The following is a 144,179-nucleotide window of genomic DNA, read 5'->3' on the forward strand; positions in this document are numbered from 1 at the left end:
CCACAGACCAACGCAGGTGGCTGGGCCCAAGAGTGGGGACAGGGAGGCTGCAGGAGGCTTGCAGAGGGAGCTGTCCCGCCAGCCTCTCGCAGAAATTCCTAATTAAACCCTGACCGCAACTCTGTTTAGGGAATTGTCTCCTGGTCACTAAGAAGAGTGAAGCTGTTGAAAGCCTACAGCCAACCCTCTGGATAGCAGTTGAGATGTATTTTAGAGAAGGAAATCATCCTGTCACAATCCCAGACCTGCCAACAGCTGCAAGCACGTCCTGGGAGTGCGGCTTCTTGCTCTGTCAGCACCAGAGCCCACCGTAGAGCCACACGGGATCTGCCCGATGTTCCCACTTCAGGGAGTCTGGGCAGGTGCAGCTGAAACACCCAGGGGGCAACCCCCACCCCCACTTCTCAAAAGTACATGCAGAGGCAGACAGAATGAAACACGGCCCCCAAACCTCAGACGTACGGTTCAGCAACACGGCCCACCATAGAGCCACATGGGCTCTGCCTGACGCCCCCAATCCACAGAGTCTGGGCAGGTCCAGCCGAAACAGCACCTGGGGGGCAACCTCCAACCCCACTTCTCAGAAGTACATGCAGAGGCAGACAGAATAAAACATGGCCCCCGAGCCTCAGACATAAAGTTTGGCACGGGCATCTGTGAAACAAGAACAAAAGTCGCATGGGAAAGTGAGCACAAAAATGAAAAAAATAACGGAATTACAGTGAAGATGGATGAGATGGGGAGGATTGTGAGGAAGTTGAGAAAGGGACTGAGGACCTGAAGGGGCACATAAGGGCTGGACATTCCCGACAAGGTAACAAAAACACCTCTGGATGAGGTGGGACATCATCTTCATTATGGAAATAAAGGGGAAAAGCCTGAAAACATCAGTTTCCTACCAGGAAGGAAAAATCAAACTGGCTTCAGACTTCTCCTCTACAACACTGGGTTCCAAAAGAGGAGGATGTCGCATCCGTGGGGTCTTGAGGGAGAGCTGGCACAAACGTCCCAGAGCTGCCGTCTCCAGAAGCAGCTGAAACAGCCTCAGATCCAGCAAACTCTTATCTTGAAAAATCTATCAGAGTACACTCCCTTATCAAAGGGGCGCATGGCTGCAGGGCCTGTGGTGTAAGGCGATTTAGAAATCTTACTCTGTGCAGACCCTAAACTTGGGAGGCTGCTGGTCACACCCTGGGAGGACCTCAGCCAGCGGGAGGCCCTGTGCCTCCTCTCTGCTCCATCTCTAATGCCAAGAAACATTTTATGCATAAAATTACGTTATTTCCAATTTGTTAAATTGTATATATTAAGTCCATAAAGAGACCAAGAAAATGTATAAAAACATTGATGACTTCATGGTGGTATTATAATTAATTTTTAAACAAAACATGTTGTCTAAATTTTCCAGACTGAAAAAAATACTCTTTTTAGCAAGAAAGGTGCTTTTAAAGTCACCATAAACAATTACATATCCATCCTATGAACGTGATCTTAAAATCAAAAGTGAAGAGCAAAAACAGCAGAAGGAAGTGCATGAATATGTTGATAACGTTTATCTCTGAATGGGGGGGGGGCTGTTTTGCCTTCCATTTCCCTATGTTTCAAGTGTCACCTCTGTAATGTAATAATAGAGCAAACACAACAGTTGAGGAAACACTACTGCCCACTAGGACATAAACCAAGTCGCCTCCAAAATGCTGCGACCCCAACCTCTGATTTTATCTTTTAAATCAGTTAGGTTTTCTCCCCTAAAAAGAAGCATATTGTATCATTACTCTTTAAAGTTAGGTGACTTAACAGGCATACAGACTTAAACACCTTCTGGAAAGTCGATGTGTCAAGTTTAACTAAGATTTGTTTTGTTCTGAAAAGAGCAGGGGCACGTTCCCACGTGAGGGGACTCCAGGTAACACTGGCTGTGTCCGATGGGCCCTCACCTGGAGAAACAAGCGCTCGACGCCTCCACCCTCCACCTGGACTCAGCAGGAAAGGGGTGCAGAGCTGAAGACAGACTCGTCTATAAAAACCTCAAGGGTTGTTTCCAGGAGCTACTCACTGCCCGGTGCCGCCGCACCCTGCCCCCCTGTGCAGGTACCGGAGCTGCTGTCCAGCCTTCCCCAGGCTCTCCACTTCTCCTTCCACCCCACGCCAACCTGCACCACCCAACTCCCCACCGTCACTTACTGACCACCCGCCTCAACTCCCGCATAGCCTGGAAACTACAAAGCTGCCTGGCAGCAAGAGGGGACGGGCAGCGACCACACCAGCCAGGTGGCACCTTCTCCCACCAGACTACAGGGTCACAGCGCCTGCCTCATGGAGCCGTTGTTATGCACAAGTACAGTGGGAAATCAATGCAGCTTTAGCTTTACTTTGGTACTAAATTAACTTTATAACACTTGGTTATAACATACATTAATTTTTACAGCAATTACTAAAATAACATCTCATAATGCATTCATTTACCATATTCAGAAAAGCAACTGAAAAACCAAACACACAGCAGAATTTTATAGGACTGTAGTAGTTTTTGTTAGGCTGTCAAATAATTTTAAGCTCAAAATTAAAGTAATTAAATCTGTGACTCTCAACTGGGGGAGGTGGGCACACACAGAGAGGGGAAGGTAAAATCCTTTTTTTCTTCCAAACTTCACACAGACCCACTCAGCTGGTCATTTCCATTGCTGGAAATATGTCCTTCTTCTTAGGTTAAAAATAACTGCCTTCATGCCTATTAAAAATAATGTTTCTTCCTTTCCTGAGTGATTATGAAATGAGCCATGGTGGCAAGGTAGGCACGAACAGAGGGAAACTGAGTCCATGTCCACATTTGATGGTGTGCGAAAACAGAAGGAAATTGGGTCCACATCCACATTTGATGGTGGGTGAGAACAGAAGGTAACTAGGTCCACATCTATATTTGATGGTGGACAAGAACAGAGGGAAACTGAATCCGTGTCCACATTTGATGGTGGGCAAGAACAGAGGGAAAGTGTGTCCAAGTCCACATTTGATGGTTAGCCAGAACAAGGGGAAGCTGGGTCCACATCCACATTTGATGGTGGGAGAGAACGGGCGAAGCTGGGTCCAGGTCCACATTTGATGATGGGCGAGAACACGGGGAAACTGGGTCAACGTCCACATTTGATGATGGGCGAGACCGGGGGAAACTGAGTCCACATCCACATTTGATGGTGGGAGAGAACAGGGGAAAACTCGGTCCACGTCCACATTTGATGGTGGCTTTTAATGCACTGCAGCCTGTGTCCCCTTGACCTTCACGAATTTTCAGGTAGTAAGAAAGCAATTTTTCGTATTGGAAAGGAGAAAACTAAGTGGCTGCAAAATAATATAATTTCCTTAAAGCAAAACAACAGAGAACCAACTTTTACTTTTTCCACATTACCCAGTAATTCTAAGACTCAGGGTTTTGTCATGTTACAGCAAATGCCGTTCATTAGGGGGAAATGGAAAGTCAGAACAGTGTGTGCTATTCAAATTCTCAATGAATAATTAACTCAAATGGGTTCAGAGTGCTATACAATGAAATTAATTTGTTTTTAGTTTAACCCCAAATCCCCAATCCTTTGCCAAATGATCCTCTATGTATCCTACATAAAGGACAGGGTCTTTCTGGCAGAAAACCATTAAAAGTTTTATTTGCAGTAAGAGAAGCATGCCTTCTTATTATCAAACATGTGCATGGCCCCCTTGCGGGGGGGGTCACCCATCACCCGCATCCCCGTGTGTCACGGTGTTGCCACACACCATTAACGCATCAAAACAGAAAAGGAAATGTAAGCAGTGTTTGCTGTCCAAAGTTCAAGTCAACAACTCCTTATTATGAAGGCACTTCTGAGCCTTTCCTCCTGCATCTGGGAGCTGCCAGCAACCCAGTTCCAGGAGAGAAAATAGCTCGACACCTCCTGCAGCCCATGGAGTCCTCTTGTTGGGACAAGGTCCCCCTCAGCAGAGAGGAACCCCCAGCAGGGTCAACACTGGAGGTCCTGGGGGTGGGTGGTACTGGGGAGGCCATGCGGGGAGGGCTGTTTCCTGTTCCCTTCCCCTCAGGAGACAGCTGGCCCAAGGTGACACAGCACCGGATGGGATTTCAGGGTCAGGGACCACGGAGCCCGGGGCTGTGGACCACACCAGCCCAAAGCCACTGCATGCCCCAGACCGGGGCTGTGGACCACACCAGCCCACGGCCACTGCATGCCCCAGACCAACACGAGAAGAGTGCAGACCAACAACATCTTCATCTACAGTAGGTGCCACGGTTATCGTTCCTACGAGAGTCCATGGCCACTTCTACCAGGTGCCCTCCACTCTTCCCCTGCCCCAGCTGGTCCCCCTGTGACAGCCGTGTCTCTGAGAATGGGGTGTAGAGCCAGGGGGAAAACACAAAATAAACCACCTGCTACTAGAAACAGCCTCGCTGTCCTCAGGGAGCCGGTCCCGGGGCCAGCCTCGCTGTCCTCAAGGAGTCGATCCCGGGGCCAGCCTCGCTGGACTCAGAAAGTCGGTTCCAGGACCCCATGGACACCAAATCCAGGCACATTCAAGCCGCACAGGTGGACCTGCCGAACCTGCGTGTACAAAGAGTCGGCCCTCCGACACGCGTTTCACATGGCAGGAACACTGTATTTTCTGCGTGTACAAAGAATCAGCCCTCCGACATGCGTTTCACGTAGCAGAACACTGTATTTTCTCCCTGAGTTTGGTTGAAAAAATCCACCTATAAGTTGACCCGCAAAGCTCAAGCTTGTGTTGGACAAGAGTCAACTGTATGCAATTGACACTGATTCCTACCAACAATATCCAAATCTTACCATGACCAGCACGATAAACAGAATGAGCAAAATTTAAAAACTAAAGCAGAGTTTTTTCCTGCGAGTTGGCGCACTGCGTATCCCCTGTGGGAAAGACCACACTGGCTGCTGACCAAACTCCACCGGCCTCTTCCTCCGTCCTGAGGGCATCTTCCTCCATCCTGACAGCAGCCTGGGCTCACCTCAGTCCCAGGGCGGGGAAGGGGGACGCACTGTGCACCCTCCCAACTCTCCTCTGCCCTTTCTCTCAGGCTGGCCCAAGAGCAGCCTGGACAGTCACGTGCTGGGGACACCGCGCTGCCCCTCCTCCGCCCACAGCCTCAGGCCACCTGTCTCATCTGTGACTGAGAAATAGAGCTGCAGCTGGAGGCGGGAGGCGGGACACGCTGGGATCTACCCATGGCTGGGATCTACCCATGGCCAGGCCGAGCTGCTCGGATCACTCAAACTTCACTTTCGTCACTCGCTCTACCAAATAGACTAGAATAAAATACGCCGCGTCCTCCTTTCCACACACTCCCAAGCCTCCCATCCCACTTCCCGGCGCTGGCCCCATAAGAACACTTTGTGCATCTTTCCAGGTATTTTCTATCCTCCTCAAGCACAGAACCACATTCAGAGTGAATTTTTCTTTTTTCTTTTTTTTAACAGAAATGGCACCAGGGCAGATGATGATTTTTTTGTATCATTTCTTTACTTTCTTGGGCATTTTCCGCACCAGGACAGATGGGTTCTGCTCTCCTTCCTCCCCGCCCAAAGCTGCCTCACAGCAGCCACACACAGAGCCGTAAACCCTCGCAAGACTGTGGGTGTCTCGGGGTGCCCCACGTCCCCAAAGACCAAGGGTCACAGATCCACATTGTCCAACAACACTTCAGACATGGCCTCGAGCCTGGGAACCCTGCTGGCCAGCCCAGGCCAGCCCCAGAATAGAGGTGTGAGGTGTAACATCTGCACTTCTTAAAAAAAAAAAAAGGCAGATATTCAGTGCCACATTTCAAATGGTCATGGCGGCCAGGCACAGTGGCTCATGCCTGTAATGCCAGCACTTTGGGAGGCCAAGGTTGGCAGATCACTTGAGGTCAGGAGTTCAAGACCAGCCTGGCCAACACGGTGAGACCCCTGTCTCTACTAAAAATACAAAAATTAGCTGGGCATGGTGGCAGGCACCTGTAATCCCAGCTACTCGGGAGGCTGAGACACAAGATTCTCTTGAACCCTGGAAGCAGAGGTTACAGTGAAATGAGATTATGCCACTGCAATCCAGCCTGGGTGACAGAGCAAGACTCTGTCTCAAAAATAAAAATAATAAATAATAACAAAAGAAAAATATATATATGCATTCCCAGTCCCTTGGAGCTGCAACAACAAAGCTGGTGATATATTTTGGGTGTTCCTAATCAATGTTTTCCTTGAGCTACACTGCAAGTCTCAACCTTGACCCTGCTACAGTAATCATCTATTACAAATTAAAACAGGAGCCATAATTCTGTCTCCTACTAAAATATTCTAATTGAGACATGTTAACAGAATACATTTTTTTGGGTGAGAAAGTATCCACCAGGGTGGGGAACAGATGGCCCACCAATTGTGCTGTGGCCCTGACCATCAAGGACTCACGAATCATTCACAGCAAGGCTGGCGACTCGAAAAGAACACTAAATTGCTCTTTGACATTAATTCTTAAACCTTGAGAAACCAAAGTTCTCTTTGTAACAGACTTGAAAAAGGATGAAGTCAGAAGTAGCTCAGCAGAGATGCACCAACTCTTACCTGGGAGAGACACCCCTTGCTAATCACGTCTGGATTAACCGATGTGCTAAAAGCATCTCTTCCAACAGGGACACAGACTGCAAACAGGAATGCTGTGAACACCTTCCCCAGATAACCCAGTCCTGACCCATCCACCCCTCAAGAGGTCCCCAGACAAGTCCAATAAGGAAATGACCCCACAGCAGATTCAGGTGCAGGCAGTGAGGATAGTGGCATCAGGGAATTCCACCGTAAACGTTGGCAGCACGCAGGGAGGTGTACCCAGCTGGACAGGTGAAGTCAAAAGTGCAGGATGATCTGGCCATTCCAAATATGCAGGGCATTCCAATTTTGTTAAAATGAAACCCAGCCTTTGAAAAGGCCTGGACTTCCCACAATGTATGGTATTCATAGTGTGGAGGGCACTGTAGAGAAGTTATCAGAGGGTTCATGATGGCAAGATCCACGGAGGCTCTGCCATGTGCCAGGTATGAGACAACTATTTACATAAAACACCTCATTTCACCCTACACAGAGTCCACAGACTGCTCCACAGTCTCCCAGGTAAGAGTTGGTGCATCTCTGCTGAGCTACTTCTGACTTCATCCTTTCTCAACTGCTTCATGTTTCACCTTACACAGAGTCCACAGACTGCTCCACATTTCACCCTACACAGAGTCCACAGACTGCTCCACATTTCACCCTACAGAGTCCACAGACTGCTCCACATTTCACCCTACAGAGTCCACAGACTGCTCCACATTTCACCCTACAGAGTCCACAGACTGCCCCACATTTCACCCTACAGAGTCCACAGACTGCTCCACATTTCACCCTACAGAGTCCACAGACTGCCCCACATTTCACCCTACAGAGTCCACAGACTGCCCCACATTTCACCCTACAGAGTCTACAGACTTCTTCACATTTCACCCTACAGAGTCCACAGACTGCTCCACATTTCACCCTACAGAGTCCACAGACTGCTCCACATTTCACCCCACACAGAGTACAGAGACTGCTTCACAGAATACTACCAAAGGGGAGCATCAAATGATCCCCAAGAAGTAATGAGCGCCTTAAAAGTAAGAAAGCCAACCTCCTCCCCCTCTCTTAATTCCCTCTCCTCATTTCCGCAGAACCAAAGAAATATGAAGGGCCAGTGGCGCCCCACTGAAGAACGCTCTCCTGGTGGTTACACTCTGTACATAGGGAGCACAACACTGCTCCGTGCTGCCTGAGGCTACTATTCTATACTACACTAGTACGATCTGTTTGTTCTATTCTATACTATTCCATTCTCTACGATAGAATACTACAGCTTTATTCTATACTATAAAATACTGTACTATCTGTTCTATTCTATTCTATTTTCTTCTATACGGAAAGCAGTTAGCCAGCTTGCTTTAGGCAGATAGTAAGGGAAGGTCCCAGAGAGCCTCCAGCCCATGTTTTGTGCAGATAGGGGGACTTGCACGGGGGTCTCGCCTAAACATGCTCACAGCAGACTAAGGGTCCCCATGCACACGGGGGAATGGGGTGGAACCACCAGAAATTTGCTCCTTAGACAGGGAGCCCAGCCCCATCAGCTTCTATATAAAAGCCCTTGTAGTCAACTGGGAAGGGGGCAACCAGCAACCTGCTCTCAGGACCCCTCTTTTCGCCGAGAGCTTAACTTTTAGCTTAATAAGTTCCGCTGCACTCACTCTTCGATGCCCCCGTGCCTGTTTCTTCCTGGTCATGAGACAAGAACCTGGACCCAGCTGAGCTAAAGAGCAAAACTCCTGCGTCAGTGCTACAGAACACTATCCTCTCTGTTCTGTGCCATGCGACTCTACTATTCCACACCATACTACTTAATATTAATACTAGGCTGTGTGTTCTAATCTAGACTGCATTATGCTATGCAATACTACGTCATTAGTTCAACTGTATACTCTACAATACTATCCCACTTGTTCTATTCTAGACCATGTCATACTATTTGTCCTATTGTATACTATACTACATAATGTTACAATGTTTCTTCTATTCTATGCTACCCTATATAACATTATACTATTTGTTCTATTCTGCGCTACTCTATATAATTCTAATCTGTTTGTTCCATTCTATACAATACCTTGCATCATTTTACCATGTTCCACGATACAAGAGTAGAGTCAGTTATACTTTCATAATCTTTTTTCCAAGCTCTTACCCAGTAAGAAATGTGATGTTTTACTATGCCTCACATAAATGCACATTTCATGATAATCAATGCCATTTCCTATGGTTATAGAATTCTGTCTCTATGATTCTATTGATACGGCTTCTTTGGGCTTTTCTGTAAGTCCTTTGCAGTGTCTGGTTTCCTAGTGAAAAGATGACTAAGGTCCCGATAAGATCCTACAAAACCAGCATCCACACAGGCTCACCTGTGTGCACACTGCTGGACTCCGTGTTGAAGGAGGGACAGGAAGACAGACGGCTGTCGGTGGATGGAAGGCAACAAGCACAGAGTAGATTCCAGAACTGAGACAGGTACCAAGGCTCTGGCACAGCTGAGGGTCGATCCCAATTCTAGCCTCTCACAGAAAGGCAGAGGAGACTTAGCACAAAGAGCATGGAACTTTGCTTTAATAAAGCAAATGCTTACCATCCACTATGAGGAGCTCAAGGAGAAATGGCAGTAGGCTCTACTAATAACTACTGCTTTAAAAAATGGAAGGGAGAGGGTACATTTTCACATGGGCCAGGTGGAAAGTTGGCTGGACCTGCCGCTGGACCTGACACTGGACCTGACACTGGACCTGCCGCTGGACCTGCCCCTGGACCTGCCGCTGGACCTGCCCCTGGACCTGCCACTCAGTCTGCTACTGGACTGCTAACAAATGCTGCAGATTTTTATGGAGAGAAAAGTACAATGCGTCTGAGAGCAGCGCTCCCAGCTCTGGATGAAGCCGGCAGAACAAGGAAGCAGCAGAGAGGCTGGTATCATTCAGTGGGCAGAGTCAATGACCCTCCTCTAAGTCCAGCAAAGCTCAACCTGCATGTCTGCAACCAGAAATACCAATCGTAAGCCAGACCTCCTGGCAAATGCCATTGACCCGCTGTAATTCTGTGTGGTGTATTATGTCCCATGTACAGGAAATCATTCACAAACCCTTTAACCAGGAAGTACTAAGATGACTTTTAATGCAATATAACACCTTTGCACCCATTTAACATATATTTAACCCCAGGGATATAAATATATATTTTATAGAACATCAGGCATGTTTACCTAATGGCTCGAATTTCACAATGTCTCTCTCCCTGAGAGGACAGCGGAGGATCCCATGCACTGTCTCCAGGAACATGCCCCTCCCAGAGAGGATTCACAAATCAAATGTGCACATGCATGCATGCACAGACACATATCACACACACACATACACGTGAACACGCACACCTACATGTAATACATACATTCACACATGCACACACATTCACATAATCACATAATACCAACACAAAACACATGCATACACATACACACAACACTCAAACACACACGCACAAACATACACACAACACTCAAACAAACACGCACAAGCATACGCACAACACTCAAACACACATGCATATACATACACATTCTGACACACATACATATGTAAATGCGTAGACATAACATGCACAAATATACATGTATAACTATACACACACGAGCATCCATGCATGCCTACTTGCACATGTGTGCAGTCGTGCCTAAACATGTAACACATGCACACACATACATGCAACACAAATACACATGCACACATATACACATGCATGCACATATACATCACACACAAAGGCACACATACATGCACAACACATATACATGCAATACAAACTTTCATACACATAAATGCAAACACACATACATATATACACCCCTCAAAGACCCCATTATTCAATTCTAAACAAAGTGGTTTATCCCCCAAATGTACCTTCTCGTAATTAATAAGCTCTACTGCACATTTCTTGTTTCAAATAATGAGGTCTCACACACAGCACACACACATTTATACTCCAATACGTGTGAACATATAAATAGAAATAGGCACACGGGCACGAAGGCCCTCTTCTGTAAAGGTATTCTCAAACTTGAACTGAACGAATTCTGCTAATTATAGTCAGAGTCAGCAAAGATATATATTTGACCTCGGAATGATTATACTCGTTCTTTTCGTTACCCCTGGCAACAGCAAGAATGTAAAACAGAGTTGTGTGATACTATGTCACTTATTCAATCCCACTTCCTGGGATCTGACCCACTTGTAATAGCGTTTCTGTCTGAGTGATTTCCTTCTGACTAAAATCATGAGATAATTCCTTCTCTTCCTGCTTTCTCTTTCCCAGGCCTTTTCACTGCCCTTTCCTCAATCTCAGAAACTAAATCATACTTGTCAAAATGGAAGGCAAAGAAACAGTCTTAGGAGTGAATCCCACAATGGAATGGACTCAAGAGAGGAAAAAATATTCTTTTTGAAAATGTACAAAAGGAAAAGTCAAGAGGCCTGCGTTCCCTCTCACGACAGAAACAGACGTCAGCATAGCAGGTCACTCAGCACAGTTCAGCTCTGTGTATGAAACAGAGATTCTAGTCCTTGTCCCTGTTTCATGATGTTACAGTGAAGGAAACAAAACAGACAAAGGGCACAGGCTGCAGAAAAGGATTTTAAAAGGATGACTTTTAAAATGTGCACCTGCTTTTCAAGGGCACAATGAGGATATTTTCAAGTATATTAAAGCTGATTTATAAGAGATGGGTATAAAGACTCTACAAGGTCATTAGACTTTAGACTTACAAAGAAAACAAATCACATTCTCCTAGCATCACGAGTCAGGTGTTCCACAAATACTAAGAAGAGCCACCGCAACGGGATCCACTATGAGGGGTCAAAACATAACCCATGAAGCGTGGCCGAGAGCTCCTATAATTAGATTATAGGAATCTATAATCAGGAATCTCCTGATTTCTAGGAATCTAATTTTAAACATCCTCACAGCTAGCACATCACAGAAATACAGAGCTCCAAATGCCGTAACACAAGTGCTAAGAACACCTAAGCCAAAAATATACGAGGCATTTCAGGCAAGAATCCAGAATCAGAAGAACCCAAGTTTTCTAAGTTCTTCAAAAGCTGGTGCTGGTTGAGGCTCTTCTGCAGACTTCAACAAAAGACACGCTAGAATTAGCCATTGACGGTAACCCTGAGTCAACACGCACCGTGTTCGGAAAAGCACAAGGCCTGCTCCGGCCTTGAGACCCCTGGGAACTTTCTCTGGACCGCACCGAGTGGATGACTTTGAGAACTCAAAATAACCAACAACCAGTCCATGAACAGAGAAAGAAGACTGCAGCCTCCCTGGGGACCTGGCTCCATGCCTGCCCGCTTTCTTCCGGATACCTTTGCCCTTCCCGGCTCCCTGCTTCACCTGGCGACGCTCTGGGTTCAGGCCCCTCTCCAGTTGTGTCTTGGTCCACGGCTGGCTGCCCGTGTGAAGCACCAGGCCTTGAAGGACCATCTCCACCTGCTCCCTGCACTTCCCACCCACTTCCGCGAGACTCCCAGGCTCTGGCTGCTCTCAGGGATCAGGGCCGCCAGGCTCCCCTCACAGGCTCCAACTGGAGTCCTGCCCCCTGGTTTTCAACAACACTTGGGACTTTCTCCTGGAAACTCTCGGCTCTGGACTTTAGTGAACTGCGCCATCCAGCTCTTCTCTGGATTCTAAGCAGGGCTTTTTCTGGGTCTTCCAACCCTGCCTCCATTTCCAAATGTGGGCTTTCCTTTGGCCTCCTCTCTCCAGACATGCACGCCTCACACTCTGGCTACTTGACCTGCCCTTCTACCTAAGAGGCTCCCAAATGCACCTTGCTCCAGATTTTCCCCAAGCCTCCTCCTGTATTTCCAGACTCGCAGCTTGCAGTGGTGTCTGTAAGTATCTCCGAGTCAGATCCACACTTGCTTCTGATTTCCAGCAAAGCGCAACGACGACCTCAGGGTGCAGACTCGCAGCTTCTTCCCCCTTCCTGCACTCCCTCTTCCCCTCCTGACCCAGGCACCGAATCGCTCAGCTCACTGGCTGCCTTCTGTCCTCCTCTCGCCACGGCGAGTGCCCTGCATGAGCCTGCTCTGTCCCTCCGGCTCCACGGCGTGCCGCACATCAGAGGCGATTCTCTCCAAAACCCTCAGTGGCTCCCTCGTATCCGACAGGTAAGGACTTCCACATGCTGGCCCCAATCTAACTTTCTGGCCTCAGATATGCACATGCATATTTTATCTATGCAAGGAGAGTACAGGCCTCACACCTGCTCTCATTCCTGGGCTCCTAGCTCCTCCTGAAGGTGCTGTATGAGCTACCTATGCACTTTCCAAACACTAATTGAATATGCGCTTGGAGAACATTTACTTGATAATTTTGTGGCATTGCTGGATAACGTGGACAAAGTGAGAACTACGCAGGTGTGTGGATGCTGCCTTGCCCAGACCTCACTTACCCAGACACTCCCAGATGCTCAAGGTGACCAGCCCCATTGGCGCACAGGCAGGCGCAGGAGGCGCAGGCTGCACCCCCACAGCTGGGCCCCGCGAGCTGAACTATAATCATGAAGCAGCTGTTTGCTCCTAAATCTGTGTATGCCGGTGCACTTGTCACACATTACTGAAACCAATAAAGTATGACTCCAAGGAGAAAATAATTGTATGAAAACTAAGTTGGATGCCTTTCAAAGACTTAATATGGGGGAAATTTTCTTTTCATTTTAATCTTTTCTACATTGCTATCATATTAGGTATGGGCAAAACATATACACAATGTTTGAGGAAATAATTTTTAAAGGTTTCAAATGTAACATATCTTGTTTCTCTTGTGTTGCCTATTCTCTTCTAGAAGAATCAAAACTGTGGCAGGCCTGCGATGGCTGTGGTTGAGGAAAGAGGCCACACCCACAGCCAGTAGAACCACGCTCCGCAGCAGCCTAGCCCCGCGTGGAAGGGGCGTGAACACTCTCGGGAGAGGTGGATGTGCACTAACCGTTCCCAGCTCTGACCTCTTTGATTAACTGAATATGGTGATTGGTTTTATCTGAACGTCAGACAAAAGGGTGTCTACGCCCAGGAAAGACTCTAAACACTCTAGACCCTGCTGGGGCAGATGGTGACCTTGACCCAGTGATACCACTCTCCATTGGGCACCCAGCCCAGTCTCCTAATCGTAAAGGACATTCATAGCAACACTACGAAAAAGAAACACGACTGTTCTGACCCGGAAAAGTGAAATTTAAAACATTAAGTATACAGGTTCTAACTAAGAGGCAGACGGACCGGGCGCGGTGGCTCATGCCTGTAATCCCAACCCCTTGGAAGGCCGTGGTGGGTGGATCACTTGAGGTCAGGAGTTCGAGACCAGCGTGGCCAACATGGTGAAACCCCATCTCTACTAAAAATGCAAAAATTACCCTGATGTGGTGGCGGGCACCTGTAATCCCAGCTACTTAGGAGACTGAGGCAGGAGAATCGCTTGAACCCGGGAGGTGGAGGTTGCAGTGAGCCGAGATCGCGCCACCGCAGTCCAGCCTGGGCAACACTTTCTCAAAAAAAGTAAAATAAAATAAAATAAAATAAAATAAAATAAAATAAAAGGCAGACAAACAAAAGGAGATTTCCTCTGATCTTAAAAACAGAAGTATTTGATTCACAGCCTGGATAATTGAAGATCTGTATAGAAATCACCTAGGGCCCCGCCCTCCCTCACAACAGACTGGGGTAGAGGGAAGGAGGGCAGGAGGGGGGCCCCTTATCCACGAGAGGCTCCTCCCACCCCATCCCCTTCCTCAGGAGGGCGGCCTGCCCAGCACAGGCTCCATTCTCCCCAGGTAAGACCCTGGCGTCTCTACAGGAACAACCACCTCCCTTCCCTGCAATCCACTACAGCTGCTCACGGCCAGTCAACGGGGGCGCTCTTCAGAGAGGAGCAAACGGCTTAGGGGAGAGCCTGAACTCCCACGTCCCAGGTGTGGCTTGCCAGGGAGCACAGAGGAAGGATGCAGGTCCCGAGAAGGAGCAGGCGCAGGAGGACGATGAGAGAGACAAAAGAGACAAGAGAGGCTGCCTAGCGACGCGCTGAGCGCAGGACCTGGCGGAGGCCTCCTGGGGACGGGCAGAGGCAAACATGCTGCTGCTTCTAGGCTGCTCCGGAGGATACAAGCTCGGAAGGGGCTGCAAGGCAGGACTCGCTGAGGAGCAGTCATGTGGATGCCCCGCCTCTCACACGGCACACACTGAAAACATGCAACTAACAAACAACACAACACGCATGTACAATGCGCTTATACAACACTGACAACACACAATGCACACAAACACACACAACCTATACAACACATACCCAATACATGCAACTCACAACACAATATGCATTTTTAGCACTCAGGCAACACATAACCAATACATGCAACGCACAACACAACATGTACGTACAACACACTCATACACACATACAGCACACGTAACTCACATACAACACAACACGCACGTACAATGCACTCATACAGCACACACAACACACAACTCACACACAACATGCACATGCAACACACTCATACGACACACAACACTCATATAACACACAACACACACAACTCACAACACAACATGCACACACAACACTCACACAACATGCACACAATACATACAACTCACAACATACACATACAACATACTCATACAGCTCACGTACAAAACATGCAACTCACGTTCAACACAACATGCACATACAACATACATGACACACGCAAATCAATGCAACATTCACATACTCACAACATACACATACAATACACTCAAACAACACATACAAGAAATGTAACTCACGCACAACACAACATGCACATACAACACACTACACAACATTCAACACATACAACATACACAATACATGCAACTCAACACAAATACATGTACAATGCACTCACAACACACAACACTTACACAACACACAACACATGCAACTCACAAACACACGTACAACACACTCATACAACACACAACACTCACACAACATACACACAATACATGCAACTCATATACAACATACACATACACACGTACAATGCACAACACTCATATAACACACAACACACACACAACGTACAAAACATACAACTCACAAATACACGTACAACACACTCATACAACACACATACAACATACAAAACATACAACTCACAAATACACGTACAACACACTCATACAACACACAACACTCAAACATACAATAAATGCAACTCAACACAATATGCACATACAACACACATACAACCCATGCAACTCACAACACAACACACTCATGCAACACACTCATACAACACACACTGTACAGATTCTAAGTATGAAATAGAAAACAGCACATGCACGGTTTCTAAAGTATGATGAAAGTGTTTTCAAGAAGGTCGTCCAACATCCAAACTGGTACCATGTCCTCATTTTCAGCTGCTGCTCAGATTCAAGCATTTTTATCATCCGCTCTATGAATTATAATAATACAGCATAAACCCAGTTTTCATTTTACACCCACTTTGGCGTGGGGTGCTCCAAAACAGGGGCCAGGAGCCTCAGAGTCGTCCCTCAGAACAAAACACAACCCACACTCAGAGGCCAGGAAGGGAACTCGGGGGGCGACACACACTCTCTCATCTGCAGAGCTCTGCTTCAATTACTTCACACGTAACCAGGGCTGGAACGGGGTTGGTGAGGGTACAGACATGGCAAACTGAGAAGAAACTGGCAGGTGGAGAAAGATCGGTCAAAATCTAAGGAAAAATGCTGAACGTTTTCCACAAATAGTTCACACGACAGATGATACTCGGGCTACTGAAAGTTTATTGAGAGGGGTCTTGCTCCAAAGAAAAAGTTCTCTCTCAAGGTTATCGAAGATTCACAGCAGACACCTGCCCCCAACACACCATCTGCCGAGGGCCTATGAGTCAAAAAGAAGGTAAGACAGAAGTAAGGGTGCAGGGGAAGGAGAGCAGGAGGGGACCGAGTACTCGGAACCAAGTGAAGTGATGGGCGGACACTGAATGCCTGACTCCAGGGTTATCACCTCGGAAAACAAGTCTGTTGAAGTCCGTAGTAACAGTGTTAGTGCTTTCACTGAACCTGCACTCAACACTGGAGAACCTCCCTGTGTTATGAAGACGATCTGAAAAATAACATTAATTCACAAGGTAGAGTGACGATTCAGCCACAGAAAATAAAACTGATATAATCCACCACAAGTCACACTGTGTCTTTCTTTAAGACTGGTTTATGATGCAGCAAAGAGGCAGCTTGAGATCTAAAATACTGAAACTGGCAGACACCTCGTTTCTCTGAATTCTCACAACCGTGGCACCAGCTAGGGTAAGACAGAGTGGCTTTCAGAGCTTCCAGAACAACAGAACAGATCAATCATAAATATGCAAAGGTGATCTGAAGACAGAATTAATATTCCACGTTTTGGCTTAAACTAGTCATGTGATTTCCAATAAGTGGGAAACATCCACACCAATTTTTATAGGAAAGTTCAATGTGAACACATAGTACAGAACACTATCTTTGTTTTGGAATTTATTTATTTAATATGACAATTTCAATTGTCTTTAGGGATTCCTGATATTGAATGCTCATCTTTATTAATGATGAGCTACCCATTTTCTGACTGAGGAAATGGAAAGTTGTCACTGCCTAACAGCAATACTCAACACAGCATGTATGAAAGGGAAAGCTACACCTGCGTGCACACACATGCATACACATGCATACACATACCTACACATGTACACGAACACACATACACGTGTATGCACGTGCACACACATGTACACATGTGTGCATACATACATATGCACGCACACATACGCACATACATGCATACACACGCATATACGCACACACATACATATACACACGTACACATGTACATACATGCATGCATATACACGTGCACATGGACACGCATACACGCACATACACATGCATACACACGTGCACACACATGCATGTGTACATGCATACGTAAGTATCATCTCAGGTATGTGGATTCAAAATTCTGATGCAAACAAGAATAATCACAAAACAAGGTAGGGTGTCAACAAGTGAGAATTGAGATGGAAGTCCTGGAATGTTCCAGAGACGATATGAGGGAGGTCTGCACATCACATAAACATCTTACCCATTTTAAACGTGACCATTCCTGCCAACATCGGCCTGGATTAAGAAGATTTCATTTACATAAGGAACAGAAAATATAATACTTGTTCTAATGAGGTTCTCTAATCATTAGATTATTTTCATAATTATAAGTAATCACTAAATAACTTCCTTTCAAGGGTCTAAAAATAAGATAACAAAGTCACAGTCCTGACAGTTTTATCATGCAAATCACAGCTGTGAAAATAAAGCATGGCTTTGAGACTATGCCCTCCTCAAATACCCTTCATGGAATTTTGTACCAGTAATGGCTGGTAATTAATTGTTACACCAGGTGGAAAAGTATATCATTTGGGGTATATGAAGTAAGCATGTAAAGAGAAATGACCACACACACCTGAAACCAGGTCTCATTTCACAACTGTTTCCTACTTTAGATTTGCTTAATTTACTTCATGAGGTGCCTTGAGGAGAGAAAGCAGAGCTGGGATCTGCCCCGAGGCTGCTTCGGGAAGAGCTGGGTGGGCACCAAGCCCCTCAGACCGAGGGCTGAGCTGCGTGGCCATGACCCCATCACTGCGGCTCCCCAAGCCTGTGTCTCTGTGTGTCACGCAAACCCCTGCCACACAGGTGACACACGCCACACGCCTGACACAGGCTCAGCACACAGGGAGCGATCAGTAAGTGGTGACTAGAGAGAAGCGACGGCCTTCAGCGTGGACGGAGAAAACAGGTCACAGACTCACAGAGGAAACACCGCTGATCCACAGACGGAGAAAACACCACAGATGCATGGACGGAGGAAACAGACCACAGACGCACGGAGTGAAGAAAAGCACCACAGACGCACGGAGGGAGGAAAAGCGCCACAGACGCACACATGGAGAAAACGCCACAGACGCACAGACGAAAGAAACGCCACTGACGCACGGACAGAAGAAATGCCACAGACGCATGGATGGAGGAAACGCGCCACTGAGGCACGCATGGAGAAAACAGGTCACAGACGCACGAAGGGAGAAAACGCCACAGACGCACGGACGGAAGAAACAAGGCAGAGACGCGCACACACCAGTGTGGAACATGGGACAGGAATGTCCCGGCCATGCACCTTCCACTCCCACTAGGGACTTCCCACCCCAGAGCACTCAGGATGGCTGTGGAGCTCCTGCCACCCACCCCAGAGGTGAAGCTGGGGAGCCAGAGATGAGCAGGTTCACGTCCATCAAATGCGGCTGCAATCCCTGTAATAACAGGAGGTCACCATTAAACAGAAGGGCACTTCACTTGGAATAAAAGCACTCTGCATAAAAGACTAAAGATTGGCCGGAGACCGCTTAGAAACCATCACAATCATTCTTGCTAGTGACAGTGAAGCTTCAAGAGTGGTCACTTTTCCTGTAGAAACGCCACAGAGGTGATTCCTGGAACTCAGTTAGAATATTTCTTTCCCGGAAACCACACAACCAAGAGTTTAATAATGCCATCTCTTGAGCAGAAAGATTAAGATTTGTGATGAAACAAAACCCTGGCAAGCCTCCTGATTCTAGAAGATGCTATACAGAAAAGCTAACTCAAAGGGCTTGCATTTCTTTTGTCGTTCATGACACACATGAAAAAAATTTTAAATATACAAAAAATGTAGGATTTGTACAGTGAGTACCAATGTATCTACTCCCTGGATCACAGATTAGATTTTAAATGTAAAGTTCTAAAGGTTCCCAGCTAAGGAAATGTGCAGTGTAAGCCTCTACCTGGTTAGAACCAAGGGGAATGGAATGAGCTTTCCCCGGCCTTGCTACTCAGCTGGGAGGGGCTGCCACAGCTCCACCACCCCACACCAGAGCACCCAGGATGGCTGTGGAGTTCCTGCCATCCATCCCAGAGGTGAGGCTGGATCCCCAATCGAGGTGTTAAGAGTGAGCCAGCTGGGCGCGGTGTCTCAAGCCTACAATCCCAGCACTTTGGAAGGTCAAGATGGGTGGATTACGAAGGCAAGAGATCGAGATCATCCTGGCTAACACGGTGAAACTCCGTCTCTGCTAAAAAAAAAAAAATACAAAAAACTAGCCGGGGGAGGTGGCAGGCGCCTGTAGTCCCAGCTACTCTGGAGGCTGATGCAGGAGAGTGGCATAAACGTGGGAGGTGGAGCTTGCAGTGAGCTGAGATCTGGCCACCGCACTCCAGCCTGGGCGACAGAGTGAGACTCCATCTCAAAAAACAAAACAAACAAACAAAAAGAGTGAGCCAGCCTTTAGAGGCCATGTGGCCTATACTTGAATAGAAAATGTTCCAGGAAACCAAAGATTCCAATGCCTGTGATGAATTCCTAACCATTTGAAACCCAGGCTCCTCATCTATATAAAGAGAACAATGCTCTCTCCTGAGAAAGCATTTCAGAAGGATGAAAAAGGATCCACATGAGAGCAGCTGAAAACTACAAAGCACCCTGCAATTATAAGATTTTTTCCATATCTTTGTTTCAAAGAATGTCAGCATTCTAAATATTGCGCTTCATCCCACATCACCTTTCAGGATCAAATCATAACGATCAAAAGTATCAGCAGAATCCCTACCAGCTCAGTCACCGTGTGTTTCTTCTCCCTGCATGAGAATTCCTGCAGAACGATGGGACCATCCAAGAATGGCTCCCTGCCATCATGTGCCCATATTCCTTCCCCAGGGAGCTATTCCTGTACTCATGGGGCATGGGAAACCTGTATAACACCACCAGAAAGTCCTTGTTTGATTTACACACTTCCCAGAAGGGCTGATTTTATCCAGAATCCGAACTGTGTCAAACACTAAACCTAAGAAATCATCAAAAACGAAGGAAATGTGAGGTCATCTCCTGCCCAGGGTGCATGGCTACTAGGGGAGAAATAGAAAATGAGACACGAAAGCAAACTTTTAAGATATTCAGAACACCACTGGATGATTCCAGGAACCCATTACAGATCATTGCTGTTCCTAATAACAGGAAAGAAATTCTAAAATTCCAACAGGCATGGTGAGTCCCTCACTTGCATGAAATCAAAATAATAATCCATCGCTATCTTTAAAAGACAAAAGGAAAACTCTATTTCCTCTTCATATTAATTTGTGTACAAATAACTTAAGTGAGGAAATCTTAATGTCTGGACTGTGATATCAATAGCAAAATAACCCCAAGCTTCCCAATTAAAGGATATAGACGGGCTGAGTGGATTTAAAGAAGAAAAACCAACTATATGCTGCCTACAAAAAACTCACTTCAGCCGTAAAGACACACATAGACTAAATGTGAAGGGATGGAAAAACATGTTCCACATTAATGGAACTCAAAAGTGAGCAAGAGTAGCTATATTTATTTCAGACCAATCACAAGTTAAGTCAAAAACTGTAAAAAGGTAATTATATAATAAAGAGATCAACATAGAAAGACGATATAACAATTACGAGTATATGGGCACCCAACAACAAAGCACCCAGATACATAAAGCAAATATTAGTAGATCTAGAGAGAGAGGTTGGGCACGGTGCCTCATGCATCTAATCCCAGCACTTTGGGGGGTGGAGGCAGGTGGATCACCTGAAGTCAGGAGATCAAGACCAGCCTGGCCAACATGGTGAAACCCTGTCTCTACTAATACAAAAAATTAGGCCAGGATGGTGGCACACGCCTGTAATCCCAGCTACTTGGGAGGCTGAGGCCGGAGAATCATTTGAACTCGGGAGGTGGAGGTTGCAATGAGTTGAGATTGCACCTCTGCACTCTAGTCTAGGCAACAAGAGCAAAACTCCGTCTCAAATATATATATATACACACATACATATATATATATATATATATATATATATATATATATATAGAGAGAGAGAGAGAGAGAGAGAGAGAGAGACACCAACACATCAATAGTAGGGGCCTCAAAACCCCACTGTCAGCACTGGAGATCATCTAGACAGAAAATAACAACAAATTATCAAGTTGAAAGTACAGTGTAGACCAAATGGACCTAACAGACATTTACAGAACATTTCATCCAACAGATACAAATGCACATTTTTCTCATCGGCACATGGAACATTCTCTAGAATCAACCACATGCTAGGCTGCAAAAGAAGTCTCAATACATTTTTTAAAAATTGAAATAACATCTAGGATATTCTCAGACTGTAACAGAATAAAGCTATAAATCAACAACAAGGAACAGATACTTCTCAAAAGAAGACATTTATGCAGCCAATAGACACATGAAAAAATGCTCATAATCACTCGCCATCAGAGAAATGCAAATCAAAACCACAATGAGATACCATCTCACACCAGTTAGAATGGCAATCATTAAAAAGTCAGGAAACGACAGGTGCTGGAGAGGATGTGGAGAAATAGGAACACTTTTACACTGTTGATGGGATTGTAAACTAGTTCAACCATTATGGAAAACAGTATGGCGATTCCTCAAGGATCTAGAACTAGATGTACCATATGACCCAGCCATCCCATTATTGGGTATATACCCAAAGGATTATAAATCATGTTGCTATGAAGACACATGCACACATATGTTTATTGCGGCCCTATTCACAATAGCAAAGACTTGGAATCAACCCAAATGTCCATCAGTGACAGACTGGATTAAGAAAATGTGGCACATATACACCATGGAATATTATGCAGCCATCAAAAAGGATGAGTTTGTGTCCTTTGTAGGGACACGGATGCAGCTGGAAACCATCATTCTTAGCAAACTATCACAAGAACAGAAAACCAAACACTGCATGTTCTCACTCATAGGTGGGAACTGAACAATGAGATCACTTGGTCTCAGGAAAGGGAATATCACACACCAGGGCCTATCATGGGGAGCGGGGAGAGGGGAGGGATTGCACTGGGAGTTATACCTGATGTAAATGACGAGTTGATGGGTGCTGACGAGTTGATGGGTGCAGCACAGCAACATGGCACAAGTATACATATGTAACAAACCTGCACTTTATGCACATGTACCCTAGAACTTAAAGTATAATAATAATAAGAAAGAAAGAAAGAAAGAAAGAAAGAAAAAGAAAGAAAGAAAGAAAGAAAGAAAGAAAGAAAGAAAGAAAGAAAGAAAGAAAGAAAGAAAGAAAGAAAGAAAGAAAGAAAAAAAGAAAAAAAAGTCAGGAAACAACAGGTGCTGGAGAGGATGTGGAGAAATAGGAACACTTTTACACTGTTGGTGGGACTGTGAACTAGTTCAATCATTGTGGAAAACAGTGTGGCGATTCCTCAAGGATCTAGAACTGGAAATACCATTTGACCCAGCAATCCCATTACTGGGTATATACCCAAAGGATTATAAATCATGCTTCCATAAAGATACATGCACACGTATGTTTATTGCAGCACTATTCACAATAGCAAAGACTTGGAAGCAACCCAAATGTCCATCAATGACAGACTGGATTAAGAGAATGTGGCACATTTACACCATGGCATACTATGCAGCCATAAAAAAGGATGAGTTCATGTCCTTTGTAGGGACACGGATGCAGCTGGAAACCATCATTCTCAGCAAACTATCGCGAGGACAGAAAACCAAACACCGCATGTTCTCACTCATAGGTGGGAAATGAACAGTGAGATCACTTGGACACAGGAAGGGGAACATCACACACTGGGGCCTGTTGTGGGGTGAGGGGAGGGGGGAAGGATAGCATTACGAGATATACCTAATTTAAATGACAAGTTAATGGGGACAGCACACCAGCTTGGCACATATATACATATGTAACAAACCTGCACATTGTGGACATGTACCCTGGAACATAAAGTTTAATAAACAATCAAACAAAAAACAAATCAACAACAAGGAGAACTTTCAAAACTGTATAAATACATAGAAATTAAACAATATGCCCTTGAATAGCCAATGGGTCAATGAAGAAATTAAGAAGGAAATTTAAAAATTTCTTGAAATAATTGAAAACAGAAACATGACATATCAAAGCCTATGGCATACAGCAAAAGCAGTATTAAGAGGAAAGTTTAGAACAATAAACTCCTACATTTAAAAAACAGATTTAAAATAAACAACCTAACAATGAACTGCAATGAGCTAGAAGAGCAAGAACAAATCAAATCCAGAAGTGGTAGCAGAAAAGAAATAACAAAGATCAAAGAGGAAGTAAATAATATGGAAACTAACAAATATAAAAGATGAAGAAAAGAGTGTTGGTTTTTTGAAAAGATAAATAAAATAGACAAGCCATTCGCTACACTAAGAAAGAAAAAGAAATCCCAAATAAATAAAATTAGAAACAAAAAAGGAGAATTACATTTGATACCACAGAAATACAAGGGATCATTAGAAACTATTTTTAACAACTGTTATGTCAACAGATTGGAAAACCTAGAGGAAATGGATAAATTCCTGGACATGTACAACCTACCTAGATGGAACCAAGAAGAAACGGAAATCCTAAACAGACCAATAATGAGTAACACGTATGACTATATAATAATAAAATGTCTCCCAACAAAGGAAACCTCAGAACTAGGCGGCTTCACAGCTGAATTCTACAGATTTTTATATCAATTCTTCGCAAACTATTCCAAAAATATTGAAGAGGAGGGAATTCTGTCAAGTTCATTCTTCAAGCCAAGCATTACCCTGATACCAAAATAAGACAAGGACACAATAAAAAGAGAAAACTATAGGTCAATACCCCTGATGAACACAGATGCAAAAATCCTCAGCAAAATACTAACAAACTGAATCCAACAGTAAATCAAAAAGATTATACACCATGATCAAGTGGGATTTATCCCAGGATGCAAGGATTGCTCAACAAACACAAATCAATAAACACGCTACATCACATCAACGGAATTAAGGACAAAAACCATATCATTTCGACAGATACAGAAAAAGCATTTGATAAAATTCAACGCTGCTTCATGATAAAAAGTTTCAACAAACGAGGCACTGAAAGAAACATATCTCAACACGATAAAGGCCATATGTGACAAACCCACAGCTAACATAATGGTGAATGGGGAAATACTAAGAGCTTTTTCTCTGACACCTGTAACAAGACAAGGACGCCCACTTGTGCCACTCCTATCCAACACAGCACTGAACGTCCTAGTCAAGAGCAGTTAGGCAAGAGAAAGAAATCAAGGGCACCCAAAGTGGAAAGGAGAAACTCTAATTGTCTGTTTGCAGACAATATGCTCTTATATATTAAAAAAAAAAAAAAAGGCTCCAGCAAAAATCTCTTTGAACCGATAAACAAATTCAGTAAAGTTACAGAATACAAAATAAACATATAAAAGTCAGTAGCATTTCTATAGACTAACAATGAGCCAGTGGAAAAAGAAATCAAGAAAGCAATCCAATTTAGCTACAAAAATATAAAATAAAAATACAAATACCTCAGAAGAAGTCTAACCAAGAGGGTTAAAGATCTCTATGAGGAAAATGATATTCTACCCTCTGAAGGTAGAACAGTGGAACCTAGAGACAGGAAAGGGCGGCGGGAAGGCAGAAAGGGAGAGGTTGGCTAATGGATACAAAATTACATCTAGATAGTAAAAATGAGGTTTAGTGTGCTATAGCCTTGTACGGTGACTGTAGTTTATAATTTATTGTATATTTTCAAGCAGCTAGAAGGGAGGATTTTAAATATTCCCAGCATTAAGAAATGACAAATGTTTGAGAAGACGGAAATGCTAATTATCCTGATTTGCTAATTACACATGATAAACATGTATTGAAATATCACACTGTATCCCATGGATATGTACCATAATGTGTCCATTAAAAATAATAATTGTTAAAAACCCAAGGGCCATTTCTCATTTCTCCTATGTCAATGTCGTGGTCCATTGGTGGAGACCTAGCCATTTGCAAGTTAGACTATAGTCACTTGAGCTGAAAGCAAATGAATCGTCACAAAAACTACCACTGGCACCAAGTCTTCTTTCCAGAATTTCCTGGCCACAGCACTGCCACAGTCACTGTGGGCAGGAAAGACACACTAGCAACCAAGTTTCAACCCCAGCACAGTTGATGCTTTTATTTCTCTGGTTTGGAATAAGTGTGTGTTCATAACTTACATTTACTCCAACTGTCCCCTTGCTTAAATAGCTCCTTAAGGATGATTTCCTGTTACTAAATTCCAACAGCTTCCGAGCAACCATTATATTCTCCAAAGCAAATAAAAAGAGAAAATGTGTTGAAAGCCTGATAATGTTCACTGAAGAATCCAGAATGATGTACTGCTTGAAATGGCCACTCCACCTTGTTCCTTTACATGACTTTTAAAGTAGCCCCAGTTATTACACATAATTGAAGCCATAATTTCTGCAATACCATTAGGTCCACAAAGGGTGGGGCCAGGGGACTTCAAAGTCTGTCTCTGAATTTTTTTTAAAAAAAGGAAAGCTTATGAGAGTAGGTAATGAAAATAAATATTCACACAACTCAGAACAGGGCATGGTGACACATAAAGCTCCAGCCTGGCACAGGTGTCCAGCCAGTGAGGGTGGGGACACAGACTCATATGGTCCCCACAATCCCCCAGAAGTGCCACAGACAGGTGGATGGCCTGAGGTAGAATCAGGCTCCGAATTCCAGGAGCTGTCTGGCTCATGTGCACCGCTTGTGGTCCACAGGGCACGAGGATGCCCCACGTCAACAGTCCCGGTGCAGAGCACAAGAATGCCCCATGTCACGAGCCCCCTCTGCAGAGCATAGCCCGAAGGTGCCAGCCCAGCCTCCTACACACACTGGCCACCAAGGCACTGCCCTCCAGGAAGGAGGACCCCAGAGGTCGTGGCAGGATGAGGTTCTGCTCTTCATCATCCCCGAGCAGAGGGGAAAGTCCCAGCAGACATTTGGGGAGCCTCTACAGGTGGCTGGGGGACTCTGAATGGAGGTTCAAAGTTGTCCCCAGATACACTAGACTCAAACCTAAAACAGGTCATTCTTCCAGATATGCCCAGACTGGAACCTATACAGGCCATCCTTCCTAGCTTTCCTCTGGAAAAGCAGGCTTAAAAGAGTATCGACTAAAAGGGGCCACCAGGAAGAGGGAAGTCCTATCTTTAAAAAAAGAAATAATTTTTCTAAAAAAGAGGCACTGAGGCTCTGACCCATCTGATCACTGAGTACGTGCTCAGCAGCATCTGTCAGAGCAGAGCAAGTACACACATGCTCTCCATATCCTGTGCTCCGGGTCCCCGTGCTCCCTGCTCCCATGCCCCCCGCACCTGTGCTCCCCACACCTGTGCTCCGGGCACCCGTGCTGCCCACACCCGTGCTCCCCGCACCCATCCTCACCTCCCCACACCTATCTGTGCTCCCCATGCCTATGTTCCCTGCACCCGTGCTCCCCGCACTGTGTTCCCTGCACCCATGTCTGCTCCTCGAGCTCTCTTCCACTGATTTCCTCTGTACGTCCCTCTTGATAGTCACTGTCACCTCGAATCACCTGGCTAAATGGAGGTAAAGAAAAAGTCTAGAGTAGCACATTGGAGGACAGAGTGGAAGTGGCTGTTTACCAAGCAGGGCTATGAGATGAGCGCATCTGATCCCCATTAATCCTGACGGTCAGTTGATTAGCCCTGTTCAACAGCTGGGGACACTGAGGTGTGGAGGGACGGGCTTGCTTACCCCGGACGATGCTGACAGTGTGGGCCCAGCCCGGTCCCACAGCCACCAGGAGGAGGCTCCTGAGTGGGCAGGCGCCGAGGTGCAGCGCAGAGAACGCCTGGGACCCTGGCATAGACTCCTCAGGAAGGAAACAGAGAAAGGTCCACAGAGACTCAAGCAGCACAGAAGAAGGTCACCCACAAGTTAAAAATAGATGTTTGTGCTCTATCGTCCCAGCGTGCTAAACATCCAGCTCGCTCACACGCACGGCCTGACGTGAGCCCGGCCTCCTTCAGCACTGGGCTAAGCGAGAGAGGCACCTGCCCCTCTCCCGACAATAGCAGGCTCGGCAGCTATTCTTCAATGTACTTGACACCCCTCCGTGAGGATTAAGCTACACTCTGTCGACACTGGGTAAGTTTAATCCCGACACAGCTAACCGTGTCGATCTGCAGTGAACAAACAACTTACTTTGGATGACTCTGTCACTGACAAAGACCCTGAATCTCCCAGCAAAGCTTAGTGACACGACTTACCTTTCTGTTTTCATTTCAGGTACACTGGCCCATACGGTCTAGTTTACCTGCTGATAATGCCTTGGAAAGACCACCAGGGGGCCCCACACCATTTTCGGCTTCATAGGGATGTGAATTTCCCTTTGATGACAAAGGTAATGGGGAAATAAAACAAGGATCCAAAACAGATGCCTGTGTGTTTCCTGGGAGTGATAAGGTCAGGAACTGCCGCTCTGTGTCAGGTGAGGGAGTAACAGTGAGAATGACACCAACTCCTGAGACAGGACCTGATGCATGGTGCAGCCACCACCTGTGGCCATGGAAATTCCAGGGAATGCAGGCCCCAGTTGCATGGTACAGCCACCATCTGCGACCACAGAAATTCCAGGGAATGCAGACCCTCAGTCACATGGTACAGTTACCATCCGCAGCCACAGAAAATCCAGGGAAGGCAGACCCTCAGACACATGGTACAGCCACCATCTATAGCCATGGAAATTCCAGGGAACACAGACCCTCATTCACATGGTACAGTCACCACCTTTGGCCACGGAAATTCCAGGGACACCAGTTGCATGGTGCAGACACCACCTGCAGCCACAGAAATTCCGGGGAACGCAGACTCCAGTCGCACGGTACAGCCACCACCTGTGGCCATGAAATTCCGGGGAATGCAGGCCCCAGTCTCTAAAGTGTTATTTGTTTTAGGAACTTCACCGCAGTGAATGTGGAAGAGTTTCTCTCTGTGCAGAGCTCAGTATCCAGAAGGGAAGTCGGCCCTAGGAATGCCTTCCTCCTCTTCAGAGCTCAGGGCCCAGGGCTGACGCCCTTGGGAGGGGTCCTTGTTCAGCAACTGTGCCTGTGGAGGGTTCCCCAACACTCACTGTGCACCTCCTAGGAGCGGAGGCTACAACAGGGAGCCAGAGATCAAGCTCTGCTCAGACAACAGTGAGCTGATGGCCCTCCACTCTAAGTTCCAACTGCACGGAGTGTGTATTCCATGAATGCTTGCTAAATGAATGATTCATAGAAGGTCGTCTGTGCTGACCTTTGCTGGTCTGCTGACTGTGGGTTTCAGAGCATAGACCTCATTCCTGGAGCAGCCAGTCCTTCCCAGAGTGATGGCTGCTGGAGGACAAAGCCCAGGGCTTCTGTCCTGCAGCAACGCGCTCAGGACCCTGCCCTGGGCACGCCGGGGGCCTCTCCAGCAGGAGATCCCCAGTCCTGACCTTGCAATATCAGTGAACCCCAGGGGAGTTCCAAGTGCTCAAAATCAAGTAAATGTCCATTGTGATTCAACATATCAATTATAGAAGAAAGGGCAGATTGCCGCCTCCCTCCTCAAACTAGGGACCATAAATCGATCCGCGGCCCTAACTGAGGCTCTGCCTTAAATCCTGCTAAAACTACCAGCCAAATACTCAAATTTACATTAGAGTTAAAGGGAAAAAAAAAAAAAAAAAACTAAACCAAACACCTGTAAGAAATGATCAAGCAACCTGTGATACATCAACCTAAAGATTAAACATTAAAACAATGAAGTAGCAAGATATTAAAAGAGTATAAACTCTGTGTACATCGTGGTTCACGGTTCTAAAATTACACAGAGACAAAGACTGGAATGGAAGAGGGATAGGTTTACAGATACATTTTTTATTTTTAGTTTTTTAATTTTAAATATTACTTCTGTAATGTATGATTTTACTAACCAGATAATTGGACCAAAAAAAAAATCAATTATGCCTATAGATAAATATGCACAGAATCCTTCTCTCTGATGCCAATGGAATTAGTTTGGGTCTGGCCCACAGTCTTCAATCTTTTAATTAAGACACAAAAACCAGGGCCGGGCGCGGTGGCTCAAGCCTGTAATCCCAGCACTTTGGGAGGCCGAGATGGGCGGATCACGAGGTCAGGAGATCAAGACCATCCTGGCTAACACAGTGAAACCCCGTCTCTACTAAAAAATACAAAAAAAATAGCCGGGCGAGGTGGCAGGCGCCTGTAGTCCCAGCTACTCGGGAGACTGAGGCAGGAGAATGGCGAAAACCCGGGAGGCGGAGCTTGCAGTGAGCTGAGATCTGGCCACTGCACTCCAGCCCGGGCGGCAGAGCCAGACTCCGTCTCAAAAAAAAAAAAAAAAAAAGACACAAAAACCATCTGTCAGGCTATTAGAAAAAAAAAAAAAGATTTATAACCAGGAGCCCAGAAGAAAAGGACCTGCTATGTATCACAGCGTCTCTCCACGCCTCTCCACCCGGGACAGTGCTCCCTCTTTCCCCATTTTCATACCTACAGCACAAAGCACTTAGTAAGGAACTATCTCAATTCATGAGTCGCACAGCACAAAGGTCCGATGTCGCTGCCAAACATACCCTGCAGCCCCAAAACGAAGTGGCAACCCCCAGTGAAGGAAGAATGAGAGGCTGCTGGTTGTCATTTTAAATCTCGCAACTCAATGTCTTTGCACTTTCCTGCTTTGTTGGTTTCAAGGGCTTATTCAAATTAACCCCCCTACTGGATATTGAAGAAAGAAAGCAGGATGGTTGTGCAGGCTCTGAAGAGGCAGAGCCCTCGTTCCGCGGCCACCGCTGTCTTTCTACCCACAGCAGACGGGTTGACCAATTAGTCTCCCTTAGAGGGCACTGTTTATGATCATCGCGAACAAATGGATGCAATTGCTTCTTTTGAGATGTAGCAAATTCTGGGACCTCCGCAGGAAAAAAATAAAATAAAAATAAGGGCACTGGCGCAATAGTCGTAACCTCTGCGTGACACACACACAGAAGGAAAATTAAAGCCCTGGAGGCGGAGGCGTTTGGAAAGGGAAGGTGGAAGCAGGAAGGACGCCCACAGAATAGAGTGGTCAGAAACGGACCATGTCACTAAAGGGCGCCTTAGACGGTCCAGAGGACAAAATGTCCCTCTTTCCAGGGTAAACACCCATTTGCCAAACAGCCAGTGACAGCAAGCAGGAGTTTGCTTTTTTTTTTAAGGCGTCGAAGAGCAAGAAATAAGCTTAATAATGGGACTGACAGGGCCCTGGGCTGCTGACTCAGCTGATGTGCACAGCATCAAAACCCAGGTTCCTCAGTGCGCTCCCTCTGCAGTTCAGGACAGCACTACAACTCACCCCATCAATCACTGCTTAAAAAAGAAGTTCTAAAAAAAGAGACGACCCATTTGAAAGCAGCTGGAGGAGGAAGACAGAGAGCGACTCGCAGAATCCAACCGCTTGTAGCTTCGGAACCATAACAAGAATATGAAACTAGCGGGTCCAGCCGGGCGCGGTGGCTCAAGCCTGTAATCCCAGCACTTTAGGAGGCCGAGATGGGCGGATCACAAGGTCAGGAGATTGAGACCATCCTGGCTAACACGGTGAAACCCCGTCTCTACTAAAAAATACAAAAAACTAGCCGGGCGAGGTGGCGGGCGTCTGTAGTCCCAGCTACTCGGGAGGCTGAGGCAGGAGAATGGCGTGCACCCGGGAGGCAGAGCTTGCAGTGAGCTGAGATCCGGCCACTGCACTCCAGTCTGGGCGACAAAGCGAGACTCTGTCTCAACAACAAAAAAAAGAAACTAGCGGGTCCAGTGTGAGGCAGAACAGAGACGCCGTCACCGCTCTCAAGAGGCTGAACGGGAAGCCCATGGCTCAGGCCCCGCAACGCCCTAATGGTGCCTGGAGCAGCCCACAGGTCTGTGTCCTTCGTGTGGGTTCACCTTCCTAGTTTCCTGGGTAAATTCAATGTACAGCATTTATTCGCCAAGAAAAGAACATTCAAATCAAACTACTGTCATGACTCTGAAGGACTCTTAACACTCCAGTCCACACGTTCAAAAGCCCACAAATATCAGTGCTGCCACTGTGCAGGTAACAATGTTTTGGATGCATCATGCACGTAACCAGTAACGATGTTTTCATGTTTTCCGTAGCCATCTCATTCAGGATACATAAATATCTGTGACGACTTGACACTTAGTTATCTGTGACTTTCAGATAGATTTAACAAGTCTACCTGACGGAGAAGGCCTCACCCTCCCGATCCCGGGCACAGGCGCCCCTACGTGCACCCGGGGCCTGGGGAGCGCACTCTCCATCACCTCCCGCTCTTCAATGTTAAATGTCCTCCCGGCGCGCCCGCGTCGTGGGTCCAGGCTCGGGCGCCTCCTGGAGAGCCGCTTCCACATTGCAGGGCAGGGGAAGCCCAGAGCCCGCGCCGCGGCGCCGCTGACGTCCCGGAGTCCCCGCTTCCTGGTCCTTCCGGTCCGCGGAGGCTGGCGGGGAGGGCCTGAGACCCACTTTAGTTTTCAGTTTTGTCACGAGCCGGAAGGCGACAGCACATGCGAGCACAAGAAACCCTTTTTGTAAATCTTCCAGCGGAAACGCGAGGGGCTGCCGGACCGCCTCGGAGACGCCAGGCGGGAACCCAGAGCACCCCCGCCGCGTCCTGCATTGCAGCAGCCGGGACCCCGCCCACACCGCGCGGGGCACGAGGCTACAGGAGGTGTGCGGGGACCCGGCCGTTTCTTCCTCGACATGCTGGGTGGTGGCGTGGGGCGGAGTTGGGGGGCGGGGGGTCACTTAGGAAGTGATCGCGCTGTACCCTCGCTTCGGAGGGGAAGCCCGGCCCAGTCCTACAGCTCAGAGGCAGAACGACCCCCGAGGGCGCTCCAGGCGACCCCTCTGCCAGGTTCAATTTAAAACATAAACCGGACGGGATGGAAAGCTCACTATCTTTCGGATGGAGGTTCCTACCGCCATGTCCCTTCCTCCTCCGCCCCACCCGGCAAGGACCCCGGGGCTGCCTTGACGGTTCACGCTGCCCCGCAGGTACCCCTGCCCTGCCGCTCCCGGGCACAGGCTTCGACCCAGTTCTCCCGATCGCTTCCCCGCTCTTCTCCCCGGTTCTTCCCATCGCTTCCCCATCTTTCCCCGGGTCCTCCCATCGCTCCCCCCCTCTTCTGCCCTATCCCCCCATCCCCTTCGCCCTGTTCTCCCTCTCTCCATCCGTCACGACCTCGCCGCCTGGAGGGGGGCGCGCACCTTGAGCATCCCCACCACTGGTCAGCACGCCGATGGCCTTGCCGGCCCCGGAGAGGTGCTCCAGGAACTTCCGCAAAGAGCCCTTGGGGGCCCGGGAGTCGTCCACGTCCATGGCGAGGAGGCCGAGGGTAGTCTCTAGTCCGGGTGCGCGGCAGGCAATGGGGACCCTGCCCGTGCGCGCCGGACTCGGAACTGCTGCCCCGCCCGCGCCCCCGCCTGGCGCCAGCGCCAATGGGCAGTGACGGGCGGGGCCCGAGCGCACCGGAGGGCCTGCGGGGGCGGGGGCGCGGCTAGGGGCAGGAGCAGGGAAAGGGGCAGGGAAAGGGCAGGGGCTGGCGGGGAGGGGGCGTGTGTAGGCAGGAGCACCTACGCGGGGGTCGTCGTAGGTAGGGGCCGCGCTAGCGATGGGGGAGGTCGCAGATGCGGGGGTACCGCCACAGGTGGGCGGGGTCCCTGTGGGTGGGGTCGCGTTGCTGGTGCGCGAGCCTCGCGGGTGGGTTGGAGGACTCTGGTTGGGGGCTTTAGAGATGCCCGGAGCGCCACAGGTGGGGGCAGGGGCAGCGTCAGGGGAGGGGGAGACCGCAGAGGGGTGAGGTCACAACGTTTGCTGGGCGCGCCAAGGCGGGGCGGAATAGAACGCGGGGAGCATCTCCCGGAGGGGCAAGGGAGACCGTGAGTGGGCGCGAACGCCGGGGCGGGTGGAAACCCCGCACTTGCTGGGAGCGCCGATGGCGGGGCGGGATGGAATTGGGGCGCGGAGACCCTACCTGGACGCGGAGGCTCGCGGCAGGCCCGGCCGCTCCTGCTGTTGTCGGCGCCTAGCCCGGCCGCTCGCACAGCTTGTTGCCCGCAGGATTCCTCTGGGGGCTGCACTGGGAGCCCCGGGGCGCGGCTTCCTCGACCCCCGCCCCCAAGTTTTCTCTGCAGCCTGAGGTCGGGAAGGACGCACGGAGAGTGGATCATTCAGGTGGCGAGAAAAGCTGAGCGCGGCGGGCTTAGCTATGACGAAGCTGCGATTTCCCGGGCCCACGGGGGCTGTGGCGCTCCTGAGCCACCAGCCCGGCCCTTTGGGAGAAGATGCCTTGGGGTGGAGGAGGGTATCGGGGCGCGACCCTCAGAGACGCCTGGGGGCGCCGAAGTCAGAGTGGGGCAGGAGGAGGCGCAACAGGACTGGCCTGAAGGGGAGGCGGGACGACCCTTCCTCCCCACGGACACGCGCGCTGCTGTACGCTGTGCTGACCTCGGCTGACTTCACTGGCCAACTCCACGTACTGAAATCCGCACACCCGATGGGATGTGCGGTTGTCCATCCACAGCTTAACAGCCTGGTGCCGGTTACCCTGCGACGGGAGAGGGGGCAGCCCCCACAAAAGCACGGGCTTATGGGGCCCCGGTTCCTTCAGTGCTCACCCCACGAAGTAGGGCTGCCAAACGGCCCCACTCGAGGGCTTACCGGAGGATGGTCCTGCGCAGTGGGTGTTTGTTGAACAGATAAGAGACAACAAAAGAGACTAAGAAGAGGTTTGTTCTATGAACCGGGGAATACGAAGCAATCGCAAAGAAGAGTCTCGCCAAAGGGCAATCCTGGGGAAAAGATGGAGAGGCATGGATTTTTCTTGGATGTGTGTCTCATCCTGGGGCTCATCCCGCTGAGCATCAAATATTCATTGCAAAAGAGGAAAAAAAAATATGCTGCGGACAATGCTGGATGGTCTGATCTCTCCCTTGGCCAGAATGAACGGGGAAATTCCTAACCCCTCGTGGTCCTCAGAATCACCTGTCCTATGCACACCCCCACGAAACCACTGAAGTCCAGTTTCTGCCAGCGCAGCCAGGGAATGTATATTTTTAGACAAACCACCTAGGTTACTCTGATGAATGCAAAGTCAGAGAGTGCTGCTCTCATGCACTGAGCCTGAGCATTATTCTATTAATAAAAAAGGAGAGGAGAATCCTGGGTGTCTTAAGGTGGCAGTTGACTGGCCTTTGCCTTCTGGCAGGCAGAAGAGCAGACCGAGGCTCTGAGCACCTGCACCCACCGCTGGACTCAGGATCTGTGCTGGAGAATAGAAGGGCTAATTTAATTCTTCATGCCTTTTCAGAGCATATTACATGTGGAGAAGGTAGGGCACACTGAATTTTATTCAGCCAAATACCCCTTTTCTCCTTATACAATTGATATTTTTATATTGAACATTAGGGGATGGGTCATTTGTCATCAAATTGTCTATAACACAGAAAACCATAGACACAACCTAACAGTTCAAACATGATGAGTTAAAAAATGATGGTAAAAATAGACGCTGCAATAATATTTAGTTGCTGTTACCGCTACGAAGATAAGTGTCTACTGACATGGAAATAAGTTCAGGACATACAAATAAGTGAAAAGGCAGGCCTAGACACAGTGCGAGCCTGTGTGTGCGAGTGTGTGTGTGTGTCTGCATATATATGTAAATGTTTCTGAGCATTTTATTTCCTTTCTTTTGCTTAGTATAGGTAATGCCATTTTTTCTCTCCGATGAACAGGTATTGCTTAGGGAATAGAAATAGTTAATTAAAAATAATAAAATTTAGAGTGTCAAGACCCCCAAGGCTACAGATTATGTTCAAAAGTTTGTCTGTATATAAGGGCTGAGGTCAGGGTGGTCACTGACGGTCCTCACACATCTGTTCTTATGAGTTTGGCGCATTGCTCAGTCAGTCAGAGAATTAACATATATTAATATATACCTGTAGCTAAGATGGAAAAGAATGGCTATGGCTCTTTTTTTTTTTTTTTTTTTTTTTTGCAAGTCATGTATTTTAATGGTGCTACAATTAGAGGTTCTCTTTTTTTTAAAATCTTTGGCCTTAGCAATGAATCTTCTAATTCACCTGGAAGATATTGTCATGCGTGTCCCTGCGAAGAGACCACCAAAGAGGTTTTGTGTGAGCAACATGGCTGTTTATTTCACCAGGGCGCAGGTGGGCTGAGTCCGAAAAGAGAGTCAGCAAAGGGAGATAAGGGTGGGACCGTTTTATAGGATTTGGGTAAGTAAAGGAAAATTACAGTCAAAGGGGGGTTGTTCTCTGGCGGGCAGGAGTGGGGGTCACAAGGTGCTCAGTGGGGAAGCTTTTTGAACCAGGATGAGCCAGGAAAAGGAATTTCACAAGATAATATCATGGCTTAAGGCAAGGAGCAGCCATTTTCACTTCTTTTGTGGTGGAATGTCATCGGTTAAGGCGAGGCAGGCCATTTGCACTTCTTCTGTGATTCTTCAGTTACTTCAGGCCATCTGGGCCTACACCTGCAAGTCACAGGGGATGCCATGGCTTGGCTTGGGCTCAGAGGCCTGACAGATATTACATGCCGTGCTGACCGTACAGCTTCCACCCAGTAGGACCTGAAGTGTGTGTTTGTTCTTCATTGTCCCTTGACAGGTTACTCAAAACTGTGGCCCACACCAGCACACAGTTATACCCCAGGAATGATTACTCCTTGGGCCGGGAGTTCAGGCTTCACTGGGCCCTCTGCCCCAGGCGCTCTCCGCGGCTGCAGCAGGTGTCTGCCCAGGGCTGCCCTGTCTTCTGAAAGCTCAGGCTCATCAGGGGAGGAGCTGCTTCCACGCTCGCTTCTGTGTTGCTGGCAGGATTCTATTGCTTGCAGGCTGTTGGACTGAAGGCCCCAGACTCTCCGTGGCATCAGCTTCAGGCCGCCCTCTGCCCTGGGCAGGTGACTGGCTATGCCAGAACTAGCACCTATGAAGACCCAGGGGGAGAGTTCCAATGGACGGAACCTGCAGCCCTCCCAATCCAATCTCAGGAGAGACCGCCATCTCTTTTGCCTGCTTCTATTCATTAGAAGGGAGCCGCTGAGTCCAGCCCTCTTCGAGGGTCTGGCTGTGAACACTAGGGGCAGGGGCCAAGGTGAGCCACTTGGGAGGGGAGGTGCTGCCTGGGACCTGCCTAGGACCAGGTGAAGGAGAACATGCATAGGGACAGATGTCCTTCCCGCTTCCCCTCTGTGGTGAGCGCAGGAGTTGCCGATGTGCTCTAAAGGAGTTGTGGCATCCCAGGAGGGAAGCAGCTCCCAGCCATGAGGGCACCATGACCCAGTGCCCCAGCATGTCGGGCTGCACGTTCCAGGGCTACCTGAGCTGCAGCCTCTTCCCCTTCCCTGCCGTCTCTGCCTGTGCATGGAGTGGGCATCTCAAATCTGCAGGGGCCACACTGAGCTCAGGCCTCTGCATCCCCGCACAATCCCCCACCGCTCAGTATTCCTCACCTCAGCTCATGGTGACTCCATCCTCCCAGGGACTCAGGCTGAAGCCTTGCAGTGCTCCTCCGCCCTGGCATCTAAGTCCCTCAGGAAACTCCCTCAGGAAAGTCCCTCTTGGCTCTTCATTGAATCTGGAGCCACTGGGGCCAAGTCACTTCCTCTGACCTGGACCGGAACAGGCTCCCTCCCCATCCCCTGCTCTGCCCTCACATCCACCCCACCTCCATGCCTCGGGTATGCTCAACTTCAAAGTCAGGGTGCACCTATCAGGAGGTAATTCAGGCATCTTCTCTGCTGACTTGGAGTCACAGGCCCCACACATGGTACACTGGCCTGTCCTCTGGTCCCTTCAGATCCTGGTGTTGCCCAGAGGCCGATGCAGGCACCCGACAACCTCAGGCCCAGCCTGCTCTTTCCTCAGCCCAGGCCCTCCTCTCCCTACCCACTCTGCCCACCTTCCTCAAGTCTGTCCTGCAAGGTCTTCTGCAGTGCTGAGGCGTCCCCAGATCACCCTCTTAGAAATTCTGGGCTCCATGCACACTCCTGTTCCCTCCCTGCTTCTCTTAAAACATCCTCATCAGTGTCACACATGGGGCATTTCACCTATCTACTGGGCTTCTCCAGAGGTCCCCCTGCTGAACTCTGAATGCCGTGGATTCAGAGATCTTTGACTATTCCCTGCTGCAGGCCCAGGGCAACAGCAGAGCCCACGACAGAGTGAACCTGTCATGGATGCTGCTGAATGAATGAATGAAGGAGTGAGTGAGTGAGTGAAGGAGTAAATGAGTGAGTAAATGAGTGAATGGGTGAGTGAGTGAGTCAGTCAGTGAATGAGTGAGTGAGTGGATGAGGGAAGGAGTAAATGAGTGAGTGAGTGGGTAAATGAGTGAATGAGTGAACGTGAGTGAGTGAGTGAATTGCTAAGTGAGTGAATGAGTGAAAGAGTGAGTGAGTGAATGGGTGAGTGAATAAGTAAGTGAATGAATGAGCGACTTAGTGAATGAGTGAGTGAATGAGTGAGTGACTGAGGGAATGAGTGATGAGCGAGTGAGTGAGTGAATGAATGAGTGAGTGAGTGAATGAATGAGTGAGTGAATGGGTGAGTGGGTGAATGAGTGAGTGAACAAACGAGTGGGTGAGTGAGTGAATGGGTGAGGGAAAGAGTGAGTGAATGAGTCAGTGAGTGAACAAGTGAATGAGTGAGTGAAGAAGTGAGTGAGTGAATGAACGAATGAGTGAGTGAATGAGTCGGTAAATGAGTGAGTGTGTGAGTAAAGGGTGAGTGAATGAGTGAGTGAATGAATGAATGAAGAGGTGAATGAGTGAGTGAATGATTGAGTGAGTGAATGATTGAGTGAATGAATGAGGAAATGAGTGAGTAAGTGAATGAGTGAGCGAATGAGTGAATGGCTGAGTGAGTGAATGAGGGAATGAATGAGTGAGTGAATGGGTGAGTGAATGAGTGAGTGAATGGCTTAGTGAATGAGTGAATGAGTGAGTGAATGGGTTAGTGAATAAGTGAATGAGTGAGCGAATGGGTTAGTTAATGAGCGAGTGAATGGGTGAGTGAGTGAATGGGTGAGTGAGTGAATGGGTGAGTGAGTGAATGGGTGAGTGAGTAAGTGAATGGGTTAGTGAATGGGTGATTGAATGAGTAAATGAATGAGCGAGTGAGTAAAACGGTGAGTGAATGAATAAAGGACTGAGTGAGTGAATGAGTGAGTGAGCGAGTGAAGCAGTGAATGAGTGAGTGAGTGAGTGAATGAGTTAAGGAGTGAGTGAATGAGTGAGTTGGTCGCTCAGCGGAGATGAGGACCGGAGCTGCCCTCTGACTGCTACAGTAGACAGGAGCTGAGGGAGGAGTCTGAATGGTGGGATGTGCCCACTCAGTACATATACCCTGCTCCACACATCCCCAAGAAACCCAATCTCACCAGAGTGGTCTCTTGAGAATTATTAGTAATAACCTTTTTTCCCAATGTTTCGTATATGCAGGATGATTTCTTACTTTCCTTAAAATGCCAATCGTTTTTTGGACTTGGAATTCTCCACTGCTGGTCCATGCCACTGTATTCTCCCAGAGGGGCATCCCCCGAGTTGGAGAAAGAGTCATTCCCAGGAATGGATAAAAGCCAGAAGGGCATCATCAGATGGGGCACCTTCTCCTATCATCCTCTCCTTCCTGCTTGGGTAACCCTGAGTGACTTGGTTTGGAGGTCTACAAAATGCGGACATACCAAATTTGGATAAAAGCCTAAGCAGTTTAAGAGGCTGCAATGCTAGCAGGAAGGTCTTTGGCTCCCGGCACCCTCCTCCCCTCCAGTCTCTGCTGGACCCAGGACTCTGTCTCTACCTTCGGGCTTGGGAATTTCCTTCCTTCCTTCCCAGCCACTGAGCCGCCTTGGGCTAATCTGCAACCTCAGAGGCGCAGCCCTCCTCCTTTCCTCCCGCCTCTTCCTCCCTTCTCACTTGCCTTCTGCTTCTTTCGGGACTTTGGAAAGTCCAAGAATAAGCAAAACCGTAGACCAAAAAACGCTGCCTTCAGCCCATTCCCCTCCCACAAGCTTCCCTTCAGATTCCTTGATCTTTAAACGTTATTTTGCTTTGTATCTAGATGCTAAACTTTATACAGAAAACAGGTGGAGCTGATTTCTTGGCCAGGTACGGTGGCTCACACCTATAATCCCACCGATTTGGAGGCCAAGGCGGAACGATTGCTTGAGGTCACATGTTTGAGACTAGCCTGGGCAACACAGGGAGACCTCGTCTCTACAAAATTAAAAATAAAAAAAATTAGCCTGGAGCAATGGCACATCTGTAGTCCCAGCTACTTGGGAGGCTGAGGCAGGAGGATCACTTGAACTCAGGAGTTTGAGATTACAGTGAGTTATGCTTATATGCACTCCAGCTTGAGTAAGAGAGTGAGACACTATCTCTTAGAAAATAAAAATAAAAAGTGCTGGAGTTCATATCCAAGCCCACAGTCAATTGCGACATGTGGATCTTTTATTTTTATAATCCGCCTCTCTTGTCTAAGTGCCAAATGACACTCACATCGTGTGTAACTACTTCCACCTTTGTCTGGCTTCTATTTCCTTATGTATTAAGAATCAGGTCGCATAGTTCTGAGAAAATAAATAAATAAATCAGCTGTGTGCCGTGGCTCATGTCTATAATCTCAGCGCATTAGGAGGCTGACATAAGTATTGTTTGAGACCAGGAGTTTGAGACCGGCTTTGGCCACATAACAAGATCCTGACTCTACACAAAATAAAACAATAAAAATAAAACATTAGCAGGACATGGTGGCACACCTGCAGTCCCAGGTGCTCAGGTGGTGGAGGCCTGAGGATTGGCTTGAGCCTGGGAGGTTGAGACTGCAGTGAGCTGTGATCACACCACTACACTTTGGCCTGGGTGACAGTGAGACTCTATTTCTAAATAAAATAAAATAAAATAAAATAAAATAAAATAAAATAAAAACAGGTGGAAGCTTCCCAAGACTTTGATGCAGAAACAGGTTGCCCTGAACCAATTAATATTAATATCTAAAAACTGGAAAGAAACGAAAGAAGAAAGTTGCAGTATTTCTGTAAAGTATGAGGCCATTACAAGTTTTACTTTCTCTAGGACAATTTCTCAGTGGTGTTAACTGGAGTCCACTTCACAGAATGACTTCATCTCCTGAGCACCTTGGAGAGCGATGATTAAAGAGACTTCCTGGCACTCCTGATACTTTTAGTGTCACATGGAAGCAGCAAGAGTCATATGTGTGAAATGGGTGGTATTACAGCGGAAGACATTGGTTTGTTCTTTCACGAACATCATCAGAACATTTCCCTAATGACTAGCGTTATGTCAGAAAAAGGGGGAGAGAGATGGTTCTTTATTGGCAAATCAGTTACATAAATTTCCCAGTTAGAAAAACAATCATGATTTTAGCCATGTCAGATGAGGTCAGATATGCCCTATGCTTCAGTTATGGAATGCTACCTCTGAATATTGATTGACAGGCATCTTCCAGAGACCTGTGACCTGTCGCTGTGTACAAGCTTGAATTCGTAACTACCAGTCCTTGACGCTCCCTTGCTGCCCACGCTGAACTGAAGTGGCTCCCGACAGAGGCATTCAAGGGAGAACTCACTGAAATATTTGAAACCACCGCCATGAACAAGAATGCTCTTCCTGTGTGCCAGGATGTACACCCACAGTGTTATCTTGTTAGCTGTATATGCCAGCATCCTGCAGGAGCTTTTACCTTTTTTTGTGTGTCAGCATTGAGATTCTCAAGTAAGCCCCAGACCTCTTCCTCTGCCTGCAAGCACGCCCACCCACAACCACGTGTTGCCTGGGTTAGAGAACTCCTGAGCCTGTGGCCGCCGCCGCCTACAGGAGGAGGAGTGAAGCCCAGACCAGGGACAGGGTCAGAGCTGCGGTCACTCATCCAGGAATGGACAGCTCTGCATTCTTGGGAGGACCCAGATACCTCTTCTCTTGGAAGGCCAAGCCCAGAGCCTAGGTGATCTTTGAACCCAAATAGACTTTGTGGTCTAGGGAATGAGAGCCCCACTCACCAGGTGAAGAAATTGGGGATCTTGGTCCTGAGTTTGTGGGGCAGACTTCTGCCATTTTCCGCCCCCTTTCCCTGCCATGCCCTATTTGAAAAGAAGTCACTTCCATTTCAGTGAGCCAAGATCAAGCCGCTGCAGTCCAACCTGGGCAACAGAGTGAGACTCTGTCTCAAGAAAAAAAAAGAGGTCACTTCAAAACTTCCCTGTTCAAACAGTTGACCCTTGAACAACAGGGTTTAAACCGCGTGGGTCACTTACTTACACTTGGACTTTCGTTCACTTCTGTCACCCCTTAGACAGCAAGACCAATCCTTCCTGCTCTCCTCCCACCTCCTCCTCTTCAGCCTACTCAATGCAAAAATGAGGAGAAGAAACTCTATGATGAGCCACTTAATGAATAGTAAACACATTTTTCCCATGATTTCCTATAGCTTACTTTACTGTAAGAATACACTATACAATACATACAACACACAAAATGTGCGTTAACCGACTCTCTGCGTGATCACTGAGGCTTCCACCCAAGAATAGGCTATTAGTGAATTCCTTTTGGTATAGCCAAAAGTTATTGTAGAAATTTCAACTGTGTGGCGGCTTGGTGCCCGAATCTCTGCATTGTTCACGGGTCAATTGTATTGCTTAAGAGGTGGTCATTGGAACACTCCTTAGGGGCTATTTTTTTTTTTTTTTTTTTTGAGACGGAGTCTCGCTTTGTCGCCCAGGCTGGAGTGCAGTGGCCGGATCTCAGCGCACTGCAAGCTCCGCTCCTGGGTTTACACCATTCTCCTGCCTCAGCCTCCCGAGTAGCAGGGACTACAGGCGCCTGCCACCTCGCCCGGCTAGTTTTTTGTATTTTTTTTAGTAGAGATGGGGTTTCACCATGTTAGCCAGGATGGTCTCGATCTCCTGACCTCGTGATCTGCCCGTCTCGGCCTCCCAAAGTGCTGGGATTACAGGCCTGAGCCACCACGCGTGGCCCAAGGGGCTTTTTTTTTGTTAAAAAAGTTTTTGCCACAATGAGCCACTCATTTAAGGCCCTAGGATTCCTCACTTCTGAGCTCCTGCTGCCATAGACCAAGTGCTGGTCATTTTTGTTGCTCAACATACTTGTCATTTCCATCCATCACAGAACCCACTCTGACCTTCCAGGAGCTGCTCCTTCCACTGCCTGTGATCCTGAGGGTCAACATGTCCAGCCAGGCCAAGTAGCGAGATCAGTCCTCTCCTCTGCCCCAGTTCATGGATGGGCACAGGATGCGGGTGGTGGGGGTAGTCCACCCGGTTCCTGCTAATACTACTGGATCATCAGGTGGGGAAAGTCAGCTTGCATAGTGAAACCAAAGAGAGCTGCGAGATGGAGAGTGAGAGTGAGAAACCAAGAGAGTGAGACACACACCCACGCAGAGAGAGAAAGAAAGAAAGAAAAAGAAAGAAAGAAAGAAAGAAAGAAAGAAAGAAAGAAAGAAAGAAAGAAAGAAAGAAAGTGAGAGAGACAGAGAGAGAGAGAGAAAAAGTCAGAGAAGCAGAGACACAGAGAGACATGGAAAGATGGAGAAAGAAATGAGGGGAAGAGAGAGACAGAGACACACACAGAGTCTTGAAAAGAGACAAAGAGAGACAGAGCAACCAGGAGAGAGGCACAGAGAGGGAGAAACAGAGACAGACAAAGTGAGAGGCAGAGAGAGATGGAAAGAGAGATGGGGAGAGGGACAGAAAGAGGGAAGCAAAAGCACAACATTCCTTGAATTGCTTCTCCCTGAAGTCACCATTCTATTTCTGCACTTCCAGTTGCCACCAAGAATCTTTCTAAGTCACCTGTCCTCCTTCCTTGCCCATCTTCCTCACGCACTCTTATGAAAGCCTCCTGAAATCTGCCTTCCCAATGACAACTCCTCCTTGAAATGTCACCACTGACTTCCAAACAACCAACAAATAAAAAAGGTTTTTAAAACAATTACTTCCACCAGTTTCTCAGTTTAACTAAAGTTATGGTGCTGTTTCTTAATACTTCTCTCAAAAATCTTTCTCTTTGTTTTTTATTTCTTTGCATAAAGTAACATGAAAATAGAGCACAACATATTATAGTGAATATAGACTATAAATGATGTTTTGTGCATACCTTATTATTAGTGATAAACACTGTCTAAGTAATTTATTTTTGCCATTTCTTTCTTACTACGGCTTGAAAGTGTCCCCCAAATTTCAAGTGTTGGAAACTGAATCCCCCATGCAGTAGTGCTGAGGGGAGGGATGTTTAAGGGGTGATCAGGTCATGAGGGTTTCGCCCTGGTGAGTGGACTAATGTTGTTATTGGGGGAGTGGGTTCCTTATCACAAGAATTGGTCTGCTACAAAAGTGAGTTTGACCCCTCTTACTCCTTCATGCTCTCTTGCCCTTCCACCTTCCTGTGGGATGACACAGCACAAAGGTCCTTGCCAGATGCCCACCACCCCTTCACCTTGTACTTCCTACTTCCAGGACTGTGAGAAGTGAATCTCTGTTTTTGTAAATTACCCAGTCTCAGGCACTCTGCTAAGAGAAGCAGAAAACAGGCTAAGACAAAATGTTTTAGGATTCTCTTCCCTCACAGTTGCAGTGAGAAGTTTATAGCTTTGTTTTGCTTTGTGGAAGATAAAATGCTAAATAATAGGCATAATTTTGAAGGTTTCTCCTTCCATCCAAATATTTTATTCATTTTAAAATCTCTATGACACTGAGTTGTTGACCCTTGCTTCTGATGCCTCAGAGATGTCTGGAATAAAACCACGGAGGAAACCTTGAGTGCCATGTAATCCGTCTTATCTAAGTGCCCTCTGGACTTCCAGAAGGCTCTTTCTGTGAAGCAGAGAGCTAACAATGTAGCCCAGCTCAAGACAGTTTCCTGGAAAAGCTTTCAGAACACAGCCATTCCTGGGGAGCATCACAGCTTTTAGACTTCACAACAGGCACCAGAGAACAATCAGAAGACCATGGGATATTTTGCCTGAATTCCTTCCAGCATTTTGTTCCAGGAACCTTGAAACTCCCTCCCCCTGCACTTGGGTCTTAGGTTTCTCTTTCCCAACCCAAACAGACTAGTGTTTAAACAATCCCCAAGAAGACGACGTCTCAGCGTTACATATAATTGAATTGTAAATCTTCTAAATTCAGAAAGAAAAAGTATGGAAATAATTCAGAAGCCCTTGAGTTTTTAGCAAGAAGAATCTGCAGTGAGGGGGAGACTCTTTTTATCCTCCGAATTCCCAGCGTGCTTCTTCCACACACGATCCTTGCTTGTGTCTCTCTCCAAGCCTGTCTGTGAATAACCCACTCATCCTTCCAAGCTCAACTAAAACGCCATGTGACAGAAACAGTTGGTTCAACATCCATTTCTTCCTCCTCTTCTGACCAAGGCTCTGCACTAAATGCTTCATTTCCCAGCTGTCTTTGTGCACCCATGTGGCCATGTTGGTGCATTCTGGCCCATGTGATATAAGTGGAATTGTTGAGTAGGACATCCAAAAGGACTTAAAAGAAGCCAAACTACTGAGTATGACATTGTTTTATTTTTTCTTTTTCCTGCTGCTTTGAATGCAGCTGTGATTGCAGGAACAAAGCTGCTCTCTTGGGGTGTGAGGTGATCTAGAAGATACAACCACCTTCAGTCAAAGTGCCTGAGGGAATGATAGGAGAAGCTGGGCTCTCTGATAACATCACAGATCCAGTGCACAGGCGAGGACTGCCTGCCTTCAGATTCCTTTCATGTGAAAAGACAGACCTTTCTATGTGTGAGCCTCTGTTAGCTTGTGTCTTCTGTTTTATGCAGCCAAACTTAACCCTAACTGCCACACACCGTCTACTTATATTTTAGGATGCTCTCTCTAATTTCTTAGGTAATTGTGTCCCCCCAGAAACCTATGGAGAGCTGAAGGGGTTTTAGGATCATGGAATTCACCCTCCTCCTTTGGTAAAAGAGGACAAAAGCCAGGGAGCTCTGTGATGGCTGAGGCATGCGATTGTAAACCAAAAGGTACCTGAGACCAATCTCAATCCATTTAAAAGGTAATTCTGTCAAGGTTAAGGACATGCTTGGAAGAAAAAAACATGGAATCACAGAAACAATCTGTGGTCTGTGCCTTCCTCCCAAGATGATTTTGAGGGCTTCAGTAGTTAAAGGGGAAGGGTGGGCTGGAGGGAAGGGTGGGCTGGAGGGAAGGGTGGGCTGGAGGGAAAGGGTGGGCTGGAGGGAAGGGTGGGCTGGAGGGGAAGGGTGGGCTGGAGGGAAGGGTGGGCTGGAGGAAAAGGGTGGGCTGGAGGGAAAGGTGGGCTGGAGGGAAGGGTAGGCTGGAGGGGAAGGGTGGGCTGGAGGGAAGGGTGGGCTGGAGGGAAGGGTGGGCTGGAGGGAAGGGCGGGCTGGAGGGGAAAGAGGGAGCCTGTGGTCGTCCTCAGGTTGCAAGAGAAAGAGAGCAGGTGGGGAATGGTCAGTTATGTCTTCATCTCACATGCGGTAAATCAGTCCTTTACATAAGATAAGGTGAACATAGACCAGCTTCCTGTGGAGATATGTAACCCTTTATCTGTAGCTATCCGCTTAGGAACAAAAGGAAAGGCAGTTTCTTGCATGATTCAGCTTCCAGCTTAATGTTGTTTTCTTTTTGGCTGTGAATTAGGGTCCTGAGGCTTCATTATTCCCTGCATACTATATTGTATGTGAAAATTGTTGTTCAGGATCTCAAGTTGTTTACTTACTCCAGCTACATCCCTTAGCTCAATTTCCATTTGGAGTGGCTTCTGGAAGGCTGGAATTGAAATCCACCAGTGCCCATTTCAAGGTGTTCCCAACATCGCCTGGAAAAAAGGAGCCCAGATACGCTTCCCTGTGGATGCAGGTCAGTCATCATAATGCACAGAAACAGCGTTGACCTCAGCCTAGAGCCATTGTCCTGAAAGGGGATTCTTCCCAGCTCAGGCCTGAGACTGATCCCTGAGAAGCGGCCGCTCCATCCCTGAACCCTTCCTGCTTGTGTCTCCTCACTTCCTAGTGATCACGGCATTCAGGTTCAGAACGCCACAAGCCTATCCCACTGGAAGCTGCCGAGGTGTGTCCTGCCACACAGGACGCCCGGCACGGCAGCAGCATCAAGGGACGAGCAGGGAAGAGGCTGCAGTGATTTTGGGGAACAGCCTGAAAATCACCTGGAGCCTGGTGGCAGGTGGTCCCACCTCCTCCCCAATATTGGTTCCCAGAGAAAATGACAATATGAGCACCTCATGTCGTCATTATTAGCAGAGTCTTTTTATTCTTTCTTTAAATTTTGCCATTAAATTGAGCTCTATAATAGGCCCATTTTCTTCTCTTTTCTTTCTTTTTTTTTTTTAGACAGAGTCTTGCTCTGTTGCCCAGGCTGGAGGGCAGTGAGGCGATCTCAGCTCACTGCAAGCTCCGCCTCCCCGGTTCACGCCATTCTCCTGCCTCAGCCTCCTGAGTAGCTGGAAGTACAGGCGTCCGCCACCATGCCTGGCTAATTTTTTGTATTTTTAGTAGAGACGGGGTTTCACCGTGTTAGCCAGGATGGTCTCAATCTCCTGACCCCGTGATCCTCCCGCTTCAGCCTCCCAAAGTGCTGGGATTACAGGCATGAGCCACTCCACCACGCCTATAGGCCCATTTTATGCTTTTAATGCCACCAATACATGAAATTCCAGAGCTGCTTCTGTAAAAAAAGTTTCATTTTCATTATTTTATTATTCATTACATTAATTCTATTCTTTTATTCTCTTTGGTTTTTTTAGAAGAACTTCAGCGAGAGAGGGGCTATCCCTGCTGCCTTGTGGCTGCAGAAGGAGAGAGAAGGAGCCTCTCCTAAAAAGGGTTTCGTGAAAGCCCTGAGGCGAGATACCCACTTCAGAGGGTTCAGGACAAGGACACTCACTTTGTTCTGTGCGGTGTGGAGACACGGGCGAGCGTTCCTCAGTGGTGCCAACTGGTTCTCTCTCTCTCGTCCTCAGCTGCCAGTGCTCTGGGGCATGTCATTTGGACAGAACACTTTTCCATGTGCTGCCATCCATTCCACGGAGGCAGGAGAAAAGGATCTGCAGGCAGGAACATAAGGCTGATTCACCCTGACTTCGGAGAACGAAATCAAATGGAAACTCTTGGGCTATGACAGGAAATATCCTCTCCATTTACACAGAGCATACACCGAGTACATGACATTGTAATCGTACTTCCTCCTTTTCATTTACATAGGGTGCACACCAAGTAACCAAAGGACACCTCTAGAGGGGATTCAAACTCCAGAAACTTCAGTAACGGGCTCCCTGTGCTCAGGCGCTCCCACCCTGTGGAGTGTGCTTTCATTTTCCGTCAATCTCTGCTTTGCTGCTTCATTCTTTCCTTGCTCCATTTTTGCGTTGTGTCCGAGTCTTGGTTCAAGGCACCAAGAACCTGGAAACCTTCAACCAGTAACATTATCTTAATATCTTGTTTTAAAACTGAATTCTGTTTTTCATCTGTTCACCTAGTTTTTAGAAAATTACAGTGAAATGCAGCTTGGAACTTACCACAGCTTAATACGAGGGTCACTATGAGCTATACGACAGGTTTGATGTTTAAAAGTTTGCAACATTTTTTATTGCTCTTTCATTTACAAACTACAGTAAATATTTTATTTTTTATGTTTAATTTTGAAATATATGACACGTAAGAGTCTATAAAATTTGGCTGGGCACGGTGGCTCATGCCTGTAACCCCAACACTTTCGGAGGCTGAGGCAGGTGGATCATTTGAGGTCAAGTGTTCAAGACCAGCCTGGCCAACATGGTGAAACCCGTCTCTACTAAAAAAATACAAAAAGTTGGCTGAGCATCATGGCAGGCACCTGTGATCCCAGCTACTCAGGAGGCTGAGGTGGGAGAATTGTTTGAACCCGGGAAAGAGGAGTTGCAGTGAGCTGAGATCATACCATTATACTCTAGCCTGGGCAACATGAGCAAAACTCTGCCTCAAAAACCAACCAACAAACAAAACTGAATGCAGAATACCAAAGATTAATAATTGCACTGATGCCATCATCCATTAGCATCAACTGTCTTGAAAGGCTACAATATGCCCTTCCTTGATCACCTGGATCTCCCTTCTTCACCCAGAGATAGGACTAATGTGTTAATGTTTGTATTGCTTTTCATAAGGTTTATCATTTCTCTGTATATTATGAAGCCATGTCATATGTTATAGTTTGTGAACTGTATATGGAATAGCAGTGTATTTTTCAGTAATTTCCTTTGTTCACTGTAATTTTTCATTGTTGATGCTTCTAACTGCAGTTCATTTTCACAGCTGTATCATATTCCACAATGTGACTATGCCAGCTTTTTTCCTTGATAGAGGTGTGTTTGGATGGCTTTCAGGTGTTTTCTATTTCTACAATCACTGCCTAAATATTCTTGTCCCATACGTTTCTCTTGGAGAAGATAGTGCAAGGGCATTTCTGGGAAAGACATGCCTGACAAGGCAAGTGTGAAGCCACAGAGGGGCGTGTCTAGCTTTTTATGAAATACAGTCTCTTAACAGGAGCAACAGCAGTGGATCCTTTGCCACCAGTTGATCTTTTCCACCTTTTGGATTTTTGTGACTCTGCTGAATTTGTTTCTTGAATTATTGGATGTATCCACAGTACTTTGTTGACTTAAGTTTTGTAACTTTTTGCACGCGGACTTATCTTCCTTGGAATTTTATGTGGGGAGATATTTTGAGGACAGGGTTGCATTGTTTCAGCAAAGATGTTCACTCACATGGGGTAGAGGTGAAGTGAGCAGCCACCTGGTGCCACGTCGATTTGACCCATGTTCTCCAGGTCTTCCAGCATGAACTCCTGGAGGACTGTTTCTCGTCGGTTCTCAGGGTCAGGGTTTTCCCTCCACCCGGCACCAATGCAGGGACAGCTGCTCTCCTCGCTGCTCCTGCTCTGAGGTGGGCTTTCATTTTAAGTCTAAGATGTCAGATTTCTGACCTCATTTTGGAGAGACATACAGTTTTGTTTCTGATGCCCCATCCTCTGTGCAACTGCCTAAACAGAAAAAAAAAATGCCACTTTGGTTTCTGCCAATTCTTTATTGACTGCTGTGGATTCCATCCTTCAATGCCAGCTCAGTAATGCACTTACAAAGATGCATTTTGGTAGGTTTTACCCAACATCTCAGTTGTTTTCATTGGGAAAGCTATTTAGTGTCCCTTATGTTGAAAGTTGGAAGCACCTGGCAACACCATAGGTGAGAGAGCTGCTCTTACCCCTTTTCGTCATCTTCGTGCTGGGTCCAGGCCTTCTTTTCCTCTGTGATTAAGCTTCCACAATGGGCCGGGTACTGTAGCTCATGCCTGTAATCTTAGCACTTTAGGAGGGCAAGGTGGGTGAATCACCCGAGGCCAGGAGTTCAAGAGCAACCTCGCCCACATGGTGAAAGTCCGTCTCTACTAAAAGTACACAAAATTAGCCCGGCATGGGGGTGCATGTCTGTAATCTCAGCTATCCGGGAGGCTGAGGAAGGACAATTGCTTGAACCAGGACCCGGCAGGCGGAGGTTGTAGTGAGCCGAGATCATGCCACTGCACTCCAACGTGAGATACAGAGTGAGACTCTGTCTAAAATATATATATATGTATGTGTATATGTATATTTATGTATACATTCTTATTTGAAGTATTATCCAATGAGAGCAGGTGTTCCGGAAGACCTCATCTAAATACAGAATCTGAATGGGGGCCCATGTCACACATGCCAATTTTTTATCATTGCAACTGGGGCTTTTCTCCTCTTCTCTGCTGGACTCTGCTGTTCCTCACAAGGTGTTCAGAGAGTCTACCCTTACAACCAGGAGATGAGAAGCACAGAGTGACACCAGCAGGAGAACATGAAGATGCGGTGACAGTTGTCCTCCTCCTGCAGAGTCCAGAGCAGTGCACTCCTACTGCTGGTGCCCTAGCTAAGCCTGGGGGCCAACATGCCCAATGATAGTCTGGGAGTGCTGCAGTCAGGGTCCCCACAATGGGCACCCAGCCTGTGCCCTTGCACTCTGCATGACCGTGGCCATTGTCACCTCAGAGCCCCAGTGTACAGATCAATGCATCCTACCAGAGCTGCATGTGAGGAAGGACCACGTGAGTCCTGGGAGAGAGCTGAGGCCCTGCAGGGGGTGGTGGCCAGGACCGAGACCTGATGCCTGTCTGCAGAATCATCTGTGGATGTGAGTGGTACTGTGGGGTCAGTGCCCGGGTTCTGCTGCTCCCCCTCCTCAAAGATCAGGACCTGAGCAGGGGCTGGCGTGTGTGTGGCACCTGGAACTGCAGGGCCACCACCCATGTATGAAGCCGTCATGGGGACCTGAACACGGTGTCGTTGCAGACCCCACCCATCCATTGGCCCCAATTCCTGGCCAGCTTCTGCCAAGGTGAGAGGGTGGAATTTGGAAGGTGGGTGTAAGCTGAAGCCTGTCCCCCGGTGGCTGACATACAGTGGTGACACTCTCTGTGTGGGGGAAAGAAAGAGAGATCAGACTGTTATTGTGTCTATGGAGAAAGATGAAGACATAAGAAAGTCCATTTTGATCTGTACTGAGAAAAATTCTTCTGCCTTGAGATGCTGTTAATCTGTAACCCTGGACCCAACCCTGTGCTCACAGAAGCATGTGCAGTATTGACTCAAGGTTGAATGGATTTAGGGCTCTGCAGGACGTGCCTTAGTGAAAATGTGTTTGCACCTCTTGGGCTCCAGGCTGCCAGCTGTCTGCCCAGGGTCTGAATGTCCTACTATGACCTCTTTCCTCACCTGGCCCAAAGGACAGATAGGGAAGGCTTGTTTTGAGGATTAGGCAGGGTAATCCCAGTCAGTCCTCATTAGCTTGCCTATCCTCCAGGTCTTTTTGATTTCTTTTTTCTCTTCTTTGTTAGGAAACTCTGGAGAACTGTCCGGCAGCCTGTCTTCAGCTGGGGAGGTGGAAAGACTGGACCATGCCCTTGACTTCAGGGCCCCTTCTAGGTGCCCCCTCCTCCTAGGGTTTTTAAAAGCATATACTTAGCAACATACGCTATACCTGAGAGAGTTACAGAGAACCTCCTGCGTGTCCAAACCAGAACACTTTGTTCCCTGACCCCAGGCCCTCATCACACCCCAAAGCCCAAATACTTTCAGGTGGCCAACTTCAGAGAAGAGTCTGAACTCAATGCTTGTTTTCTGGGGTCTACACAGGCCTGTATGATGGGGCTACCTCCATTCTACCCCTGTGCCTCCCCCAATCCATTAGGGGCCTCAACTCCAGTGATCCCTAACTGGGAGCAAGGTTCCCCAGGCAGGGAATGCAGCCCTCCCCAGGATGCTGGCCTGGCCATGTCCCAATGGACATCAGTCCTGGAGCAAGAGGTCCAAGACAGGGAGTTTCACCCCCCATTTCACCAGGTGTGGTGACGTTTCTGGGTTCCTAGCCTTCAAGATGGGATTTTTACATTGTGCCACAGTGGGGGAAACCGAGACACAGGGCCGGTGAGCGGTAAAGAAAGAAAACCTCTGTGACTAGGAAATGTGTCCCTTGCCCAGCGCAGCCACTCCAGGATAGCACCCTTTGGGATGTACCGCTGAGCTGTTCCTGGCATGTGGCATGGCACTGTGGTGGAGGTCAGCAGCTTGTGGAGTTGGGGGTGGGGGTGCTGGCAGGAACAGGTAATTTTGGACCCACCAAGGGAAGGAAGGGGACATTGCCCCTTTCCCCACACCTTGGGCACAGCAGCAATTTTCTTCTCTGATGTGTGTGGGCACCAATGCCTATGTGGATGTGGGCGCGTCCTCTCCTTTTGTTGATGAAGAACCTTCCTGCAGCCGTTGGGGTTGTTATGGGAACCTCGTGTGCCTGGCAGCAGGGTGGTGCCTGTGGAGGTTTGGCTACTATATGTCTCACTGCCACCTCCCCAGGGGAAGCAGACCCTGTGCCCTAGTGCCCCTCATAGCCAGTCCCTCACATTCTTCACTTGGCATCTCCCTGCCTGATTCTCCCAACTCAGCCCCTGCCAGGTTTCTCCAGGCCCTGTGGGCCCTGGGATGGGATCAAAGAAGGCAGCAACTGTGCTGTTTGCCTCCGCCTGACGTCAGGGATCCCTGGCCGCTACTGGCATCTGGTGGGTAGGATAGTTGGGGAGGTCGGGGGTCAGCTTTTCCACTCCCCAGCCTGCACTGGGTAAGTCACCAGGTATAACTGGTCTGGAGGCTGATCTGTGTCCTCCACAGTCCCTTGATGCATTATATTGAAGCCAATCCTTGTGTGAATGACTTCACCTGTTCTTACCGCCCAGATCAAACCAGAACCGGAAGACTGTTGCACTTGGGCCCAGAGTCTGGGGCTGAGACTGCCATGACCACTCTGCTCTCTTCCTTCTGTTGCGCTTGGGCGCAGAGCCTGGGGCTGAGGCTGCCATGGCCACCCTGTTCTCTTCCTTTTGGGGTCCCCAGGAGGCTCCCAGGACTGAATGATTCCCATAAAACACAGTGGCCAGGATGGGAGGGCTGGAGGTCAACACCCCCCCACCCCTGCCACCACAACCAAGAAAACCCCATGGAGTTTGGCCCCGAGCTGTGGGTCCCTGTGGGATGCAGGCTCCCACAGATAGTTCAGGGGATGAGCACGGGTCCTCCTGGCTGACAGGAGCCTGCTGGGCACTGGCTGTGTGGGACCTGTGTAGGTGGGTTGGACAGCACTGGGTCTATCCAGGGAGCCGGGGACTGGTGTGGCCAAAGAGGGCAGCAATATGTTGCCAGAACCAAAACTACAGTGCCACCAGCCCAGCTGGTAGGGAGAAGGAGGCCTGGCTAGCAGGACCACCCACCCCTATCCTGGCCCCAAGCCCAGACTGCCTGCCTGTACTGGACATTGCCTGGTCCAGGAGGCCTGGGCATAAGGGTCAGGTGGTGTGTCCCTGGGTTCCAGGCTTTGGTGGTCCCTTGGGAGCTGAGTATCCTCTGGGCAGGAGGAGGGCCAGCGGTCCACTGTTTGCATTGGCCCCTGGGGGTGTGCCCCCACCCCAGCTTCTCAGCGCACACGGGGACGTAGCCAGGGCTCCTCCCCTGCTCTGTGGCTCCAGCTCTGAGCAGCTCACTGGGTGACTCTGACAGCTTCCTCCCCAAAGCTTGGGTCCTCCTCTGTGGGAATGGGGTGTCCCAGGCCCCCTGCAGGCAGGAACCCACCCCCAGCGCCTCTGGTGGGCCCTCCTGGGCTTTCTTACCTACTGGCTTGTGAGACCCGGTTGGCCAAACTTGGTGTCCTATTTTTATTTTGGCCTTTTTCTTAGCGTGCGTTTTCTGGAACTACTGCTGTGTAGATCTTCTATTTGACTTTTAGGTAGAGAATCTTGCGCACCCAAAGGTCCCCCACCAGAGAGCCTCCACTTCGGTCCCCCGGGCTGGTCCTGCCTGTGCTCCGCTTGGTGTGAATGTTGAGTGTGATGGATCCACACGGCTGCTTGACCCTGCATCTCCTTCCTTCTTGTTGCTGAGGCCAGTTCTGTTCTCTTTCTCCACCTGAACTGCACTTGAAGCCAAGACGAAGGATGAGAAGTGGTTGCTACGAAGGACCCTCCTGCAGCGAATCCCCTGTGAGTAGGCTGCGCTGGCCCAGCCTGTCCGTTCCTTCTCTAAGCTCATTCCAGAGGTCGGCAAGGGGCAGCCTGTCCCTGCCTGTTCTTGTGGCCCATGAATCAAGAACAGATTTTACATTTCCAAATGGTTGAACAAATAAAAAACTAACACTTCATGACACTGAGAAATTTCCATGTCCATAAGTAAAGTTTGATGGGGGTGCAGTCATGCCCATCTCTTCACAGGCCACCTGCAGAAGGCAGCTGTCGTGCAGCTATTGCAGAGTTGCATCCTGGAGGCAAAGATCAGTTGGCAAAGCTGAAAATACTGACTCCTGGCTCTTTAGGGAAACAGTTTCCAGTCCCTGGTTTAAGGGCTGTGTGGCAGGACCCCAGGATCTTGGTCAGATTGTTCCTCTCTCAGGGCCTGCTGTGGCCTTTGCTAGTATGTCTGCAAAGTCTGCGTGCTATGGTGCCTCTCATGGGGCGTTGAGCTCTGTCGTGCTAGATTTCAGGGTGTCTGCCTCATGGTCATCTGTCTCACCAACAGAGACCCTGTATCCAGATTCAAACTAGCAGGAGCAGTTGGTCTTTGGCAGCAAGGATACCTTTGAGCTGAGCTGCCACCCACCCTGAGGTGGTCCCATGACACCCACTGTATGGGTCAAGTTTGGGGCAGGGCTGGTGTCCTGAATTGCCCTGCGATGTGGATCGTAAGTGCCAGCGGGGAGAGGGGGTTGATATTACTCCCCATATAGTGGGGAGTTCCTCACCCCTTGCGATGTGGATCGTAATAGCCAATTACTCCCCCCTGCAATGTGTGTCCATTACTAGCAGTTTCTTTTGTTCAGGATATTAGGAAGAATTTCACAGGTTGTGTGTACACAGCCTGCGACAGGAGAACGAATACCATCCTCTGCACCTCCGGATATTAGCAACCATATCACACAATGGGTGTACGCTTTTTGGGAGATTTGGGGTATATGTCCTCCCGTGTTTCCGTGAATATTCGGAGACATATCACAGGGCGGCTGTACACCCACTACTCTCTTGGCAGGAACGTTGTACTTTACCTACTGGAAATTAGGAGCAATATCACAGACTGGGTGTCAAGCCACTGTCATACTGGAAGTAATATCATGCTCTCCTCCACAGGTTATGAGGAACAATATTACAGGGGGGTATGTACCTCCTCCGGTAGTGGGAGTAGTATCATCATCTCTTCCTTTAGATGACAGGAACAATATCACAAGGTGGGTGTACACCCCGTGAGTGTTTGGAAGCAATGTCATTCTCTCTTCTTCTAGGTTTTACGATTCATATCACAGGCGGGGTGTACACCCCTTGTTATATTGGATGGAATCTCATCCTCCTTCAACCTGTATCTTTAGAACAATATCCCTTGGGGGCTGTCCATCCCTTCAATATTGGTAGTAATACCATCTTCTCTCCTGGATATAAAAAACAATATCACAGGAGGGGTGTACACCCCTTGCAATGTTGGTAGTACTATCACCTCTCCCCTGTGGTTATTAAGGACAAAATCCCAGGGTGGCTGTACGGTTCCTACTTTTTTGAGAGTAATAACCATTCACCCCCAGGATATCAGGAACCATATCACGGAAGAAGTGTCCACCGCCTTCGATATTGTCAGCCATGTCATCTTCTTCCCGCTTGGATATTAGGAACGATACCCCGGGGTTGGGGGCGGTGTACACCCACTGCGATATCGAAAGTAAAATCAGCCTCTTTCCCGCTGGATATTAGGAACTATATCACAGGTGTGTGTGCACCTTCTGGGATATTGGGAGTACTATCAGCCTCTACCCCGCTGCATATGAGGAACAACATACAGGGGGCAGGGTGGTTACAACCCCTGCGATATTGAGAGCAATATTCTTCTCTTTCCCTGTACATTAGGAACTACATCACAGGGGTCTGTACACCTTCAGTGATATTGGGATTCAGGTTATCCTCTCCCCAACTGAATGTCAAAAACGATATCATAGAAGGGTGTTCACCCCCTGCAATATGGCCAGTAACATCATCGTCTGGCCAACATCACAGAGGGTGTGACACTGCCCCGCGGTATTGGGCATAATGTTATCCTCTCTTCCTCTGGATATTAGGAATGATATACCTGGTGGTGGGAGGTGGAGTACATTAAGAACAATATCACTGGGTGGGTGTACTCCCCCTGCAATATTGGGTGTAGTATCATCCTCTCGTCCCTAGCATATTAAGAACAGTATCACAGGAGGGGTGTACAGCCACAGTCTCTGCGCTATTGGGAGCAATAGCATCTTCTCCCCCTCTCTATTTAAGGAACAATATCCCAGTGTGGGTGTACATCCCCTGAGATATTGGGCGTAGTGCCATCGTCTCCCAAAGTGGATATTTGGCATAGTGTCATGGGGGGTGTATGCCTTCTTCGATATTGGGAGCAATATCATCTTCTCCCCTCAGGATTACAGGCAAAATATCAAAGGGGTTTTACAACTCGAGCGGTATGAGCAGTAAAATCATCCTCTCCCCACCCAGATGTTAGGAACTATATCACAGGTGGCTGTACACTTCTTGCGATATTGGGAGTCATATCATCCTCTCCCCCTGATTGTAAGAAACAATATCACAGGAAGATGTACACCCCCTGTGATATTTGGAGTCATATCAATTTCTTTCCCTCTGGATATTAGGAACAATATCACAGTGGGTGTGTACACCCCCTGCGATATTACCACTGGCATCATCGTCTCCCTCCCAGGATATAGGAAACAATATCACAAGGTGGTGTACACCCCCTACAATATTGGGAGTAATGTCTTCCTAACCCCCGCTGGCTATCAGGAACAATGTCACAGAAGGAGTGAACACCCCCTGCTCTATAAGGGGTGATATCCTCTCCATCCCTGAATATTATGAACAATATCACCCGGCAGTGTACACCTCCTGCAATATTGAGACTATTTCTCTCGCTGGATGTTAGGAATCATATCACAGGGGTGGTGTACACCCACTGCGAAATGGGAAGAAATATCATCCTCTCCACCTTTGGATGTTAGGGAGAAGAACACGGGGGAGGTCTACACCCACTGCGATATTGGGAGTCATATCATCCTCTCCCACCCAGAATATAAGAAACAAGACCACTGAGGGGATAGACACCCACTGTGATAGTTTGAAAAATGTTATGCTATACCTCCTGGCTATTGGGAATAACATCATAGAGGGGTGTACACTTTCTTCAATGTTGGGAGTAATATCATCTTCTTCCCGACGGATATCAGTAACAAGTTTATTAATTATTAATATTAATAAATAAAAATTAATAATAATTATGGATATTAATAATCATAATAAAGATAGTAAAAATTAATACTCGTTACAAACATTAATTATTAATAATAATTAATACTAATATCATTATTAATAAAATAATGATATCAGCAATTAATGTCACTGAAATCATTACCAAGAGATGTTGGTAATAAAATAATGATTCTTATTAAGAATTAATAACATTGTTAAATGACATTAATATTAATAATTAATTTTAAGCGTGTATAATCATATACATAAAATAGTTATCCAAAATTAATAATGGTATCTTATTAATTAATAGTGTCATTGATAATTATAAAAATCGATCATTGATGTTTAATAATTAACCATATTATTACTCCTAATACCACAAGGGGTGTACACCTACCTGTGATGTCATTCCCAATATCAAGGGACGGAGATTATGATATTAGTTTTAATATCGAAGTAGGTGTACACTAAAGCTGTGATAATAATCCAAATATCTATGGGGAAAGAGTATGAAACGACACCAAACATAACAACGAAAAACAGCCACCTGATATTCATCCTAATAATAACGGAAGAAACGTATGATATTGCTCGAAATAGCCCAGGGAGAGTACAACTCTTCTGTGAAATGGTTCCTAGTATCCGGAGGGGGAGAGGAAGATAATAATTCCAGTGTCACAGACTGTGTACACCCGACCTCTGATATTGTTATTAATACCCTGGAAGAGAGAGGATGATATGACCCTCGATAGACCAGGAGGCGTACACCCAGCCTGGGATAGTGTTCCTAATATTCATGGAGAGGAGAGGCTGACATTACTCCAAGTATGGCAGGGGGGTGAGCCACCCCCCGCGAGGTGGGGACCAAGAGCCACCCCCTCTCCCCCCCTTGGCTATTGGGAGCCACCTCGCAGGGGGGTGAGGCACCCCCCGCGAGGTGGGGACCAAGAGCCACCCCCTCTCCCCCCCTGGGCTATTGGGAGCCACCTCGCAGGGGGGTGAGGCACCCCCCTGCGAGGTGGGGACCAAGAGCCACCCCCTAGCCCCCCCTGGGCTATTGGGAGCCACCTCGCAGGGGGGTGAGCCACCCCCCTGCGAGGTGGGGACCAAGAGCCACCCCCTCGCCCCCCCTGGGCTATTGGGAGCCACCTCGCAGGGGGGTGAGCCACCCCCCTGCGAGGTGGGGACCAAGAGCCACCCCCTCGCCCCCCCTGGGCTATTGGGAGCCACCTCGCAGGGGGGTGAGCCACCCCCCTGCGAGGTGGGGACCAAGAGACACCCCCTCGCCCCCCCTGGGCTATTGGGAGCCACCTCGCAGGGGGGTGAGCCACCCCCCTGCGAGGTGGGGACCAAGAGCCACCCCCTCGCCCCCCCTGGGCTATTGGGAGCCACCTCGCAGGGGGGTGAGCCACCCCCCTGCGAGGTGGGGACCAAGAGCCACCCCCTCGCCCCCCCTGGGCTATTGGGAGCCACCTCGCAGGGGGGTGAGCCACCCCCCTGCGAGGTGGGGACCAAGAGCCACCCCCTCGCCCCCCCTGGGCTATTGGGAGCACCTCGCAGGGGGGTGAGCCACCCCCCTGCGAGGTGGGGACCAAGAGCCACCCCCTCGCCCCCCCTGGGCTATTGGGAGCCACCTCGCAGGGGGGTGAGCCACCCCCCTGCGAGGTGGGGACCAAGAGCCACCCCCTCGCCCCCCCTGGGCTATTGGGAGCCACCTCGCAGGGGGGTGAGCCACCCCCCTGCGAGGTGGGGACCAAGAGCCACCCCCTCGCCCCCCCTGGGCTATTGGGAGCCACCTCGCAGGGGGGTGAGCCACCCCCCTGCGAGGTGGGGACCAAGAGCCACCCCCTCGCCCCCCCTGGGCTATTGGGAGCCACCAAGCAGGGGGGTGAGCCACCCCCCTGCGAGGTGGGGACCAAGAGCCACCCCCTCGCCCCCCCTGGGCTATTGGGAGCCACCTCGCAGGGGGGTGAGCCACCCCCCTGCGAGGTGGGGACCAAGAGCCACCCCCTCGCCCCCCCTGGGCTATTGGGAGCCACCTCGCAGGGGGGTGAGCCACCCCCCTGCGAGGTGGGGACCAAGAGCCACCCCCTCGCCCCCCCTGGGCTATTGGGAGCCACCTCGCAGGGGGGTGAGCCACCCCCCTGCGAGGTGGGGACCAAGAGCCACCCCCTCTCCCCCCCTGGGCTATTGGGAGCCACCTCGCAGGGGGGTGAGCCACCCCCCTGCGAGGTGGGGACCAAGAGCCACCCCCTCTCCCCCCCTGGGCTATTGGGAGCCACCTCGCAGGGGGGTGAGCCACCCCCCTGCGAGGTGGGGACCAAGAGCCACCCCCTCTCACCCCCTGGGCTATTGGGAGCCACCTCGCAGGGGGGTGAGCCACCCCCCTGCGAGGTGGGGACCAAGAGCCACCCCCTCTCCCCCCCCTGGGCTATTGGGAGCCACCTCGCAGGGGGGTGAGCCACCCCCCTGCGAGGTGGGGACCAAGAGCCACCCCCTCTCCCCCCCTGGGCTATTGGGAGCCACCTCGCAGGGGGGTGAGCCACCCCCCTGCGAGGTGGGGACCAAGAGCCACCCCCTCTCCCCCCCTGGGCTATTGGGAGCCACCACGCAGGGGGGTGAGCCACCCCCCTGCGAGGTGGGGACCAAGAGCCACCCCCTCTCCCCCCCTGGGCTATTGGGAGCCACCTCGCAGGGGGGTGAGCCACCCCCCTGCGAGGTGGGGACCAAGAGCCACCCCCTCTCCCCCCCTGGGCTATTGGGAGCCACCTCGCAGGGGGGTGAGCCACCCCCCTGCGAGGTGGGGACCAAGAGCCACCCCCTCTCCCCCCCTGGGCTATTGGGAGCCACCTCCCAGGGGGGTGAGCCACCCCCCTGCGAGGTGGGGACCAAGAGCCACCCCCTCTCCCCCCCTGGGCTATTGGGAGCCACCTCGCAGGGGGGTGAGCCACCCCCCTGCGAGGTGGGGACCAAGAGCCACCCCCTCTCCCCCCCTGGGCTATTGGGAGCCACCTCGCAGGGGGGTGAGCCACCCCCCTGCGAGGTGGGGACCAAGAGCCACCCCCTCTCCCCCCCTGGGCTATTGGGAGCCACCTCGCAGGGGGGTGAGCCACCCCCCTGCGAGGTGGGGACCAAGAGCCACCCCCTCTCCCCCCCTGGGCTATTGGGAGCCACCTCGCAGGGGGGTGAGCCACCCCCCTGCGAGGTGGGGACCAAGAGCCACCCCCTCTCCCCCCCTGGGCTATTGGGAGCCACCTCGCAGGGGGGTGAGCCACCCCCCTGCGAGGTGGGGACCAAGAGCCACCCCCTCTCCCCCCCTGGGCTATTGGGAGCCACCTCGCAGGGGGGTGAGCCACCCCCCTGCGAGGTGGGGACCAAGAGCCACCCCCTCTCCCCCCCTGGGCTATTGGGAGCCACCTCGCAGGGGGGTGAGCCACCCCCCTGCGAGGTGGGGACCAAGAGCCACCCCCTCTCCCCCCCTGGGCTATTGGGAGCCACCTCGCAGGGGGGTGAGCCACCCCCCTGCGAGGTGGGGACCAAGAGCCACCCCCTCTCCCCCCCTGGGCTATTGGGAGCCACCTCGCAGGGGGGTGAGCCACCCCCCTGCGAGGTGGGGACCAAGAGCCACCCCCTCTCCCCCCCTGGGCTATTGGGAGCCACCTCGCAGGGGGGTGAGCCACCCCCCTGCGAGGTGGGGACCAAGAGCCACCCCCTCTCCCCCCCTGGGCTATTGGGAGCCACCTCGCAGGGGGGTGAGCCACCCCCCTGCGAGGTGGGGACCAAGAGCCACCCCCTCTCCCCCCCTGGGCTATTGGGAGCCACCTCGCAGGGGGGTGAGCCACCCCCCTGCGAGGTGGGGACCAAGAGCCACCCCCTCTCCCCCCCTGGGCTATTGGGAGCCACCTCGCAGGGGGGTGAGCCACCCCCCTGCGAGGTGGGGACCAAGAGCCACCCCCTCTCCCCCCCTGGGCTATTGGGAGCCACCCCCTCTCCCCCCCTGGGCTATTGGGAGCCACCTCGCAGGGGGGTGAGCCACCCCCCTGCGAGGTGGGGACCAAGAGCCACCCCCTCTCCCCCCCTGGGCTATTGGGAGCCACCTCGCAGGGGGGTGAGCCACCCCCCTGCGAGGTGGGGACCAAGAGCCACCCCCTCTCCCCCCCTGGGCTATTGGGAGCCACCCCCTCTCCCCCCCTGGGCTATTGGGAGCCACCTCGCAGGGGGGTGAGCCACCCCCCTGCGAGGTGGGGACCAAGAGCCACCCCCTCTCCCCCCCTGGGCTATTGGGAGCCACCTCGCAGGGGGGTGAGCCACCCCCCTGCGAGGTGGGGACCAAGAGCCACCCCCTCTCCCCCCCTGGGCTATTGGGAGCCACCTCGCAGGGGGGTGAGCCACCCCCCTGCGAGGTGGGGACCAAGAGCCACCCCCTCTCACCCCCTGGGCTATTGGGAGCCACCTCGCAGGGGGGTGAGCCACCCCCCTGCGAGGTGGGGACCAAGAGCCACCCCCTCTCCCCCCCCTGGGCTATTGGGAGCCACCTCGCAGGGGGGTGAGCCACCCCCCTGCGAGGTGGGGACCAAGAGCCACCCCCTCTCCCCCCCTGGGCTATTGGGAGCCACCTCGCAGGGGGGTGAGCCACCCCCCTGCGAGGTGGGGACCAAGAGCCACCCCCTCTCCCCCCCTGGGCTATTGGGAGCCACCACGCAGGGGGGTGAGCCACCCCCCTGCGAGGTGGGGACCAAGAGCCACCCCCTCTCCCCCCCTGGGCTATTGGGAGCCACCTCGCAGGGGGGTGAGCCACCCCCCTGCGAGGTGGGGACCAAGAGCCACCCCCTCTCCCCCCCTGGGCTATTGGGAGCCACCTCGCAGGGGGGTGAGCCACCCCCCTGCGAGGTGGGGACCAAGAGCCACCCCCTCTCCCCCCCTGGGCTATTGGGAGCCACCTCCCAGGGGGGTGAGCCACCCCCCTGCGAGGTGGGGACCAAGAGCCACCCCCTCTCCCCCCCTGGGCTATTGGGAGCCACCTCGCAGGGGGGTGAGCCACCCCCCTGCGAGGTGGGGACCAAGAGCCACCCCCTCTCCCCCCCTGGGCTATTGGGAGCCACCTCGCAGGGGGGTGAGCCACCCCCCTGCGAGGTGGGGACCAAGAGCCACCCCCTCTCCCCCCCTGGGCTATTGGGAGCCACCTCGCAGGGGGGTGAGCCACCCCCCTGCGAGGTGGGGACCAAGAGCCACCCCCTCTCCCCCCCTGGGCTATTGGGAGCCACCTCGCAGGGGGGTGAGCCACCCCCCTGCGAGGTGGGGACCAAGAGCCACCCCCTCTCCCCCCCTGGGCTATTGGGAGCCACCTCGCAGGGGGGTGAGCCACCCCCCTGCGAGGTGGGGACCAAGAGCCACCCCCTCTCCCCCCCTGGGCTATTGGGAGCCACCTCGCAGGGGGGTGAGCCACCCCCCTGCGAGGTGGGGACCAAGAGCCACCCCCTCTCCCCCCCTGGGCTATTGGGAGCCACCTCGCAGGGGGGTGAGCCACCCCCCTGCGAGGTGGGGACCAAGAGCCACCCCCTCTCCCCCCCTGGGCTATTGGGAGCCACCTCGCAGGGGGGTGAGCCACCCCCCTGCGAGGTGGGGACCAAGAGCCACCCCCTCTCCCCCCCTGGGCTATTGGGAGCCACCTCGCAGGGGGGTGAGCCACCCCCCTGCGAGGTGGGGACCAAGAGCCACCCCCTCTCCCCCCCTGGGCTATTGGGAGCCACCTCGCAGGGGGGTGAGCCACCCCCCTGCGAGGTGGGGACCAAGAGCCACCCCCTCTCCCCCCCTGGGCTATTGGGAGCCACCTCGCAGGGGGGTGAGCCACCCCCCTGCGAGGTGGGGACCAAGAGCCACCCCCTCTCCCCCCCTGGGCTATTGGGAGCCACCTCGCAGGGGGGTGAGCCACCCCCCTGCGAGGTGGGGACCAAGAGCCACCCCCTCTCCCCCCCTGGGCTATTGGGAGCCACCCCCTCTCCCCCCCTGGGCTATTGGGAGCCACCTCGCAGGGGGGTGAGCCACCCCCCTGCGAGGTGGGGACCAAGAGCCACCCCCTCTCCCCCCCTGGGCTATTGGGAGCCACCTCGCAGGGGGGTGAGCCACCCCCCTGCGAGGTGGGGACCAAGAGCCACACCCTCTCCCCCCCTGGGCTATTGGGAGCCACCTCGCAGGGGGGTGAGCCACCCCCCTGCGAGGTGGGGACCAAGAGCCACCCCCTCTCCCCCCCTGGGCTATTGGGAGCCACCTCGCAGGGGGGTGAGCCACCCCCCTGCGAGGTGGGGACCAAGAGCCACCGCCTCTCCCCCCCTGGGCTATTGGGAGCCACCTCGCAGGGGGGTGAGCCACCCCCCTGCGAGGTGGGGACCAAGAGCCACCCCCTCTCCCCCCCTGGGCTATTGGGAGCCACCTCGCAGGGGGGTGAGCCACCCCCCTGCGAGGTGGGGACCAAGAGCCACCCCCTCTCCCCCCCTGGGCTATTGGGAGCCACCTCGCAGGGGGGTGAGCCACCCCCCTGCGAGGTGGGGACCAAGAGCCACCCCCTCTCCCCCCCTGGGCTATTGGGAGCCACCTCGCAGGGGGGTGAGCCACCCCCCTGCGAGGTGGGGACCAAGAGCCACCCCCTCTCCCCCCCTGGGCTATTGGGAGCCACCTCGCAGGGGGGTGAGCCACCCCCCTGCGAGGTGGGGACCAAGAGCCACCCCCTCTCCCCCCCTGGGCTATTGGGAGCCACCTCGCAGGGGGGTGAGCCACCCCCCGCGAGGTGGGGACCAATAGCCACCCCCTCTCCCCCCCTTGGTTATTGGGAGCCACCTCGCAGGGGGGTGAGCCACCCCCCGCGAGGTGGGGACCAATAGCCACCCCCTCTTCCCCCCCTTGGCTATTGGGAGCCACCTCGCAGGGGGGTGAGCCACCCCCCGCGAGGTGGGGACCAATAGCCACCCCCTCTCCCCCCCTTGGCTATTGGGAGCCACCTCGCAGGGGGGTGAGCCACCCCCCGCGAGGTGGGGACCAATAGCCACCCCCTCTCCCCCCCTTGGCTATTGGGAGCCACCTCGCAGGGGGGTGAGCCACCCCCCGCGAGGTGGGGACCAATAGCCACCCCCTCTCCCCCCCTTGGCTATTGGGAGCCACCTCGCAGGGGGGTGAGCCACCCCCCGCGAGGTGGGGACCAATAGCCACCCCCTCTCCCCCCCTTGGCTATTGGGAGCCACCTCGCAGGGGGGTGAGCCACCCCCCGCGAGGTGGGGACCAATAGCCACCCCCTCTCCCCCCCTTGGCTATTGGGAGCCACCTCGCAGGGGGGTGAGCCACCCCCCGCGAGGTGGGGACCAATAGCCACCCCCTCTCCCCCCCTTGGCTATTGGGAGCCACCTCGCAGGGGGGTGAGCCACCCCCCGCGAGGTGGGGACCAATAGCCACCCCCTCTCCCCCCCTTGGCTATTGGGAGCCACCTCGCAGGGGGGTGAGCCACCCCCCGCGAGGTGGGGACCAATAGCCACCCCCTCTCCCCCCCTTGGCTATTGGGAGCCACCTCGCAGGGGGGTGAGCCACCCCCCGCGAGGTGGGGACCAATAGCCACCCCCTCTCCCCCCCTTGGCTATTGGGAGCCACCTCGCAGGGGGGTGAGCCACCCCCCGCGAGGTGGGGACCAATAGCCACCGCCTCTCCCCCCCTTGGCTATTGGGAGCCACCTCGCAGGGGGGTGAGCCACCCCCCGCGAGGTGGGGACCAATAGCCACCCCCTCTCCCCCCCTTGGCTATTGGGAGCCACCTCGCAGGGGGGTGAGCCACCCCCCGCGAGGTGGGGACCAATAGCCACCCCCTCTCCCCCCCTTGGCTATTGGGAGCCACCTCGCAGGGGGGTGAGCCACCCCCCGCGAGGTGGGGACCAATAGCCACCCCCTCTCCCCCCCTTGGCTATTGGGAGCCACCTCGCAGGGGGGTGAGCCACCCCCCGCGAGGTGGGGACCAATAGCCACCCCCTCTCCCCCCCTTGGCTATTGGGAGCCACCTCGCAGGGGGGTGAGCCACCCCCCGCGAGGTGGGGACCAATAGCCACCCCCTCTCCCCCCCTTGGCTATTGGGAGCCACCTCGCAGGGGGGTGAGCCACCCCCCGCGAGGTGGGGACCAATAGCCACCCCCTCTCCCCCCCTTGGCTATTGGGAGCCACCTCGCAGGGGGGTGAGCCACCCCCCGCGAGGTGGGGACCAATAGCCACCCCCTCTCCCCCCCTTGGCTATTGGGAGCCATGGTGGTCTCACAGCCTGTTTAGAATATTATGAGTAGTATCGTCTCGTCCTCTGCAAATAATGAACTATTTCACTGACGTGTGTGCATCTTTAGTGTATTGCTCAGAACACGATATAATTATTTATTAAATATCAATAATCAATTGTAATAATTATCAATAATACTATCAATTAATATTTTACTGTTAATATTGATTTTAATTAGATGATGGATATCAAAAATTAATTTTTATTTATTATGTCATTTATTAATATTAATTCTTAATATTTTTTTGCCAGTATCACTTAGTTTTGATTTAAGTAACATTAATTTTTGATATCATTATTTTATTATTAATAGTGTGAATATTAATTATTAATACTAATATTAAAATTTTTAATCAGTATTAATATTTAGTATCTTTATTGTCATTGTTAATGTCAATGATTAGTATTAATTTTGTTATATTTATTAATATTAATAATTAATGGACCACTTCCTGATATCCGATGTGGAGAAGATGATTTTACTCCCAATATCGCATAAAGTGTACATTCCTCTATGATGTTTTTCCTAATAACCAGGTGGTAGAGGATGACATAATTGAATCTACCGCAGTGTTTTTACATTCTTTGGGTCATTTTATTCCTTCTATCCAGGGTGCGAGAGGATGATATTACTCCCAATATCGCAAGCGGCCTGGACCTCCATTTTGATATTTTCCCTCACATCCAGCAGAGGTGAGGAAGATATTACTAATAATCAGCCGGGGAGAGGAAGATATCATCCCCAATATCACATTGATGTACATCCCCTTTTGATATTGTTCCTTATATCCTGGGATGGACAAGATAATACTAGTGGCAATATCGCAGGGGTTTTACACACCCACTGTACTTTTGTTCCGAATAACATGATATGACTCTTAGTATCACAGGGGGGGTACACCCTCCTGTGATATTGTTTTTTATATTCAAGGGGAGAGAATATTACCCCCAATATCGCAGGGGTTGTACACACCTCCTGCGATACTGTTTCTAATATCCCGAAGAGGAGAGCGTAATATTTCTCTCAATATCTCAGGGGGTGTACACCTCGTTTCTAATATTTTTCATAATATCCAAGATGGGAGAGGATGATAAGACTCCCAACATGCCAAGAAGTGTACAGCCGCCTGTGATATAGTTCCTAACATCCAGGTGGGGATAGGAGGATATTACTGCCCATATCGCACGAGTTGTAAAACCCCTTCGATATTTAGCCTACGAACCTGAGGGAAGAGGATGATATTACTCCCAATATCGAAGAAGGTGTACACCTCCCTAAGACACTGCACCCAATATCCACGTCGGGTGACGATGACAATATGCCCAATATAGCAAGGGATGTACACAATCCCTGGAATATTGTTCCTTATATCTAGAGTGGGAGAAGACGCTATTACTCTCAATAACGCAGGGACTTTGGCTGTACACCCCTTCTGTGATATTATTCTTAATATCTTAGGCAATAGAGGATGATACTACACCCAATATCGCAGGGGGAGTACACCCACCCAGTGATGTTGTTCTTCATGTACTCCACCTCCCTCCACCAGGGATATCGTTTCTAATATCCAGGCGAAGAGAGTATAACATTATGCCCATTGCAGGGGAGTGTACACATCCTCTGTGATGTTGTTCCTAGGATCTAAAGGTAGAGACGATGATGTTACTGGCCATATTGCAGGGTGTGTACACCCTTTTGTGATGTCATTTTTGGCATTCAGTTGGGGAGAGGATAACATGAATCCCAGTATCTCTGACGGTGTACAGACCCCTGTGATGTAGTTCCTAATGTACAGGGGAAAGAGAAGAATATTGCTCTCAATATCGCAGGGTTTGTAACCACCCTGCCCCCTGTATGTTGTTCCTAATATGCAGCGGGGTGGAGGCTGATAGTACTCTCAATATCCCAGAAGGTGCACACGCACCTGTGATATAGTTCCTAATATCCAGCGGGAAAGAGGCTGATTTTACTTTCGATATCGCAGTGGGTGTACACCGCCCCCAACCCCGGGGTATCGTTCCTAATATCCAGGCGGGAAGAAGATGACATGACTGACAATATCGAAGGGGGCGGACAACTCTTCTGTGATATGGTTCCTGATATCCAGGGGGTGAATGGATGTTATTACTCCCAATAACGTAGGAACCGTACAGCCACCCTGGGATTTTGTCCTTAATAACCACAGGGGAGAGGTGAGATTACTACCAACATTGCAAGGGGTGTACACCCTCCTGTGATATTGTTTCTTATATCCAGGAAAGGAGTAGATGGTATTACTACCAATATTGAAGAGATATACAACCCCCATGGGATATTGTTCTAAAGATACAGGTTGAAAGAGGATGAGACTCCATCCAATATAACAAGGGGTGTACATCCCGCCTGTGATGTGAATCGTAAAACCTAGAAGAAGAGAGAATGACATTGCTTCCAAAAACACGGGGTGTACACCCACCCTGTGACATCGTTTCTGTCATCTAAAGGTAGAGATGATGATACTACTCCCACCACCAGAGAAGGTACACACCCCCCTGTGATATTGTTCCTCATAACTTGGGGGAGAGCATGATATTACTTCCAGTATGACAGTGGCTTGACACCCAGTCTGTGATATTGGTTCTGCACACCAACTCTGTGCCCCTCGTTTCCCATGTGTTCTCTCCACACTTTTGGAACCTCGGGGAAGGCTTTGTCTTTGGTTACAGATGAAGAGACGAAGGGTCTGAGAGGTTAAGCAAGTTTGTTACTGGAAAGTGGTTCCGATCCAGACCCCAAGAGAAGTTTCTCGGATCTCACAGAAGAAAGATTTCGGGGCGAGTCCATAAAGTGAAAGCAAGTTTATTAGGAAAGAAAAGGAATAAAAGCATGGCTACTCTGGCCGGGCGCAGCGGCTCACTCCTGGAATCCTATAACTTTGGGATGCCGAGGCAGGTGGATCACCTGATGTGAGAAGTTGAGACCAGCCTGGTCCAACATGGCAAAACCCTGTCGCCACTAAAATACAAAAGATTAACTGGGCGTGGTGGCAGGTGTCTGCAATCCCAGCTACTAGGAAGGCTGAGGCAGGAGAATCGCTTGAACCCAGGAGGTGGAGGTTGTAATGAGCCAAGATCACGCCACTGCATTCCAGTTCGGCCAACAGAGCGAGACTCCATCTCAAAAAAAAAAGAAAAAAGAAAATAAAGAATGGCTGCTCCATAGGCAGAGAGGCACCAAAGGTCGCTGGTTGCCCATTTCCATGGTTATTTCTTGATCATACGTTAAACAAGGGTTGGACTATTCATGAGTGTTCTAGGAAAGGGGTGGACAATTCCCAGAAATGAGAGTTTCTGCCCTCCCTTCTGAGACCAAGTAGGGAAACCTCCAGATGTTGCCATGGCATCTGTAAACTGTCGCGGTGCTGGTGGGAGTGTCTTGTAGTAGCTAATGCGTTATAATTAGCACATAATGAGCCGTGAGGACAATCAGAGGTCACTCTCGTGGTCATCTTGGGCTTGGTGGGCTTTGGCCGACTTTACTGCAACCCGCTTTATCAGTAAGGTCTTTATGACCTGTATCTTGTACCGACCTCCTATCTCATCCTGTGACTAAGAATGCTCAGCCTCCTGGGAATGCGGTCCAGCAGGTCTCAGCCTCCCTTTACCCAGCCCCCATTCAAGATGGAGTCGCTCTGGTTCACGTGCCTCTGACAAGTTGGCCTGGGTTGAGTGTTCCCTAGTGTGTGGTTGTTGGAGCTGTTCCTAGGAGTAAGAGGTATTGTCAGTAGGAAACAGGCCTCTGTTAGCCCGGGGGCTGGCACTCTACCCCATTATATCGGCCTCATTTTAGTGGTGACAAAACTGGGGCTCAGAGACATCAACTCCCTCATCCCGAACCCCCAGACTGTCGGTGATGGGCTGAGGTTTGAATGTGGGGCTTGAAGACCCATCATCTCCTCTGGTCCCCCAGTCTCTGCTGCCCAAGAGGAACAGGATCCCAGGATCCAGGGTCCTCATGGCACCAGCCAGGGTGGGCGTAGATGGGGAGGCAGAGTTCCAAAGCCCCCCGGACTCTGAAGCAGGTCAGGGACCAAGAGCAACCCGGACCTACGGGCCCCACCCCGAGAAGAATGGCTGCAGGCCCGGCCCAGCGGGCAGGAGGTCTGTGTCCTCAGTCAACGTGACGGCGCTTCCGGCTGCTCCAGCCAGGCCGTGCTGTCTTCACGTTTCCAATCATGCGGCCTCCCCTCCAATTCCCAAACCCAACCCACAGAGACAGCGATCTGGGGTCTACGTGAGTTTGTCAGCAGCTCTGACCCGCTGCTTCCCGCCAGCCCCGCGGCCGGTTCTGGAAAGCTCTCTGCTGCCCCCTGGTCGGGAGGCTTAGGGTAGGGCTCTGGCTGCAAGCATGGGGTCCCAGAAGCTCCTGGCTCTGTCACTTCTGCTGGGTGGAAAACCAACCCAGGACTGAACCAGTGACACCTGTGGCGCTCCCAGAACTTCCTGGCTCTGTCACCTCTGCTGGGTGGAAAACCAACCCAGGGCTGAAGCAGCAGATGGGTGCCTGATTCCTTATTATCAGAGCGCTGCCCACTGGCAAGTCTCTCTCCGGGCCTCAGCTTCCCCTTCCATTCAACGAGGGGCTTGGGGGATACCAAGGAGGGGTAACTGCTTAGTGAGGATGGGAGGTTTCTTCTGGGGAGATGAATACATTTTGAAACTAGATGGCGTGGGTGGTTGCACAGGACTGTGAATGTATAAATGCCACCGCATTATTTGCGTGGAAATAGTTAATTGCATGCGATGTGAAAATCACCTCATTTAAAGTGTTTAAAAGAGGGGTCTGGGAGAGTGCAGTGTATGTGAGAATCACGTGGGACACCCACAGTCTCTGAACGTCAGTTTCCTTGCGTAAACTGGCAAAGAGACCGTGTGAACTGTATTCCCTGGGGCCAAGAGATTCCAAGAAGGAAAACCTGGGATTCCTGGGACTGGGATGAGGGCCGGGGTCCGGAAGCGGAGTGGGTGGGTGGGGACAGCTGGGGGGCAGCCTAGATAAGGCTTTCAATACTGGGTAGCAGCGTCTACACAGGCGGAGATCCCTGCATCTCACTTCCTGCAGGGCTGACCAGTGGCAAGAGGTGGGACTGGCCAGGCTCGGCCCAACCAAGTCTGGGAGCAAAGGACACTGAGTGAGGGATCCCCGGGGCCACCCTCACTGGCCTGTGGCTCTCCTGACACCACGAGAGAGGTCCAGGAGCTGACCTTGGGTCCTAGTGGGGGACACCTTCCTGGCTGCAGGCTGGCAGGGTGGTGTGGTGGTCAGTGTACTGGGCTCTGCGTGTCCGCCTCTACCTGCTGTGTGACGGTGGGCCAGACACCTAACCTCTCTGTGCCTCTATTTCTTCAATGGTGAACAGGGACACTAGCAACTCCCACATCTGGGCACAGTGGCCTGAAGGTTAAAGGCAAGGGTGGCACGAGACCTACAGCAAGAACTCTGAGCAGGGAGAGCAGGGAGCTGCCCAGAGTTCAATCACCATCTTCCCTCTGGCCGCCGAGGAAACCGAGGCTCATGGTGACCTGGCCCAGGTCTGTTGGACTCACGGTCCTTCTCATCCCCAAGATCAGAGGGCTGCCACCAGGGAAGGAGCTGGCCCCTAGACACAGCCCAGGAAGCACACAGGGAAGGATGCCATGGGGACTTCGGTATGTTTTTGCAAAAAAAAAAAAAAAAAACATTTATTGCTATTTGAACCCTGCTTTTATGCTTCCATTACCCAGAAAATGAGCTACGGGAGACACCAGGAGAGGCAGGAGATCATCCTCCTTGCACAAAACCCACTCCCTCGGATACTGTCCTCAGCGAGGGTGGCTGGAGGCCAACCAGGGGGCCCACCCGCAGAGTAGCAGAGGAGGTAGGTTGACCCTGTGGACGCTGAGCTCTGTGGCGAAGGTCCTGGCCTTCTGGTAGAAGAAGAGCCACTTCTCGCAGTCCAGGAGGAAGTTGTGGGAGATGGTGGCTGGCCGCGTGTAGATCTTCAGCTGTGCCTTCTTGTTGCCCAGGTCCACGGCGGCTGCCAGTGCCAGCTGGTAGTACCCAGCTGCATCAAACGGGTCCTGAAGGGGACAGGTCATGGTCAGCAAAAGGGGGACTCAGAACCCGTCTTCCCAGAGGCCGTTCCTGTCTCCAGGTCATTCCACATGTCCTTCCGATGCTGGCTCGCCCCAGGAGCCCCGAAGCCTGTGACACTGCTGTGGTCTCAGCTGCAGGAGGTGGGGATGACCCTGACACCCCTGGAAGCCTTCCTGACTGTCCCTACGCCCCACTCACTCCAAGCCTCCTGCCCCAGTGCCACCCTCTCTGCAGTCAGTGGCTGCTTTCCCCATGGGCTGAGGTCAGGGCAGATCCTGCCTGCTCTGAGAGTTCCATGCAGGACCCGTGGCTCCAAGCCACAGCAGGGGCACGGTGTTGAGTGACCCAGGCTCCCCTCTGGCCCCTGTCCATGCTGACCATTTCCAGGCCCTCCACGGGCCAGGCCAGGTACAAAACCATCTCACAGGTGTCCTCTCTGGCAATGTTCCCCGAAATATTCACGGAGCGTGACTCCCCAGACATCCACTCCCATTGTCAATGCGTCTTTGGCTCAAACTCACCATCCCTGGGTTGGGATGCCGCCTCCCAGACCTCCTCCTTCACCCTCCCATCCCCCACCCGGCTTCTCCCCAGGCACCTCCTCCACATGGCGGTCACCCAAGGGACCTCTCTGAGACCCATGCCTGGCCTGTCCCTCTTTACCATCTCAAGATGGCTCCCAGGGCCAATGACAAAGTCCAAGATGCAGCAGTCCATTCCCTCACTGCCCCGCCCCACACACGGAGCAGGGGCGTGAGAAGGCCCCGAGTCACCGCCACTGCTCATCCAATGCCCCCTGGCCCAGCCGAACACTGGACTCTGTGCTGGGTGCATGGTTGAGCCTAACATCCTTGCCTCCAGTCTGAGGGACCTGGGAGTGAACACTGACCACACAGGGTGGCCCGGGCTGTGGCAGAGGGAAGCCCAGGAGGCCCCAGACTCAGCCGGGGGTGGAAGGCAAAGGCTTCCTGAAGGAGTGGGGGCTTCCCAACTAAACAGGAAGGAGCCAGGCAATACATATGTCTCTGCGTGTGCGTGTGCATGTGAATGTGCGTGTTTGTGTTCCTGTGCGTGCATGTCCCTGTGTGTGTGCCTGTGTGTGCATGTCTGTGTGTGCATGTCTGTGTGTGCGCGCCTGTGTGTGTGTGCGTGTGCCTGTGTGCATTTGCGTGTGCATTTCCATGTGCCTGTAGTGTGTGCTGCAGCTAGTGAGTGACAGCGTGAGCCAGTGAACACTTAATCCACCCTATTCCAGGGCTCACTCTCATGTGTAGACTACAGGGGACCCCATTTTAGAGGCAATTGGCAAAGATGCTCATTTACCCCTGCTTCTCTGCCAGCCTTCCAGGTCCCATCAAGCCTGGCTTTTTCTCCCACTCCTCTGGGCCCTGGGTCCAGAGCCTCCTATACAAGGAAGAGGGTGTAGCCTTGGAAAGACAGCCGCCCTTGGGGAATTCCAAGGGGGCCTCCCTCTGGGAAGCTGGCCTGTGCTGACAGCATAGTCACGATGAGGCCCAGAGGGCTGTGCATGGGAAGGAGGACTGTGCATGGGAAGGAGGACTGTGCATGGGAAGGAGGGCTGTGCATGGGAAGGAGGACTGTGCATGGGAAGGAGGGCTGTGCATGGGAAGGAGGATTGTGCATGGGAAGGAGGGCTGTGCATGGGAAGGAGGACTGTGCATGGGAAGGAGGGCTGTGCATGGGAAGGAGGTGAAGGAGGGCTGTGCATGGGAAGGAGGACTGTGCATGGGAAGGAGGACTGTGCATGGGAAGGAGGACTGTGCATGGGAAGGAGGACTGTGCATGGGAAGGAGGGCTGTGCATGGGAAGGAGGACTATGCATGGGAAGGAGGACTGTGCATGGGAAGGAGGACAGTGCATGGGAAGGAGGGCTGTGCATGGGAAGGAGGACTGTTAATGGGAAGGAGGACTGTGCATGGGAAGGAGGGCTGTGCATGGGAAGGAGGACTATGCATGGGAAGGAGGGCTGTGCATGGGAAGGAGGGCTGTGCATGGGAAGGAGGGCTGTGCATGGGAAGGAGGTGAAGGAGGCCTCTGTCCCTCGACCCCAACCGTGGACTTTTGTCTCTCAGGTACTACTTGGCGCTTTCCTTTCTCCTGGACGGGCGGAGTGGGCGGCAGGCTTGACCAAGAGAGATAAAGGCCTCTTCTGGGAGGTCCATCCCCCTGGGTCCCTGGCGAGCCCCTGAGCGCTGAGGAGCGTCCCCCTGGGCCTGATACTTGGCACCTCCCTGTCTGGCTGGGACTTGGGAGGCCACAGAAACCACGTCTGACCACCAGGTGTCGCCAGTACTGGGCGGGGGCCTCCCGGGCAGCCCCAGGCCTGCGGTGGGGTATACGGGGCAGGGTCTTAGGGCTGCCCCAGCTCCTCATGTTGTTCTAAGGCCCCCAAGATCTCGGTCCCTGGACTGGAGTGCCCTGGCCCCTCAGCCCGTAAGGAGCACTGACACGAGGCTGGTGTGATGCTAAGGAGGGGCGGTGCCTGCTGGGCAGATGGGTGGAGACACCACAGGTCTCAGTCTGCCAATCTCAGCTCTCCACCCCTGCAGGGCTGGGGGCAGAGGGAGCACAGCACCTCCCCTCGAGACACACCCGACCTAACAAGGCCTCAGCCTGGCTGGCTGGGGCCCCGCCCCACTGCACCTGCCCTGAGCTGGGGTTTCCCTGTCTGTGAACCCAATGGTAAGACACTGGTCCCACCCCACCCTTCCTGGGTGATGTGAAGATTCAAGGTGTCTCGGGACTCCAGGAAGGAGTTGCTCAGTGCAGGCTGGCACCCTGGGCAGGCTTCCTAGAGGAGGCGCCAGGATTTGGGTTGGATCTTGCAACATGGATTCAATGTGAGGATGATGCCGTCCTCTGAAATGTCACTCTCCCGACCCTGTTTTGTTAAATGCACCTTGACACTTGACTGTCAAGACTCAGCTTTGGTGTCACCTCCTCCAGGAGGGCCCCCTGACTACAATCCCCCTTCTTTACCCAGAGGCCACCATTGCCCACTCATGTGGCAGCCTCCCTGGCTGAGACTGAGGTGAGGGTGGGGCCTGGCCATCTGGGGAGCTGGGTTTTACCTGCTAACCTTGCCGGCTCCTCCAGCTGGGTGTAGAGCTCGAGGGAGGCCACTGGGCCATTCCTAAGAAAGGCTGGAACCCAGGCCTCTGGGGTCTGGGTGGAGATCCCACTCCAAGGGGGCCAGGAACACCCCGAGCCCTGCTCCTCCCCACCCACCTTCAGGTCGTAGAAGATGATGTCACCGAGCACCAGGTACACCTTCACGTAGTAGAGGGTCTCCTCGTCGAACTCCAGCGGCGAGTTGCAGAGCTAAACGGCCTTGAGGTAGAAGTGCTCCGCCAGCTTGCCATGGTCCAGCCGGTGGTGCAGGGCGGCCAGCCGGTGGTAGGCCACGCGTTCGTTCAGCCGGTCCCCTGGGGTGCAGGCCAAAGGGGCAGGTGTGAGGATGTGGCTCCCTGGGGCAGGGAGGGCACAGGTCCCTCAGGAGCAGGTATACGGATCCCAGGCAGCACACCTGGCTTGTCTCCAGGCACCTGTGGTCACCCGGGCAGCTCTGGCCATTCCCTTCCAGGTTCCCAGACTCACTTTCCCATCTGCAAAGCAGAACTAATAAGGCCTGCCCCTGTCTACTGAGAGGCTTTGGCAAAGTCGGACTTGGATGGCCCAGTTCTGTGCCTACACATAGCCACCTGCCTTTGCTCACTGGTTTTAACCAGGGGAGCCCAAAAGCCATGCAGTGCAGGTGCTCCCGGGCTCCCCGGCTCCAGGCAACCCACAGACGTGACATCCGACTCCTCCTGGGTGTGTCATGATCAGATCCCCCTACCTTGGGGAGTCAGCTGCATACCTACTATGTACTGGGCCACGGGGCACAAGGCGCTGGGGCATGTGGCCTGCCTAGGGTTCCCTGTCTCTGGAGGGGGACAGACAACCCTGGCACAGCACCAAGGGATGCACGGCCTTAAGGGGCAGACTGCTGGAAGGGGAACTGGGATTTTATCAGCCAGAGAACCGTGTGGTTGATGAGGGTGGGAAGGGCACAAGAGAAAGGGAATGTGCCACTCAGTCTGGCACATACAGGGACCAACGAGATGCCTGGCATGTCTGGAAGGCAGAGGGCACACTGGACGGCCCTTGTGGTCAGCAGCGGGAACAGGCAGAGGAAGCAGAGCTCAGTCAGGCAGGGAGCTCTCCACTGCGTGAGAGACCTCGGGCTGTGCCCCACAGCCGGACGGGGAAGCCAGTTGGGCAGATCTGCCTGCCTGGACAGGAGACCAGGAAAATCCAGCAGCTGTTTCAGCTCCTGGCCTGCAGACCTGGAGGCTGGGCTCTGGCAAAGTGTGGGTCCTGGCAGGGCGGGGGCTCAGGGGACTTACCCAGAGTGATCCTGAGTGCTAGGGCCATGTAAGCAAACTCCAAGTCCTCCTGGGGCTCCTCCAGTGTGGCCAGCAGTGACACCAGCTTGTTGCACAGCTGTAGCTGCAGCTCCACCTTGCGGTTGCCCGTAGTCACTGCCGGGGCAGGGCCCGGTCCTACCACACAGGCAGGTGGGGTCAGGTTTCCCGCAGCACCCACCTTGCCCAGCGCCCTCCTCAGAGCTCAAACACGTGCTTGGAGCTTCCCACACCCCAGCTACCCCTGCACCTCGACACAGCTCTGTGCTCTGGGATAACACACAGTTCAGACATCCAAGTTGGGGGCTGAAGAGTCACCTGAGGCCCATCCAGCTACACCCGATAGCCGCAGACCAGCCTCTCCCACCTGGGCACCGGAGGTCTGACTGGGGGGAGCCAGCACTCCTCTCTGCTCTAAAAACACCACATTGATCTGTGCCCAGGGCTGAGCCACACCGTGAGCTCAGAGGAAGGGAGAAGCCATCCCACTTCGGGATGCGTGCAGACCTGGGCCTCCCACTGATATGCTGTGTGTCCTTTGACATGTCCCTGTGCCTCTCTGAGGCTCAGTTTCCTCATATGGAAGATGGGGACAGGACTTCCCACTCATGGTTGCTTGAGGTCATCAGGTACAAGGGTAGAGCCATTGTCACGTCCAGGCCCCGAGAGTTTGTCCCAGGCAGGGGCATGGTCAATATCATTCCCGGTCAGACCACTTGGAAACTCATCATGTGCATGGGTGGCCCTGCCTCCATTTGGGAGGCCTCTACCCTGCCACACCTGTGCCTCAGCCCTCCAGGTGCCCCACTGAGGCCCACCCACATCAGCCCACAGGCCAGCTCACCCGGTAGAAGGACATGCCTTCCTCCCGCTCCCAGGCCCCATTGAAGAAGATGTCTCCAGCTGCCTCAAACAGCTCCAGCCCCAGGTTGGGGTCGCCTGTGTACAGGTCCACATTCTGAGCCACCTGAGAGGAGACAGAAGATCCCTCAAGACCCACACCTGGCGAGGTGGCTACGCGCATCTTTGCCAGGCTCCTTCCTCTCCCACAGTACAGGTACACTTGAGCATTTTTCAGAACCTGTGCATGAGGGCTGCCCCCACCACTGGCATGAGGACAATGAAGTGATGCTCCTGAGTGCTAGGAAGTGACTGAGCAGCTGCAGCCCAGGAGCCCGACACCTGTGAATCCTACCACCAGGGCTAGCCCTAGCCCACTCCCCCTGCACTCAAACCAGTCTCCGTGGCCCCCAGATTGCTGGGAGCCCAGCCCCTGGCTCCTTTCTGCGTTGCCACATCAGCAGTGTTTGTGGATGGGCCTGGTCCCCTCTTGGCCATAAGCTCTTCATCCCTCTCCTCAGCTCAAGGAGGTATACAGCAGGTGCTCAATAATGAAAGCTTCATCAGTCTCGTGGGCTTCACAATTTGTTCCAAATCACACTGTGTTTGGGAAAGCCTCTGAAAACAGCCACTATGATAGATTCATTTTGTAAGTAGTTGTGCCACATGTCGCTTGGAGCAAGTTCTTCTGTGTGTTAATTGAGTGGTCACATTATTTGAGCATGTGCTGTATACCAGCAGGTGCTGTGCACTGTGAGGGGCCGCGCCTCTGCCCTCAGGGAGAAGATGCTGGCCACCGGGGGAGGATGTGAGGGAACCAGTTGGAGGAAGGGAAAAGGCACACAACAGGTGCTCAGCAGTGGCTTAGGAATGAGTGGGTGGATGGATGAATGGATGAGGAGATGTAGACACATGGATGGATGAATGGGTGTGTGGATGGATTAATGCTTGGATGGATGGATGGATGGGTGGTTGGAATGATGTGTGTATGTATGTATGTATGCGTGGATAGACAATGTATGGATGGGTGGAGGGTAGATGATGTATGTACATGTGGATGGATAGATGGTGGAGAGACGAATGTATGGATAAACAAATGGAGAGATAGATGAATGCAGGGATGGATTAATAGGTAGATTGGTGGGTAGATGGATGAATGATGGATGGATGAATGGACGAACAGCTGGATGGATGGGTGAAAGGATGGATGATGGATGGATGGAAGGATGAACAGGTGAATGGATGGATGATGGAAGGATGAATGGACGGATGGATGGATGAACAGATGAATGGATGGATAGACGGGTGAATGGATGGATAAATGGATGGATGAATGAACAGATGGATGGATGATGGATGGATGGATGGATGGATGGAAGCATGAACAGATGAATGGATGGATGATGGAAGGATGGATGGATGGATGGATGGATGAACGATGGATGGATGGAAGGATGAACAGGAGGTGAGTGGATGGATGATGGAAGGATGGATGGATGGATGATGGAAGGATGAATGGATGGATGGATGTACACATGAAAAAGTGAATGGATGGATACACGGGTGAATGGATGGATGATAAAAGGATGGATGAATGATGGATGGATGAATGGACACTGGGATGGATGATGGATGAATGGTTGGATAAATGGATGGATGGATAAATGGACGGATGGATCGATGGAAGGATGAATAGATGAATGGATGAATGATGGAAGGATGAACAGGAGGTGAGTAGATGGATGAGGGAAGGATGGATGGATGATAGATTGATGGATATATGGACGAATGGATAAATGGATGGATGAATGATGGATGGATGAATGATGGATGGATGGAAGGACAAACAGGTGAATGGATGGATGATGGAAGGATGGATGGATGAAAGGATAGACGGACGAACAGGTAGATGGATGGTTGCTGAATGGATGAACGATAAAAGAATGGATGAATGATGGATGGATGAGTGGATGATGGATGGATGAATGGAAGGATGAACAGGTGAATGGATGGATGATGGATGGGTGGATGGATGGATGGAAGGATGAGCAGGCGAGTGGATAGATGATGGAAGGATGGATGGTGGAAGGATGGATGATGGAAGAATGAACAGGTAAATGGATGGATGAGGGAAGGATGGATGGAAGATGGATGGAGGGATGGATGAACAGGTGAATGGATAGATAATGAAAGGATGGATGGATGGAAGGATGAGCAGGTGAGTAGATAGATGATGAAAGGATGAATGGATGGAAGAATGAAGAGGTGAATGGATGGATGATGGAAGGATGGATGGAGGCATGGATGAACAGGTGAATGGATGAATGAACAGGTGAATGAATGGATGGATGGACAGGTGAATGAATGGATGATAAAAAGATGAATGATGAATGAATAAATGGACAGGTGAATGGATGGACAGGTGAATGGATGGATCATGGATGGATGGAAGATGGTTGGATGGATAGAAGGATGAACAGCTGAATGGATGGATAATGGAAGGATGGATGAAAGGATGGATGGATGGACAAACAGGTGAATGGATAGATCAACAAGTGAACAGATTAATGAATGATAGATGGATGAACAGTTGGATCGATGACAGAAAGATAGATGGAAGGATGGATGGATGGACGAACAGGTGAATAGCTGGATAAAAAGATGGATAGATGATGGATGGATGCATGATGGATGCGTGGAAAGACGAACAGGTGAATGGATGGATGATGGAAGGATGGATGGATGGATGGATGGATGGATGGATGGATGGATGGATGGAAGGACCCACAGGTGTATGGGAAGATGATGGAAGAATGGATGGATGGATAGTTGGTGGATGGATGGAAGGATGAACAGGTAAACAGATAGATGACGGAACGATGAATGGATGGATAGACAGGTGAATAGATGGATGATAAAAGGATGGATGAATGATGGATGGATGAAAGGACAGATGGATGGATGATGGATGGATGGAAGGATGAACAGGTAAATAGATGATGGAAGGATGAGTGGATGGGTGGATGGACAGAGAGTGAACAGCACAGGGGCCCTCCTGCATCCCTTGCCACTCACCTGGATGTACAGGTCTACCAGCTCGCTCTGCCGCAGGAGGTAATAGATCTTCCCTGCTTGCAGCCAGGCATGCGCCTCCTTCTCTTCTGGAGGTCAATGAAAATTCCCAGACTTCGTTTGGTGTAGTCCAGAGCGGATTTGTAGGCCCTGGAATCACTGGAATCAGACACAGGTGTCAGAACAAGGGCTCTCATCCTCCTGGAACCAGTCTGCCTCCTCCCGTGGGTCTGGTGACAGATGAATCTGGCATGTGCAGACTGGGAACGGCCCTCTTGTGTGTGCAGTGTTCTGCCCTTCCCAGGCTGCTGTGAACACACACGGCATGGAAAAGATGAAGGATATCCTTCTGAGGGAATCGAGCATCATGCTGCCCTGTGGCAGGAGGAGTGTGCTCGTCCATCTCCCCTGCCTCCCAGACATGGCCTGTGTCTTCTCCAGATGCACCAGGAGCCGTTAGTGTTCAGAGGCTATCTAGGCCGATGGTTCTCAAGGTGTGCAGGCATCACAGTCACCCGGAGGACTGTCCTTATAGCTTGCTGGCCCTGCCCCCAGAGCTTCCGGCTCCACAGGCCTGGGGCAGGCCCTAGAACTCCCACTTGCCACAAGCTCCTAGGTGACATGGATGCTGCTCTGCTGGTCCAGGGACTACACTTTGAGAAGCATGGCTCTAGCACACTGGCCCATTTTCCTTCTGTGAACCTGAGGCCAAGACTGGAGCCAGTCTCCCGGGTCCCCATGGAATCTGGCCCCTTCCCTGCTCTCTCAGTAAGTCCAACACTTGAGGGGCTGTGACTGCAGCAATGTCACCAGGCCCTGTGGGTGGGGTGGCCAGGGCCATGGTTACCCCACCAGGTCAGCATGCTCGGGGGAAGCCCAGTGGGCCACATATGGGACGTGAGACCTTGAAACCCTGCCCCAGGGAAGCAGGTGAAACAATTGGCTCTGTCTTCTGTGGGAGAGAAGCCACAGGTGGCTGCTGTGGTCACATTTAAGGGGACAGATGAAGGCCAGGAGTGAAGACTCAGGGCAGGCAGAGGTCAGATGACAAAGGCCACCATAGTAGGAAGAACAGCCCAGTGTGCATGTACTGTCTCTGCTGGGGTTGAGATGACCTTTGACCCAACAAGGGAGACTCAAGCTGGGACTCACAAGCCAGCAGCAGCCCTGGGACGACCCCAGACCCACCAGCTCAAAGCATCTGATGCCAAGGAACCAAATGATCCAAAGGAAAGGGGCTGAGGAGGCCCTGGGCCAGCTTCCCTGTGCCCCCCTCCCAGCCCCCCCAACCCCCTTGCCCCCCTCCACACCCCCACCACTGCAAAGCCAGCCCTCACCGCTCGGTGCCCAGGGACCGGTAGAGCTGACTGGTGGTCTCCAGGAGCTGCCCCCTCCAGCACCTTGTCGGCCACCTTGCGGGCAAGGGAGAGCTGGAACTCGTGGTAGATGACACACTGGGTCTCACTGGGCATGACGATGCTGTAGAAGTAGCACAGCCGCTGGACGGCCCACAGCTGGCCTGGGCAGAAGACAAAATGGAAGACGTCAGCCTCCCAGCATCGAAGCGAGGCTCGCTGGGTTCGGAGGCCCCTGCTCTGTGCTTGTCTCTTTCACACCTCTGTGAACCTGGGCCCCATAGGCGGGGAGCCTGGGCTCAGACAGGCCATGCACCTGTGCAAGGGCAGGCGCCGAGCACACCGTGACATGGGCACAGCTTGGTGCACATGTTCATGGTACAGGCTGGCCTTCTTTACAACTCCCAGGGCCAAGGTCCTGGCCAGGCTCGGCCCCTGCACCAGGCCATCTATTTCTGCTTCACAAAGCCCCTCTGGCCAGGACCAGGGCCGTCTTCAGCCTGAGATGATGAGACCAGGGGCACAAGTAGCCCCTGTCGCAGATGGAACCCTGAGAGAGCAAAGCCAAGCGTCATGTCTGCCACACATGGCATCATGTTGGGGGAATGGGGTTCAAAGCCGGCCCCTGGCATTTCCACACATGCTTCTCTCATGCAACCACGCTCCAAACCCACAGGCTCGCTGGCCTCTCCCAAAGCCAGGGCGCTGGGAACGGTGGAAAGCTTCTGATTTTCTAGTGTCAGAAACATTCCGAAGATTAACACTGGAAACCAGGTACGCCAAATGGACATCTGTCACACACGCCCCCCAACAACAGCTGAATACACAGTCCTCTTGAGCACCCATGGGACATTCCCCATGACAGACCATGTGCCAGGCCACAAAATGAGCCTCGGTGAAGGGAGAAGGACTGAGACCAAAGCAGAGGTGTTCTTCAGCTGTACTGGCACGAAACTGGATATCGACAGTGAAGGAAACGTGGGAAATTCAAAAATATGTGGAAACTACACACTCCTAAACAACCAGTGAGTCAAAGAAGAGACCATCAGGGAAACTGAAAATTAATTTGAAAAGAATACAAACAAATGCACAGCCCGGGCCAGCACGGTGGCTCACGCCTCTCATCCCAGCACTGTGGGAGGCCGAGGCGGGAGGATCGCTTGAGTCCAGGAGTTTGAGATCAGCCTGGGAAACATGGTGAAATTCTGTCTCTATAAAAAAAAATACAAAAATTAGCCGGGTGTGGTGGTGCACATCTGTAATTCCAGCTACTCAGGAGGCTGAGGCATGAGAATGACTTGAACCTGGGTAGAAGTTGCAGTGAGCCAAGATTGCACCACTGCAACCCAGCCTGGGCAATAGAGCAAAACTTTAAAAAGAACAAAATAGCACAGTGTATCAAAAACACCAAGATGTAGCTAAGGCAGTGCTGAAGGGGAAATTTATAACTGTAAATGTCTACATTCAAAGAAAGAAGAAAAATCTCAAATCAAAAGCCTAACTTTCCACCTTGAGAAACTAGAAAATGAACTAAACCCAAAGTGAATAAAAGGAAGAAAATAATAAACGTGAGAGTGGAAATGGGAAGTAAAAATACAGAGAATGGAAAAACAAAAGAGATAATCAACAGAACCAAAAGTGGGTTTTTTGAAAATAATAACAAAATTGACAAATCTTTCACCAGACTGACCAAGAAAAGAAAGATGGGGCACAAACGACTAAAATCAGAGACTGAGCACCATGGCTCACGCCTGTCATCCCAGCACTTTGTAAGACCGAGGGGGAAGGATCGCTGAGGCCAGCATTCAAGACCCCCCTGGGAGAACATGATAAGACCCCATCTCTAATAAAAATAAATAAACAATTACAAACCCAAGTTTCTAAAATCAGAAATGAAAGAGGAAACATTATTGCCGACCTGACAGAAATAAAAGGATTCCATAAAAACACTATGAACAATTGTACACCAAGAAACCAGACCATCTAGACACAACAGCCAAACTCTTAGAAGGACACAAACTACCGAAAGTGACTCAAAAATGACCCCAAGGAAGCATGTGGGGTGTCAGCAGCGCCCTCGGTCTCCTCGACCGTTCAGCGCAGGGTGGGGAGACAGGGAAGCATGATCCCCGTTCCCTGGCCTGCATTTCCAAGTCTGAATCCCCCAGCACCCAGGGGAGGGCCTCGTAGGAGGAGGTGCCACAGGCTATTGTGCCAGGAGCCACCGGAGGCTGCAGCGGGGGCTGGGGCGCTGGGTTCCTGGAGGGTCTCCTTCCAGTCACAGAATGCCCCTGGGGAAGAAGCCTGGGTCTGAACCCCCCAACCCTCCTTGGGCAGATGTGTGGGACCGGGGCCCCTTCACACGGTCCTTTCCAAAATCTCATCCCTCCTAGGGCCAAGAGTGGGTACCAGGCCCGTGCTGGGAAATGAGCACATTCAGATTTGGGCACAGCCCCTGGAGCTCTGGTCCAGGCCACAGGAGGCACCTCTGAGTAGTCTCACTATGCCATGACAAAGCGCTGCAAGGCAGAGGGGAGTCAACAGTATCCCTTGTCTCAGCCATTTCCCTGCACTCAACTTCCTCATCTATTCTCTGCGGCCTACATTTCGGACAGCCCTGCCCACCTACTGTCCGTTCACTGCTCGGTCTGCAGTGACTGTTCAATAGCACTCCATGGCTCCCCAGTGCTCTTGGGGAAAAGGCCAAGCCACAGCCTGAGGCCCCAGACCCTGCTTAGCTCTCCAGAAGAGCTTCTCACTATCCAGCACCCAGCCCACCTACTCCCAACTCTGCACCTCCCTGCATAAGCCCTGCTCACTCACCCCCACTCACACCCCACTCATCCCCGCTCCCACTCCCGTTCACTCACCCCCACTCACACCCCACTCATCCCCACTCACTCTCCCGCTCACTCACCACCACTCAAACCCCACCCATCCTCGCTGACTCACCCCCACTCTCTCACCCCTGGGCCTTCACACAGGCTACACCACCAGCCCCTCATCCACACCTATTACTTGACTAAATCCTCTCAACCCTCTGGTCCCAGACTAAAGAGGCTTCCCTCATCCGGGGCCAAGTGCTGCCCCGCCATCACGCCACTCACCCTTTTGTGGCTTCTCTGGCCTGAAGCTCACATTCCCACGCTCAGCACCTCCCTCCCGAGGACCCCACAAGCCCCATTTGTGGGTGTGGCCTGGCACACTCAGCACAAGCTGCTTTTGCGTGAACTGCTCTGTGGCTTTGGGCAATCACCCGCCCCGTGTCCTCTGTGAAGTGGGATGACCAGTACACAGGGCTGCCGAGATTCCAAGCAAACACAGGCACAAGAACTGGCGTTCAGGGCCTGGCTCATGGAGGGGCCCCAAGTCCCAGCTCAGCACAACATGCCTTGATCCCAGGGTTATGTCTAGGGATTCCCAGCATGCAGGACTTTCCATGCTCAAGGCAGGATGGTCCCTGGGCAAACCAGGAAGAACTGGCTGCTTCAGTAGGGCACAGAGGGCCTGGCCCTGCATGGGAACGGCCTGTCTCCAGGGCGTTTGCCAACATCTGCTGCTGGCCATGACTCAGCACTTTCGATGGTGGAAAAACCACCACTTGTTTCCGAATCACAAACCCTAGGTGTGCCCTGACCCAAGTGGTCCCAGAAGGCGCACAGGAGGAACTGGGACACTCACTCTCCACGTGGTCCATCTCCACGGCGACCAGAAGGGCCCACTCGTAGTAGCCCTTGCACTGCTGGGCCGGGCCCTGGCGGGTGAAGAGGTAGCCCAGGAGTATGTGGGTGAAGTCCCGGCCACACTCCCCACAGGGAAGCCTCGAGAACAGACGTACAGCCTCCAGGAGGTAGTGCTGGGCCAGCCTGCTGGCACCCGCGTGCAGGCACAAGGTGCCAAAGTTGGCCAGCAACACTGCCTGGTTCCTCCGCTGGCCCAGGTCCCAAGCCACCCATAGGGCGTGGTAGTAGCCCTCGGCTGCCTGCCTCGTCTGTCCCGTCCTCTTTAGAGCCACGGCCACCAATGTTGGCAATCACACCCTCCTGGTCCTCGCTGACTACCACTGCATCCTGGACAGACTGCAGGATGTTCAGGGCCACCAGGCTCTGCCCATGAAGCACATGCAGCCAGGCCAGGGCCACCAGGGGGTCCACGATGGCACGGACTCCGGCAACAGCACTGGTTTCCACCGACTGTGTCATGAAGGTGATGGCTGGGCCGTGGTAGCCATGGTGGCTGTACGGCTGGGCCAGGCTGGCGTGGAGAAGGCCGCGCAGTGCCTGGCCTGTGCCTGGGGTTAGGGAGGCCAGCGCTCGCCTGAGGTAGTGGGAAGTCTGGGTGGGGAGGCTGTGGGGCTGGAGGGCGTTCTGGAGCACCAGGTTCACGTTCCTCAGCGAACCAGCCAGCGAGTCCTGTGTCCTCAATGAGGCCACCTTGACACAGGTCAGCACCAGGTGGGGCAGGCACTCGCGGCTGTAGATGTCAGCCAGGAGTAGGCAGCAGTCTGAGAGCCACGCAGCGTCTGGGGCTCCCGAGTCCCTGTGCAAAAACAACAGCTGCTCTAGGAAGGGCAGGGCCTCCTCAGGCTGCTTGAGGTGCACGTGGTGCCTGGCCAGCAGGAAGCAGGCCCGGGCCTAGGCCTGCTGGCTCTGGCCACCCACCGCCCACTGCAGCACCAGCTGCAGGAGCTCCCCGTCTGCCTCGGTGCTGCAGATGTGGCCGGGCGTCCCCAGGAGCAGGGCCATGGCTTTGGGAACCACCTGTGTACACTTCTCCCGGTTCTCCTTCCAGTAAATGCTGGCCTGGTTGGCGTACACAGCCACCACCAGGAACAGGTCCCCAAAGCTGCCCTCCAGGACCCCCAGTGTTTCCTCCAAGTACACCCGGGCCTGGGACAGCTTGAGCCTCCTGCTGCACAGCCGCCCCAGGAGGAAGCAGAACCTGGCCAGGGCCATGAGGAGGCCACCTTTCTTGGCCGCCCCTGGGGCCTGTGCCAGGCGCCCAGTCAGCTCCTCCTCGTCGCTAAAGCTGCTGAACATGCTGCTCAGCCATGGCAGCGCCACGTTGTACAGGCCACAGAAGCTGGCCTTGAATCCAGAGGTGTTCAGGAACAGCAGCAGTGATCTCAGGGCCTCTGGATCCTCCCAGTTGTCCTCAGCTTCCAAGCAGAAGGAGGGCTCCTCGGGGTCCTGCAAGCTCACGTTGCTGGATGCTACACAGAGACCCCAGGACGCTGGCTCCTGGGGGCAGCCTGGGCAGGTCTTGCATTGTTCCAGAACATTCTTCACCTTCGGCAGGGTCTCCTGTGGCTCCAGGCCCAGGCAAGGTGGAGGTATTTCTGCAAGTCACAAAAACACCTAGACAGATTAGAGTCCAACAGTGAGTCCTTGGTCCACTTGGGGCAGGATCCCCGCATCCCCGTCCTCTGTGTCCCTGGCGCAGCTTGCCATGAGCCCTTGAGAATTATGCGCAAGGCAAACCCGGGGTCTGGAGCACGTACGAACTCCGGGGACACACAGAACACGCAGGCCCGTGGCCCGACTCTCCTACAAAATCACCCTTCTGTCCTGCTTTGTCGCCACCTCACAGCGTGGTTTTAGGAGACTATGTCAGCTCAGTGATCCCTCAGAGATGCCTTTCCCTTTAGAAAGAATCAAAGCCTTCTAACTGGACCCATGTATATGCAGCACAACAAGTACAAATGTAACTTTTGTCAGCATATTGGGGCCCCCCGGTGGGGTACAGGAATCCATGAAATCCTCAACAGCCAATCAGAGCTATGGATCAGCTCAAAAGCTGCTATGCAAAATTGGTAAAGCCACCGACGGCACAGGACAGGGGTGTTGTACCCATGTACCCAGCTCCGTGCAGGGAAACGGACCATCCCTGCAGGAAGGATGGGAAAGCTTCCAGGCCCCTGTGGCCACTTTCACCTTGGATGGTCTGAAAACCTGAAGCCCACAGTTCCTAAAGGGTTAACAAAGGCCAGACTGCTCCAGCAGCCCACTGGTGTCTGCTGGCTTTGGTGGATTCCTAGCCAAAGCCCCCTCCCAGAGGTGAGCAAACAAGCGCATTTCCTGTTGGAAAACCTGGGATGAAAGGAGGCATTACTGGGAAGGAAAAAACTAGATTTAAACAGACTCTCTGTTTCAAGCTCACATGTAAAAACTATTTTCAATACAAACTGTCTCCTTATTCATCTGTAAAGCCTTGGAATTAAAAAAATAAATAAATATGATTTAGAGGCAAATGTGACTTGACTACACTAGATGAGCTAAGAAATCTCCCCCACCCGGCAGAGGCACACAGCCCCTCCCAGCCACTACCCTGGCCTCCGGGGCAGCTGGAGAGCCACGTGCCTTTGCTCCAGAGACTTTGGCAGAGAGTGGAACCACCCCCTCCCCGAGGCAAACCTACAACAGCCTTCCCTTCCCCACTGGCTTCCCGGGCCTCCTCTGGGACCTTGTGCCTGCATCCCAAATGTACTGGGATGGATCCCATTCCCAGGGAACTTCCAAGGGCCCTTGGTGCATCCACATCACCAGGCTGTCCACATGCGGGCCCTGTGTGAGGGGAAGCGACAGAGTCGCACAGGGGAGACGGGAGGGCCTCCCTGAATCAGCCCCTCAGGAAGGAGCAGACCCTTCAGGGACCTCAGTCGAGGCCCCTGCAACCTAAGGCTCTGAATTCTGCTCCCCGCTGAGGGCTGTGTGGCCTCCCATCTCTGAGGCAGAGCACAGGGCAAGCTGCAGCTTCTCCAGGTCATGAAAAAGGAACCCACAGCTACGTGTGGGCCCCAGCAGTGGAAAGGATGCCCCACCTCCTCGGTCGGGGACCAGGCGGGGGTCAGCATGTTCATTGGAAGAAGTGTGGGACCCCACAGCCTCCAGTGCCAGAGTAGACGGGAGGTTCAGGCCCACCTCAGGCGACGTCCCCCAAGCCCCCAGCCCGCACCACAGAGGGGTGACTGTCACATCCAATGCCCACTGTACTCAGCTCTGTCCCCTCCCCCGGCATTACCCCAAGGCCCAACTCATAACCAGAGGAAGCCTGAGCCACTGGCAAAACCCACCTTGTTCCTGTGGCTGTTCGGTCTCAGCTTCCTCTACTGAGTCTGGCAAGGGAGAAAAGAGAAGCAATGAACACCCCCAGCCAGCACCTCTGCTCCCATGTCAGGTTGAGCTGGTGTCGGTGTTGCAGGGTGAGAGCATTGCAGGGTGCAACGGTTGAAAGTCATATCATCCTCTTCCCTCCTGGATCATGGGAACAACATCACTGGGGGGTGTACACTTTCTGCGATATTGGGAGTAACATCGTCTTCTGTGCCTTGGAATATTAAGGACAATATCACGGGGGGGGCGTGTACATCTTCTGCAATATTGGGAATAATATTATCCCCTCTACCCATGCATACTAGGAAAGATATCAGAGTGGGTGTTCACCTCCTGCGATATGGGGATTAATACCATCTTCTCCCCTTCTGGATATCAGGAAGAGTATCACACGGGGGTGTACGGTGTCTGCGATACTGGGAGTAATATCATCCTCTCAGCCTTGGAATATTAAGAAGAATATCACAGGGTGGATGTACACCCCCTACCATATTGGGAGTAATATCAGCCTCTCCTCTCCATGGATATTATGAACAATATCCCAGGCTGGATGTATGCCTCCTGCTCTATGGGGAGTCATATCCCTTCCAGGATACTCATAACAATATCACAGGGCGGGTGAACACAGCCTGCGATACTGGAACTATTATCATCCTCTCCCCATCCGGATACTGGGAACCATATCACAGAAGAGCTGTACCCTCCCTGCGATATTGGGAGTAATATAATGTGCTTCTTCCATGAATATTAGGAGCAATGTCACCGGGTGGCTGTCCATTCATTGCTATGTTGGGAGTCATGTCATACTCTACCCCCTGGATATTAGGATCAGTATTACAGGGTGAGTGTACACCTACTGTGATATTAAAACTAAGATCATGTTCTCTGTCCCTGGATATTAGGAACAACACCACAGGTAGGTGTACACCCCCTGCAGTATTAGGAGCAATAATATGATTAATTAGTAAACATCAATGATCGATTTTAATAATTATCAGGCTGATCTCGAACTCTTGACCTCAGGTGATCTGCCTACCTCAGCCACCCAAAGTGCTGTAATTACAGGCGTGAGCCACCGCGACCAGCCAACACTTCTTGACATCTCTTTTTGGACCTCAAATTTAGCATGCCAAAAACACACTTTTGATTCCCCCTGCTATAACCCACTCCTCCCATAGTCTTCCCGATCCCAATAACAGCATCTCTAGTCTTCCAGTTACTCAGGCCAAAATCCTTGACATCATCCTGAAAACTTCTTTTTCTCTCTCTTGTCATCCAACCCATTTAAACTCTCCTTTCAATATATATGCCAGACCTAACCACTTCTCACCTTCCTCATCATTTCCAACCAGGTCCAGCCCTCATCATAGCACTTTGAGTTACTGCAAAAGCCTCCCAATCGCCAGGCACAGTGGCTCATGCCTGTAATCCCAAGCACTTTGGTAGGCCAAGGCAGGTGGATCATCAGAGGTCAGGAGCTCAAGACCAGCCTGGCCAACATGGTGAAACCCCTCTACTAAAAATACAAAACATTAACCAAGCATGGTGATGGGTGCCTGTACTCCCAGCTATTCGGGAGGCTGAAGCAGGAGAATCACTTGAACTCAGAAGACAGAGTTTACAGTGAGCCGAGATCGTGCCGTTGCACTCCAGCCTGGGTGACAAGAGCAAAACTCCATCTCAGGAGGTTAAAAAAAAAAAAAAAGCCTCCCAACCCACCTCTCTCCTTCCACCTTTCACCCTGCCCTGCATTCTACCTTCCTCTCTAAAACATTTCAGAAGAGAAAAAAATTATATCCACAGAGAGAGAAAGTACAAATGGGGTGAAATGTTTGGGGAATCTGAGGGAAGAGTATATGGCAATTCTCCGTACTATTTTTGCAACTTTTCCATAAGTCTGGATTATTTCGAATTGAAGAATTAAACAAAGAAAAAAAAAAAAACACTATCTCCCTTTGTGAATCCATCCTGTCTTTCCCCTGGCAACTTAAGGACGCTCTCAACTAACACATCTATTTTTTCATGAACACTAAAAGAAATGTTGCCTAGCTTTGACTTTCTGTGCTTGGCAGTAGAAGTGTGTGTGTGTGTGTGTGTTTCATATATATGTGTGTGTGCATATATATGTGTGGGTTGTATGTACATATAGAGAGGGAGAAATATATATGTGTGTATATATATAAATATATATTGTATATTTACAACGGTAATGTGTGTATATATATAAATATATGTGTGTGTGTAGATATATATAATACATACCCCATAGCCTGTCCTTAACCAGTTCTAAACTTATTCGGAAAAATACATACCTAAGCAGAGAATTTCAACTTAATATGATGAATATTTTGATAGAGGGATGTGTTGCTATGGAACACGTTGCTAAGACACAAAACCTCCTAGATGGGACAATGAATGAACGAAGTTTTCCACCTATAGGCACCCCCTCTGATATCCCCTCAAACCTTTATAGTTATATGCATTTGCTTCCCCCAGGACCCTCGTTTTATAACGGTTAGTCCTAGAGCCTAGCAAGTTCCTACTACAGCTGGCAAACATATGCCATTCAAGAAACAGTGGCGGAGTGAATGACGAGTTAAGAACCACTTGTCAGCCAGTGCTCAGTAATACAACATGCACTGGTATGCAAATTATATTTTTGTTGAAAGCAACAGCAGGATCACAAATTATCTTTCCAGAGAAAGCAAACCTCAAAAGCTTCTTTACCCTACTAAAGCACGTTATAAGAAGTTCCCCTTATATAAAAGAAAACCTCCTCATTCGTTATCAATGGCATGTAAACCTAATAAGCCTCCGCCTCTGATGACATCTCTTCCATCCCCAGGGCTAGATAAAGGAGGTTCCGGAAACCCTGGTAGTTGTGAAGGTGGCTCCCAGCTCTGACAGTCTTGAACCCTGCGGGCGCGGAGGTCACACAGCAGAAGAACAACGGAGGCAAACATCATCAGGCTTCGAGTATGTTTGAACCAGAGACGGCAAATAGGCTGCAGCCAACTGAAAACACCAGAGATTCATGGTGGCCACTTGAGGGGTTGGGCTCTTAAAAAAATAATAATAAAATAAAAATTAAAAAATTAAAAAAGGAAGGGGTCAAGAATCCATCAGGTCTGACTGAGACGTGTATCAGTGACTAACACCCCGTATGGCAAAAGTACTGTGGTGCGCTTTGGGTACTCACAGCTTCAGCAGTATTCAAAGGCGTGTGTTTCCCTAAGACTAAGCCACGGGAATACCCCCAGCAACACTGCCAGGAGAAACGTCTCCCATGGATTTGGTAGAAACACAGTTGTCTTTAACAAATTAACACTGAATAAATCCTGACTTATTAGAGCCTGTGAGAATGGCATTCTCAATGATAACAGTTATCACTACAATCTCCAAACATCTGCGATCCTGCAGGGAGGAGCTGTGACAGTGCAGGCCAAGTGTCCAGAATGCTTCCCAGACTGCCTGTTAAAGAATAAAAGAAATGAAACCCCCTGTAAGAATGTCTTCCCTCACATTTAGCCAGTTGTTCCTTTGTGTGCATCTCTGTGCTAACATGGCCATTCTTCCCCACAGCCTGAAGTCATATGCTAAAATCAATGAGACTCACATGAAGCCAGAAACGTGCAGATGCGAGGAAACCACCACAAAGGAAATGGGCTGGAGAGTGTGGCCAGGAGGATGGTACTTCCTAGGAAGCAATTACTTCATCTCTGCCCATGAAGCAGGCAGCTGTCATTGTCCCCCAGGCCCACGCCAGCCACTCGAAGTAGGTTCTAACCAAACTACCTCCAACAAGCAATGTAAATACACCACACAATCGGCTTCTGAAAGGACACCTTGCAACCAACAAGAAACTGTAAGCACAACTTTGACAAACTGTGCAACTAAAAACCTTGGAAAGGGATAAACACTGCCACATTTTGACTCAAATACTGTTACGTGGTAGCACTGCGATAATTCACTGAAACAAAAGAATGAATGAGGAATACGTTTATATAGGAATCAGAGGAAGCATGACTAATCATTTAAAGAAATAGGTCAAGAAACTGCTACGTTCAAATGCTACCGTGAGACACTGTCTGGGCCTTAGGCAAATTCCCTTCTCTTGGTCCTGTTTCTAGGTTCATCAAAACCCAGCTTTGGACTAGGGAATCTGTTGCTTCCCAAAGCCTTCCTTCTGTGATTCCAGCCCAGATTTTAGGACTGCTCTCCCACTTGGTAGATGAAAGCACTTTCGATGTAGAACAGCAAGAGTACATTTCTGTGTTGAATGCGGCTTGGGACCTACTCTATGAGGAAGAATATCATCATGTAACTTTAAGCATGATGCCAAGGCACACTCTAGATAAGGATAACACATAAGATGTGGCCATACACCTGTGCGTGCCTGGCAGGGAGATGGAGAAGTCTCATTTAATGATGCCGGGGTGCCTGTTGCACCTGAACATCCTCAGTCCACATCAAGTTCACAACGTCCTTCTGACATCAAACCACAGGTTTCACATACTTTTCCATACTTTCCACCCAAGATTAAAATATGCAGAGCACCGTGATAAAGACGCCTTCATTCCCAGCATGTTGGCTCTCATTCCGTAGAATTACATACTTTCGGTGCAAAATGGTGACCAGGTTGCAGCGGCAAGCAAGACTGGGCTCCGTGGGAACAGCAGGCCCTGCAGGAGCCACCACTCCTGTCTCCACAGTCTGATGCAGCTGCAGAGAAGCTGTGGCTGAGGCCATTCACTTTATGAGAGAACCGCACAGGAGGGAAAAGGTAGGGAAGGTCGGGAAGAGGGCAATGTCATGCTTCTGAGCCCAAGCCGAGCCATCGCATCCCCTGTGACTTGCAGGTATACACCCAGATGGCCTGAAGTAACTGAAGAATCACAAAAGAAGTGCAAATGCCCTGTCCCGCCTTAACTGATGACATTCTACCACAAAAGAAGTGAAAATGACTGGTCCTTGCCCTAAGCGATTATATTAGCTTGTGAAATTCCTTTTCCTGGCTCATCCTGGCTCAAAAAGCTCCCACACTGAGCACCTTGTGACCCCCACTCCTGCCCACCAGAGAACCCCCCTTTAGCTGTAATCTTCCTTTACCTACCCAAAACCTATAAAACGGCCCCACCCTTATCTCCCTTCGCTGACTCTCTTTTTCGGACACAGCCTGCCTGCACCCAGGTGATTAAAAAACTTTATTGTTCACACAAAGCCTGTTTGGTGGTCTCCTCACACGGACGTGCATGACAGACAGCTGCAGAGCCAGGGAAGGACCTGCGATGAGAACAGAAAAGAATGTGTCTCCCTGTACGCACACTCGGATTTTATGACAATGTGCGCAGGGGGCTGAACTGGATGCCTGAGAACATTCCTCCAAGTTCTTTTGCTGATTTTCTAAATATTGGTGTAAAATCTGAACTCAGACAAAATTTTTTTAAATCACTTCAATCAACATTTTTGTCTAGTGCTCAGCATCATGTCTACGTGATCATCTAGAAAAGCAACTTCTCTTCTAAGGCTCACAGCCTCCTATAAAGTCCCAGGGATTTTACCAGGGAATGCACCTCTCATTCACATCAAGAACACACACAACTACCATTAAATAAATGCTTAATTTGCTTATATAATTTTTTAAACACCCAGATTTGAAATACAATAGAGAAGATAACTTTTGATAGTTCTGCTTTCCAACTGCGAACTGCGGGTGAAGAAAATAACCTGCCATGATTTCTAACCAGTCAACAACCTGTCTTCCCTGGCTGCAGTAGGAACAATCTTTCTGAGCTCAGGAGGAAAAAGAACCCAGCTGGTTAGGGGACAGACAATCATCAGTTCTCAGTGGGCTCCCCGAGTCCCAAATCCCCATGTGATACGTGGAAGTAAAAAGCTATCAATGACCAAGCATCTGAACACTTATCCCGCCTCGCCATCTGATTCTCCTGCCATGCAAATTTAAAATTAATAAGCCTGCTGTTAGAGAACAGAGTTGGTGCTGCATCTGTCTTCCTAAAATTATGGATAATTACCAGCCCACAATGGCTTCTAATCAGATTTGAGTAGTCCCTTAGACAGGAAGCTAAATTGCCTCAGCCCTAAACTGAGAAGAAAACAGAAACTGGAATGCTCTAGGTTTGATTTTTTACCCTTTGTTCTAAAGTTGCTGTTCCCGAATCTCCTTCTAATGTCTTGTTTATAAAATGTATGAGAAACAGGGAAATTTAAAGACATGATAGAAATGGCCACTTTTTCTAGGTACAAACTTTGTGAACATTATTTTCAGCTGCTGGGCTTTTTCTCCACAAACTGTGAGCCTGGAGTACATTTTCTCCCTCGTGGTTACACATTCAGAGTCAGGGAAGGTGGCTTTAGCAGTAAAGAGGGGAGTGCAGTGAGAAGTGCCCGGACACTGAGAAGGGCAGACAGGGACTCTACCTCGGTGGTCTGCAGCACTCCTGGGCCTTGGCCTTTATTTTTCTATCTGTACAGGGGATCTAAAGGCTCGTGATTCTAGGCCACGACAGCTCTTCATACACACATACGCAAACATCACACGCCTGTGTGAGAAGCTGTGACACTTGGCTGATTTTCTGAAGAAGTTATCTTGTATCATTTCTACTCAAGTACTCCACCTCCTTCCAGACAATTATCTGAGGATGATGGGCTATCCCACAGCCATGTGTGTAACCTCTCCTGCTTATGATCCCTGTTCACATAGCGTTTTCCAAAAGCATTTGGTGGGAAGTGACAGAAGAAAGAAGAATAAGGTTCTTTCAGCCCATTCATTCATTCATTCATTCATTCAACAAATATTGACTAACTATCTATGTGCCAGGCACTGGTGATATAACAGGGAACATATATTTTTGTAGGTAGAAACAGACAACCAAAAAGTATGTTAAAGAGAGATCAATACTCTAGAGGAAAATACACCAGGAAACAGGAAAGAAGAATACGCCTAGCTACCCTACACTGGGGTGACGCTAGCGTTACAAAATGGAAACAGCGGCCGGGCGCAGTGGCTCACACCTGTACTCTCAGCTCTTTGGGAGACTGAGACAGGCAGATCACCTGAGTTCAGGAGTTCAAGATCAGCCTGACCAACACGGAGAAACCCTGTCTCTACTAAAAACATAAAAATTAGCTGGACGTGGTGGCACACGCCTGTAATCCCAGTTACTCAGGAAGCTGAGGCACAAAAATCACTTAAACCTGGGAGGCAGAGGTTGGAGTGAGCCGAGATCACACCACTGCACTCCAGCCTGGGTGACAGAGCAAGGATCTGTCTCAAAAAAAATAATAATAAAATAAAAATAAAATGTAAACAGAGAATAAGATACCAAAAAAAAAGAACATGAACGATTAATTGTAACAAAAGCCTTTGTAAGCTGATACTTCCCTTCCTGGATCCTTGTCCCTTACAAATGGAAAAAAAGGGCGGGTAGTGGGTAGCATCAAAATGATGTTTTAAGATGGCTTCGGGTTTCAGATGTCTGACAGCCATACTCATGTACTTCAAGGAAAAAGCTCTAGCTCTAGAAGCCATCTGGGCAATGGTTTAATGTCTTTTTTTTTTTTCCAGAGAGATTTAAAATACAGGAAAATGTGTGTGTTTATTTGGCTGCTCTGTGCCCGCACACGTGCAAACTGTGCTAACGGGTTTTTCCATGTTTTGCTGAATTTGCCAGCTTGCCATAAACAGGCTTCCATGTCTTAATTGTCTATAAATAGCACAAACACACAAAAATGCAAATCAAGACAAACTGTCCCTTCCGTTGCTGCTACCATGATGACAGCGAGCGACAATTGGCCAAATCAATATGCGGAGACTGAAGCTGTCGAGCAGAGAGCACAGGGTCCACGGCTTTTCCCATAGCATTTAAAGAAACAAGCGGAAACGGCTCTCCACACAGGACAGACACGTCCTTTGTTCTTTGAATCAATACTGCCAATGCCCCAAATACTTTCTCCATCACACTATCTATATGGAATTCAAGTTCCTTCCAATACCATGAGTAACACCAGTGATAGACTATGTTTAGCCATAATGACCCATTAGCATTCATTTTCCTCTAAAATGTTGAAATAACAACATTGAGTGTGGGCTCACGAGGTGCCAGGCTCTGAGTTTGATCTCGTTTAGTTCTCATTGAAATCCTGCAAGATCAGTACCATATTCTCTCATTTTTCATAGATGAGGAAACTAAGGCAGAGAAAGGCTAAGTAAGTTGTCCATGGTCACAGGTATTTAGGAACTGTTCTCCAAACTTTCAAAAGTTAGCTACTGCCACTATTACACATGGGTTTTTGTTTGTTTTTGGATTTTTGGGAAAAGGTCTTGCTCTGACCAGGCTGGAGTGCAGTGGCATGATGATGGTTCACTGCAGCCTCGACTTCCCGGGCTCAAGTGATTCTTGCACCTCAGCCTCTCCAGTAGCTGGGATTACAGGCATGAGCCACCACACCTGGCTAATTTTTTAACTTTTATTTTTTGTAGGGATGGGCTTTCACCATGTTGCCCAGACTGGTTCCAAACTCTGGGCTCAAGAGATCCTCCCAGATCAGCCTCCCAAAGTGCTGGGATTACAGGTGTAAGCCACTGGGCACAGCCCTACACATGTGACTTATACAAAGTCAGAGCAGTGACAGGAAGAGAACAGAGACTTCAGCGAGTCTCCCGGCTGTTGTAACACCATATCCCTCCTCCGTACCGTAATGTGTCTACACCCACCAAGCTCCTAGACGTTGAAGGCAGGCCAGCTCAGAGACGAAACAGCAGTCAAGAAAGGGAAGATGCAGACATGCGTCTTGATTTCAGCTCGAGCGTGCCTCTCTGCCCTGCAGCTGCACAGGCAGAAACCAGGGGCCGTGAGTCTCAGGCAGTATTTGGTTCCTGGCAGGTCATCTTTTGGGAGACCATCCCATACAATTAGTGTTACACTTCTCAAAAAGGAAGTGTGACTTTTATAGAAAAACCGATTCCATTTGGGAGAAAGGCCTAATAAAACCACAAATGCATAGCACATTCATACAACAACAAATTCAATTCATCTGTCACAAACTGAAATCCCAAAGCCCTCTGGGCACACAGCTGCTTTTCTGAGCTGAAATTCAACTCTAGTTGAGAAACAGGTCAACTTTTCTAAAAAGATTTCTTTTTCACATGCCTTCAATAAAAATTCCTTTCCTTCACTTGCCATTTCCCGGATTTAATGGCTCTGTTGGCCTTCCTCTCATTTAGGCCATGAACACTGACTGCATGTCTGCTACGGCCGGGACTCCAAGGGAGGCACCCTAGGGAACACAGATGACCGCCACACAGCGACAACCTCAAGAAAGACACACGGGGAAGGCAAGATGATACAATCGCAGACTTCACAGAGAAAAGAACTTGGCATCCATACCCCGTCCCATTTCTAGAAAGCAACGATGCTGAGTCAGGAACATTTACCAAACAGCCTGCAGTGTGGAGGCAGCACGAGGGGGTTCCATGCCGGGAAGAGCACCTTCAGAAGGGAGCATGCAAACAATGTGGAGGCAGGAGACGCCCCCATGGACAAGGGCCAGCCTGGGGGCCTGCAGAAATGCCCATGCATCTGGGAAGAGGGAGAGAGGACAAGATACTTAAATGCTCCAAAATGAATAGAAGCCTCCCAAGAACCTCCCCCGAAATGGGGCAGGGATTTACAAAAGACCAAACCGAGCATGTGCCGTTACCTGAGCATAGCGCCACGGGAGCGAGCTATTCGAGGAAGAAACAGGGTCCCTAGAAGCCTGAGCCTCTACTCCCAGCTCTGCGACTCATTCACCCTATGACCTTGGTGAAGGCTCTTAGCTTCTGTGAGCCACAAGAGAATCACGGGAAAACAGAAGATAGGAAAACTGCTCTGCCTTTTTCACAGAACTGCTGAGGGAATAAAATCAGATAACGGATTTTTAAATTCTCTGTGAATTACAAAGCAAAATGCAAACGTATGAAATCATTCTTACCATTCATAACAGCACCATCAAATTAAGAGCAGAGTTAAGACCACAGCATTTTCCAACCCCCGACTCCCGAGAGAAATAGTGAGTCCAGCCAATATATTTGGGCAACCCCAGTATCTAGGCTTTGAGAGCCACAAACCGCTCATGAACTCTGACAGTGTCACTCCAGCCCAGTGCTCATTAAGTTCTCCAAGACAGCCAACTGACATAAAATACTACAGCTTTTCCAGCTGGCCTTGAAGCCCTCCAAGCTCACAGCACAGCTCAACAATGAAGAAGAGGTTTTCTGCCACTAGACTCAAAACCTGGCTTTTGTAGATTCCCATAGAAAGAACATTCAAGGCCAGGTGTGGCGGCGCATGCCTGTAATCCCAGCAATTTGGGAAGCCGAGGCAGGAGGATCACCTGAGGTCAGAAGTTCAAGAACAGCCTGGTCAATATGGCAAAGCCCCATCTGTACTAAAAATATAAAAATTAGCCGGGCATGCTGGTGAGCACCTGTAATCCCAGCTACTCGGGAGGCTGAGGCAGGAAAATCGCTTGAATTCAAGAGGCCGAGGTAGCAGTGAGCTGAGATCACGCCACTGCACTCCAGCCTGGGCGACAAGAACGAAACTCCATCTCAAAGGAAAAAAAAAAAAAGAAACAGCATTCTTTTTTGCTGATGTTAAATTTCCTGTGCTTAACACAGAGAAATCACACAACACTGACATCCTGAAAAACATATCATAAAAAGCATTTAGTGACTGAAAACACATTCAATATAACCTGTAACAGTGAGTTCCCCTCCTCTTTCCAGCCTGCTCCACTAACGCTGTCACCCTTAACAATGCTTCTACTACCACAGAGGAAAATTAATAGAACCGCTTACCCCTCTCAGTGGACAGCTAAACCACTGTTTCTCCCTGGGCTCACTAAAGATGACCTTTACCCAAAACCAGGCTGCAACAACCCTGTAGATGTTGACTAACAATTTCAAAATTCCCATATTCTTTGTCCACTCCTAAGGAAGATGAACTGAAGCCAGGTGTCTCCAAGTCAAAACTAACAGAGGCCTTCAACATCAGACGGCCCATTCCCTTCTTTGACAACCGGGGGACCTAAGGCTGAGCTTATGGGAGAAAACAGCCTGTTTAGTAACAAAGCGAAAACCAAACCCTAGTCACCCAACCTCTGGTCCGGAACTCCTGCAACAACCCAGCGCCCATACAGGATGAGTCTCCCTAACCAGAAACTCCGAAATCCACAACTTCTGAGTGCCGACGTGACGCTCAACGAAATGTTCATTGGAAGAGCTCAGACTCTGGATTTTTGAATTCAGGATGCTCAACCAGCAAGTATAATACAAATATTCAAAAATCCAAAAATGCAAAAAAATCTGAGACACTTCTGGTTCCAAACAGTTTGGATGAGGGATTTTCAACCTGCATTTTTTTTTTTTTTCCTCTAATGAAGGAAATTAAAAACGAGGCCTGAGCAAAGTCATTCAATCCATACTAAAGTCATTCAATAGTTTAATTAGTACCCATTTAAAGTTAAGTGCTACCCGCAGATATTTAAAAGGATGAATACATACATGCCTATAATCCCAGAACTTTGGAAGGCCGAGGTGGGAGGATCACCTGATGTCAGGAGTCCAAGACCAGCCCAGCCAGCACGGTGAAACTCCATCTCTACTATAAATGCAAAAATTAGCCGGGCATGGTGGTGCACACCTGTTATCCCAGCTACTCGGGGGGCTGAGGCACGAGAATCGCTTGAACCTCGGGGGAGCACGTTGCAGTGAGCCGAGATCACACCACTGTACTCCAGCCTGGACCACAGAGCAAGACTCTGTCTCAAAAAAAAAAAAAAAAAAAAGAAAGAAAAAAGAAAATTTAAATTGTGTTTTCACATGGAGCCCCTGTTCCCAGAACACAAGCCCTGCTCTATGCTCCAAGGGCACACAGGGTGCCCCTTTATCTTAATGCTCACCATATTCCATGGCAGCCATTGGCACGTATCTGTCCATCGCACTAGACTTCCTGTGCATGAGGCAGGGATCATATATTATTACCTTTCTGTCCCCAATGTCTGGCCTAGAAGACATTCAGTAAATGATTCCTGAACTAAGTCAGTTACTAAGATATGTTAAACTTGCATTAACAAAATTGATTGAATAAGTTTGCCAATGCAGCATTCATACCACACAGCTTAAATCTCAACCTGTGGATTTATCTTGTGTTCTGCTAGATTATCACCTATTAACATTCAGGAAGCACCTAGTATATGCTAGGCATTACTAATTGCTAGGGACCTAGCAGTGACAAAACAACATTCCTTGTTCAAAGAGAAGTTCTAGTATAAAGAGGAATAGAAGGAACAGGCTAGATTGATGAGAGAGCTAAGAAAAGGACAGGCTGCCATGGGAAGCACCTGCTCTTGTCTGGATGGTACACAGTTAACAAAGTCTGAGTGCTTCATATAGCATAAGATCATCTCCTCCAAAGAGGTTAATGAAGCTTTGATTCCCCAGTACCAGAAGTCATCATAAAGGTGTGCACAGCCGCATGCTTAGTGTAGGAAGTGAAACCAAACAAACAAACAAAACTCCAACTTCCAGAGGCAATGGTCCAATTATGAAATCCTCTGGCTATGTTCAATTGAAATTCAAGGTATTCAAGAGGCCAATATTTAAGGCATAAATTAACCCAACCACTTAAAACTAAAGTAGTCTTTGGTTCAAGGGGTAAAGGTATAGTACCTTTTACAAATTTATTAGCTCTTAATATTTACATTTAAATATGATGATGATGGTGTAATAATAACTTTACTGAGTAGTTACTATGTGTTAGGCACCAAACTAAGCACTTTACACACACATTTGCACGATCCTGTGAGATGATAATGACCCCTTGCCATCCCATTTCATAGATGAAGGTCAGGTTTATATAAGCTTAAAAACTTGTCCCAAATGGCACAGCTAGTTAGCAAAACCCAGGCAGCCTGACTCCATAGGCCTTGTTTAAAGAAGTAATATTTATAAACTGTCCAGCACAGCGGTGGTACAAACAAGAGTTCAATAAATGTCTAAAGAGTACTTCATACCCAAAATCGTTTCCTGCCAATCAAACTAGACTTACTCTGGTTCTGCATAACCAACTGTCAAATTATTGTTCCATGAAGAAAACGTGGAATGGGTAGAGATCAGAACAGAGTGAATAACTGGTAAATATACTTCATGACAGGTAGTAACAGGATGTGGCATTTAGGCTATTTCCACATTTGTTGCATAACACTTTTTCACAGTTCTAAAGCATAAGAGCCATTCTAAGCTGGTGAAAGCGTAAGGCATGTCTATGATCCAGGACTCCAATTCACTGTGGATCAGTGGATCTCAACCTGTACGGTATATCAGAACCACCTGGGGGTTTTTTAACAGCACTACAGCTGCCCAGGCTCCATTCCTGCAGATTCTATTTCAACTGGTCGGGAGTAAGCACGCATGCTTTTTTCACAGCCCCCCAGATGCAGCTAGGTTTGCAAACCACTGTCCAAGATGCTCTCACACTTCCGCTCCGTTCAACACACACTCACTGAGATTCTAAGCACTACGAATCGGGCTAAGTTAACAAGTCAGGCTCCACTCCCTAATACTATTGGCAAAGAAACCAATAGCAGAGATTTATTCCAGTCCAAACCAAATAAATTGCCGGGTGAAAAAAATGCCCTGGCATAGTTTGTCATACAAAACAACTTCCTGTATCTTCCCGGTCAGTAGCCTAGAGACTGACTCTGAGCCATGAGAAATCAGAATTCAGAAAATGCCAATCTCAGGCATCTGCCACACTCCTAGCACACCCCCAAAAGCGCCCAGCTACATTTCACATCCACTGTCCTAACAGGGGTCGAAATAGGGAAGAGCAGTGCAATACAGAAAACAGAGCCTGCTGGGCAACAAAAGGCTGGGAAGTTCCAGTCCTAGCCCTGCTACCAATCGGTCTGGTCACTTCTCTCTGGTCCTGGTGTGGCCAACAGTTATGTGAGAGGGTGAGGCATAAAAACACAGATGTCAGGCAAGCTCCAGCATCCAAAGTACATCGAAATTAAAAAGCATTAAGGTGATATCAAGGAATGTATGCCATCAACCAGAAAAGTAACTGAAGTATTCCTTTTCCCATTCTTAGGAAATCAAAAGTGGAAGCAGAAAATTGAACAATCAGCCTACCAAGTTGACTGGGGCAACAGAATGCACTCACGGATTCTGTTCACAACAGCGGGGGTGACAGACCAAAAGGAGAACGGCACAGCGTCCCTTTCTCCTCTGTCCACCCATGCCACCAGCACATGAGTGCGTCCACACGCAGCGCCCAGTCTCCTGTCCCACTGACGCCAGCGTCCACTCACCACAAGCCTACTAAGTGCCACATGTGCTAGGATGCTCCCTCATCTCATCACCATAGACGTCCCTGCTGGAGATGAGTATGTGACAGACGAAAATCACAGAGGCCTAGAGAGGTTGAGACCCGCATTCCCACTGCGGTGAGGGTGTGTTTGAGAGGGACCCCACGGCTGGGCCCTCCATGCCGCTCTCCTCAGTAATCACTCCCAGACCAGAGCAGCGACGGTGAATTTTCTTCCTCTCACTATTTGCAGCCCCTTGGTTGACCCAGCATTCCCCAGAAAGCTATCGAGTTCTGGCAGCTCTGAGGCCACAAAGCCATAAAGGCACGGGACACACAGCCCATCTGTCTCTAACGGGTCTTTTACTTGTCACGCTGGTCATTTCTAAGAGCAGATGGGTTAAGAAAGACTTGGCAAGTTACCACAAAATGACCCCTCCACTCCTTCCTGGGGGAAGGCTGACTAGTTAGCAGTCAGGCCGCCTTTCTTCCCCAACTCCCTGCATTCCTGTCCCTAAGGAGCCACAGACAATCCCACCAAATAGAGGCAGGAGACAGCCGCCTCCTTCCTACAGCTGGAGGGGGGAAGGGTCCTCTCGGGCCTTTCTAACTGAATGAAAACCAAACTGTGAGCTGTACTGACCCGGGCCTCACCCATGTTGCAGGCATGTACAACACAGGTGCCCAGTGCCATCATCAGGCAGAACTACGAATGTGCTTTCCATCATTTTCACACAATGATTCCGGAACCACTATTCACACAGCTCCACTTCTCACACATACGACGTGCTTCACGGATTACACAGCCTGTCCACCATGCCCCTCATCTGCTCCTCCCAGTAGCCTTGTGTGATCCCTTGAGTATGCTTCCTCATACTGAGGTTTGAAACCAAAACTTTCTCAAGAACATCCAGCTAGTGTTAGAACCAGGATATGAGGGCTTCTGATTCTAGAACCGGTATTTGTGCCACTATTCCACATGGGCCCCTCCAGGGATTTCTGCCTGATCTTAAAATGCAGACAGCAAATCCGTCTCTCTACAGTCCTGGGGTTCCCTATAGACAAGAAGTCAAACTTCTAACAGAAAGCTTATTCTTATTTGGAAGGCTACCTGGGATATTTCTTTTAAGTTAGTTTGTTCATGTTTTGGAAAGATTGCTCCAATGACAATATGGGGCATGAAGTGTAGAAAGGATTCCATGATGAGGCAGAGAAACAATTTGGTGGCTCTTAAAACAGTTCAAATCAGGCATGAGGCGCAAGCAGAAAGGACAGAGGGAAAATGCATTGGAAAGAAATGCAAAATGAAATCCACTCAGACCCAGGATGGAAAAAAGGGGAGTAAGCATGATGGTGGTTTCTAGTTTGAAAAACTGACGAACAAGGATGTCATTAACTACTGCAGAGTGGTATCTGGGGCCTGGGTGCACCAGTTTGTTTAACCATTCACCTGCTGAGCAGTCTCCGGGCTGTTTCCAGTTTCTAGCCTTCATAAATAATGCTGCTATGAAGAGATACATAAAGGCTTTTGTGTCAACATAAGTCCTCATTTCTCTGGGATAACTGCCTATGAATGTGAGTGCTGCCTCCTATGGCAATTGCACATTGAGTTTTTTAAGAAACTGTCAAGCTGTTTTCCAGAATGGCTGTACCGTCTTCCTTTCCCACCAACCAAGTGTGAGTGATCCCGTTTCCCTGCGTCCTCACCAGCATTGGTCTTGTTACTACTTTTTATTTTAGGCATTCTGATAGGTGTATAGTGACGTGGCTTTAGTGAGCATTTTTCTGATGGTTCATGATGTTGAACATCTTTTCATGTGCTTATATGTTATCTGAAATGTCTCTTCAGGTCTTTTATTCATTTTCAAAGTAGACGATTTGGTTTCACTGCTGAATTTTGATAGTTCTTTATATATTATAGATATGAGGCCTTTATCAGACATGTGGTTTGCAAATAGTTTCTCCCAGTCTCTAGCTCCTCTTTTCATCTTTATTTTGCATTTTACATTTTATCCCACGATCCATTTTGAGTTAATTTTTGTATGACGTATGAGGTTTAGAGCAGAGTTCAAGTTTTTTTCCTATGAATAATCAGGTAGCCAGTAACTTTTTTTAAGAGACAAGGTCTCACTCTGTCACCCAGGCTGGAATGCAATGACAAGATCACAGCTCACTGCAGCCTCGACTCCTAGGCTCAAGTTATCCTCCTGCCTCAGCCTCCCGGAGTAGCTGGGACCACAGGCAGGTGCCACCATGACCAGTTAATTTTTTTAGTTTTTGTAGAGACAGGGTCTTGTACCATGTTACCCAGGCTGCTGTGGAACTCCTAGGCTAAAGTCATCATCCCACTTATATGGGGCCAGGCAGTGGCACATGCCTGTAATCACAGCACTTTGGGTAGATGAAGCAGGAGAATCACTTGAACCCAGGAATTCCAGACCAGCCTGAGCAACAGAGGGAGGCCCTGTCTCTGCAAAAAATTTTAAACATTAGCTGGGCATGGTGTTGTATACCTGTGGTCCCAGCTACTTGAGAGGCTGAGGTGGGAGGATCTCTCGTGCCTATGAGGCTGAGGCTGCAGTGAGCCATGATCGCACCACTACACTCCAGCCTGGGAGAAAGTGAGACCCTGTCTCAAAAAAAAAAAAAATGCTAGCGCATCACTTATATTAAAGACAGGTATTGTCTTTTTGAAAATTTAATTATGGTTATATAATGGACATGTAAAATGTCCAGTTTGAAAGTTTGAAACATATATAACTCTAAATATTCTTACCTTAAAATTCTGATTCCTACCTAAGATATCGCATACTGTTTGCATAAGTATCACAATGTCTGGACAACAACTAAAAATGTGTACGGGGGAGAAAAATGAGCATTTATGCCTATTAATTAAGGTATATTTCCCCCTTATTACATAAAAAAGTCATCACGGCAAACCCCTGTGACTGTATCTAAAGCAAGCCTACAGTTTTACTTCTCTGTATTATAAAATGCAAGGCTAAAATTCAAATACTAAACGTTTCCTGAAGCCAAGGGTAGTTTACTTAAAATAAATGCCTAAGGTCTATATCAAAAATATGAAAAAGCTACCTACACTTCATAGCCATTCCAATCTAAGTTCAGCTTTTTTTAATTGACACATAATTGTGTACTGTACATATGTATGGAGTACACATAGTGATGTTATAATACATGTAATGTATGTGATCAGCATAATTAGCATATCCACCATCTCAAACATTTATCATTTCTTTGTGTTGGTAACGTTCAATACCCTTCCTCCAATTATCTGGAACTATATATTCTTTCTTTTTTTTGAGACAAAGTCTTGGCCTGTTGCCCAGGCTGGAGTGCAGTGGTGTGATCTCAGCTCACTGCAACATCTGCTTCCTAGGTTCAAGCTATTCTCCTGCCTCGGCCTCCCTGGTAGCTGGGGTTACAGGCACCCACCACTATGCCCGGCTAATTTCTGTATTTTTAGTAGAGATGGGGTTTCTCTACACGTTGGCCAGGCTGGTCTCAAACTTCTGACCTCAGGTGATCCACGCACCTCAGCCTCTCAAAGTGCTAGGATTACAGGCATGAGCCACCGCCCCCAGCCTGAAACTATATATTCCTATTAACTATAGTCATCCTATGTTATAGAACACTAGAACTTATTCCTATCCAGCTATAATTTTGTATCCTTTAACAAATTTCTCCCTATCTCCCTCTTCCCCCACCCTTCTCACCCTCTAGGATCCTCTGTCTACTTTCAACTTCCATGAGATCCACTCTTTTTTGCCTTCCACATAAGAGAACATGTGCTGTGTAACTTTCTGTCCCTGGTTTATTTCATAATATCTTCCAGTTCCATCTACGTTGCTGAGAATAACAGGACTTCATCCTGTGTTATGGCTGAATAGTACTCCATTGTGTATAAACACCACATTTTCTCTATCCATCATCTGCTGTTGGACACCGAGGCTGATTCCGTATCTTGGCTATGGTGAACAGTGCTGTAGGAAACATAGAGGTGCGGATGCCCCTCTGACACTGATTTCCTTTTCTTTGGGTATCTATTCTGTAGTGGGACTGCTGGATCACACTGTAATTTCATTTGCAGTTTTCTGAGGAACCTCCATACTGTTTGCCATAGTGGGTGCCCTAGCTTACTCTTACTCTTTTTCTTTTCTCTCTTTGAGACAAAGTCTCACTGTTGCCCAGGCTAGAATACAGTGGTGTAATCTCGGCTTGCTCACTGTAGCATCTGCCTCACGGGTTCCAGTGGTTCTCATGCGTCAGCCTCCTGAGTAGCTGGGATTACGGGCGCCCGCCACTGCACCTGGCAAATTTTTGTATTTTTTAGTAGAGACGGGGTTTCACCACGTTGGCCAGGCTGGTCTTGAACTCCTGGCTTCAAGTGACCCACCCACCTCAGCCGCCCAACAGTGCTGGGATTACAGGTGTGATCCACCGCTCCCAGCTAATTTTTGTGTTTTTAATAGAGACGGGGTTTCACCATGTTGGCCAGGCTGGTTTCAAACTCCTGACCTCAGGTGATCTGCCCGCCTCGGCCTCCCAAAGTGCTGGGATGTCAGCGTGTGCCCCGCGCCCAGCCAGCTGCTCTAGTGTACACCCCCCTAGAGTGTGTAAGAGCTCCCTTGTCTCCATAGCCTCACCAGCACTTGTTATTTTTTGTCTTTTTGATAATACTCATCCTAACAGGTGAGATGATACCTCACTGTGGTTTTGATTTGCATTTCTCTGATTATAAGTGATACTGAGCATTTTTTTCACATTTTTTTTGGCCATTTGTATGTCTTCTTTAAAGAAATGTCTGTTCTGTTGGGTATGGTGACACAAACCTGTAAGCCCAGCACTCAGAACGCTAAGGTAGGGGGACAGCTTGAGCCTAGACCAGCCTAGGCAGCATAGCGAAACCCTAGCTCAAAAAAAAAAAAAAAAAAAGAAGAAGAAGAAGAAGAAAAAAAAAGAAATATCTGTGTCTGTTCAGCTTTTTGACCTCCAAAAATTAAGAGCCCATTTTGGAATCTGATGACCTGCCTGATTCAGAGACAACCTGTGTTTGGTTCTACTCTGCTACTTCCTATGTGACTTTGGGAAGTTCCCTTAGCCACTTTGAGCTCAACTTTCTCAACATTAACCAGGAATAAGTACCACCTGCCTCTGCTGGTTAACGCTGAGGACTGAAAGGAGAACCTCCACAATGCCATTTGACAATGCCGCCTGGCGAAAGCCCCTCAATGCGGGGCTGGTAGGATCATTTGAAGCTAAATACAACTTTCCTTTCCACTGTCCCAGGCTCACTCTGCATACGATTAGCAAGGAATAGTGAATAAAGGAAACCAAAATACTGCTCAATTTTTAATAAGAAATTTTTAAGCCAGGCGCGGTGGCTCAAGCCTGTAACGGGCGAATCACGAGGTCAGGAGATCGAGACCATCCTGACTAACACAGTGAAACCCTGTCTCTAACAAAAATAGAAAAAACTAGCAGGGCGAGGTGGCGAGCGCCTGCAGTCCGAGCTACTCGGGAGGCTGAGGCAGAAGAATGGCGTAAACCCGGGAGGCGGAGCTTGCAGTGAGCTGAGATCCGGCCACTGCACTCCAGCCTGGGCGACAGAGCGAGACTCCATCTCAAAAAAAAAAAAAAAAAAGAAATTTTTAAAAAGTGGGGGTGGTGGAAAAATAGGAAGGAGAGGAGGAGAAGGAAAAGCAGCCGGTCACAAGTTCTAGTCCAGGGCTCATCCCCGGCCTCCTCACTCAGGCAATCATCAGTCCCCACCTCCTGGGGGGGAGGTACTTTCTCGGCTGGCTTCACCCACATGGAAGGCACTGCCACAGATGTTCAGAAACCAGGAGCACCTTGAAATGGGCAATGTGCTTTGGGTAGGAGACCTACAATTTCCCCCAAGGAAATTACGGCACAAAAGTGACCCACATAGGAGGCACCAACGGCTGTAAATACTTGGTGGCAAAAACTGATGTCATACCTTCTGTACAGGAGACACACACCCAAATAAAACTTGCCAAAATAGCAGTGAAAAAAATACAGCAGACATCCAGTGCCATTCTGTTACAGAAATATTTATATCCCAAAGCCAGGGACCTCTCTGGAACACTGTGTTTATTTCCACGTTTCATGGAAGATATTTGAGTGCACTCACGTGTGTCTCAACAAACTTCCAGTCCCTGCTCTAAACCCTGTGGCTTCTCAGCAAAACCCAAAAACAAGTATCCGTTTTCCTTCCAAATGAGAAATTTCCTAACCTAGCGAAACCAGCATCAAATCCACTTATTATGAGATAGCCGATTACAGGCGAAGCCCTCTAGTCCCAGGATGACTCCCCTCCTGCAGGAGTGGGAAGGATGGCCATAGCACTGGCCTTCCAGACCACATCTCCAGCCAGTTTGAAACCATGGCTGCCCAGGTGAACCATGATAAAAATCAAAACCAAGTATCTCTGAAAAGTGTACATGTCAAGAACCAGACCTCGGACCAGATTCAGCAGAAATGGATGTTGCAAGGTTTGTTCAGAGATCTCCTCTCCATGCCCCCTCTCCTCAGGACCTCCCTCCTTGCACTAGGGGCAAAGGGCCAATGGACAGCTCCCTTACCACTAGCCCAGTGCATTTTCAGGAACAGTTCCCAGACTGTACCAGACCCTGAAATGTATTCACTGAATGCACTATTTCTTCAAATGATCATAAATCACCTGACTGTAACAACAATTGTTTTAAAAGTGTTCTCTCTCTCTTTGGGGGAATCGTGCCATGAGTTTGAGCAAGCAGCTTTGCTTCTCTCTACTGCAATCCTATCATTTACAAAATGTTAACAATTACTGCGTTCACCCATAGCATTGTTGTAAAAAGCCTTAAGATCCACTTCATGTAGTCTGCCTGGAGCACAGACCCTGTCACATGGTAAATCCCCACTGAAGGTGAGTTATCTGTAGCTATTAGTACCTAGCACTCCAGCAAACAAAAGGAGTCGATCAGGTCTCATCGTATCACCATGAAAGGATGTCCATGTAGACTGCGGAGTGGGAGTAGGGGGACTCAGTGTTTATCAGGTACTATTTTGTGTTTTACAAAGTGTACATATATATTTGTAGGTACACTGGAAAAGATCTGGAAGGAAATACACCCAGTGTTAATAGTGACTACCCCAAAGACACATTCATCCAAACACACAACAGAAAAACACTCCCTATCTTTCTGTCTTCCATATCTTTTGAACTATTTTCAATAAGCATCTATGGCTTTTGTAAAGTTTTTGAAAGGAATTTATTGCATTTTTTTCTGGAGAAACAAGCAGGAGCATGAAAAAGGTGGAAACAGAAGGTAAAATGGAATGGGACTCAATGGAATTGAGTCCAAGCCAGGCTCAGCAGGCACATGAACCATGCAACTATCACTACAACTCAACACCAGCTCTCTCTGCTCTTGGTCCAGTGGCCCAAGACTTAGAGATAAAATGTTTATTGTGATCACATCAATCACACCAAGGAGCTTGGAACCACCCTTCCAAACTCCTCTGGTTCTGTGTACCTGCCCGGGGCTGTTAGCTTTCCTCCTGTGTCTTTGGCTGGCCTGTAATCCCCTAGTGGTGGAAATGCACCCTGACACTTAGCCATCATCCCCACAACACTCAGCCCCGCATAGAGACCAGGGCAGTGATGTCCACTCGGACTGTGATTCTACTTATAAAGTGAAGGACCAGAGGCCAGATGCGACCTATCTTTGGTAACTCACCAGCTGTTGCTTGAACCAGAACAAAGCCAGGTCTCCTGATGCCCAGAAAAGAGCTAGTGCCTGTCCCACTAGAAACGTGGCGAAAATGTTTTGCTTGCTGTGAAAAGATGCACTACTGGAGAAGATGGGTGCAACTTCTCATGGAGCCACTCAGCCCAGATGACCAGGAAACAGGGCTGCCAGATGAGACACTCGGCCCAGGTCACCAGGAAACAGGCTGCCGGATGAGACACTCGGCCCAGGTCACCAGGAAACAGGATTACAGGTGTGAGCCACCACACCCGGCCTGGTTTCTCTTCTTCTAAGGGCACTAATCCTGTCAGACCAGGGCCCACTCTCATGACCTCATCTAACCCTAATCACCTCCCAAAGGTCCTACGCCCTAATACCATCACACTGGCAGTTAGGGCTCCAGTACAAGAATCTGGGGGAGACATAAACAATCAGTTTATAACAATGTCTTTTCAATCCTGTTGAAAAAAACAACCAAATGAGTAGGCGACAAAGTACCTTATATGTAAACAAGTCAGGACTTTTCATATTTCTGCTAACACATTAAGGTCAATTTAAAATGTCTGATAACAAGAGTCAGAAGCAGAGATAAATGAAAGTTAGTTACTCTGCATTTTAGGCCCACATTGAGCTGTCTTCCAATGACATTGTGACACAAAGAACACTGCTTTCTATTCCTGGTTTTGCCACCAAAAAAGCTGTAACATTTCTCTGTATTTCTGTTTATCTCTAAAATCACTGGGCTGACCCAGCAGACCTCCAAAGTCCCTTTCATTCACAAATTCCACAAATAACTTCCTACCAACAGATGCTACACAAATAAACTACACAGACGAAGGGGAAAACTAACACTAGCAAACAATGAGATGCACACAAGACAAGACGTATAGAGAAGTGGATCAACCACAAACTGGTGGACGATGAGCCGGCCGTGGATAAAAACACATTCCCTAACGATGGACAGAGAGGCAATGGCGCCGAGGTAGTATTGTTGACGATTTCCTATTTTCAACTTTCAAGATAAACGGCCCAATTGTTTATATTCATTCTGATTAAATGTGAACGTGAAAATTTCCTCCAGGGAACACAGACACGTAAAAAATTCCCAATGTATCCAATTTGTCATTTGATATCTTTACTGACAAGAAAAATGTGGGACTGAATATACAAACAGACCATGCCTGATCATATGTAGAAAGACAGAACTCAGACCACAACCTGTAGCTGACCACCCAGGAAACCAATCCCCTATCTACAGTCAACAGCCAGGAGGCCAGCCAGGCTAGCACATCAGACAGGAAGCCAGACTGCTCTCTCTCCACAACCCAGAAACTAAACCACAACTCTGTCCCACGTGGCCAGGGCTTGACTCAAAACTGACAGCCACCCTAATTTTGGCCCCTGTTTCCAGTTAGGATACTTCAAAGAAAGCCAAATGTGCCCCTACCCAATCACATAGGACACCCCACTTCTGTACAGCCGCCTCCAGCCCCCACAACAGCCTCCACTGGGGGCCGTTCTTTCCATCCTGAAGCTTCCTCACTCCTCATCCGCCACTCACTTGCGTGTCAGTCTCTGCCACACGCAAGTGATAATGCCGACTCCCTTGCCACAGCAGCTCTGAGAAAGTCGCCTCTGCCTGTCTCATGTGGGCGGCCTTCCTTTATTTCCCCCAAAGAATAAGTCTTAAATGAGGGGCTTCTTTCTATATGGCCAAGCTATACAATTCAGAAGCCCAGCATGGCCGATTCCAAGCCTGGAAAGACCATACACCCCTCAGGTCCTCTTTCCACAAAACACAGATTCCTTCAGTTCTTCAGTCACTCCCACCAACCAGGGAAGGAACCACGTGTTATGGAAAGATCAAGGGCCTTGAAGTCAAACTTCTGAGTTCATCAAGTACTTCATCTTTCCACTTAAGAAATTACATGGCCTTGGCCAGGCGTGGTGGCTCACACCTGTAATCCCAACACTTGAGGAGGCTGAGTTGGATGGATCACCCAAGGATGGGATGGGAGTTCAAGGCCAGCCTAATCAACATGGAAAAACCCCATCCCTACTAAAAATACAAAATCAGGGAGGGCGTGGTGGCTCAAGCCTGTAATCCCAGCACTGTGGGAGGCCGAAATGGGTGGATCACGAGGTCAGGAGATAGAGACCATCCTGGCTAACACGGTGAAACCCCGTCTCTACTAAAAAATACAAAAAACTAGCCGGGCGAGGTGGCGGGTGCCTGTAGTCCCAGCTACTCGGGAGGCTGAAGCAGGAGAATGGCGTGAACCTGGGAGGCAGAGCTCGCAGTGAGCTGAGATCCAGCCACTGCACTCCAGCCTGGGCCACAGAGCGAGACTCCGTCTCAAAAAAAAAAAAAAAAAATACAAAATCAGCCTGGTGTGGTGGCACATGCCTGTCATCCCAGCTACTCAGGAGGCTGAGGCAGGAGAATCACTTGAACCCGGGAAGCAGAGGTTGTGGTGAGCCGAGATCGCGCCATTGCACTCCAGCCTGGGCAAGAACAGCAAAACTCTGTCTCAAAACAAAACAAAACAAATGACGTGATCTTGAACAATTTTCTTAACTTCTCTAAGCCTCTATCTTCATCTTCAATAAAATGATTTTCCCTCCAAGATTGCATTAAATGGAATCCCACATGTAAACCAGCTGACAAATATCAGGGACCCAACAGCTGTGCGCTCCTAGTGCCGCCCCACTTTACCCCAAGGGAGGAGCGCAAGATGTCCAGAAAAAGCCTGTTGATCCCTGCACCTCAGCATCCTGTGTTCACACAAGGTGCAGTGGCATCCAGACTTACCGGGGTCACCCAAATACAAAAACATGTTTACATGTTTTGATTTTTCAACTTAGGTACATATGGCTTCTAACGTTCACCATATATGATCCATAATTTAGAAGAGATTTTCCTACACTACCCCGTGGTTCTATTTTAGCAGACTTAGATGTGCCATAATAGCTCACTTTCTTAAGCTCTCCTCAGTATCAAAAACAAAACTTTCATCTGTAACACAGTTATCAGTAGTGAAAGTGGAAAAGGCACCTATGAGTCAAAATGACCCTCTGCCCGGCCCTGCCCCACCCTACAAAAAGCTGTTCAGGAGTATTTGGGCTGCTTATGAGAATGCTGTCTGTATTCCCAGGGACAGACAAACGCCTACCCTGGTTAGAAGCTGCGCTGCTCAGCCTCCAGGGTAGAAAGCTCCACACACCCTCTACCCAAGGAGAAGAGAAGCAAATGGGGTGGCCAGGCTCCAGGATGTGGAGTATTTAGTTTGGTTTCTGCAGTCCAGGTCACCGCCATGGGTGAAGCTCTTCCTTCCTTCTTTTCCACCCAAGTGGCCAAGGTCCTACGGCTGCTGTGGGGCCTCTTCCCTATGAGTCAGCTTAGCCATTCCCCCTTCCCCATTCTTCTTCTTCTTCTTTTTTTTTTTTTTTTTTTTTGAGACAGAGTCTCACTCTGTCACCCAAGCTGGAGTGCAGTGGTGTAATCTTAGCTCACTGCCACCTCTACCAACTGGGTTCAAGCAATTCTCCTGCCTCAGCCTCCCAACTACCTGGGATTACAGGCACCTGCCACCACGCCCAGCTAATTTTTATATTTTTAGTAGAGATGGAGTTTCAACTGGTTGGTCAGGCTGCTCTCGAGCTCCCGACCTCAGGTGATCCACCTGCCTCGGCCTCTCAAAGTGCGGGGATTACAGGCATGAGCCACCGCATCTGGCCGAGTCAGCTCAGCCATCCTGACTTTTTGTTCTGGCAAAATTACTCTCTTCTACATCTACCTTCCAAGTAGCTAAATCAGAGATCTGGCCCTTGGGGCAGGCTTGAAGAATCCCTGTTTTTGGTGCTCAAGAGGTCCTACCAGGGTCTGCGACAATTCCAAGACTTGTGTTCTTAAAGAGGAAAGAAACCTCACATACACGGCTCTCGCAGAGCTCAGACGAGCCCGTATCGGAGGCAAGGCTTGGGAGGCGGCCCTAAGGTTTGGGTGTGCCATCTACGATAACAGCTAAGAGATCTGAAGCCAGCTGTCTGGGTTCAAACCTCAATTCCAACAACACTGGCTGTGTGATGTTAGACGACGTCCCCAGCCTCTCTGTGGTTCAGTTTCCTCACTGTAAAAGGGCCACAATAATAGAGCTGCTCTAAAAATTAAGTGAATTGGTGCATATAAGGTATTCAGAACAATGCTTGACACATGGGGGAGTTCAATAGACACGTATTGAACAGAGTGACTTAGCAATTAGTAAAGATACTCATGCAGGCCAGGTGCGGTGGCTCACACCTGTAATTCCAAAACTTTGGGAGGCTGAGACGAGAGGGTCACTTGAGCCCAGGAGTTTGAGACTAGCATGGGCAACACAGCAATATTCCACCTCTAAAACTGTGTGTAACATACATGTATATATATACTCATATATTTCCAGTGTATTTATAGTATACAAAATAGCTGGAATACAGACTTAACTATTCACAATGGTTACTTCTAGAGAGGGGGAATGCAAATTTCAGCTTTTTAGCCCACACATATATTCTTGTATCATCTGAAATATTTAAGCAAATTGTATGTATAAATTTGCCCCGAAACACAGCAGAAAAATGTAGTTTTGACTCAAAAATCTTCAAATCATGATGGAATTGTCCTGTGAAAGTAAAGTTACAGAGATGAAAATTCTCCCTCCAGCCTAAATGCTCTTTCATATGACCTGTATTACACACACCAATGCAGACGCCCCAATCCTTTCCCCACTGTCATAAGAATTTTTCAGTGAACTGCATTCCCCTTTACAAACTAGATGATAGTTAGAGTTACCAGGCAAGAACGTGGATCCAGTTCTGCTTTTTCAAAGCCCAATGTTCCTCCCATAATAGCAATGCATTCTTCAACCGGTCAAATGCCCCCAACACCTGAGCTCTCTGTTGTACACAACTCAACCAGGCCTGGGAGAAAACAGAAGCAAATTTCACTTACTCAGTAACAACACATCCCGCCTGATTCCTCTGCTGGGCTAGTTCTCAAGTCATCTTTTTCTAAGCTTTCATTTGGCTCTACCACACGTACCTAGCCTGGGTAAAACACTTTACCAGGTTTTCTCTTTTTTTTTCCAGACGGAGTTTCACTCTGTCGCCCAGGTTGGAGTGCAGTGACGCCATCTCGGCTCACTGCAACCTCTGCCTCCCGGGTTCAAATGATTCTCCTGCTTCAACCTCCCAAGTAGCTGGGACTACAGGCATGCCACCACATCCAGCTAATTTTTGTATTCTTAGGTAAGATGGGGTTTCACCATATTGGCCAGGCTGGTCTCAAACTCCTGACTTCATGATCCGCCCGCCTCGGCCTCCCAAAGTGCTGGGATTACAGGCGTGAGTCACCGCACCTGGCCTACTTTACCAGTTTTGTTCCTGAATTAAACCTGTTATTACTATCAATAATGTCAATCAGTGCCATTTCATTCACCGTATGACACACACACACAAAGCACTTTCATACTCGCTCCACCTATCTGCTTTTCTGCAATGGCCACAGTGTTCCCCATCTTACATGAGAGGCACAGACAAAGACAATGACTTCTCCAAGGTTCTGTAATTCACAATCAGTGGCAGAACCAACATGCCCAACCAGGTCTGGCCAAGGCCTGTGTTTCAGCCACACCACCTGGTTGCTGCCTCTAAGGCTCAATGGGCAAGTAACAGATCACTCCGATGGCAGAGGCTTCAGAAATGCCTTCCACCGTGGTACAATGGACGGTTCGCTCTCAGGAGGGGAGGCGGGGTGGGAATCAGCACACAGTTCTGCTAGGTCTCTCATGCAGGGCACAGACTATGTATTTTGTGCCTTGCTTTGCAGGTGAAATGTCTCCTGCCCCCTGTACAACAGCTTTCTTTGTCCTCTCCACATAAAAGTACAACTGAGTTCCTCAGGGGCAGGCAGTGATCACTGCCCTGTGCCACACCTGACTGGTGTCCCAACAGGTGGACACACAGGCTCTCCTCTTATGACCCAGGCTGCCCCCATCTGCTAAGCATCGAAAACTACACACAGGATTTGCAGAACATGAATGACATGGAGGTGATTGCTTCATCTCTGTTGAAAACTTACTGCAGTGTTGTAAAAAAGAGAATTCAGGAAAAGCTGAACATTTGAGACTGGCTGGCTGTAATCTTCAGCTGCTGAGAAAGCCTCAGCTGCTCGGTTCCACCGTGGAAATCCAACTCCTCCCTCAAAGTCCAACTCAAGTACACCTCCTCCGTGGTGCCTGCCCCTTCCTCCCTTTCACAAGCACGTGCTCCCTCTGCAGTCCCAGAGCATTCTATCGCCACCTCTGGAGCCACACTGTCCCAGCCTACAGCCAGCTCAGTGCACAGCTGCCTCTCCCTGTGTGTACCTGCAGGCCCCACCTGGACTGGAAGGCTGCCTCCTTCTCCTCCACACAGAGGCGGCACTCAGGAACTACTGAAGGAGGGAGGGAGTGGATGAGCAAGATCAGCCAAGGGCCACAGGGAGTGGCCTGCAGCTCCCAGCAGGAACAGCCCCTGCCCTGCCAATCCGGAGGTGCTGACTCTGTTCTCAGCAGGGCTGCTAAAAGCTCCCTTATAACAGCTCTAGACTACAACGATCAACTTGGTGTCAGGCCCTAGAGACACCAAAACTCCTAACAAATAAAGAGGCCGCGTATGCAGCATGCTGGTTAAAAGCACAGGCTTTGGAGTCAGAGCTTGAATTCCACTTGTTATGTGACCTTGAGCAAGTTACTCAATGCATCAGTCTCATTTTGTCACCGGCAAAATGAGGACATTATCCGCCACACAGTTTGCTGAAAAAGTAAGAGAGGTGACAGATGCAAAGTGCTTGGCACTTACTCTTACTGGTTTATTACAAAGAACAGAACACAGGAACAGCCAAATACAAGAGATGCAAGGGGCACACCATGGGGCAGAGAGGTCGGGGCTCCCATGCCGTCCCTGGAAGTGCCACCTCCCCAGCACCAATTGAGTTCACCAAACCAGAAGCTCTCCAAACCCAATATTTAGAGGGTTTTATGAAATTTTCATAACATAGACATGATGAAGTCATTGGCCACCCGTGATTAGCTCAATCTCCAGCCTGTCTCGTCTCCCCTCCTAGAGGTAGGGGTGGGGCTGGTATGTCCAACTCTTTACTCGTGACTCATCTTTCTGGCAACCAGCCCTAATCCTGAACCTGTCCAGGGGCCCGAAGCCACCTGTCATCTCATTACATAGAAAAGACACTCCTATCACCCCAGAGATTCCACAAGTCTGAGAAGCTCTTGTGTCAGGTATTGAAACCTAAGACCAAATCTTATAACCAATGATGTTCCTATCACTCAGGAAATTACAAGGGTTTTAGAAACTCTGGGCCAAAAACCAAGAAGAATACTAAATATATACACTATTGTAGTATGTATCCCACTATCACGATACTTTTTGTTTGAGACAGAGTCTACCTCTGTTGCCCAGGTTGGAGTGCAGTGGTGCGATCTCAGCTTATGGTGCGATCTCAGCTCACTGCAACCTTCACCTCCCAGGTTCAAGCAATTCTTGTGCCTCACCCTCCTGAGTAGCTGGGACTACAGGAGTGCGACACTACAACTGACTAATTTTCGTATTTTTTTTAGTAGAGAGGGGGTTTCACTGTGTTGGCCAGGCTGGCCTTCAACTCCTGGACTCAAGTGATCTGCCCGCCTCGGCCTCCCAAAAATCTGGGATCAGTCACGAGCCACTATGCCTGGCCTCATTATCACAATAATTATACTGAGAGGATGGGGGAGAAAAACGTGGGCAACAGGAGGAGCGGGGAGGGTAAGCAACCTGAATCCTTGTCTTCCACAGTAGGACATCTCCCTGTCTTTCACACAATCTAGAAGAACCAGCTAAAACATAAACACAGTAACCTCCAAGGAGCAGGGATCAGGGTGGAGAAGGGTAAGGTAGGGGATTGCTGGGTTTTGTTCTAAGCCTTGTTAATTTCTGACTCTTAGAGCTGTATGCCTGTACAACTTTGCTAAAAATGAGTATTTACCTGTAATCCCAGCACTTTGGGAAGCCAAGGTGGATGGATCACGAGGTCAGGAGATCGAGACCACCCTGGCTAACATGGTGAAACCCCATCTCTACTAAAAGTATAAAATATTAGCCAGGCGTGGTGGCGGGCACCTGTAGTCCCAGCTACTCAGGAGGCTTAGGCAGGAGAATGCTGTGAACCCAGGAGGCGGAGATTGTAGTGACCTGAGATCATGCCACTGCACTCCAGCCTGGGCGACAGAGCAAGACTCCATCTCAAAAAAAAAAAAAAGAGTATTTAATTTTTAAACAAAATCTGATACTTGACCAACAACAATAGTATATTAAGTGATATGGTTTTTTGTTTTTGTTTGAGAGAGGGTCTTGCTCTGTTGCCCAGGCTGGAAGGCTGTGGTGCAATTCTAGCTTACTACAGCCTCAAATTATTGGGATCAGGTGATTAACCTCCCGAGCAGCTAGAACCACAGGTGTGCACCACCACGTCCAGCATTTTTTTTTTTTTTTTGGTAGAGGTGGAGGTCTCGTTATGTTGCTGGTCTTAAACTGCTGATCTCAGTGGATCCTACTGCCTCAGCCTCCCTAAGTGCTGGGATTACAGGTGTGAGCCACCACACCAGGCCCAAGTGGTGTATTCTAAAATTTTTTGGAATCCAACCACTTTGAAAATGTATGGAGAGCTATAAATCGTCTCCCTATAAACACACATGGATGCATATACAAAAAATTGTTGCACAGGATTTTGGGGACTTCATAAATTTTTGAAAGGCAGGTTAAAAACCTTAGGATTATAGATTCTGGTTTCTTTTTTCTTTTTCTTTTTTTTCTCTCTTTTTTTTTTTTTGAGACTGAGTCTCACTTTGTCGTCCAGGCTGGAGTGCAGTTGCGTGATCTTGGCTCACTGCAAGCTCCGCCTCCAGGTTCACGCCATTCTCCTGACTCAGCCTCCTGAGTAGCTGGGATTACAGGTGCCCGCGACCATGCCTGGCTAATTTTTTGTGTTTTTAGTAGATGCAGGGTTTCACCATAGCCAGGATCGTCTGAATCTCCTGACCTCATGATCTGCCCTCCTCGGCCTCCCAAAGTCTCGGATTACAGGCGTGAGCCACGGCGCCCGGCCCTAGATTCTGGTTTATTAAAGGAAATGTATTTCAAGTCAGAGCTTGTCATTTATTGCACAGGAAAATAAAAACTTCATTTAAAAAATCAAAAACACCCACATGATAAAATGAGGTCCTGCTTGGTTTTAAACTACTTGGTGACCACCATCAGTTGTTTATTGACCACGGGATGCACCTAATTCCTAACTACGAATAAAGGTACAAACATTGTTTATTGGGCTTTTGGCTTCGGCCTTGAAATAATCAGATTCTCTCAAACTCAGGAATGTGAATCGCTGTTGGGTTGATGCAGCTGTTTCCATTCTAGAAATGGACCTGGAATCATGTACTTATCACCCATGAAGAGTCCTTTGTGAAAAACTTGAAAAGTCAAAGTCCCAAATTCCCCATATGGGTGTTTCTTCTAGTAGAGGAATTACTCTAATGACTTCTTAGCAAAACTTACATAATCAGTGCAGGCCATCAAAATACTCCAAAACACAAAGTTTAGCTCCGTTTCTGATGGACCTGTCGCCACTGCTATCAGTCTCACCAACAGCCTCACATCAAGTCAGAGGAACGGTTTTCTCATTTAAGAAGGATCTTCATGGCTGGGTGCAGTGGCTCATGCCTGTAATCCCAGCACTTTGGGAGGCCAAGGCGGGCGGATCACAAGGTAAGGAATTTGTGACCAGCCTGGCCAACATAGTGAAACTCCATCTCTATTAAAACTACAAAAATTAGCCAGGCTTGGTGGCACGTGCCTGTAGTCCCAGCTACTCAGGAAGCTGAGGCAGGAGAATTGCTTGAACCCGGGAGTTGGAAGTTGTGGTGAGCCAAGATTACACCACTGCACTCCAGCCTGGGCAAGAGAATGAGACTCCGTCTGAAAAAAAAAAAGAAAAAGAAAAAGAGGGATCTTCATGTTCCTGCCAATTTGCAAAAAAAAAAAAAAAAAAAAATTTGTATCTGTTAAACAGAGGCAATGAAAAGCACCTCTCAGGCTGCTGTGGTAAGTGGATCGGTAACTGTGGTGGGAGATATACCCGAGACCTGTGACTATGTCACGCAGCAAAAAGGCTTTGCCACAGGCCTTAGTAGGAGCATCCTGGGCTATCCAGGGAGGTCCAATCTAATCCCATGAGCCTCTAAGAGCATAGAACTGGCCAGGCGGTGGCTCACGCCTGTAATCTCCACACTTTGGGAGGCTAAGGCAGGCAGATCACGAGATCAAGAGATGGAGACAATCCTGGCTAAAATGGTGAAACCCCATCTCTACTAAAAACACAAAAATTAGTCAGGCATCGTGGTGGGCACCTGTAGTCCCAGCTACTCAGGAGGCTGAGGCAGGAGAATCACTTGAACCTGGGAGGTAGAGGTTGCAGTGAGCTGAGATCATGCCACTGCACTGCAGCCTGGGCGACAGTGTGAGATTCCATCTCAAAAAATATTTTAAAATAGGGCATAGAACTTTCTCCGAGTGGAAGAAGAGAAATGCACACAGGGGAACTGGAGAGCCTGACCAGGTCCCTGGCCTAGCTAGTCCTGAGCTGATGGGACCACGTGCAAAGACCAGATAAAGGCCTCAGGAACTGAGGGCAGCCCCCAACAGATGGTCAGCAAGGGAACAGACACCTCAGTCCTGCAACCACAAGGAACTATATTTGGCTAAAAGCGCTTGGAAACAATTCTCCAGTGAGGAATGCAGCCCAGCCCACATGGTGATTTTTGCCCAGTGACACCCACGTCAGACTTCTGCCCCTCAGAACTGTGAGATGATACAATTTCAATTGTTTTAAGCCACGAAATTTGTGGAAATGTGGTAAAGCAGCAACAGAAATGAATATGGTGATTTACGTGGAAACCCCTAGAAGAGTGTCTGGCACGGTGTTGACACCTGACAAGCATTTCCTGATTTCCTTACATCACAAGGCAGGGCTGGCCACACTCCGTCCAAAACAATAGATGATAGACTTGTTCTGACAAAACAGATTCAGTGAATTATAAATGGCCCAGAACACCTACAAATTTCAGGTTTCAGGTAAGTGATTGCCTTTCCTTTCACTTAGAAACCTCCCAATGCTCATCTTACTGATACACTCTAAGTACCACGCAGGAGACTGAACACCAGACAAACCCAGCCCCAGATGCCCCGAGGGAGCCCATCCCAGCACTCACTCCGCTGCACTGAAATGATGTCCAGGTCAGTGTATCCCACTAGATCAAGAACTCCAGCTCTCCATGTGTGTCACCAGTGCTGCCTCCGCATCTCTGCTTCTAGGATGGTGCTTCTGCACTTCACAGGAAATCTGTATCAATGTTTGTCAACACTATGTATGACAGTGTCACTTAATATCTGCACAGAAAACATCAATTCTTTGAGGACCAGGGCCGGATTTATTAGCCTCTGTACTCCCACTGCCACTGTCTGGGACATCAGAGGCACTCGGTAGAAGTTGATGAAGAGAAAGAAAAGGCAGAGGATAGACAGGAAAGCAGGACCAACACTGCAGACACAGATTCTGAGGTGGCTGGAGGAGAGGCAGGGCAGAGAAACTTCTTGGATGCTGGAATGGGGTTCACTGTGATACCTGCTGCCGGATTTCAAATGTCAAAGGTGATGCTTTTCTGACCTTCACCTCTGACTGCCCTTTAGCTTTCCCAACCTCAAGACAGGGCACTTAGAAACTGCAATGTCAAGAAATTATGCTTCATTAAAGCATGGGAATGTTATTTACATGGACATTCATGACTGCATTTTTTACATGGGAATGTAAATAATTGAAGAGATTGTTAAAGACTAAATCATGCACATTCAATAACTTCGTAAAACATTAATAACTGAAACACAAATTTTGATGTTCCCCAAAAATGTTAAAATATAAAACAATACTGGCCAATTAAAGATAGAAAACAATCCTAATGAAGTTCCCCAACAGATACATTAAAATTTCTCTGTACATTAAACATTTGGGATTTGAAAGGAAAACTCAGATTCATTCCATTCTTAATATGGCATTTAAAAAAAAATCTGAGGTATTACAATATTTCATTTAAAATTTACAAAATTCCATTACATTCATGATTTCATTTGATCCCCAAAACAATCTCCTGAGTTAGGCAGAACAGGTATTACTAACAACTAACTCCATTTTACAGGTAAGGGAACTGAAGTTCAGAAAGTACTTGGACTTAACAAAAGCTTTAATAGGGCCACATATCGAAACCAAATCCTCTGCTCAAAAGAACTAGAAGAAGTTATCTTTTACATATTATTCATACTCGTATCCTGTCAATATCCAAAAATGTTTTGAGGTAGCCTGCAATAATAGACACCTATCCAATAAAAACATTAAAATGAAAAACGGTGGGGGGGGGGAACAGCAGGTGACATGGGACACAAAGGTAGATAGCAAAGACTGAGACTTATAATCTAAGAAAACTTCATCTCTGACCTTCCAGTTCCAGGGAGATAATACTAAAGGAAACAAGATGGTTTATAGACTCATCAACTGACAAAAGAGAGGTTGCATCAGTTCTTAACTATGAAACACTCCTGGCAGCCACAGCAAATCTCTAGGACAACATACCAATGGCATCAAAACAAGAGTATACTTCAGTGATAGAGTGAATTCAGTTCCCTGTTTGGGACCCAGGCCAGGGCTAGAGAAAAGAACTCTGAAAAGTAGAACTCAAAAATGTATCCTCTGTCGGCCAGGCGCAGTGGCTCACACCTGTAATCCCCAGCACTCTGGAAGGCTGAGGCGGGCACATCATGAAGTCAGGAAATGGAGACCATCCTGCCTAGCACAGTGAAATCCTGTTTCTACTAAAAATACAAAAAATTAGCTGGCCGTGCTGGCAGGCGTCTATAGTCCCAGCTGCTTGGGAGGCTGAGGTAGGAGAATGGAGTGAACCCAGGGGACAGAGCTTGCAGTGAGCCGAGATCCTGTCACTGCACTCCAGCCTGGGCAACAGAGCAAAACTCCATCTCCTACATATATACATATATACATATACATATATATATATATATAAAAAATACCCTCTGTCTTTTCCATACCCATGTGTTCCCTTCTGTGAGAGACTTCCTTACACCTTTGCGGGGAAAAGAATTTTTCTCTGCTATATTTGCTAGGAAGAATTAAAGGTGTAGGACAAAAATTCTTGGAAATTATGTAGTTTACAATCCTCAAAAGTGAGAAAAATGAAGCCCAGAAGAGAAGGCCTTCCAGGAAAATTCCAGAGCCGGAGGTAGACCCAGTACATTGTTTTTGTTTTTGTTTTGAGAGGAAGTCTCCCTCTATGGCCCAGGCTGGAGTGCAGTGGAGCCATTTCACTCACTGCAACCTCCGCCTCCTGGGTTCAAGCTATTCTCCTGCCTCAGCCTCCTGAGTAGCTGCGATTACAGGCGCCCACCACCACGCCCAACTAATTTTTGTATTTTTAGTAGAGACAGGGTTTCACCATGTTGGCCAGGTTGGTCTTGAACTTCTGACCTCAAGTGATCTGCCTGCCTAGAACTCCCAAAGTCCTCCGATTACAGGCGTGAACCACCGCGCCTGGCCGACCTGGTAAGTTTTAATCAAGTACTCTGAACTATGCAACGAACACTAGGAAGTAATAGAAAAAAAATGAATCTAAAAACCCTCTGGAGAGTCAAAGAAATGCAGATTTAAAATAGCATGAATACTTGGATTCATGGTATTGAAAAAGGACCTCGCATTTACCCGCATGTACAAACTGCCTGTCCACCTCTATCAGAGCATTTTTCAAGCTGTGCTACAGTTAACTATGTACTGCCCAAAGCCAATCTGTCCCTGCAGATCATAAGCTCTTAAAGACCAGGACTTCAGGAGAACAAGCAAAACTTCAGAGAGAAGGGAGCCACCGAAACAGAGTTCATAGCAATGGGTTGGCAGGAGCTGATGACTGGAGGTGCGTGGTAGCGTTGGGGTCTGGGACAGGGGAGGGCAGAGAAGGCAAAAGGGCCTACATGACGCGCTACAGGGCTGGAGCCACAGTTGCGGTGATTAGTTCAGTTTTGTCTCGTATGCCTGTTACTTATACACCACCTCTTGTTCAGAAAGAACTTCAGGTTGAGTATTTGGACTCCTTGAGCCTTCTGCTGTTTGTCTCCGGGACGTTTAACACTCTTAAAAGGGGAAAACTGTCCAGTTCGATTTTCCTTCCTGGGACATTACAGGTTTTTCAAAAGTTTGATGAAAGCATTCACTAAGGAGTGATTCCACTTTCTCTGGTGGCTGAGAAATACAGCGTCTGAGGGGCAGCATCAGGTCTCCCCACCCACGGACCTCACCCTCGCTCTCCCCTCATAAATCTGACCTCTAACTGTAACTGCCTTGGCCTCATTCCGTGGGTGTGGATGCTCCTGCTTGAAACGCATTTTCCAGCCGGCCAAATTCTTGGGAGAGTTTCTTCCACTCTGCAAGCGCTGAGAGCTACAAAGTTCAATCCGGCTTTCCAGATTTTTTTTCTTCCCATTACTAACGGAAGAAATCAAGAAGCGCAGGGCAGAAGGGCCCTGCTCCCTCCAATCAGAGCCCAGTTCGGGGCCAGAGGAGGAAGTGCGGCGGTGGGACGTGCGGTGACAGCCCCTCGCCCCCTGGGACCCGCTGGCCAGGGCAGAGGTCGGTGCGGCCGCTGCGCGACAACTCCCGGCCCGCGCCTCCCGCTTCCTCCCGCCGGGCAAGTGAGAGGATAAACCATGCGGCGGGGGCAGTGCGCCCCCACCAACCGCGCCCCCCGCGCACGGACCCCCATACACGCGCGTCCCAGGCGGGGTCGACCCAGAAGAGCCACGGGGCGGCGCACAGCCCCACTAACAGGGCGGCCAGTACTCACGCGAGCGGGTCCACGCAGCCACCTATATAGGTGACAAAACACTCAGGAAGCCGTCATGCGGCGTCGGGAAAGAGCCCCCACCCAGAGTCACGGACTCCCTCGTCGGAGGGTCCGCTCAGTCCCCTCGGTGAGTCTAGCGAAGCGGTCTCGCTGCGAGAGAGGGCGGGGAGGACGGCGGAGTCTCCCACTCGCGGTGACCCGGACCCCACCCCACGAGTGGGTCCTCGCAGGGCTCCCTCTGCCGCACGCGGGGACCAGCCACGCAGCGCGGGAGCGGGCAGAAGCCAGCGCCCGGGTCCATGCAGTCCCCTCCGCGGCAGACGCGGGGAGCCGGGGAGGAGTGGGGACCTGCCCCCACCCGCAGGGCGACCGGGACCCCCGCGCGGGCCCACGCGGTATCGCAGCAGGCGCGAAGCCCCCGGTGCCACCCGAGGCCAAGACAAAGCCCAGGCGCAAGGACCCCGGATCCCGACCTCGGACCCTGAGGAGCTGAGCTCGGAGCCGCCACGCCCGGGGCAGAGACCCCAACCCGGTCAGGAGACCCCGTCTCCCGTCGCGCCATCTCACCTCAGGCAGCCGCCTCGCAGCGCTCGTTCCTCCCCGCGGCGCCTGGGCCGACTGGAGCGCAGCTGAGCAGCCGACAGAGCCGCGGCAGCCTCAACAATGGAGCCCCGGTGCGGGGCCGCCCCCGCCGCTTCAGCCCGTGTTCCACGCTCAGGATCCGGCTCAGATCAAGGAGCTGCAGCTGGCGCGGGGCTGCGGCCGGGACACACACAGTGCAGGTGCACACGGCCCCGCCCGCAGCCCGCCGCCCCGGGGGAGCGATCCGCGCGGAGAGGGCGGGGCCTGGGGAAACAAAGGGATGTTGGGCGGGGCGGCGCTGGGACTGGGCGTGCGGGGTTCCGCGGGAGGACCAGACCCAAGAGCTGGCCGGGTGCTGGCCTCCTAGAGACCCAGCTCAACGTCCACCTGGAGTCTGCTCTACAGGACGCGCGCATCTCAAGCCCAGAACTCAGGCTTTTAGGGCAGAGAGCGAGAGATAGCCTTGCTTTACAAAAAGTGAAACTGAGCTCCAAGAAATACGATTGCCTGCTGCCGGAAGTCACGTAGTCCCATTCACTCGTTCACCTTGTCATTCAGCAAACATTAGGAAGCACGTATGGTGGGCGTTAGGAGTGAAGTAGGAGTGAAGTAGGGCAGGGCGCGGTGGCTCGCGCCTGTAATCCCAGCACTTTGTGGGGCCAAGGCAGGTGGATCACTTGAGGCCAGGAGTTCGAAACCAGCCTGGCCAACAAGATGAAACCCCATCTCTGCCAAAAATACAAAAACTTAACCGATCGTGGTGGCGCGTACCTGTGGTCCCAGCTACTGGGAAGGCTGAGGCAGGAGAATCGTTTGAACCCGGGAGGTGGAGGTTGCAGTGAGCTGAGATCGTGCCACTGCATGCACTCCAGCCTGGGCGACAGAGTGAGACTGTCTCCAAAAAAAAAAAAAAAAAAAAAAAAAAAAAAAATTAATAGATGGGAAGTAGAAGCGAACTTAGGCCTTCCCTGAAGGAGCTCGGCCAAGGAGTACCTGAAATGTCTCTGCATCTCTTTAAGGTCTGATAAAGGAACCAGGAGCGAGCACTAATCACTACCCTTTCCTGCCTCAGAGCTTTCATGTGTTTGCTGTTCCCCGCCTGAAATGCCAAGTACCAATGGTATTTATTTATTTATAGAAATGGGGTCTCCTTATATTGCCCAGGGTGGTCTCAAACTCCTGGCCTCAAGCTATCCTCTCATCTCAGCCTCCCAAAGTCTTGGGATTACAGGCATGAACCACTGTCTCCAGCCCTGATCGTCTTTAAAACTTCTTTCCTCATCTTATTTGAGCTTCCTGCATCATGTGCCCCCACACCCTTGGTTTTCCTGTACTTCCATAGCTGCTTCCTCTGTGGGTACCGGGAACCCACCCCCTTCTCTGCCCAACTGGTATATGTCTGGGCTCAGGCCAAATGTCCTTCCATTTGCAGTGGGCGCTGCTACAGGAAATCTCATGCCCTTCCAGGCTTCACAAACCATCCACATGCTCTGCTCCCTGCCAGACATCCATCCCAGTCAGATGCCAACCCTGACCTTTCCCAAAGCCCCAGCTGGACAGAGGGAAGCATCTCAAATTTTCCGTGGACCAAAACAGAGTGGTTTATTAGTGCCCTAACCTGGTCATCCACATTCTTGTGATTCTCTGTAAACAGCCCCTCCATCCACCCAGTTGCTCAGGTGAAAATCTCAAATCCTCCTCCAGTCCTTCCTCCCCCAACATCTCATGCAGCCCTCTGCCTTCCTAGGACGCTGAGCACCTCTCACTCCCAGCACCAACTACGGTGCTGTCTGAGTGGCTGCCACCCACTTGGCATGAAGTGTGACCTCTCGCCCGGTGTGGTGGCTTACACCTGTAGTCACAGCACTTTGGGAGGCTGAGGCGGGCAGTTCACTTGAGGCCAGGAGACTGGGACCAGCCGAGCCAATATGGTGAAACTAAAATACAACAATTAGCCAGACATGGTAATGCGTGCCTATCATCCCAGCTACCCTACCCAGGAGGCTGAGGCAGGAAAATTGCTTGAATCTGGGAGGCAGACGTTGCAGTGAGCCAAGGTCACACCACTGAACTCCAGCCTGGGTAACAGAGTGAGACTCTGCCACAAATTTAAAAAAGAAGAAGAAGAAGAAGGAGAAGGAGGAGGAGGAGGAGGAGGAGGAGGAGGAGGAGGAGGAGGAGGAGAAGGAGGAGAAGGAGAAGAAGTGTGACCTCTCTAAGGCAAGGCAGTGTCCCACTCTGATTCACTTCCATGTGTAAAACAAGACCTGCATCCTGAAGACACTCACTCAGGGAGGCTGCTGGGATGGGTGGATACACAGTTAAGGTCTTCATGGTGGCTGGGGCTGACCCCATCCCCATCGCTCTTCCCACACACACCCGCACACTCATCACTCCCACACTCGCACCCACCACTGAAAGCCTGGCCCCTAATCTGATTTGCCTAACAAGGTCTCCAGATGAACAACACAGGCTTCCCTACCTCTCCCCTGCTAGGGCCCCACCGTGTTCTGGGATGTACTCAGGGATCAGGAGAACAAAACCTCAGGGAGTGAAAGGACATTCCAGGGTGCAGGCCTCTGCATCCCCCTCCATGCCCTCACCCCTGCCTGACACACCCTCACCCCTGTACCTGGCCAGCTCCTACCAACCCTTAAATTCTCACCAAGTTCAGTGGTGGCAGCCACACCCTAAAGTGGCTGACCCCCCCAATAACCTATGTCCTTGTATAGTCTTCCTGACCTTGGGTACGAGCAAAACCGGTGACTGGCTTCTAACCCATAGAGCCTGGCAAAAGCAATGGGATGTCACGGTCACGGTGCATCACCTTCGCACACTAGAGAGAAAAGTTCCACCTGCAGGCGCTGCAGGAGGTAGATGCTGTGGTGAGAAAAGACCTTTGGAGGGGCTCCGTAGGCAAGGCAGCAAAAAGCTGGGCCCTTGCCAAGCGGGTCCGAGGAAATGAATTCTGCCAAAAACCTCAACGGACCTGGAAATGGATTCTGCCCTGGTAGAACCTCAGATGAGGATGCAGCCCAGCTGCTTAGCGTGAGATCCCAAGCACAGGACCCGCTAAAATGTGCTCAACTCCTAGCTTGCCAAAATTGGCTTAAAGATGTGTGTTGTTTTAAGCTTCTAAGTATTTAGTTATTGCCTGTGAAAGTGTTAAAATATGAGACAATAACTTAGGTCCCCTCCCGATCACACACATTTTTCTTTCTGGCATTCATCACAATTCTACTTATTGATTGAAAATCTCCCTCTTGACTGGGTGCAGTGGCTCAGGAGTTCCAGACCAGCCTGGCCAACATGGTGAAACCCCATCTCTACTAAAAATACAAAAATGAGCTAGACGTGGTGGTGCAATCCTGTAATCCCAGCTATTCGGAAGGCTGAGGCAGGAGAATTGCTTGAATCCAGGAGGCAGAGGTTGCAGTGAGCCGAGATTACACCATTGCACTCCAGCCTGAGTGACAAGAACAAAACTCTGTCTCAAAAAAAAAAAAAAAATTGTCTCTTGCCACTAGCATGAAGGTCCCATGAGAAGAAAAATGGGAACTCTTGCTCATAACAGTGCCCCAAATGCCCAGCATGGTGTAGTTCTAGGGCAGTGGGTCGATGGTGGACGCTGCTGGTTGGAGGGCCCAGCTGGCCCTCCCAACTGCCTCCTCCCTGGTCACGTTCCATTATAGAGAACAGAATAGTTTCTTGCCTTTCTAGAGTCCCTCTTAGTGGGGATTGGCCAAGTGACATTGTCCCGCCCCAGGAGATATAAGTGGAAGTTGGCTGAAAGGTTTCTAGCCTTGGTGTGCTGGGACGATTTGAACCAGGACATGACAGCTGACTGTCCATTGTTCGGGAATTCTGCAAGTTGGTTGTTCAACACATTCAGTACTTCAAAATCTTAAATAACATAAACTCCCAAATTAAAAAATGCATTAGACCAGATGCAGTGGCCCACGTCTAACACATTGGAAGCCTGAGGCAGGAAGATCACTTGAGCCCAGGAGTTCAAGACCAGCTTAGGCAAAAAAGGAAGACTCTGTCTCTACAAAAAATTTTAAAATTAGCTACGCATGGTGTTGTGTGCATGCAATCCTAGCCACTCAGGAGGCTGAGGTGGGAAGATCGCTTGAGCCATCTGTTCAAGGCTCCAATGAGCTATGATAGTGCCACTGCACTCCAGCCTGGGTGACAGAGCCAGACCCTGTCTCAGAAATAAATATATTTCATATATTAATAAATTTATAATAAATGTATGTATATACACATTTATGTATTATAATTATATATTTAGACATAAATATGTATTTCTTGTTTTATTGATTGATTGATTGATTTTGAGATGGAGTTTAACCCTTGTCACCCAGGCTGGAGTGCAATGACGCAATCTGGGCTCACCGCAACCTCCACTTCCCGGGTTCAAGTGATTTTCCTGCTTCAGTCTCCTGAGTAGCTGGGATTAAAGACATGCACCACCACGTCTGGCTAATTTTTGTATCTTTAGTAGAGACGGGATTTCTCCATGTTGGTCAGGCTAGTCTCGAACTCCTGACCTCAAATGATCTGCCCACCTCGGCCTCCCAAATTGCTGGGATTACAGGTGTAAGCCACTGTGCACAGCCCATATGATATATATTATAATTATGTATATTAATTTTATATAATTATATATAAATATAAATATAAACTTTCCTTGCCTTCTCTTGTTTCTACCTACAGTCAGTCCCATGACTTCAAATATCTACAAGTAGTAATTTTAAATGTATTTATATATATTTTTTGTTGTTGTTGTTGTTTTGTCGTTGTTGAGACGGAGTCTCGTCCTGTCACTAGACAGGAGTGTAATGGCACAGTCTCAGCTCACTGCAGCCTCTGACTCCTGGGTTCAAGCAATTCTCCTGCCTCAGCCTCCCAAGTTGCTGGGCTTATAAGAGCCCACCACCACGTCCAACTAATTTTTGTATTTTTCGTAGAGACAGGGTTTTGCCATGTTGGTTAGGTTAGTTTTGAACTCCTGACCTTAACTGATCACCCACTTCGGCCTCCTAAAGCGCTGGGAATACAGGCGTGAGCCACATTGGCCAAAATATTTTTCTGTTTCCAAACATTTTACATGAGAGGAAAGCGGAGAATAAATCATCTGACACTCTACTATAAAAAATAATCTTGTGCCTCTCTTCTTTTCGTCTTTCCTAAGTGTGCATATTACCAAAATGTCCTTAAGTTGAGGTCCCCCCGTGAAAACTTGACAGGATGCTGTGTCCTCAGCCACCCTCCTGTCTTTTCCTACTCCTGGCATTTTAGAACTGTTTGGGGATGACCCAGGATACCCACTATGGGTGTCTGTTGGAGGGTCTAGTGAGTATCAGCCCCGGGGTCATCTCATCGCCAAGGACAGCCTGAGGTAGGGGGTACAGTCTCTCAGGGGAGCAGCTGGATGCTCTTGGCCTTAGAGGAATCTCCTGGTATAGTTTCATCTAAAATGGTGACCCCTTTGGGTTATTAAAATTTTAGGACATTAAAATGAATGGACAATACAACATAATGTGATTAAATCTAGGTCATTAAAACTGTTCCTCCAGCTGGAGTTTTTATTCCTCGGAGACACATTGATGGTCTGCCAATGGGATGCTGATATTGAGAGGAAAAGGCAGAAATGGTTTCTGCTCTCTAGATTGTCTCAGACTTGTGAAGAGAGAAAAACTGTCCCAAAGGACAAGGAAAACCCACCCCAGAGAGGATGTGCAACAACCTGAACATGAAAATGCACTGAAGGCACACAGGAGGACAAAGAGCAGTGCCAGTGCCTCCTAGGTGGTCACTGAGCACTTTACTGAACACGATGGGTGTCCCGAGGGATGGAATGGCCTGCCGTGACACTTACAAAGGCTTGTGTTGGAGTCAGCACTGCCTCTCTCTGAGTTTGTTACCTTGAAAAGGCTTGTCCGCTTCTTTGTGTTTCAGTTTTTCATTGACTGTAAGATATATTTTCTCAGTACAGCTTGAAAGATAAACATACTATTTCCAAAAAGGCAAGGTAAAATGGTGTATTTTATTTGCTAAAAATTCATATTTATTTCTTCCCCAGAGTGAGTGTAGTAAGTTTTAAAGGTCTGTTCTTTTTAAGGGTAAGTTCAAATGAAATTGTAGGACTTAGCTTTGTCAATGTTACTGGTGAAATAAAAGTGTGATAGATAAATTGATGATTTACAAAGATTCACCAAAATGTCAGTTTCCTTCCTGTAACATGGTGAAGAATTTATGACAGTGGACACATTTGTATCCTCTTATCTGGATATTCGAGGGTTTTTTTTGTTGTTGTTGTTGGAGACACTGTCTTGCTCTGTAGCCCGGCTGGAGTGCAGTGGCGCCATCTCTGCTTACTGCAACCTCCGCCTCCCGGGTTCAAGTGATTCTCCTGTGTCAGCCTCCCGAGTAACTGGGATTATAGGCACCCACTACCACACCCAGCTAATTTTTGTAGTTTCAGTAAACACGGGTTTTTAGGCCTGACACAGTGGCTCAGGTCTGTAATCCCAGTCCTTTGAGAGGCCAAGGTGGGCCGATCATGAGGTCAGGAGTTCCAGAGCAGCCTGACCAACATTGTGAAACCCTGTCTCTACAAAATATACAAAAAAAATCTCTGAGCCTCATCGCAGGCACCTGTAATCCCAGCTACTCGGGAGGCTGAGGCAAGAGAATTGCTTGAACCCGGGAGGTGGAGGTTGCAGTGAGCCAAGATCTTGCCATTGCACCCCAGCCCAAGCGACAATGGGAGACTCCGTCTCAAAAAACAAACAACAAAGAGACGGGGTTTTGATATGTTGGCCAGGCTGATCTCAACCTCCTGACCTCAGGTGATCGCTCTCCTCAGCCTCCCAAGCTGCTGGGATTATAGGCATGAGCCACCATGCCCTGCCCATTGTATTTTCTTTTTATTCCCTAAATTTTAATATGTTTGAGTTTGTCTGTTCCTTTATCACTGTTTTCTTACATAAAAGAAATTCTGCCTAACCCTTCATAAAAAAAAAATCTTCCTGTAATTTCTGAAAGTGTTCTGGTTTTATCTTTCATATTCGAATGTATAATAAGTTGATTATGGCTCACGGAATAGAGAAGAATGCAATGCATTTTCCCAAGTAGATGCCAGCCTGGTTTGCCTCATATTTTAAAGTGCATGTGATTTCTTTTTCTATTCTACAGTGCCTACTCTATCATTCCTCAACTTTCCATATAAATGCTGGGTCATTAACACTTTTTTTCCCTTTGATCTGCTTGCTCATCTCTCTGCTAATACTGTGCTGTCCTGAATATTTTCGTTTGAAAATCTTAGAAGTATGTTAGACAAGCCATCAGTCTTTTTTTAGATGACTAAAAATCATTAGACATTTGTCATTTTTACTACTTATGAAAAAATAGTTTTCCTTGCCTAAAAACAACCTGAGTTGGGAATTTATGTGATTTCATAGGAATAGCAACTGGAAGTGATGACATTAATGTCATTTTAAAAAACATGTGTCGTATTTCCTCTTATTCCTTTCTGCCTTGACATTGTGCAATAGAAATTTTTAAAATTGTTCTATTAGTATTGTCAAATATCAATTATTGGTTTTATTTACTACTCAATTAAATTTAATGAGCCTACTCTGTCTTGGTGTAATCACATGGAATGGGCTCAACTCCCCAGTTAACAAGTGACAGCACGTGTAAAATATTGTCTACCAGGGAAACTCATTGAACACTTAGTGTTCAGACAGTGTCTTGGTGTCTAGTTCCCTAAGAACCACTGCAGTGACACAAAATAATACACCTTCAGCAGAAAAAGTTTTGGCAAATATATTGCATAAGCCATTTAGATGCAGTGAGTCATTCTTATTAGGGTTGGTGGAATCCCTTTCAAAATGTAAGTTACTAATACAAAGATGGAACTTTGCGAGCAGGCGTTTTTAAGAATAAGTAGTCTGAGGACTGATCATATTAACTCCCTTATGCACATCAGGTAGGACTTTATTATGACAGATACTAGAAATGTACAAAGTGAAGTTAAATGGTAACTCCTAGCAGCACATCTTACTCCCTGGATTCTCTAATAAGATGGGTGTTTCTACTTTGCTGTTGCCTTTTTGAATAGTTCAATTCTAGCATTCATACTGCTGTGTGGGAGGGAGTATGTGTGAACAGAGTAAGAGTTGTGACAATCAAGGCACAGAATAAATGCTTGGAAATTTTAGAATCATGTAAACAGCTTATGGATTGAGTACAGATTCCCAGTGCTGTCAGTCTCACCCATCCATCTATCTACATGTGTGGAATGTTCTAGGACTCCGTGGCTTTTGAGGATGTGGCTGCGAACTGTACCCAGGAGGAATGGGCTTTGCTAGATCCTTCTCAGAAGATTCTCTGCAGAGAAGTGATGCAGGAAACCTGCAGGAACCTGGCTTCTGTAGGTGAGAATGACAACACATTTCACTTAATTACAGAAGTATTTCCCTATCATCAGTGCTATTTGTGATTTGGAATGTGGCAAGGGAATGATTTGGTGAAGAAATCAGGCATGGCACTGTGTACAATAAACATTAAATCTAGTAATGTTTCTATAGTTTGTAATAATTTGTGATAATTTTGTGGGTCTGCATTTTAGGAAACAAATGGAAAGGCCAGAATATTGAAGATCACTTTGAAAAATCTGGGAAAGAGATAAGATGATTTGCACTGAGAAGAAGAAATAAAGTCCTCTGAAGGAATCTTAGCTTGTCATGAACTTAAAAACAAGCAATCAAAACAAATAAGAGTCACTTGAAATTTATTTCTTTTTAGAAAAATTTCACCCAAAATGTAATGTGCTTCAGTGTAGCAGTCAGTGTTTGGAAAACAGTTTACTTGAAAATAGTACTACAAAATTGTGTACATGAATGTTACTAATTTGGTCATAGCCATGCAGGTGGTAGCTGTGTTTTCAGTAGTAACCCATTTACTTTCAAATAATTCAGTCATGGCAAAAAAAAAAAAAAAAAAAAAAAAAAAGCATTTCCCTTGGTATTGGTAGCAGTGTAAGTCAAAGACCTATTAATAAGTAGAAAGTTATTAAACCAAGCAATAATAATGTGCTTGTCTTTTTTTTTTTTTTTTTTTTCCAGAAATCAAATGATACAGAGACTGTGTGAAAGCAAAGACGGTAGTCAGTATGGACAGTTGTCAGCCAAATACAAAAGCTTGATCTGAATGAGAGCATTTCTCCTGGATTGAAACAATGTGAATGAAGTATTTGTGGAAAAGTCTTTGTACGTCATTCCCTCCTTAATAGGCACATCCTAGCTCACTCAGGATACAAAATATATGGAGAGAAGCAATATAATGTGAACAGTGTGGCAAATTCTTGGTTTCTGTTCCAGGTATTAGAAGACACATGATAACGGACAGTGGAAATCCAGTTATACATGTACGATATGTGGAAAAGCTTTTTATGTTCTCAATTCATTTGAAAGACATCAGAGAACTCACACAGGACAAAAACCCTATAAATGTAAACAATGTGGTAAAGCGTTCACTGTTTCCGGTTTTGTCTAATACGTGAATGAACTCACACTGGAGAGAAACCCTATGAATATAAGGAATGTGAAAAAACATTCCGATTTTCTTGTTCTTTTAAGACTCATGAAAGGACTCACACTGGAGAAAGATCCTATCCATGTACCAAATGTGATAAAGCCTTCAGCTGTTCCACTTCTCTTGGTTACTATGGAGGCATTCATACTGGAGAGAGACCCTATGAATGTAAACAATGTGGCAAAGCCTTTAGTGGTTTGAGTTCCCTTTGTAACCATAGAAGTACTCATACTGGAGAGAAAGCCTATGAATGTAAACAATGTGACCAAGCCTTCAGTCGCCTCAGTTCCCTTCACCTCCACGGAAGAATTCATACTGGAGAAAAACCCTATGAATGTAAGAGATGCGGTAAAGTCTACATTCGTTCCAGTCACTTTACTTGCCATGAAATAAGTCATGATATAGAGGCTGGGTGTAATGACTCAGCCTATAATCCCAGCACTTTGGGAGGCCAAGGAGTGTGTATTGCTTGAGCCCAGGAGTTTATAACCAGCCTGGATTAAAACAATGTGAAACAACCTGGGCCTCATGGTGAAACCCCGTCTCTACAAAAATTAAAATAATGCCGGGCACGGTGGCTCACGCCAGCTACTCGGGAGGCTGAGACAGGAGAATGGGGTGAATCCGGGAGGCGGAGCTTGCAGTGAGCTGAGATAGCACCAGTGCACTCCAGCCTGGGCAACAGAGCGGGACTCCATCTCAAAACAAATAAATAAAAATAATTAGCTGTGCATGGTGGCACATTTCAGTTGTCTTAGTTCTTTTTCAAGGACATAAAAAGCAATGGGGGGTTGGGGGAAAGCCCTGTGCATGCGGATCACGAGGTCAGGAGATCGAGATCATCCTGGCCAACATGATGAAACCTCGTCTCTACTAAAAATACAAAAACTAGCTGGGTGTGGTAGCATATGGTTGTAATCTCAGCTACTTAGGAGGCTGAGGCAGGAGAATCACTTGAACCCAGGAGGCGGAGGTTTCAGTGACCCGAGATTGTGCCACTGCACTCCAGCCTGGCGACAGAGTGAGACTCCATCTCTAAATAAATAAATAAATAAATAAATAAATAAAGCCCCTTGAATGTAAGAAATGTGGTAAAACATTTACACTTTCTCATTCCCTCATAAACATGAAAAGGCTCACACTGCAGAGAAACCTTAAGAATGTAGGAAATGTGGTCAAGCCTTCAGATTTTCCTGTTTTTGAAGATTTGGGAGGACTTGGAGTGGAGAAAAGCCTTTTGAATTTAAATTTGTGGTAAGGCCTTCAGTTGTGTTAGTTCCTTTTGAAGACATCAGCTCATTCCTGAGAAAAACCCTATGAATATCCAGAACGTGGGAACGTTTCATTTCTCCCATCCCCACTCAAGGACAAATGAAAATGCACACTGTAGCTCCCTGGACCTTGTAAATACAAGAAGGTACACAGGATTAAAACTCTAATAGTTTAGAATCTGCAAGAATATTTTCAGTTTTCACATTTACTTGAAAAGTCATGTGAAAACTCCCATGGGAAAGAAGTTCTATAAGTGAAGCTTTTCTAATTTGGAAAGCCTGATGCAAATTAATTATCGTGCAGTGTTTGAAAAAAATGTATGAAATATTACACAAGTTACAAGTATATTGTTTTTATCAGTGGCTCATTCTTAAAGAGTCTTGAGAATGCATTTCACGTTGTTTTGCAGGGAAACCTTGAGGTGAGAGTTCTGTAAATGCTCTTTAAGCAGTAGTACTTGAGTTTCATAGATAATGAAATTGTTTGTTGGTAGAATTCTTGTCTATTGATTTGATAATGTGCTGGATTCATGGTTGAATTTTGATGTTTTTCTAATATGCAGGTAAGTTTAATTTTTTTATTTCATTATTATCTTTTTTTGAGACGGAGTCTCACTCTGTTGCCCAGGCTGGAGTGCAGTGGTGCGATCTGGGCTCACTGCAACCTCCACCTCCTGGGTTTAAGCGATTCTCCTGCCTCAGCCTCCCGAGTACCTGGGACTACAAGCGCCCACCACTACGTCCAGCTAATTCTTCATATTTTTAGTAGAGACAGGGTTTCGCCATGTTGGCTAGGCTGGTCTTGAACTCCCGACCTCATGATTTGCCTGCCTCGGCCTCCCAACGTGCTGGGATTACAGGCATGAGCCACCACACCCGGCCAGGTAAGTTTCATTTGTATGTATTGCCTTGTGATAAATGGACCAGTGAATAATGATTGTGAATTGTCGGGATAGTCTTACTAGCCTCATTTGGCAAATTTTGATTATCCCTTGTCCATTATACACATTTCACCTTTCTTCATTAAAGGAAAAACTACTCTTGATGTAAAGATGTTTATTTTTTGCTAATACTGAGTTGGTATTAATTCCTAAGTACATAAACTTTACCATAGAGTATCATCTCGTGAGTTCTTTGCATCTGTTGCCCTTTATTCTTCATTATATCTGTCTGTTATTTGGATCGTTCACTTTGAATGAAGGAGAGAGGACTGTGATAGGACGATACGTTGTAACCAATCTGAGGGAGGAAGCATTCAGTCTTTCTATCAGATATGATAACATTGGGCTTTTCATCGATGTCTTTGGTATTGTAGTAGATCGTATTACACCATTAAGGTATGATAGTTTATATATTGTATTTTAGAATATTACAGTCTTACGAGTCAGTGTCTCATGATTCAGTTCCCTGCCAGCCAACAGACAAACCAATCACATACTCCTGTAGGAACAAAGGAACATCCTCGGCCTGGCGCGGTGGCTCACGCCAGTAATCCCAGCACTTAGGGAGGCCGAGGCGGGTGAATCACGAGGTCAGGAGATCGAGACCATCCTGGCTAACACGGTGAAACCCCGTCTCTACTAAAAATACAAAAAATTAGCCGTGCGTGGTGGTGGGCGCCTGTAGTCCCAGCTTCTAGCGAGGCCGAGGCAGGAGAAGGACATGAACCCGGGAGACAGAGCTTGCAGTGAGCCGAGATCACACCACTGTGCTCCAGCAAGGGTGACAGAGCGAGATTCTGTCTCAAAAAAAAAAAAAAAAAAAGAACATCCTTACTTTTTTAATGCTATACCACTCTCTGCTCCCAAGTTAATCCCTGTTTGGGCCTGTGGGAACTTACACCTTTCTGCTATATGTAATTAATAACTGATGTTTGGTTTATCTGTTTAGTAATAGATGTTATGTTTAACGGTGTTTAACGGTGCCCGTAAACGTAGGGTGCGAATTCCTTCCTCACCAGTGGGGTGCATGAGACGCTATTGAAACAATTGACAACACAAATGGAATGGACCAGCCCTCATGCAGGACACCTGCTCAACTTGACCTACCTGCTGTCGGCTGATGGTTCCGTAACACATCAGCAGTCACCTGAGTCAGAACCCTGAGCTGACGATGGGCCTTCCCTTTGTTCTGCACAGTGTTTTGTGGTCTTCAGGTGTTGTCATCTTCTCCCACACTAAAATGCTCTCATCTCCTAGACATGAATGTTTAATTGCACCCCAGCATGACATTTGGCCTGTGCTTAGCAGGCAGTTTGGAGGCCCTGGCTTATGAATGCACAGAAGTGCAGCACATAAGCCGACACTTAAGTCCTAATTAGCAAGAATCAGGCTGTATCTCTGTAGTCCCTGCATCTACTCTGGTCAGCATCTCTGTATGCTGAGGGCAGCCATTGAACATTATTAATTATTATACACTCCAAGACAATAGTTATTATGTAGGCAGAAGTAGTGGCCTTGTTTGTTTCTTGTGCTACTGTTTCTCTTGCCACTGTCCCCTACACCCTCCTGATGAGGTGTACATCTATGGTGCCTCATGGTTCAGGCACTGATGAGTAAAGAAAATGGGAAGAAAGAGTTTGATATTAGCCCCTACCGAAGAATATGAAGAAGCATCTCAGCTGCTTGCATTGAAAAATTCCTAGCCAGTGTGTGGGCTTTTCTTATCACTGCTGCTTATCAGCATGTCAAAAGTCTCATCTTCGGACTGCAAGTCTTGATGGCCTTAGACATAATGGCCTTACTGAATGTGGAGCTAACCCCAGGAAGATGGAGTGGCACTCTCTGGAGGATTAGGTGGTCTCCTGCAATGTGGGTTGATGGGCTCCTGAACTCTTTCTTGTAACCATGCAGAGAGTGTACACTGCCAGCGATCATGTGCCTCAACTCTGTAGATGTAGAAACTCAAAATATTCAAAATATTCTGAAACAGTTTCCATTGAAAGGAAAGAGAAAAGAGATCAGCTGCCATGCTCTGGTCAAGAGAACTAGTAGATGGCTCAGAAGAACACTCTGTCGCTACTGTCTGTGCCTCTGTCACAACAAATATCCTGATCCTTCAGTTTTAAGGGTGCAGGGCCATTTTCCTCCCTTTCCTACTGGTAATTCTCAAGATAACTGTATGATATGCTGGGAAGGCAATATCCTGATAATCAGGTGACATTAGTCAGAACAGCCCAGGCTCTGTTAGAGTCCCTGCTCGAAACAGAATGGCCTTTAACGCTTGTGTCCAGCAACCACATCGTGGGAGAAAACCCAAGGTGGGCTGCTTTCTGGGGTCCCTCAGTTGTAGTGCAAGTGAAGCGTTTACAGTCAAAACTCCATCCATCTGCTCTGGGTAGCCTTCTTGATCTTGTGGTAGCGGTTCATATTGAATCCTAGACTTCTGTTGTCTTTTGTTTGCTATTTGTAAGTAATAAATTCACTTCATGGAATTTATGTATGAATGTGTTTGGTCTCATTGTACTCAGAAAAGTTGGTAGCCATTGCACAGTGAACCCGCTTCATAATTGGTGAAAACACCTATGCCCCCCTTGTGCCACAGGAAGAAGGTTCATTCAGCCAAACATAAACTTCATGTTCGAAAAACCCTGTAGCACAATTATTACCATGTGGGAGGCCTTTAACAATGGTGATGCTGATTTGAAGAACTCTGAAGGAAGAAATTTATACAAATGGGTTGGGTACAAAGGAGTCCCTCCTAACTTAAAGCAACCCTTACTCCCCTCCGTTTAAAAAGAGTGGAGAGGCCAGGCACAGTGGCTCAGACCTGTAATCCGATCACTCTGGGAGGCCGAGGTGGGCAGATCACAAGGTCAGGGGTTCAAGACCATCCTGACCAACATGGGGAAGCCACATCTCTACTAAAAATACAAAAATTAGCCGGGCGTGGTGGTGGGCACCTGTAATCCCAGCTACTTGGGAGGCTGAGGCAGGAGAATTGCTTGAACCTGGGAGGCGGAGATTTAAGTGAGTCAAGACCATGCCACTGCACTCCAGCCTGGGTGACAGGGCAAGACTCTGTCTCAGGAAAAAAAAAAAAAAAAAGGGTGGATAAGAACTGAAACAGGTTTAAAATTTCACCTAATTGGAAATGAAAAGTTTACAAAAATAATATTTAAAGTAAAAGGTTGAGTGCTCACTGAATTTTATGCCTCCACAAAGTAGGTTGTGAATTAACTTCCACATCTGTTGAAAGCCACCAAATTTGGGAAGCCTCCGTGTCTGAAATTCACAAATGGCTCAAATAAGAATTATACCTGGGGATACCCCAAAGTTTAAATATGGTATCCCCTGTGATATTATGAGGAATTACTGTACATAAAACAGGTTGTCTTCCTTTAACTCTGAAAATCATATTATCTTGCCTAAATTCTCCAAAACGCATCGCTCTGCAGTATCCTATAGAGGACATAGGTTTCCTGACCAATGAGCAGTAAAAGTAAGTGTGTGCGACTCACCTGTGTTCTTATCAAAATGGAAATCCCCAAATCCCACCAGTTAGAATAACATGACAGAATATCAGATTTTTGGAATATATAGGTTTTCTGTAAGGTTATTAGGTATTGATTCCATTTTTAAAATAGATATCAATATATTCAGATTACCTATTTCTCCTATGTTTTAGTGTTAATAGATTGTGTCTTTTAATTCATCCAGTTGGTCTAAGTTACCAAGTTTGTGACTTATGGAGATTGTAATATTCTTTATTATTTTATCATCCATGGGCTCTCTAATGTAAAGGTCTCTTTTAGTTCTTCTATTATTAGGTTGGTGTCAAAGTAACTGTGGTTTTGGACCATGAATTTTAAATTTTTATAACTAGGCTACAACACATCTTTATTAATCAAAATAGAATCCATTACAATGGACTGGGCACAGTGGCTTACGCCTGTAATCCCAGCACTTTGGGAGGCTGTGGCAGGTGAATCAGGATGTCAGGAGTTTGAGACCAGCCTGACCAACGTGGTGAAATACCATCTCTACTAAAAATATAAAAAGTAGCTGGGTGTGGTGGCAAGTGCCTGTAATCCCAGCTACTCAAGAGGCTGAGGCAGGAGAATCTCTTGAACCCAGGAGGCAGAGGTTACAGTGAGCCGAGATTGCACCTTTGCACTCTGGCCTAGGTGACAGTGAGACTGTCTTAAAAAAAAAAAGAAAAAAAGAAACCATTACATTGAACACATTTTTGCCAATGAGAAATAAACTTGTTTATTCCATGCTTTCAGGGTTCGATGAACTCTTGGAAAGCATTTTCCGCATCCTGCTGGATGTGTAAGTGTTTTCCCTGCAAAAAGTTGTCAAGATGCTTAAAGAAGTGGTAGTTGGTTGGCGAGAGGTCAGATGAATATGGCAGATGAGGCAAAACTTCATAGCCCAGTTTATTCAACTTTTGAATCCCTGGTTGTATGACATGTGGTCAGGCGTTGTGGAGAACTGGGCCCTTCCTGTTGACCAGTGCCAGCTCCAGGTGCTGCAGTGTTCCGTGCATCTCATCGAATGGCGTGGCATACTTCTCAGATGTAATGATTTCACTAGGATTCAAAAAGTGTAGTGGATCAGAAGACCGGCAGCTGACCACCAAACAGTGACAATGACCTTTTTTTGGTACAAGTTTGACTTTGGGAAGTGGTTTGGAACTTCTTCTCAGTCCAACCAGTGAGCTGGCTGTTGCATGAAATCCACTTTTTGTGGCATGTCACAATCTGATCAAGAAATGGTTCATTGCTGTTTCATAGAATAAGAGAAGATGACACTTCAAAAGGATGATTTTTAAAATATTTGGTCAGCTCATGAGGCACCCACTTATCAATATTTTTCAGCTTTCCAATTGGCTTCAAATGCCAGATGACCATAGAATGGTCTACATTCAGTTCTTCACCAACTTCTCGTGGAACTGTAAGAGGATCGAATTCAGTGGTTGCTCTCAATTGGTCGTTATCAAATTCCGGCCCAGAGCCTGGGGCTGAGGCTGCCATGACCACCCTGTTCTCTTCCTTCTGGCATCCCCAGGAAGCTCCAAGGACTGAATGATCCCCACAAAATACAGTGGCCAGGATGGGAGGGCTGGAGGTCAACTCCCCCCCGCCCCTACCACCATGACCAAGAGGCCCACATGGAGGTTGGCCCTGAGCTGTGGGTCCCTGTGGGACGCAGGCTCCCATGGAAACTTCAGGGGATGAGAATGGGTCCTCCTGGCTGACAGAGCCTAGTGGGCACTGGGTGTGTGGGGCCTGTGTAGGTAGGTTGGACAGCACTGGGCCTAGCCAGGGAACTGGGGACTGGTGTGGCCAAAGTGGGCAGCAATATGTTGCCAGAACCAAAACTACAGTGCAACCAGCCCAGCTGGTAGGGAGAAGGAGGCCTGCCTAGCAGGACCATCCACCCCTGTCCTGGCCCCAAGCCCAGACTGCCTGCCTGTACTGGACATTGCCTGATCCAGGAGGCCTGGGCATGATGGTCAGGGGGTCTGTCCCTGGGTTCCAGGTCTTGGTAGTCCCTTGGGAGCTGAGCATCCTCTGGGCAGGAGGAGGGCCCGAGGTCCACTGTTTGCATCTGCCCCTGGGGGTGTGCCCCCACCCCAGCTTCTCAGCGCACACGGGGACATGGCCAGGACTCCT

At 49.2% G+C, this 144,179-nt stretch overlaps 1 protein-coding gene across 1 annotated transcript; it reads right to left on the reverse strand.

The window, feature by feature from the left end:
* Positions 1–53,435: 53,435 nt before the first annotated feature.
* LOC135966722 (SH3 domain and tetratricopeptide repeat-containing protein 1-like) lies at positions 53,436–100,935 on the reverse strand. Its single transcript, XM_074010884.1, is given in 13 exon segments — positions 53,436–53,546; positions 75,375–75,571; positions 76,535–76,675; positions 76,678–76,690; positions 77,397–77,519; positions 80,468–80,553; positions 80,556–80,614; positions 81,802–81,854; positions 81,856–81,983; positions 85,501–85,843; positions 85,845–87,157; positions 88,892–88,933; positions 100,899–100,935. Coding segments are annotated over 13 exon segments (2,646 nt in total).
* Positions 100,936–144,179: the final 43,244 nt, after the last annotated feature.

Source organism: Macaca fascicularis, chromosome 13 (genome assembly GCF_037993035.2).
Source record: "Macaca fascicularis isolate 582-1 chromosome 13, T2T-MFA8v1.1".
NCBI lineage: Eukaryota > Metazoa > Chordata > Mammalia > Primates > Cercopithecidae > Macaca > Macaca fascicularis.